Below are 144,179 nucleotides of genomic sequence, written 5' to 3' on the forward strand. Positions count from 1 at the left end.
TTGCCTGTGATCATGATCCGAGATAGGCCTTTACCTAATAAAACAAGTATAAACTGAATCACATTATCAGCACACAACCAACCTTCCCCCTATGCTGCACTCTTGAAGGCAAAAACTCCAACAATGACTGATCATATGCTATCCTTGGGGACCCTACCACCAGCTGAACCATCTTGTATTGCTTACCAACCATAACTTCTCTGGCATGGGTGTCGGGAGTTTGGCGGCATCCTTTGCTAACCCACGGAATCTCTCCCACTGTCAACAAGACAAAGCATCCAGAATGTCATTGTCCAAACCTGCCACGTGGTGTGCTCTAAAAAGAAATATCATGAAGCACGCAACCCAGGACATACATGAACAGTAGCTTCAGAACCTTTGCATCCCTGGCTGACTGCCTGTTAACCACCTCCACTGTGGACATGTGATCAATTCTGAATAGCACCCTCCTATCCACCAACTCTGCTTCCCACAAGGTCACTGATACAACCAGAAGGAACAACTCCAAAAAGGCAATAATCCTGCCACTGTTGGCCCACTGTTCCTGCCACTGCTCTGCACACCTGCCTTCCAAAAAAGTTCAAAACCCACTCCCCCTGCCACATCAGAAAATATCTGCCCATCCCATTGCAGATCATCCCACTCCGTTAGTGGGATCACATTTAAAGAATGGAAGAAAAAACACGACATACGTAGGTCCTCTTTGACCCGTCCTGAGAGCCTTTTATGATGACGGGGTAATGAGAAGCCTGATAGGGCCAGCCAAGTCTTCTGCAAAAGGTCCTCCCTGCCCTCACTACCCTACATGCAAAGTTCAGGTGACACAACAGTACTTGTACTTACTTCACGTTCACCTTCTCTCACACGAGCATGCAGTTCCAACAGCCGTAACATTTTATCTTTCTTCTCTTGTGGCAACCTCACCAATGTGTGACCAGAGTCAATATCTATGCCCAGAAAGGATAGAACTCAATGTGGATCCACTGTTTTTTTCAGGCGCCAAAGGCACTTCCAGGTCACCCATGAGCTCTTGGAACCTTGCCAGTGATGATTGGCAATCCGCCAAGCCAGGTGCCCCCACAAAAAATATATCACTAGAGTTATGTGTTACTAACTGATGGCCCATCTGCAATGTAAGGAGCCCCTGCAAAAAGGAACTTGAGTATATTCAAACAAGGCACATGATATATAGCATCCCATAGGTAATGCCGTATTCATATACCAGCATCCTTCAAATTGTATACCCAAGAGCTGAAAGTCTTTGAGATGCAATGGAAGAAGCTGAAAAGCTGACTTCACGCCACACTTTTCCATTAGTGTCCCTGGGCCTGCTGCCACTACCAGTGATATGGCCACATCAATGGAAAAATATGATATCAAAATCACCGCTTCTGCAATGAAATCAATGGCAATGACAAATGCTGAATCAAACAAAATTGACTCTGCACCCTGATTGGAGAAACTATCAATTCCTCCATCGACCAATCATGAAAGGGGTCCTCCATCCTGCCTTCAACAATTTCCTTCACCAATTTGTCCTGGGCTACCCTCTTGTGTTCTCTTGCAGACCTTAAGTTATCTGCTTACCTCCACACCCATGGGCCCTGGTAACCCAAATGAAAGCCTCATTTGAATCCCTCATTGTGAATCTTCGCTTCCTCCTGATTCCCATAGAAACCCAGTCAGTATTCCAACCTCTCAAGCTCAACTGGAGTATGAGCTGACTGTGCATGGGTAAGAACATGGCGGCATAGTTTGAGCCACTGCCAGTAAACGGGAATTAATATACAATAGCAGCAAGCATGGCGTATGTCTCTATGTGGATTTAAAAGTGCTTGCACAGTTGGGAAATCAGTTTGTACTTTGCGCAGCTGTGAAATGTACTGTTGTACCAGTTGCCATTTGTGGACAAGAAAAATAGTGTCCCTCACAACCCCTGGTGATAGGGGTTTTACTGACACATGACCTAAAGTTTTTGTCTGTGTGTATAGATGACAGAATAGGTTTAACAGGTATCTGTACTCCTGTATCTAACTCCACTAGTAGCTAGGGACGAGTAATTGTTTATTGCTTAAAAAGAAACGGTCCCCTGAACAGGACACGATGAGTTATCAAAATGGTTGTCCTTTCACCTTTTAGGAAAGAAGTACTCTAACAGCAACCTCATCTGTTAAGTGACCCTCTCACATATACCTCATGTTCAAAACGTATGAGGTAAGATGGCAATGAGCAGTAAGGAAAGCACAGTAAAACTTGGATAACAACCAAAAAAACGATCTGAGTGTCATGATTGTAGTCTATGCCTCTTTATATACATACCATCAGAACAAAGTCAAGGAAGATTAATTTCCATTGAGTGGTAGCTCGATCAGGATAACACTCCGTGGGCACCTGAAACCTTTGACATAGAAGTTACACATGCCCGAAAGGTGAGACATTGAGCATTGTACCCTAGTGTGGAACTGGGAGTAGCGGAGTAGTGACTGTGCCTTCCTTCATTTCAGACTGCACCCTTTTGAAATAGTGGTGTTCCCTCCCTTAGTGCCGCTGACTGATATATGATCCTATATATGTGCCATCCTGTTTATTAGAGAAATATAGATTCCTCTGGCACTTCACTGTTTGCATGAAGGCCCATCTTAAGGAATTCTTTGTCTCATCAATTAGTGAGTGGTTAATACTACTCACCTGAATAGATGGGGTGCGTTGGATCAGGTCAAATTGGACCAAGACAAGAGTGGGGAGTGAGTATGATGGGTTGTTGTTCAATGAGGGTGAAGTAAGAAGTTGCGTACCTGTGAGGGAAATTACAAGTCCTAGAGGAAAAGTTTATAATGGTGATGATGGATGAAAGATTAGAGGGAAGTCTGATCCGAATATGCATAATAACAGAGTGGATAACATTGTAGATTTCTCTTTATAGAACAGTTCCATTGCAGTGATAGATGCACTGAGATTTGACCATGGCCCTCATTATAACATTGGCGGTATATACTGCCTACCGCCGTGGTGGCGGATGCCAAAAGACTGTCGCCGTGGCTACCAGCCGTCCATCAAATTAAGGCCACAACCAGATTTATGCCAGAAGGATGGCGGAAATCCAGCTGTGGCCATGCCGTCAGATGGCGGTAAGGTGGTGCTCCTGCCTGCAGCAACGCCACGCCAGTAGACTGCCACAGACCGTATCATGACACATGATACGGCCTGGTGGTGTTATGTTGGCGGACGCTGCTGCTTGCCCATCTCCTGCTGGAGGACCCACTGACTACAGGTAAGTCGGGTGCTCCGACAGGGGAAGGGGCTGGTGGGTGTGTGGGTGTGTGTGTTTATGTCTGTGCGTGCGTGAATGTGGGTGTATGCTGTGTGTTGTGTGTGTGCATGTATGGGTGTGTGAGTGCATGTATGTTGTGTTGGCAGTAATTTTCTCCATTTTACCGCAGTCCACCAGGGTTGTAATGAGGGCCTATATGTGTTGTGAAAGATATGTTTTAATCATTTTTATGCAACAATCAGATTTCTGCAACAATTCATGACATTTGTTATATGTGTGTTTTTTAGATATTGAACATTGGTGGGAGATAATTTTTCATTTTGTTCTCAAGAAGGTGGCAATATTCTGTAAAGTCCACTGAAACGCTATGATAACATAGATGACTATTGTTTTGAAACATCATGTATCTTTTTAAATGATTTGAGCAGATCTGCCATATAGACATATGGTTGTTGTTGTTTTTTCTCTTGCGTTTCATCCTCCTTCTCCTGCTTCATCCACTTCTCCTGTGCCTCGTTCTCCTTCTCCTACTTCTCTTGCATCTCCTGCACCTTGTTCTCTTTCTGAGGTTCCGTCCGCATCCTGTCCACTGAATCTTAAATCCCATAGAAGATGATGGGATTTAGATTTCAGCGGGTGAGTTATCCATTAACGGTGTGACGGAACAACCCTTCTGTCAAAATCTAAATCAGGCCCTTAGTTCTGTAAATTAAAGAAAATATTCCAAACAATAAATCACCGCCTAAAAGTAATATATATATATATTATACTTCTAAGCAACTCTATGCTTAGATTTTATGGATATCCCACATAGTAAAATTTCTCAAAAATGTAATTAGTCAATTACATGTGTAAATTAATCCCAAGTATATTTTACCTTTTTGATTAGTCCTATTGTATTCAATGTACACTGCATACATATAGAAAGGAGATTCATATCCCTCTTCTTCCATTATTGGACTGAGTCATAGTTAAACACATCTTGGACCATCCCACAGTAGCATTTTATTTTCACATCATTCTGTCAAATTACATTTGCCCCTTTGCTTTTTATGGAATGACAGAGAATTGATTTATATCTGAAAAACAGACTCTGCCAACACATATTTAATTCTCTATCTTATACATTGATTATACGTTTAAATGTCTTTGTTTTGCACTTCAGCTCTCACTTTTCATTTGCTTTCGTTGTTGATGGACTAGGAGACATGAGTAAAAAGCTGGTCCGCCTTTTACCCAGCATGCTGTGAGGATTCTAGTGGCATCCACATATGGACTAGAAAAGCTGCAGTTTGTACTATGCAGCTTACCATTGGCCTCAAAGGAGAATACAATTCCTTGAAAGCTGAAGTTGCAGTATGTACTTAAAAATTTCCTCAGAGCAGAATTCAATAGAGATGGAAGATTACAGTTGAACTTTAGTACTGACAGATTTCCTCCCAGAAGATAGAGTACTGCAGTTTTACTAAAAGGAAGGCAGGTATGCTTGCATAAAATGATAATGTGGGGGAGAGTGATCTGGATCTATGCTGAACAGTCTCTTATTAAAAGATTAATGCTGAAGGAGGGCAAAAGAGGGCATACTATGAAGAGAAAAGTAGCAAATTATGATTGTTGTAGCTCTTCCTGGGTGACCACTTAATGGTTCATCCAGCTCAACTTTTTTCCTGCATACTGTTATTTGCAAACATTTATTAATAACTGTACAACATAATAGCAGAACCAGAGCAAAAATAAAATGAATCTGCCCTTCTTCCATTGATCATACATAGTCTTTGGAAGAGTAAATTATGCAGCCACTCTATTTATTCTGTATGGATTCAAAACTATACATGCTCCATAAAAAACAAAGTCACAAGTGCATAATGACAAAGTTGGTATCTTGAGAAAATGCATGCAGAACTGCCCCTCATTTAGCTTCAGGTTTTCTACAGCCTCAGGTATGTTTTGGAAAGTTGATATGTCACTTTACAGTCTAGAGACCTCATAGAAGACTAACATGGAGATGAGAAGCTGTTGCACTGTACTGCAAAGAATTGTCCTCAGAGGAAAATACAAGGGTGCTTGAAAGCTAAAGTTGCATTATACTCCAAATAGGGGTCCTCAAGGAAAAGTGCAATAGAAATGGAAACCTGCAGTTGCACTATACTGCTGCTGGGACGCTGCAATTGCACTATACTATCAACAGATGACCTCACAGAAGAATACCATACAAATGGAGATGGAAACCTGCAGTTGTGCTATACTACCAACAGAAGTCCTGACAGAAGAGTGCAATGGAGGTGGAAAGCTTTCTGCACTATACTAACAACCAAAGTTTTCACGGAAGAGTACAATTGTGTACTGGTGATGTAGCTTGAGGACCAGGACTGTCATATATAATGTTAAAGATTTAATTGAAAATAGCTCCAAAAAGCCTAAAGTGCCACTTGTTGTTCTTTAGTCTTGCAAGACCATGTGAAAGTCACAAGTTCAAACTGACCGAGATGGAGCATGGGGTGGACACTGGGAACAGGTGAGTCACTGCGAAAAAGTTACCTTCTGAAGTCCAGTGCGAAGAGTTCCATTCACAATGGGGGAGGACACGAGGAGCAGGGGAAGCAAGCAGTGCAGAATGGTCATTGCTGCAGCACGAAGAGCAGGTGTGGCATCCCAGATAATCATTGCTGTAGTGTGAAGATGGTCATTGGTGGAGATTCGTATTTCTGGTCACAATGGGCTGTCGATGCTGTAGTGCGAAATGCAGATATTGCGTTGCCGGTTGTCACTGGTGGTCACTGTAGCACATAGAGTCTGGTTCACCAGAGCTTCATGTTGGCCATCAGTGTGGGTGGCAAGATTTTAGTGGGGATGGGCCGGTTTATGGTCGCAAAGAGCCCAAACTTAAGGATTTCTCATTTTCTTTCAGGGCGAGCTCACCTGATGCCACACCAAGGGTCCAGGACCGGAGAGGCGCCTCGTGGGGATCAGGGACTCACTCCAGCGAGGGCTACAGGACTGTGGTGGAGCAGGTCAGCTGGGCAGTTACAGAGGCCTCTGGAGCTTGTTGTTGTTTACGTCAGGAGGACAGGTAACTAGCTGTTGGAGTGACACAGGTAGCCTGGGATGAAGGCCCATGTCCAATCTTCCTTCTCTGACAGCAAGGCAGACCTCAGGCAGCAGGGCAGTCCTTCTTCTGTAGTGTCTACAGGCCTAGGAGTGCACTGAAGTCTGTGATACCTTGTTTCGTACTAGGCATTAGCTTTGAAGTGGGAGAAACTTCTTGAGTTTTCACTGATATTTAGGTGTCTAGAATTTACTACTTCCCTATCCTGGCCTCAGAATGTCTGGAGTCGCAATGGCTTAGTGTGAAGTCATTTGTGTGTGTGCTGAAGCAGGGACTTTGAAGTGCAAATGTGACAGGTGACAGCTCCGCCCCTCTCATCAAGTCAGGATGGCCCATCCTGCCAAACCCCCAGTCCCCATATTGTGTGGGTGTTTGGGAGGAATACACAAGGCCAACTACCAATTACACATATAGTCATGTGACCCAGGAAATTGGCTGCAGGCAGCAAATGGTTAGAACAAGAATATGGCAAATTTCTAAAAGTGGCATTTTCAGAAATGTGACTTAAAATCCAACTTTACCATTAAAACGGATTTTAAATTACAATTCCTTAGATACCAAACATGACCTTTATTTCTGTTCCCAAACAAAGTTATTGCTTAGTAAATTTAATAAGGTAACCCAATGTTATCCTATGGGAGAGGGAGGCCTTGAAATTGTGAAAAACGTGTTTGAGAATTTTCACTACCAGGACAAGTAAAATTGAAAAGGGCATGTCCACATTTTTAAATAGAATGCATCCTGATCTATTGGCCTTTTATGGTCTTACCCTAGGGGTAACATATGGATTAAAAAGGATGGTTTAGGCCTGGCAAAAGGTTTGCTCTGCCAGCTCGAAATGCAAATTTGAAAATATGTACAGGCTGCAATGGCAGACATGTTTACAAAGGCTACTTAAGTGAATAGCACCATAAGTCCTTTAGGCCAAATATAACTGCTGAATTTCTATGGTTTTGTGTGTGTAAAATCTGAACCTAACTATAACATCCCTGTAACTTTTGTTTTTTTAGTGAATTTCCAAGGTTTTTTAATTTTATTTCCTAACTATAATATTTCAGTAGCCTCTGTGTGTGTGTGTATATATATATATATATATATATATATATATATATATATATATATGTGTGTACATATATGTGTGTATATACATGTACACATATATATATATGTGTGTATGTGTATATATATGCTTGTATATCAATATTAAGGCCATTATTATGTGTATATGTGTATATAAATATGTATGTAAGTATGTGTGTGTATATGTATATACATGTATGTGGGTATATACATATACATATATATATATATATATATATATATATATATATATATATATATATATAATTAATCCACAACAGATGGAACAATATCCAACAGACAGCTGCACTAATCCCTTGATCGTATCCAAATCTTGAAGGCAAAGCAAAGTTCAAAGATCGAAGCTGAATTTCTTCAGTTTTTATTCCATGTAATAATGTCACAGTTTCCTGCACAGAATGTCAACGCGTTTCGGCAAACGCCTTCTACTGGCCTAACTTGGCCAACAAAAAACGGCATCTTATATACATAATTAAAAAAGAAAGAAACCCATCATTTGTTTCCATTTCGTGCTGGTGCAAACTTATGGTGCGGCCATCTTTTAACGTGCAAATGAATCAAAAAAACCTACATGTTGAAGGCAAAACATTACCTTACCAGTATTCACATGTAATATTATTGTCACATGTAATCTTCACAAGCACCATCAATTATCATAATAAATGCCAACAATATAATAAACTGAAGGCCATTAATTTTCAACTAATTGATTTTGCTACCCCACAAAGAAAAAAACTCCGCCAAAAGGCATATCTTGGTTAGCCCAATGCCATGTCATAGTTAAGTTATTTAGAAAAATATATATTGTTACATATTTTGAGCCAATATTCTCAATTATTTCGACCATTTTTTTATGTTTTTTTAAATATTTCTAAAAAATTCTTCTTCTTCATTGATTATGTTTTTAAATACTTATAAATATTTTCAAATATTATTAAATATTTTTAAATGCTTCTAAATAATTTAAATTCTTAATAAATACATTCATAACAACTCAATAGTCATTGTCCTATAATTCAGTATTCAAAATAACATATATCATTATTCAAATCGCAAAATGTATACAATCATTATTATTTTCTAAAATCGTAATTTATAAATAATAATAATCAAATGTCAAAATGCCATAAATATTTATAAATGATCTGGCTATCTTACTAAACCAAGCTAGGGATTTTCGACGTGGAGCCTTTTCAGACGAATATATCATGCATTCTAATTCATGTGCGAGAGCATGTTATCCTTTGAATCCTAGATTTACCCTCCTCATTCTAAGTGTTTAATATTTCTAACACATGCAGATTAATTATATTATGAAAGGCATGATAAAATGATTTTTAATCCTTCATTCACAATTACTTTATGCATGTCATAAGGACAAAAGGGCCACTAAATAAAGTGCAAAATGCTGACCATCAAAACCACTTGTATATAAATCATATAAATATCACATGTTGAAAACAGTGATGGAAAATTCATCTCTTAACCTACTATCTTATGAATATAAAAGGAAGGAGCAAATCAAAATAAAAAAAACAAAAAACTAAAATAAACACATATTATCTTGTGTATCTCAAGGCAACATCAAATATTAAAATCACCACTTGGTATTGGCAAATCTAGATATTATATTGTCCACAGAATTCAATAGAGGCCAATTATTACCTCACTCAATGCCATTTTCCACTATATTGTGATTGACATGCACTTCTCATGACATATCATAAATGGACATGTAATTCTGCATCAAGATTATACCCCCAAGGCGACTCAGAACCCAGTAATAAAATCATCTTAGATTCCATTTGTCTAAATTCAGATGTTCTATCACCCGCCCTAGGGTTACTTTTGATGAATTTTATTCCATAGAATATTAATGTACTGAGATCGCCATTGTGTATATCCCAAAAATGTTTAGCCGAAGGATAAGTTCTATCATGATTTTTAAAGGCTCTAAAAATTGTAAAAATCTGATCTTCAACTTGTGGATGGTACTGCCAACTTATTTTTTGCGACATCCACATTCAACAACATAAACCACATATTCAGTGTCACATGTAATGTGGTCCTTGATGTTACAATGGCGTCCATCAAATGTTTGATAATCTTGCCTATTGTGTGCGTAATTACATGCCTTACAATGGCCACATTTCCAAAACCCCAAACGTTTTTAGCTCGGCCAAGATGTATTATCTTTTGTGGAAAAGAAACTTTTAGTTAGATGATCTCCTAATGAGCGAGCCTTACGATAGGTAACGGAAGGATTTTGGCCAATAATATCCCTGATATTTAGATCATTCTGTAGAATATGCCAATTTTTTTGTAGTATGGTTCTCAATGAACCATGTTGTTGGTTATATTCCAAAAATATTCTAGGAGGAGATTGTTTTATCTCATTAGTTATGGGTGTGTTCTTAAAGAGAAACTGATCCCTGCTTTTCTTTTTGACTCTGTTCTGTGCATCCACCAAGATTTTAAGGGGATATCCTCTACTTAAAAATCTTTCTGTCATTGTCATGATTTCCATGTCATATCTAGTCTCATCAGAGCATATTCTGCGAGCCCGCAGAAACTGACTATAAGGTATGCTCCACTTCAATGTCGTAGGATGTCCACTATTGGCATGCAGAATGGAATTGCACGCCGTGGGTTTGCGAAAGATGGTGGTCTCTAATCGATAATTTTTCACTTCTAGTAGGACATCTAAAAATTCAATTGTTACTCTGCTGAAAGTGGTCTCTAGATGGATATTAAATTCATTGTCATTCAGTACATTTACATAATCTAAAAGTGATTGATCCGGACCATCCCAGAGAATAAAAAGATCGTCGATATATCCCACCCACAATACAACTTTGTCCATGTAGATATTATTACCCTTAGACCATGCCACCTCTTTCTCCCACCAACCCATATACAGATTGGCATATATATATTCACTTAAAAAAAAAAAAAAGGTCACAGGGACTTTACAGTTAGGTTAACATTTTACTCCCACAAAACCATAGAAATTCAGCAGTTATAGTTATGGTTATCTAATGTAACTATAACCTGTGCCCTAAGGTAACTATAATCCACACCTCCACCATGCACCGTTTTGTCTTCAATAATTTTATTGCAATTCTACTAGATATTATCAGTGATATTATCAAAGATGCCATGAGTGATGTAATATGTGGGGTAATTAGCAGTGCATGGGGAACCCCCTTAGCATCCAACCATGCATGGCCCTTGGCAAGGCACAGGGGGGTTGGCCAGGACCTTCATCCAAACACCAGTAAGCAGCCAACGTCGCACCACACATAGTCCTGCGGAAGAAACAAAAATGGGGCTAGGCAGCCTAGGAATACCATGACCCCTTAGTCTTGGTGCTGGGGTTCCTCTGGTACCGCGTCAGGGCAAAAAAGCATTTTAAAAAAATGGTGCAGTATCTTGGCAGATTTACTAATCTGTGGCTGTCTCCCATGCTTGTTTTCAGTTAAACCCTCAGATGGACCCGGTGTCAGGGGCAGATTGATATATTAAAGTATGGAAGGGGGCATGGGGCCCCCTCTTAGGGATCTTTTGAGCCCCAGGGACCACCACCTTGCCAGGGCTTTATGGTAACATCGGAGGGTGTCAGCATGGACCCCTCCAATGGGTCTTTCAAGCCCTAGGGACCACCATCTCCCCGAGGCTAAATGAATAAACATGCTGGGGGCTGGGTGGACCTCCTGGGCCCCAGGATCACCACCTCCCTGAGGCCAAATACGTAATTAATACTGGAAAGGAGGCCTCGCCCTGGGCTGATTTTGGCCTCAGGGACCCCATCCCCAGGGGCCTGGCTATTATTAAAAGGGGGAGAGGAGGTTATGAGGCTCTCTTTTGTGGGCCAATTTCAGTCCTTGGGACTCCATCCCCTGGGGCCTGGCCACTTGTGCCTGGGTGTCCTGGCCCTACCTAGGGCACCCAGTGTGATTTTTATGGGACCTGTACGTGGATCATGAAGGCCGCCGTTATCCATCCAGTTCCCCATCTTGTTCAGGAGCTGTCATTGCTCCCGCATGCAGGGAGCTGCTAGAAATGCATCTCCTGGTGTGCAAAAGTAATGTTTCATTTGTTTCCCTTCCTGCATGGCAGTGGGCAGTAAAACAGATGAAAACTCTGGTTCCTGTGAGTAGGAGCAGTTTTACAGCTCCTGCTTGCTAGAAGCAGAGTTAGTGTGTGCTCTGACTTGGCAGGAACTGTCACAGCTGCTGCCAAGCAAAAGCAAACAGCTATCTCCTGATGGTGGACTCCTCCGGAGATAACAGGAGCTGGCCCTGGGGAGTGGCGGTCCCTATGGCCATTAAGGGCTCCAGGAGGGGGGCCGTAAGGCCCTCCTCCTTTAATTGGCACTAGCTGGCCCCAGGGCCATATATGGCCTGGGTGGGGGGCAAGCAGCCCTTTCCCAGTTTTAAAAATGTTGTTTGGCCCCAGGAATGTGGTGGTCCATGGGGCCCGCAAGGTCTGTGTGGCCCCCAGCATGTTTATTAATTTAGCCCCGAGGAGGTAGTGGTCCCCAGGCATGTTAAAGCCCCAAGAGGAGGCGGTCTGCACCTCAGACAGGGAAAGAGATAAAAGTTTTGCTCCCGCATGCAGGGAGCTGATTTAACAGCAGTTAATTTTATGTGGGAGCAATTTCGTCTCACACAGTAGGTGAGGAGCTGGCTGGAACTGCGGGCCTTGAGGCTCCCCTGTGGTCCCTGAGTAGTGTTCTGAGTAAAACGCTTGAGGACATTGGCAAGGTCTCAGACACACAAGATCACTGGAGACGTTTCCACAGCATCCTTTAGCAGCTGTAGTGTTGGAGATGCATTATACATATTCCCATCGAGGTAACACTTACTACTAGTTGTAGATAGTACTCTAGCTGGTTTGACATTCTGCACAAAATAGTGGCCTCTTCTTGGATAAATATGCGGGGCAGGATTCATTCTGGCATTTCACAGAAATTAAACCTCAATGGGAAGCACTTAAGATATAAACAAAGCAGGTGCCCAACTTGAAGTTTCACTTCTGTGTAATACTAATCATTCCAGTTTCTTGTGTATGGTCAAGGCAAAGCAAGTGTGTTTTCTCTGCATTTCCACATGAAAAGTTATCTTTGTCCCTGTAACCTTTCTACAAAGATTATATATAGGTATATTCACTTAAGAAACCAAAGGTTATGGGGACGTTATAGCTAGACTCCCATTTTAAACCTAGAAAACCATAGACATTCAGGTGTTATAGTTAGAGTTATCTCAAGTAAGTATAACTCGTACCCTAAGGTAACTATACCTCGCGGCCCCGCCATGTATAGTTTTTTCGACAAATATTACATTGATATTAAGAATGATGTTAGCACAGATGTCATGAGTGCCGTATTTTGTGGGGAAATAAGCAGTGCAAGGTGAAGGCGCGAGCATGAGTTATAGTTACCTTATGCAACGAGTTGTGGTTACTTGAGATAACCATAACTATAACAGGTGATTTTCTATCACTTTATACATTTAACTGTGAGCCTAACTATAACGTCCCAGTAACCTTTCTTTTTTTAAATGAATTTCTATGTTTTTTTAAGTCTATTTCCTAATTATAATGTCCTTGTAGCCTTTGTTTTTTTCAGTGAATGTCTATGTTTTTTTTTTAACGTAAAGTAATTTTCATTTCTATACTTTAAACCAACCTCTGCCAGTCTTTGAGGCCAACTCCCTATAATCACACAGCCTTGCACCATGCATGGCCAAAGGCCATGCACAGTGAGTTTGGCGGCAGGGCCTGGCATGAGGCCAGTCCTTGTGGGCAACCTCCTTAATCAACCAACCCCACACAGCACACTGCCATTGGCCATGCACTGTGGGAGCTCGCCACAGGTCTGTGAGGACCCCTCACCAGGCTGATTTCAGCCCCAGGACCCCATTCCACCGCCCTCCTACACCTCTGCACGTAGCCCCAGGGACCACCACCTTCAAAACAGACCCTTTTTCTTTTTTTCCTCAAATTTGTCCCCGGGAGGTGGCGGTAGGGCTGAGTGCCCCCCCCCCCTCATTTGATTTGATAAGATCCCTAGTGAGTTAACAGTCTCCAGGGCTGCGGCTGGGCCAGGAACCCCCACTTTTAATTTTATTAGAGCCCTAGGGAGGTGGTGGCCCCTGGCACCATGGAGGGACCAGAGGGCTCCCCAGCATTATTTTCTGGCTTTAAAACCACACATTATTTGCCATTCCATTGGTTTTATTCTGCATAGATTTACCACCTGCACTCAGCAGGTGGTAAATATATGTGGGGCCAGTGGGCAGGAGGGAAGTGGAAGTTTTTTTTCTAGGAGATGGAATTATTCTATGCTTCCCTCACTTGGAAAAAACTTAATAAGACATGAATGCAATGTTTGTGGTTTGTTTTATCAGTGGTAGAAAATCTAGTCAGTTTCTTCCACACCTGGAAAAACTGGGAGACAGATTTACTAACATTTAGCACATCGCAACGCTGCAAACACAACTTGCTGCGCTGCATCAAAAGGAGAGGACAGGAATGCAGCTTAGCTACTAAAAATGGCCCATTCCTGCTCTCTCACTATGGTGCAAGGCTGCCTGCATTACAGCCAGGATTGTTTTTGTGCAAGAAGAGAAATCCTTCCTGCACAAAAACAATTCTCCACGGCCCTTTCCTCTATGTGTGCTGCATAATGAAATACATAGAAAGGGAACAATCCTATGAGAAATTACAATATTTCTTCTAGTTATACCTCCCCTGGGAAGGCAAACCATTTTGAGCTTTTCCAGGTATACTAGTGTCAATAAATCTGGGAGTGCGCCAAATACGATGGATGGATGTGTGGGAACACCCACACTTTACCCATGGAATGTCTTCCCAGGGCAGGATAAGACAAGGCAGCCACTTGTGCTGCTTTGTGTCACTCTAAATATACTGTGCCACACAGAATGCCTGGAGGAGTAAATATCATTTGAGGGCTTGTGTTGCCCTTGCATCACTTTCCATTTCCAAGGGCAATGCAAGGGCAATGTAAGCCCTTGATAAATCTGGGCTTTGTGTGGAAAAGCCTAACAACTAGTAATCTGGCAATACTAAATTAACCCAAGATAGTATGTATTAATTTACTTTCGCCTGACCGTAATAGGGCTCATAGTGTTTACGCATGTTGCATGTGTTCCAGGAGTGCAACCATAAAGATGTATGGCTACTGCAAGGGATTTCAGTTAGTAATTATTCCAAATGTTAAAACCGACAAAGAAGCCCACCCACAACAGCTGGACTTAATGTCGGTTTGGCATGAAAAATAAGGAGAATTGACCTAAACGTGACATACACTCTAGGCACAATGCTCGGTCCTTAAAGCAGACATTATGATAAAGATACGAGTTGCATTAGCCTGAGAACTATATAGCAGTCATGTGAATTGATTGTTCTGTTGAGTAATTGAATATGATGCATTTTCATTAACCGGCTATTAATAATTATGATTAAAGTCCCCATTAGCAAGCCATAAAGTATTGAATTATGCCAATTATGCAGTATAGAATACTTTCTGTGTTTCTATCAAAACATAGAAGTATACGAATATATTACGTTTTGGGTGTTTCCATATTTTTGCATTATTTTACAAACCGATACTAACAGGCAACTACCAAATGACGAAAGTAGCCTTAATGATCGTCTAATTTTAAATTATGCCCCGTACCTTATATTCGCCTCATTTAAAGCACCACGATAATGGATTTTAGGCTGCTAATATGTAGTATACACAGTAATACAGAAAGCAAAAAAGTGAAAATTGATGTGGTAAACATTGTGCCAAATTTCAATTCTCATCTCTCTGCTTTCGGTTCTAAAACCCTTTGAAATCCAGTGTTGTAAAATATCAATACATTCCGGCATTACCACTGTCTTCTGTACTGTATTGCAAATGTGAACGTCAGTACATTTTGTATGATGTAAGATCTTTAGGGGCATATTTATACTCTGTTTGCGCCAAATGTGCGTCAAAATTTTTGGGGGACAATCGGCGCAAACCCTGCCCCATATTTATACTTTGACGCCCGACCCCACGGGCGTCAAAATTCCACCATGTGCGTCATTTTTTGGAAGGGGGAACCAGCCTTGCGTTAATTATATGCAAGGTAGGCGTTCCCTTCCAAAAAATGACTTTAAGGCCTGTGCCCCTTATTTATACTCTGGCGTCATTTTGACGCACAGGAGGGGGTGGGCCTTAAAAAACGGCGCACAGCCTGATGTGCGCCGTTTTTTAACGCCTGGGTCAGGGCAGGCGTTAAGGGACCTGTGGGCTCGGAAGGAGCCCAGAGGTGCCCTCCCCTGCCCCCAGGGACACCCCCTGCCACCCTTGCCCACCCCAGGAGGACACCCAAGGATGGAGGGAACCATCCCAGGGAAGTAAAGGTAAGTTCGGGTAAGTATTTTTGTCCGATTTTTTTTGTGGCATAGGGGGGCCTGATTTGGGCCCCCCTACATGCCACTATGCCCAATGACCATGCCCAGGGGACAAAAGTCCCCTGGGCATGGCCATTGGGCAAGGGGGCATGACTCCTGTCTTTGCTAAGACAGGAGTCATGTCAATGGAGGTTGGGCATAAAAAAAAATTGCGCAAATCCGGTTTGAGGCCTGAATTTTGCCTCACACCTGACTTGCACCATTTTTTGACGCACAACCCCCATTTTCCCATACGCCGGCGCTGCCTGGTGTGAGTCATTTTTTTTAACGCACACCAGTCCGCAGCGCCGGCTAACGTCATTCCATTAATAAGGCGCCCGCATGGTATGTTGGAATGGCGTCAGCCGGCGGTAAAAATTTTGACGCACAACTGCGTTGGCGCAGTTGTGCGTCAAAAAGTATAAATATGGGCCTTAATGTATCAAAGGATGTTCTATGTTGGGTTTTTGCAAAACATTTCTCGGCAGTGAGATCTTTCTTTGCAAGAGCGCTCCACTGGCAAGTCTTTATCTGCTGTTCACTTGCCTTCCATTGACTGGCGAAGCAGGGGTGCCATGGGCCGGAAAATGTGCTCCTGATCCCTCTTTGAGTAGTGAAATATAGTCATAATTTGGGTGAATGGGCTCCCCACAGATCTATTGCCCCCTGTGCCTCTGCATATTCTGCACCGACGACGGTCATGCATATACATAGAAGTCCTGTCACGGTGCACTTCGGAAGGGTCACAGAGATCGACGGTACGTTCTGGCTGCTTCCCTCTGGAGAATCTCTCATATCTGCTTCAGTTGGGGGCTGCAGATGCCCATGCATAGACTTCAACAATGTGGCTGAGGGTCATACTGTAGACATTGGTGCATCCTCTCTAAGATGGAGTGAACATCCCGAAACTGCACCTAGCACTTGTAGGAACCTTCAGGTAAACAAACATAAAACTACAGGTTTAGGGATATCCAATCCATCAATCAATCAAACTGTACTTATAAATTGCGGCTTATCACCCACAAGGATATCCAGGTGCTGGGCTGAGGGTCTCCATTGAAGAGCCAGGTCTTGAGTTCCTTCCTGAAGACTGCCAATGCGGGTGCTGTTCGAAGATGAAGGGAACGGCGTTCTGTGATTTGGTGGAAAGGTGGGAGAAGGATTGGTCTCTGGTGCGGCAGATGCGTGGTGTCTGTGTGAGGGCAAGGTGAGCAGAGCGGAGGTTCCTGGATGTTTGGTGGAAGTTGAGGTTGTGATTCATGTATGTCAGTCTTTGGTCGTGGAGGACTTTGTAGCTATAGGTCTGGAGCTTGAAGTGGTATCTCTTCTGAATGGGGAGCCAGTGGAGGTCTCTCAGGTGCTGGGAGATGTGGGTGCTTTTGGGCAAGTTGAAGATCAGTCTGGCTGCTGCATTCTGGATCATTTGGAGTCTTCTCATGAGTTCTCTGGAAGTGACAGCATAAAGTGCATTGCTTAGTCAAGACGGATGGAGACGAGGGCCTGCATTGCTATTTTCCTGGTGCTGGTGGGTAGCCACTTAAAAGTTCTGCAGAGCATGCAGAGCAGGCTGAGGCGACGGTGTGGACCTGATGTCCCATGGATAGTTCACTGTCAAGGATGATGCAGAGGTTGCGATCATAATCCTTTGGAGTAAGGATGGGACCAAGTTCCCCGATGGCCACAGGAGTCGTTCCAGAGGGAAGTGTGTCTGCCGAAGTTCAGCACTTTGTTGTGGTCTGTGTTGAGTTTCAGACAGTTGTCTCTCATTCAGGCTGGGACGTTCTTCATGCAGTTGTGAAAGTTGTTTTTTGACATAGAAGAGTCTGCTGAGAATGAGAGAACGAGCTGGGTGTCGCCAGCATAGGAGATGATATTGATGTTGTGGGTTCGGACAAAGGGTCATGTTGATGTTTAGGGTGGGACTGATGGATAAGCCTTGTTAGACGCTGCAGATTATATATTGGGTTGTGAGTTGAAGGGAGGAAACTGAACCCTCTGTGCACCTGGTGAGGAAGGATGCCATCAACGTGTGGTGGGAGATGGTGTTGAAGGCAGAGGAGAGGTTGAGAAGGATCGGGGTGGCTGTTTCTCCTCTGTTGGGTAGGGTGCGGATGCCATCTGTCGAGGTGATTGTGATTGTTTTGGTTGGCTCTGAATCCAGTTTGGGAGGGGTCTATAAGGATTTTTCTCTCTAGATGTTTGGTGAGTTGGAGGTTGATGGCCTTCCCCAGTAGTTTGTCAGGGAATGGGAACAGAGAGGTGGGGCAATAGTTCTGGAGGTCATTGGGGTCTGTGGAGGGTTTCATGAGGATGGGTCAGACCTCTGAGTGTTTGCAGGCCTGTGGGTTGTGGTGAGCTGGTGGCTGATATTGTCACTTCTGAGGTTGAAGAGTCGATGGGGGCACGGATTGGTGTTTGATTCCTGAGTGGATGGAGTTCATTAAGGCCTTGGTGTTTGCTATGCTGAATTGTTCCCATGTAGTGAGCGGGTGGTCGGCTGCTGTCTTCGTGGGGATGGGGGCATGGAAGCTGAGGAGATCGGTAGATTGGGGCTAGAAGTTTCTGTAAATGGTGGCTATATTGTTGTGGAAGTGGTCTGAAGAGTGTCTCAGAGTTCCTTTGAGGGCAGAGTTGAGTTTTCTGTGGCTGATAGGCAGGTGAACTCTCTGACAATGGTGAAGAGTTCCTTGTTTTGGTTCGTGCTGCCCTTGATGTGATGGGTGTCAAGGCATTTTTTTTACAGTTTTGAGTAGGTTGTGGTGGTGGTAGTTGTTGAAGGTGGACTTGAAGATGGCTCAATCACTGTTGTTTTTCCCACAGTGCCATTTCCTTTCAATTTCTTTGCATCTGCATTTCCCCATATTGAGTTCTAAGGTATACCAGTTGGCTCGTTTGGTAGGTACATGTGTTCTGGCTGATTTGGTGGAGGCGACTAACTTGGTAGTGCAGGTGATATAAGGGTTGAAGTTCTCTACTTCCTGGTTCAGGTTGGTGGAGGCTGAAGACTGGAAGAGGCTGAAGTCATTGGTCCATTGGTGCTATGTGACGCTGCTCCTGTTGCAGAAAGGTAGTTGGGTGTGGTGCGGAGGGATCCTGTGATGGTAAAGTATACGATGGAATGAGTGGACCAGGTGAGTTCCGTGGTGTGGCTGTATCTGATTCATTTGCTGGATGTGAAGAAGGGGTCCAGTGTGTGTCCATCTCTATGTGTAGGGTCTGAGATCAGCTGCACAAGGCTGATGTTGTCCATTAATTCCAGGAGGTCGGGGAAGTTGATGTCTGTGAAGATGTCCAGGTTGAAGTTCAGGTCTCTCAAAAAGACAAAGGGGGTCATTCCGAACCCGGCGGGCGGCGGAAGCCGCCCGCCTGGCGGGAACCGCCAGAAGACCGTACCGCGGTCAAATGACCGCGGCGGTCATTCTGACTTTTCCGCTGGGCCGGTGGGCGACTGCCAGAAGGCCGCTCGCCGGCCCAGCGGGAAAGCCCCTTCAACAATGAAGCCGGCTCCGAATGGAGCCGGCGGAGTTGAAGGGGTGCGACGGGTGCAGTGGCACCCGTTGCGATGGGGCCCTGTTAGGGGGCCCCTGCACTGCCCATGCCAGTGGCATGGGCAGTGTAGGGCCCCCCAGGGGCCCCACGACACCTGTTCCCGCCATCCTGTTCCTGGCGGTAAGAACCGCCAGGAACAGGATGGCGGGAAGGGGGTCGGAATCCCCATGGCGGCGCTGCTTGCAGCGCCGCCATGGAGGATTCCTATGGCCAGGGGAAAACCGTCGGGAAACCGCCGGTTTCCCTTTTCTGACCACGGCGAATTGGCCAGGAAGCACCGCCAGCCTGTTGGCGGTGCTTCCGCGGTCGTTGGGCCTGGCGGTCGATGTCCGCCAGGGTCAGAATGACCCCCAAAGTGTTTGTATATGATGGTGAGTGGTGTAATGAATTCAGTGATGGCATCGCTGAGGCCGGTTTATGGTCCCCAAGGTCTGTATGTAAGGGTGCCTCTGACCATGGTTCTGCTGTGGGTATGATGCTGGAAATTCAGGCATTTCATGAATGGCGTGGTTTTGTCTTCTGTGGTCATGCAGATAATTGCTTCTCTGTGCGAGGGCAAAACTGCCTCCATGTCCGTTGATGCGGTTGCGTGCTTTATCTTGTAGCTGCTTGGAGTTGTGGTGGTGATGTATGGTGCAGGGGTGAGCCAGGTCTCTGTGATGAAAGTCACGTCAGGGGTGAGGGTGGAAATGGTGTCCCAGATTTCGGTGGCATGTTTGCACAGTGATCTTGCATTGATCAGGAGGCATCTGAGTTCAGCAGAGGGGTCCCATGTGGTGGGGATGGCAAAGTACGGGATCCTGTTCGGGTGATCAGTCCTAGGGTGGCAGTGAAGCTGCAGCAGAGACAGTTGAAGGGTCCTATTGTAGAGCGAGGAGATTCAAGACAGCAGTTGTTGCCTCTGGGGACAAGGGCAAGGAGACCAGTGGTGGAGTACCTTTGGGAGTCTGGAGGCCAAGTGTTCCAGGCACTGGGCACAGTCCAGGCATGGACGGACACAGACAGGCTTGCCTTCGGTGCCCATAGCATTACATGCAGAAGAACGTGTGTATAGCTTGCTAGGTGAATTTGCCTCATTCACTTTGCTTTGAGATCTGTATAATTCTGTTTGTGTGTTATACATCTCTGAGTGCAGTAGTCACCTGGCACAGCAAGCTGCATATTAAGTGGTCTCTTGCAGTATTAGTACTATTTTGCAGCCAAATACTTTGCATGATTGTGGCAATAGATGGTTCCTTTTTTAAAATCACTTTTTCTCAGCCATTAGTTTTGCTCATTATGTACTGCTATGAGACTGTATCTTTAATTCTCCCCAAATTGTTTCGGTCAGCTTTACTCTAACCTTACTGAGTAGGTCAATGTTGCTAATAATGGGAGAGATTTAACTGATTAAGAGGATTAGGAGACCTGACTGAACTTCTTCAAGAATTCTTCAATAATTCTGATATTCTATTAAAACTGTAAAATATTCTTGTGATAAGCTTTCTGGAGTGGCAAAATAACAAGCCTGGCAGCTTCAATCAAGTTTAAAACAATCAATGTTCAGTCCTCATTTGAAACAGTTCTCCATAAATGTCCGAAATCTGGATATGATATTTTCTTCGGCAAACAGCGTAATTTTGACAGCTTTGGTACCATTAAACTTGGTATTAACGTTGAATTTGATGTCTCCGTAGATTTCAGATCAGTGTTGAAGTATATCACAGAATTTTGCTTCTCCGATCTCTGAAGCAGAGAAGACAGAACCAAGGAAAAGATAATTAATTTGAGAAAATGTTATCGTTTTGTGGTGACTCTCAAATCATCACAAACTATTTAAAAACTTCACAAAACGGGACAGAAACAGGGGGATGCCAGAAGTCAGGACAGTTTCATAAAACCCAAACGGTCTGCACAGAAAATTAATTTAGGTCGGATTTCACAATTTGTTTGAAAGTTTCGTCAATGGCTAGTGATCATTCGTTTCAGTATCAGAGAGAAGACATGTTAAAACGTGCCAAAGTAATCCTGCATACTGAGAGAACAATGACATTCTACATACAACAGGATGCAATAGGTATTCACCAGATTACCAGTTTGTAATGCAGTTTCAGAAGTCTTAAGAGGATAAATAAATATCGGAATGCAAACTGCTTGACAGCTCTTGCTTGCTGGAACCAAAGTGTTTGCTTGGTGAGAGCTGTCAAAGCTGTCAACCCAGTTGCAAATTTGCAGCAATTGTTTTTAAAAGGTCCTTTTTGGCCCTGGGCGGGGCCTCTGGGACCTCAGCAGCACCAGGACCCCCCTGTTTTTCACCCAGGAGCAGGGATAAAACTGACAGACCTGCATCCACACCTCAGATCCCTCTCAGATTCCAACAAGGAAGAACTACAGATGAAGAAGGACTGCCCTGCTGGACCCCTGACCTGCACCTGGACACTGCACTCTGGAGGACTGCACCAGCTGCACACTTGGGCTTCACCACTAAAAGGACTTTACCTGTCTTCTACTGCTTCAAGAAGGACTCCCTGTTTGCTACAGGTACAAAGGAGCTGTCCAGAGTCCCCTGTATCAAGTCCTGCAAGCAGAGCCCAGCTGACCAGCGTCTAGTGGCCATTTGAGGATTTTTACCAGGTGCATTCTGGGAATTGTCGTCCCAACTCCCAAGGAGCAACTCAGAGCTTCTGGAACCTTGGATCAAGTTGTGGACACTTCAAGGACACAAAAAGGACCTCTGTAAGAAGATCCAGAAGTTTGGAGACGTTTGGAGCAACTCCATAAGTTGAAGAGGTGCATTGTGGGAGTTGTAGGCCAATACCCCAAGAGGCACCCCATAGCCTCTGAACCCTTGGCTGGTGCTGTGGACCACTTTCCTGAATCAAACACTTCTGAAAGTAAGTGTGACAGTGTTACCTCATGGGTGGCCTGAAATCTGGACTTTGTTCCTTTCCAGTGTGACCTTTTTTAACCCTTTGAGCGCTAGTTGCTTCTATGTGCTAGAAAGCATTCATTCTTTAAAAATTCATATCTCCAGTTCCCCTTATCCGATTTTATTCATTTTGTTGTCATTTTAAAGATAAAAATATAATCTATTTTTATAAATTGATTTTGGATTTTTAAACTGTTTCCTGTGTTTTATTTTATTACTGTTTTGTGATATTTGAATGCTTTACGCTTTGTCTCCTAAGTTAAGCCTTGTCACTTGTTGCCAAGCTACCAAGGGTTGAGCTGCGTTTAATTTACTGAGACCTATCTGGACCTAAGTGGAGGTTAGTGGCCTATTGCTAAGTGTAGGTACTTACCTGCCCTTACCATTAACCCATTTTCCAACATTTGTTATGCATCTGCCTTTTTCCTTGCCTTAGACTGCAGTCATTTATATCTAGCCTGGTCTAAAACTCCTTCTTCTAACATAAGTAAAACTCTAGTCGACCCACCCATCTTTTCTAAGTTGAGTGCATGGAGAAAATCTTACTCTCTACCAATCATTAATTTCATATACTTTAAATGGGCTGCTAATAGCTTTGCAATCATCTTGAGCCACATATGCATTTGCTTGGTGCTCAGAGGAACGTTCCACTTCTAAATATCAGTGCAAACCATAGAGTCATGACTATTGTCCTTCTCCCAAAATAAACTTCCTCTGGGCTTTAAAAGCTTATTAAAAACTTAAAAGGAATTATCTTACTAACTTTTACTTGGTCACAATTTAGTCAGGCAATAATACTATCAGAGAAGTGTTAAAATTTTAAGAATATATTTGAACAGCTGCTTTGGCTACCTCTGTTTCAGCTTCTAGTGAAGCTCTCTTTCCAACTCCTTTCAGGATAAAATCTCAAAGCTTCACTGCTCTCTTAATATATGTAGCGATACCAACTACCAATTTCCCTCTCTTTTATTTGATACTCTACTTAGCCTACCCTCTGTGATTTCTCGCTATTTTGATATAACCCTGTACCCTAGCCGTGCCTATTTAATAGCTTGGCTTACTGGTATAATCTGCCCTGCCATCATACATTTATGTTAAGTCTCCCTCATCTCGGCTACAATACCTAAACAAAGGACAAAATAAATATTTACCCTGCATATGAAACTGTCTGCTTACCCCTAGCTTTTGTAGAACTACTGTCTTATGCATTTAATTCCCTTTTTGATCAAAGCATTTGGAAATTAAACAGCAACTCTCATAACCTCTTGGGCAATAGTCTGGTGGGCTTTTTCCACTTGCAGTGCCTGCTGACTTGAGACTATGATTAGATTTATGCATGCCTTTATTTTACAGTATAAACATTAGTCAAAGGTGAGCACATTATATAAGAAGGGACATGTTACATACAAATATGAAGTTGCACCCACAATACATATGGAGTAGCAAATTACATAGGAGTGCAAGTTCGTACAACCTAGACATAGGGCCTGATTTAGGGTTTGGTGGACAGTGTACTCTATTGAAATGCAATGGGTGCCATGTCTACCAAACTCTTGGTCCCCCAGCCTCATTTGGAGACAGGCAGACCCTTAGCCTTCCATTGACAGCACCCCTATAGACTACATTGATTGAAAGCTTCCTCCAACAGCCTAAAAGTGTTGAGAGTTTTAGAAAAAGTGTATTAAACCATCTGCTGTGTTAGGATAGATGGTGTGACTTTTTTTTCTGTTCATCACTGCCAGGAAAAACCTGTCAGTGAGGGACAGGAAAAAAAATAATAACCCCATGCCCTGGAGTGAACTGCTAAGGTGAGGATATCATTAGTTTTTTTGTTTTTTAAAAACAAACTTCCACTTTGCCTGCTCAGTTTTAGGAGGTCACAAGGCTTCAGAAAAAGAGAACAACGTAGGACAATACAGTTAACATCTCCCCAAGACTTAGATGTGAACCTACAAATTCAAAGCTTTTTGAGAGTGTATCTCTATCAGCAAGATAGTTGAATATCTAGAAGAAAATGGATTGATAATTTTCAGAATTTAAGAGAGAGGGTTGAGGGTTAGAGATATGTGACAGTTATATGGCCTTAAGAAGAACTGGAAAGTAGACACCAAATAAAGTCAAATTGAAATATGTGGATTCAATCATAATCCTCCCAATATTGTAATTGAAAAGGTGATGGAGTCAACAAAGGATTGCAAAGAAGATTTTTTTATTTTATGGCTATGTGGAATCCCTGAACCACAAGAAACAGTAAGTAACAATACGGTCTCTGGAAAAGATGCTTGACCAAGGGCAAAGGTCATGGGTAAATGAAAAAAGATCAGTCAACAGTTTCCTCTTTGGGCATTAGAGCGGTTCTGACATCATAAAATCTTATTGGTCTCTTTGATACAGTGCCCCATCCCACTCTGTTCAACGGAATTCAACAACATGGTATTTGAGACAAAGCATTAACCTTGCTTACTTCATTTCTGACTGACATGATGCAAACAGTCCATCTCCCACACTATTCATCTTCATCCGAAATGTTGAATTGTGAAGTGTCCCTGGGCTTGTCCCTCAGTCCTATCCTCTTTAACATTTAGATCAACCCTTTGCCACCTCTTATCCACTCAATAGCTTCATTGTCATGTTATAAGGGTAACACTGATCATAATTTCATTTAACTGCGATCTGAGATCTACATAAGAGCACTTTCTCAGTTTGTCTCTCAACTGTTACACCTTGGATAATGGCCAATTCATTAAAATTAAATGGCATGAAAACTACGGATAACATCCATGGAAGTCAACTATTCTTGGGGTCCTCATGATGGTGGAGCACTGAATTGTGATATCCTCCTGTTCCTATAGTATCTGCAAAAAATCTAGGAATTATACTTGACTGAGACCTCTCCTTGACTGAGAATAGGTACATATCAGTTGATTTTATTTGATCAGCATGCTACATAAAATCACTCATGATGCTACATCAATATGTAAGATATCAGTGATGCAGGCTACTTTTTATTTTGGTATATTTGATGTAAAGTTTCTGTTCAAGCATCTTCAGATAATTTATTATGTGTTTGAAAACTCCACTTTCCGTGTCCGAGCTTACTCTTCTCTCTTCCATCTCCTATCTCCTCTCATTTTCCAGGCCTTCAGTGGCCAAGCACGCTATCCTTAAGGCACTCTGGCCCTCATTACCACCCTGGCGGTTGGAGATAAAGCGGCAGTAATACCGCCAACAGGCCGGCGGTAAAAAAAAATTATACTGACCACGGTGGAAACCGCTCAGACAGACAGCCACTTTAACACACCGACCGCCGGGTGTTAATGGCTGCTGGGCTGGAGACTTCGGTTTTCAGCCAGGTGACCGTCTCAATCCCACCCTCAGGATTATGACTCCGCCTACCACCATGGTTTTCATGGCAAGTGTACCGCCACGAAAACCATGGCGGTAGGAACTATTATGTCCAAGGAATTCCTTCCCTGCCACTGATAGTGGTCTCCCACACCCCCCACCCCCTCCCTAGAGTCCTTCCTCCCCCTCCCTCTCATACCCCCTGCACATTTACACATCCACACACGCACACATACACACTCATACACACATGCATACTCACATCCACCCACGCATGCACACATACATACCCACACACCGCAACACACACCAACATACATTGTCGCACACACGCATTCACAACACACATCATACACCTACACTCACATTCAGTTATTCACGCACTCATTCAATGTGTCTCACACCCACATGCACGCATACAAAAACAGACAAACACCCCCCCACACAAACAACACCCCCACACACGCAAACATCACCCCATCCCCCTCTCCTGCCGGAGAGCCTGACTTACCTGCTTATAGGGTATCCTCCGGCAGGAGAAGGGACGCGGCGCTGCTGCCGAAGCAGGGTCCGCCAGCAAAACACCACCAGGCCATATCATTTCTCATGATACGGTTGGCAGTGTTTTGCTGGCGTGGCACTGCTGCTGACAGCAGCGCCACCTTGCCGCCATGACCGTCAACGGTATTCCGCCAGCCTTCTGGCAGAATTCCGTCTATGGTCATAATGCGGGTGGGCGGCTGGTAGCCACGGCGAGGGTATTTTGGCTGCCATCGCTGTGGCGGTAGGTGGTCAATACCGCCAATGTTACAATGAGGGCCTCTGTATTCGTTGGTTATAATGACTACCATAATGAAGGCATCATGTTCATTCTTATTCCTGGTTTTGAAAGAGCTCACTGGAGAGGACCCTTGTACTCTCAGCTATGTGCCAGTCACTGGAAAACTTCTACGTATCACAGGTGATGTGAACCTTGGTTTCTGTTGTTGAGCAAAAAACCTTAAAACTTGATTATTTCCTTATTTAATTTGGAATTCATTGCAGCTGGTATTCTGCAAAGCAAGGACACCCTAGCAAGGTAATAATTCTCTTAATGTACAATTGTTCGTTCATTATGCATCCCTTTTGTTTGCATAGCCTGCGATCCACAAGTAATTGTCTTAATTTCCACTTTAGCTTCCCTGACACACAGAGACCAACTACCCAGCTTTGAAGACATCAAAGCTAGATTTTCTTATAAATAGGGACCAAGATATCTACTTCATTTACTTTTGCAGAAACACATTTCCTGCCCAACGGGAATCAAGCTGGGTTGCATCCAGGGAACAGCAACAAACTGGTGTTTATAGACCCACTAGTGGACCTACGGAGACTCACAGACGATGGTGATATTGAACAGTTGATCCTATTTGATCTATTTCCACTTTCAATATCATAGATCACAAAGGTTTAACACCGTGGAAGAAGCTGGCTTATCGGGCGCAATCCTCCACTGGATTTAACACCTACACAATACCTTCTGTGGCTCAGCACCAAGAATTTGGAATGCTCTACCTCCAGGTACCAGGTCAAACCCTTCTACAGCCACCTTCAAGAAAGAGGTCAAATGAATTTTACAAATCATGTTCCCAGATTAATATATAGGCACTAAACTCTTGTTACCAGCAGGGCTCCTACTCCAACACGCTCAGCTATATTAACAAGCACATGCTATCATGTTAGGTAAGAGGTGCTATGGAATCAAACTTGAGGATTATTATTTGTGTGTGATGTTTAATATTATGTGTTACTATGCTATTTTACATGAAGTTTTCTTAGATGTATGAGGTATTTATGGGATATATTGATCATCGTTCTCATACCAATGTGTCCTGTGTGTGCTTCATGAAACTGTCTAAAAAATGAAATAAAAATTAAGGCCCTCATTATGACATTGGCGGTCAGCTGACCACCACACTGGAGATAGCAGTAGTACCGTTGCCAGGCTAGCAGTGAAGACTGCCAAATTAGGACCATGGCGGTGATCCCTCCCATAGACAGCCAATATACCACCCCAACCGCTAGTGCGGTCGGTCAGCTGATGCTCTACAGACAGGGGGAAGACAATGACCCGCCCACCATATTATGACATAGCAGACTGCCAGGATTTCTAGGGCGGGACGCCGCCACCAAAAGCCTGGTGGAAAAACATCATATAAAATGAGACACTCACCTCCAGGGACACAGATGTGTCCTCGGCCGCCATGGAACCTGAACTGGAAGTCCTGCCGATGCTTTAACCCACAATGGCAGTCCAGGATCACCAACGCAGATGACAGTGAGTACAGCTGCCTAGCACACAAGGAAGGGAGGGAAGAGTGGCACACCCACATGCATAACACACACCAAACAAACATACCACACACCCAGAACAAGCTTCAGAGAAATCCTACCCCAAAACAAGCTAGAAGTAAAGAAAGCCAGGACACATACCTTTGGTCCAACCTCTGTATTTCGCTGGACCTGTGCCCAAAACAACTGAAGCAACTACATATAAAGGGCCATTGGCCAGTCCAATGTAATCTATAAGCCACAGGGAAACGTCAAAGGCCCAATTTCACTCCTGACAGCCCAGTCACTCCACTGGACAGGGGCATCCTGATGTAAATAGGCAGGCACATAAGGAGGTGGGGGTGAGTTCTTTTTGGGAAGGGGTCCTTGGGCTTGGGTCTGGGAGGGGGTTGGTCTTTACCCTTCTATTTAGTGGGTGAAGGAGTGGGCTTGGGGAGGGGGCCGGAGTGCCACTCTTGTACCTCTTAGTGGCAGGTGGTGAAGTCTTAGGGGGAGGAACAGGAGTCGAATGGGAGGTGGAGGTACTGGGGGAGGAATCTTCCATTTACGGGCAGGACAGGGGAGGGAAGAGGTCAAGGTGGGAAAGGAAAAGCTTCTTAGGAGCAAGGGGTCGGGTTGTGGGAGGAGGATTGGGAGTGGAGGTAGAGGGAGAGGTTGTAGGAGGAGCAAGTGTGCTGGACTTGGTTGCAGGTGCATGGACAGTGTGCGTGTGTGAGGTCGATGGCTGTTGGGTGTCGGAGTGGGAGCAATTATGTGTAATTGGAGGGGCAGACAGGTTGGGACGTGTATGTATGTTGTGGGGATGTCTGCAAGTTAGGTGGGTGTGCTGCATGAGGTTGTGAATGTGGTGGTGGTGACTGCGCATGTGGTGTGTGGGGTGCATGTCTGAGTGTCTGCTGTTGCGGTGACTGTGGGCAAGGCTGTACAGGTGACAGGATCTGGGACTGATGATGCAGTGCATGCAGGTGTGGGTGTCGATGTGACTGTGTGGGAGGAGGAGGGGGAGACAGTGGAGGCAGTGGCTGATGAAGTATGTGCATGTGTGTGTTGGCTGTGTGTGTGCTTGTGGATTGAACTGTGGTGCCTGTATTTGTCTGTTGATTTGGGTGCATGCTTGTCAGATTGGGTGCATTGGATGGGTTGGGGGAGAGGGCTTTGGGACTGGGAACAGGTAGTTGGAGGAGAGGCAGAAGAAGGACACTGGCTGTCATCAGAAAGGAGGCCAGAGCCTAAACAATCTCTGTAGGGCGGTCAAGCCACCGTAAATGCCCTCCAGGTAGGCATTGCATTGCTGCATCTGTGATGCCAGCCCCTGGGTGGCATTCACTATGGTTGACTGAGATGGATCTCAGGAGGTCAAAGGCCTCCTCACTGAGGGCAGCAGGGCTGATGGGGGCAGGGCCTGAGGTGCCTGGGGCGAAGGAGACACCCACCCTCCTGGGTGAGTGGGACGGGCAACATGGTGGGGGGCTACTGGGAGGGCAGTGCTGGTATAGGGGTAGCGGATGGTGAAGTAGCTGGGCTGGTCCCAGAGGGGTCTGCCACCACCAGAGGAGGACTCTGAGTCGGTAGTCGTGGCTCCTGTCTCCCCTGTGGTGCTTCCCTTGTCCTCCAACCCACTGATCCCCTTGGCATGCATGCTCTCTGCCTCCTGGGTCCTGTGGGCTACAGCCACCCCACTCGCAGGTGTCCCTGCTCCTTCGCCAGATGATGCTAATGCACATAAGGACAGGATGGCAAAAGGAGAGAGGGTGGGGAGAAAGAAAGGGAGCACAGGGTCAATCTCAGCATCAACAGCACATATAGCATACTCATCACAATCACTCACTGGGACTAACACAGTGCAGTACGGACCAGAATGACAAACCACTACCTGAGTACAACAGCAGGAAAGAACCCAAACACTACCCTCTGCACAGCTACTGGGACTCACTAAGCCCTGTCTGCCATGGTATACTAGCTACTTACCAATATCAAATATTCATACCACCCTACATAGCTAAGCAGGACCACACTGGAAAAGCTAACGTGGCATATTTGGGCACCCACTGATTAGAACTGTGCACCCAAATCCCATGCCAAGCTGCAAAAAATGAATACCACACACTCTATACTCTCCCTCTTGTGGCTACTGTGCTACCCTCAAGCGCCCATCCAACTCAGGATTGCCCACCGCCAGTATGTGTGCCATTAGGGGGGTCAGGTCCTGACAGGCACCCCTCCCTCGTTGGGAGGCCGTCCCCAGCTGGGCCTCTGTGATATTCCAGGCCCAGCATCTCAGACCCTTCCACTGTTTCCTGCAGTGGTGCTCCGCCGGCTATGGACCCAAGGGTCTGCACGTCCTTGGCGATGGTATGCCACTACCCTTTCTTTTGATGGGCGCTGACCTGCAGAGGCCACACAGACAGAAGAATACCATGAACTCAACAATCCACTCTGTAACACAGATGGCTTACATTCTGCATATGACCCATATTAAGCAAACACATGACCCCTACCTCTGCATACACAAAATAAATGCTAGTAACATCCCCAAATGACACACTGCCAGCACACATTCATCTGCATGCAGCCATGTCATATCCAACGTACCCATGTTGTACTCACCTGTTGGTCTGGAGGCTCATGCAACTACCCATACAGGGGTAGGACCCCACCCACAAGATTCTCCAGCTCCTCTGATATGAAGGCTGGGGCCCTTTTTCCGATAGCACAGGCCATCGCAGGTTCCAAACACAGGTCGCAGCAGCACACACAGCGGAGATGTCCAACCATAGAGAGTCAGGAATCAAGTGAAGTGGCACAGGGAAATGGCGGTCACGTCCCTGGCAGTGCACACCATAGCCGCCGGCGTTGATCATCATTGGTTCCTGAACTCCATAGAGCTCCATGTTAGCCAATGAGGAGTTGCATGTAGTCGGGCAGACCGCCTACTGACATGAGGCCAAACGCCGGCGGAGTGTGGTCACTTACTCCTGTCTCTGCATACAGGACAGGCAGTTGCCATTTCCTAATGTCAGTATTCATGTTGGACTAAGTTAAGTGCATCATTGGAATAGATGATACACACCTATACAATTCCAGTCTTCAACATACATTCATGCTCTGTGTACTGTGAAATTGTGTGGCCATACTTCCTGTAGTCACACACATTTTAATTATGCCTCACTTAGATACAAACCACTGAGGAGGATGAGGGGGAGGAGGCAAGCCCTCGTGTACAGACCGCTTATGGACTTGGCTACACTTGAGGACCGGCACATCATACTCACCTATTATCCGGACAGGGCCACAATCACTGAGCTGTGTGCACAGCCTGATCTAATGCCTTCTATCCATAGCACTACAGCAATTCTCCCTGTAGTATAGGTACTCTCAGTGCTCCACTTCCTAGTAAGTGATTAATTCCAGGTGACAGTGGGCTTGGCTGCAGGAATGTCACAGCCAATGTTTTCAAAAGTGCTTGGAAGGGTTTTGGCTGCCTTGCTCAAACACATAAGCAGCTACATCTCATTCCCCCAGAGTGAAGATTTGCCCACTGTGAAGGCTGGATTATATGCCATGGGACACATACCACATGTGAATGGGGCCATTGAAGGGACCCATATTGCCTTGGTCCCTCCCAGGACAAATGAGAAGGGCTATAGGAATAGGAAGAGTTACCACTCTATAAATGTCCATATGGTGTGCATTGCTGATCAATACATCACCCACAACACTGCCAAGTTTCCTGGATCTGTGCATGATGCATATGTATTCAGGAATAGCAACATCTCACAGGTGATGGCACGACTACAGAGGCACAGAGTGTGGCTCATAGGTGAGCTTGATTGTCACACAATGTATGCCAGTGTCTGCCAACTGGAGTTGTCCTCCATGCCATTGTACATGGGTGATGTGTGTCCCTCACTTATTCCAGGTGACTCTGGCTACCCAAACCTGTCCTGGATGTTGACCCCTGTTAGGAATCCAAGAACTGGGGCTGAAAATCGGTACAATGAAGGACATGACCATACTACGAGGGTTGTAGGACACATCTTTGATCTACTGAAAGCCAAGTTCAGGTGCCTCCATTTAACAGGTAGGTCCCTATGCTACTCCCCTAAGAAGGTCTGCCACATTGTGGTGGTTTGCTGCATGCTGCACAATTTGTCCCTCAGACAGGATGTGCCCTACCCTACCTGCAGGGGGTTCAGGGAGCACCTAGCCTGACAGTTTGGTCTAGACTCTTCCCATGAGGAGACGGGTCAAGGCTGATTTGCATATGGCTGGATCCAAACTGAGATAACATTGGGTGGACAAAAATGTATGGATCAGGATGTTACCCGTACGATTACCAACAAATTAAAGCATTCCATCCATCACTTTGTTTTTAATGCCCTTAGGAAGTGTACCAATGTGGGTGTTTGGACACCAAAAGAAAGTTTAAAAGTTTTGAAACTTTTGAAAACTGTTCATCTAGAGGGACTTGTGCGAAAAAGTATCCGACCATGAGTTCTGCAGCATCAGATTGAATTTCAGCTTCATCCCACTCAATATTCCCAGCACATCTGAAAAAATGACAAAGTCCCATTCTGCATTGCGATTTGAAAAAGTTTCAGCAAGAAATGGCCAAAGCTCTAGGGCTCCAGCAGGGTCAGCTTGCTTCTAGAACCCAGCCTTTAGTTTAATGGCGGTGGCTTCAGATTCAGCGCAGACCACTCATGTTTTTTATTCTCAAAAAGTGACTAAGGACCTGACTTAGATCTTGGCAGAGGGGAATACTCCCTCACAAACTTGGCGGACATCCCGTATACCCATCCCATTATATCCTATGGAGATCATAATACAGCAGACAGGATATCTGTCACATTTGTGATGGAATATTCCATCAGCTGAAATCTATTATGACCTTGGTGGTTGGGATACTCTATCACAAAGGTGACAGATATTCCGTCCGCCGTATTAAAAGTTACATTATATACTATGGAACTTGTAGAACGGCAGGCGGGATATCCGTCACGTTTGTGATGGAGTATTGCATCTGCCAAAGTCTCTTTCTGTGTTAAGACGTAGATGATTTTCTAATGCCTTTTTTAACAAAAAAATCAAAATACCTTTCTAAAATGTGACTTTGTAAATTCTAGTCTTTTCGACAAGACCAATCCACTTGGTGTATCCAACTAGGGCTCTATTGCAGTCAACCTCAAATCATGGCAAGGGCCCAGTCTACTACAACAATTGGTACGTCCCCTTTTTGACAGTATTTCTATATGAAAAAAATTGAATGCTAATCTCTGGTTCCTCTTATTGGACTTTTTCATTATGGTCTCATTTGACTCATAGACTTTTTCCCTTTATTTTAAAATTTGTTGTTCAGTTTTATTGTGTTTAGTGTGTCTTTTTCTGCTGCATTGGTACTGCTTGAATACCTCTTTGTAAGCATGGCTGCTTTGTGTCATGTTACCAGGCATTGATCACAGGTTTATTTTATTTAATTTGTGTTGTTTCAGGCAGGTAATAAGCTTATCTTTTGAGGCAGACTCTAGTCTGCCCCAAATAATAACCACTCCAAATATTAACCCATTTTTTAAACCCTTCTCTGATAGGCCTTTACACTCTCCTGTCCTGAGCCTTTTTTTGGCTATTTGGGGTAGTTCGTGCTTAGGTCCTCATAACTTTTTGTCCACATAAGCTATCCACTCCTTTTTTACCAACATCCTAGGAATTCTAATGGTACCCAGAGTTTGTGGGTTCCCCTGGTGACGACCAAGAAATTAACAAAAATTCAGCTAAAATTTAATTTTGTTCACAACAATGGGATAAAAGTGCTGCAAAAGAAAGCATGTGTTTTTTTCCCCTGAAAATGGCATCGACAAAGGGCTTGCAGAGCTAAAATCACCATCTTCCCAGCTTTCAGGAACAGGAAGACTTGAATCAGAAAACCTAATTTTTCAACACAATTTTGGCATTTTACTAGGACATACCCCATTTTTACTATTTTTTGTGCTTTCAGCCTCCTACCAGTTAGTGACAAAAATAGGTGTGACATCAATGGTGGATCACGGACAGCTAAACATTTCTGTAAAGTAGACAAAATTCTGAATTCAGCAAGTGGTCATTTGTGTAGATTCTTCAAGGTTTTCCTACAGAAAGTAACAGCTAGAATAAAAAAATATTGAAATTGAGTTGAATTAAACAGCCTTTTCAGTCCATGTTTTCTTCTGTAACTTTTTCCAGCTATGGCAGATTTTTAAAAGTGATATACCATTTTATCTGCTGGACTCTTCTGGTTGCAGGAATATATAGGGCTTATAGGTTCATCAAGAAGCCTAGGTACCCAGAGCCAATAAATGAGCTGCACCTTGCAATGGGTTTTCATTGTGTACCAAGTATACAGCAATTACTTTGGTAAAATACAAAAGTGAAAAATAGGTATCAAGGAAACTATTTCTGTTTCCAAAATGGGCAAAAGATAAAGTGTTGAGAAGCAGTAGTTATTTGCACATCTCTGAATTCGGGGGTCCCCATACTAGCATGTGATTTACAGGGCATTTCTCAAATAGACTTCTTTCTTACACACTGTCTTACATTTGGATGGAAAAATCTAGAGAAAGACAAGGGGCAATAACACTTGTTCTTCTATTCTGTGTTCCCCCACGTCTCCCAATAAAAAATGGTATCTCACTTGTGTGGGTAGGCGTGGTGCCCGTAACAGGAAATGCCCCAAAACACAACGTGAACACATCACATTTTCCCAAAGAAAACAAACAGGTTTTTTGCAAAGTGCCTAGCTGTGGATTTTGGACGCTAGCTCAGCTGGCATCTAGGGAAACCTAGCAAACCTGTGAATTTTTTAAAACAAAACTAGACACCTAGGGGAATCCAGGATGGGGTGACTTGTGGGGCTCCCACTGGGTTCTGTTACCCAGAATCCTTTGCAAACCTCAAAATCTGGCCAGAAAAAACACTTTTTCCTCACATTTCGGTAGGAAATGTGTGCCGGCGTGGGGATCCTACAAAGAAAAGTGAGGAAATGTGATTTTTTTTAGCTACATTTGAGGTTTGCCAGGGATTCTGGATAAGAAACAGTTGGGGGATCCACGCAAGTCACACCTCCCAGGACTACACCGGGTGTCTAGTCTTAAAAAATGTCTGGGTTTTGTAAGTTTCCCTAGATGACCTCCGCACCCGGGACCAAAAACGCAGGAGACCCCCCCTGCAAAAACAGGTAGTTCTGTAGTAGATCATTTTGATGTGTCCACGTCCTTCTGTGATGTTCCAAACATTCAAATTGTGAAAAGAAACGTCCTTTAGTTATGCTAAAAAAATCCCTCCACCACCAATCTAGTTGGTTGCATGCTTCATCATCGGGGTCCCACCTGAGGCACCTAGCATGTCACGGGTGTGCGTCGACTCCTGATTACAGCAGAGTGGGATTTTAAATTTTAAATTTTACCACACATAGTGGTTGGATTTGGCACGAGGGTGAGTGATGGTTCAATAGATCAAATTTGATTAACAAGTGATTTCACAAAAATGAATTGCACTGTTAATAACTGAAAGGCCAAAAAACTGAACCAATTACTTACAGTTCATGAGCTGCAGAGCCACGTCAAGACAGTAACCACTTTACAGTCCATTCACACACCTTTCATACTTTACATGCACAAGACCATTCACGCCGCCAGCCGCGGGCCCAGCACATTACAACACTCACATCAAAAGACAGCGCCATTCAAGGGCCCATCACTTTCATATGACCACATGCCAAACACAGCAGTCACACCAGCTGACGGAGTCTGTGGACTGGCATTAGGCTAGCAGTGTGTTGTAGTGGTCAACAGCAAGTCACTATTTGTACCGCCAGCCAAGTGCCACTCCATGCACACCACCAGCCAAGTGCCACTCTACTCTCACAGGCAGCCAAGTGCCACTCCAAGCACACCGCCAGCCAAGCGCCACTCCATGCACACTGCCAGCCAAGCGCCACTCCACGCACACCGCAGCCAAGTACCACTCCACTCACACCGCCAGCCAGGCATCACTCCACGAATTCTGCCAGCCAAGCGCCACTCAACGCACACCACGAGCCAAGCACCACTCCACGCACACCGCCAGCCAAGCGCCACTTCAAGCATACCTCCAGCCAAGCACCACTCCACTCACACAGCCAGCAATTTTTTTAACAAAAAAAAAACACTAATTATAAGTAAGTACAAAACTACAAACACAAAAGGTCTAACTAAATACATGACAGTAATGCCAACCGTGAAATTGAACAAAAAATATAAAACAATATAGAACAGGCAGTTTACGCTCACTGTAGTTCACAATAATTCTTTTGGGTGTGGTAACTTCTGAAAAAGCCGTCCACACACAGCCCAGGCTTAGAAGGATAATTGGGGCAGTACATACGCGGCTCCCTCCAGATACCTCTACATGTGCTGCCTCTACATTTCTAGGCGGGAAAGTCTTTTTTTTGGCGTGGGAGGAATGTGCTCAGGAAAGTGGTGATCTTTCAATCTAGCCAAATCCTTCACCACTACTTCACTGGGAACTCCTGCCTGTTCCACCACAACAAGGCTCTCCATCACAGACTCCTGAAATTTAACAAATGTCACCCTTGACTCTAAAGAACAATCCTTGTACCCAATAAAAACCTTAAAAGTTGCTAAATGGAAAAGATTAATTGCTTACTTCTTGTACCAAATGTAAGACTTACAAACAGCAGTGTAAGGTTCCAGCCTCTGATCTACTCTATCTGCAACATCCATGTGCTTATTGTAGTCCAAAATGCACGCAGGTTTGCTCACTTCAGCAACCTGACCCCAAACAGTCACAGGGGAAGTACTCTCATCATGGATGATAGTCACCATGTAGACATCCCTCCTGTCTGCAAAATTCACAGCTAGCAGCTCATTATGCAAGGCACTGCACTGTCCCCTCTCAAGTTTTTTTACACACAAGTTCACTTGGAGAGCCTCTATGGTTACAGCGGATTGGGCCACAAGCAACAGTTCCACTCTGAATATTTCCCTGAACAATTGCATACTAATGTAGAAGTTATCAAATGGTGACCTTTGTTAAACAGTCGCCAACCAAGTTCCCACACAATTGTGTCATTAACTCCAAAAGTGGGCAGACAACCGGGGGGTCAATACTGGAATCCCTACCAGTGTAGATCCCAAAATTATAAACATATTCTGTACTACTTTCAGACAGCATATACATCTAAATCCATACCGTGCCCTCTATCTGAAAACCAAAAGGCCCTTGAACAGTACCAAAGACTTGTCCACAGATATTTCTTTCCCTGGAACATAGACCTCTGAAAACCGATCTACAAAGTGATCAAGGACAAGACTAATCTTAAAAAAACGGTCAGAATCAGGGTGATCTTGTGGCAAGGCTAAAGCACTGTCAACAAAATGCAGCATCCAAAGAAGAAGCAAATATTGATTACAAGTCATGGTTGCAGGAAATGTAGCTATTGCCATCAAGAGACTAGTAGACCAATAAGAAGCCAGTGACAGCTTTCTTATCAACCCCATCAAAAAAGTCAAACCTGAGAACTTTTTCATCTCTTCCAGACTTGTGGGAATCCACTGGGTAGCTCTAGAGTGTGGACTAAGTCTGACACTGTTGTCCTTCAAATGCTGCTCAGCATACAAATTAGCCTACTCAATAATCTCTTCCAAAAATACATTGTCCATAAACAACTGAAAGAAATTGAGAGGCAAAAAGTTTTAAGTTTTGACTCTACACCCTGGGAGACCAATAAAGGCAGGCAACTCTGGCTGCTCCATGTTTGGGGCAAGTTCAGGTCTTCCTGTGGGAAGCCTTTCAGCCCCAGGCTGCTGCACTATTGGCACATCAGTGTCCTCCTCTAAAACAGGCACTTCATCCGCACTGATAGTGGTGTCATCACCAGATGATTCCTCTTAGACCGAAAATTCACTGCCAGAATCTTGCACTTCCTCCTCTGCCTCAGATACAGAGTCAGTCTCATAATCACGGTCAGAAGACTCCTCTAAAAACATACCAACAACCAGCTGAGCGGTCACTCTGCAGCTAGCCATGATCCTTTCTAAGAAGTGTAACTTGACAAATGCGTCAACAACAACAATCACTGTGTAAAATAAGTAATAAACAATGTGTGGCTTTATCACAAAGAGTTATGTACTCAAAAACTATACCACTCACTTGCCTGAAAAAGCTAGACTCACCAGCAACTACTCTGAACAGACACAGCAATCACCAATTATATCCCACTAAAAAGAGAAAATAAAATAAAATTAGACATAAGGCAACACAAATATCACTGTGCACAAACCTAAGGACAATTTCACATGCAATCCTACATTTAGTACACCACTTACAAAAATGTCATGCATGCATGGCAACAATGCTTGCTTGGAGTAAATTGTTTTTTCTTACCTAAAACATGCAACTATGCAAACTGCAGGTCAACCACTGCCAAAACCGCAAAGGAGTCACAGCAAAGGAAGCTAAATTTTACTGTCAGTTGACAAAAATCCTGCCACCAAACATTTAGAAATTTGCCCTTGGTCCTGGTGGTTTATGCCCCTGGAGATGGGCCTTCAAATCTAGGCTGATCTGCCCCCAAGGGGGGGCAGAAAGGGCCAACAGTTATGTGCCCCCTTTGGAGGACGACCCTTGCCCAAGGGGCCCCTCCCACAAAAAAAAAAAAAAATCACTGGTGTCTTCGTGGCAGGTGGGCCTAAAAATAATAGACCGATCCGCCCCTAAGGAGGTCAGAAATGCCTATTAGTAATGTGCCCCCATGGAGAGCAACCTTGCCTAAGGGGTCTCCCCCCAAAACAATAAACACACACACACACATACACACGATCCCTGGTGCCTAAGTGGCTTCACACACACACACACACAATCCCTTGTGCCTAAGTGGCTTCTGCCCCCCTTAGGGGAATATGGGCCTAAAACAAATAGGCCGCTCTGCCCCCAAGGGAGGGGGATATAGCCAACAGTTCTGTGCCCCCTTTGGGGGCGACCCTTGCCCAAGGGGCCAACCCCCACACAAAAAAAAACAAATTAAAAAATCCCTGGCATCACAAAAAAAATAAAAAAAATAATAGGACAATCTGCCCCCAAGGGGGGTCTTAAAGGGTGTAAAACATATTGCCCCCAAAGGGGAGTGACCCTTTCCCAAGCGATCGGGCAGCAATAATGCTGAAAGAGACATCGGGGGAAAGGAAAAACCTCTTTTAGAGCAACCCCGCCTCCCCTGGCCAGAGGAGAAACTTACCCTTGTTCTCCTTGATGAGCTGGATGCAAATGGCTTCCAGCACGATTGCCGCTTCTAATGATGTCAGCATGAACCTTAAAAACTTTATTTTATGCCGGCCTTATATTTTGGACTGAGTGTACTATTCTGAATAATGGCACCCTTCCCTCCATTCACACATGCAAATTTAGGTCTTAACAGCTTACGTCAAAATCTCCAAATATAATGGGAAATGTATTAACTTTTGACAAAACTCAGCAAAGCAATCAATGTTGATGCCTTGCATCAAAGGGAAAGATAAAATACAACCCTATACCTTCTGAGATATGGTGCTGGTTCTCTCTCTCACAACACAGACACACATTAGGCTCCCATGTGCCAATGCCCTCACTCTTGCACGATAGTTCACAGGTGTTGTGTGCATTTTGTCAGGCATACATTTTGTACTGAAAGGCTCCCCTCCCAGTACAATCAATCAATTAATCATAGTATTTGTAGAGCGCGCTACTCACCCATGAGGGTCTCAAGGCCCTTTTGGGGGGGCTGCTACTGCTCAAACAGCCAGGTCTTGAGGAGTCTCCTGAAGGTCAGTAGGTCCTTGGTCTGCCGTAGGTAGATGGAGATGGTGTTCCAGGTCTTGGCCGCAAGGTAGGAGAAGGAATTGCCACCGGATGTTGTCTTGTGGATGCGTGGGACTGTGGCGAATGCGTGATCGGCAGAGCTGAGCTGACGGTTTGGGGTGTAGAAGGTGAGACAATTGTTGAGGGATGCTGGTCCTGCATTGTGGAGTGCTTTGTGGGCATGGGTTAGGAGTTTGAATGTGATCCTTTTGTTGATGGGAAGCCAGTGTAGGTTTCTCAAGTGGGCTGTGATATGGCTGTGGCAGGGGATGTTGAGGATGAGGCGTGCAGAGGAGTTCTGTATCCATTGCAGTCTTTTCTGGTGACCTGCAGTGGTTCCCGCGTACAGGGCGTTGCTGTAGTCCAGTCTGCTGCTGACCTATAGATTTTGCGGAACATGCGAAGAGTGTTGAAGCAGGACGACAAGACAGCGTTGACTTGCTGGGTCATGAAAAGTGATGGGTCAAGGATGAAACCCAGGTTGCGGGAGTGGTTGGTGGGCGTTGGTGCGGCTCCCAGTGAGGGCTGCCACCAGGAGGCATCCCAAGAGGAGGGGATGGGGCCACTGATGAGGACCTCCGTCTTATCTGAGTTAAGTTTTAGTCAACTGTTCTTCATCTAATTGGCTACGGCCTTTATTCCCTCGTGGAAGCGGGTTTTAGCCTAGGGGGGGTCCTGGGTGAGGGAGAGGATCAGCTGGATGTCGTCAGCGTAAGAGATGATGTTGAGTTTGTGGGATTGGACGATTTTGGCGAGCGGTGCCATGTAGACGTTGAAAAGTGTCAGGCTGAGGGAGGAGCCCTGTGGTACACCGCAGATGGTCTTGGTGGCTTCAGATAGGAATGGTGGGAGGCGGACTCTTTGTGTTCTGTTGGTGAGGAAGGAGATGATCCAGTCCAGGGCCATGTAGCGGATCCCTGCGTCGTGGAGGCATGTGCACAGGGTATGGTGGCAGACGGTGTCAAAGGCAGCCGAGAGGTCCATAAGGATGAGGGCTGCTGTTTCACTTTTGTCCAGGAGGGTGCGGATGTCGTCAGTTGCAACGATGAGGGCGGTCTTGGTGCTGTGATTGCTGTGAAAGCCGGATTGAGACGGGTCCAGAGTGTTGTTTTCCTCCAGGTGGTGGGACAGTTGCCTGTTGACGATCTTCTCGAGTACCTTTGCCGGGAACGGGAGCAGGGAGATGGGCCCGTAGTTTTTGGGGTCCTTGGGGTCCACCTGGGGTTTCTTGATTAAGGTGTTGATCTCAGCGTGCTTCCAGTTTTCCAGGAAGGTGGCGGTCTCGAAGGAGCGATTGATGATCAAACGGAGTAGGGGGGTGATGATGGAGCTTGCTCTGTTGCAGATGTAGTGCAGGTAGGGGACATATGGAGAGCCAGGATGAATGGTGTTCATTACTTTGATTGTGTCGGATTCGTTAACGTGTGTCCAGGAGAGCAGAAGGTTGGTGTGGTTGAGGGCGATGAGTCTGAGGTGTTGGTGGCTGCTGGTGAGGTCATGTTGTTGAAGCTGTCGTGGATGTCGGTGATCTTGCGTTGAAAGAAGGTGGCGAGGGAGTCGCAGAGGTCTTGCGAAGGTGGGATGTTGTTGGTGCTGGAGCTGGTGGTTAGCAAGTTCTTTTATGATGTTGAAGAGATCTTTCCTGCTGTGTGCGTTGTTATCGATGCGTTCCTTGAAGGAGGATCTCTTGGTGGCTCGGATGAGCTCGTGGTGCTTGCGGATGGTGTTCTTGAGGGCTGTGTGGGTGGCTGGAGTCTTTTCCTGGTTTTCAGCAGGCCTGTTTGGAGGTGTGGAGGTTGCTGGTGAACCAGGTGGCCTTACTGATGGTGTGGTTGTGAGTGGGTTTTTTGAACGGGGCGAGAGTGTTGGTGCAGTCCTCGATCCATTGCCTGAGGTTGCAGGCGGCTGAGTCAGCGTCAGGGGAGGCAGCTGGTGGGGTGAGGGCGGAGATCAGCTGGTCATTGGTGATCTTGTTCCAGCTGCGGCAGGCAGTCGGTTGCGGGGGGTAGTGGGTGGTGGGTTTATTGAAGGTGAAGTGGACGCAGCGGTGGTCGGTCCAGTGGAGTTCGGTGGTGTGGCTGAAGGTGATGTGTCTGCTGGCAGAGAAGATGAAGTCGAGCTTGTGTCCGGTAGAATAGGTGGGAGATGTGACGAGTTGATTAAGTCCGAGGATGATGAAGTTGTCGAGCAGGGAGAGCGAGTTGCTGTCATTGGTGCTTTCGAGGTGGAAGTTCAGGTCCCTGAGGAGAATGTAATCTGTGGAAGCTAGGGCATGAGCGCTGGCGATGTCGGTGATTGAGTCACTGAACTGCGGTCTGGGGGGTCTGTAGATGAGGGTGCCCCTGAGGTTGGTCTTGGGTTCGATGCGGATCTGGAAGTGAATGTGTTCGGCGCTGCTGAGGGTGTCTTCAGTGTTGGTTGAGATTTTGATGGCTATCCCCCCTCCCGGTCTGTTGGAGCGGTCTCTGCAGGTGATCTTGTAGCCGTCAGGGATGGCTATGGCAATGTTGGGGGCTGAGGATGGGTTCAGCCAGGTCTCTGTCAGGAATGCGATGTCTGGGGAAGAGGAAACAAGAAGATCGCAGTATTCGATGGTGTGCTTGTGGACGGAGCAGGTATACAAAACCTGTCTTGTTACTTTTTCCACAATGTATATGTGCTTCAGAGAGCAGCACAATTGCACAGTTGGAAAAAGGTGGTGGCTTTTTAAACATGCTGGGCAGTTACACCTACTGTGAGGAGAACAGTTTTGTTGGTGTGCATCCCTGTCCACAAATGTTAGTACATAGGGATTTGCATCAAAACCCATAGCGATTGCATCGAAACATCCATATACCATCCATGGAACTACTCCTGGCACATCATAGCACAAAGTAGCACATATAACTGTTTTGTGTTACTTTAACCAACTTTTCAAAGCAAATCATGATTTGTGTTGGAAAGATAACCCCAACAAACCTCTATGGAACATATTTAAAGGTCCCTTGCACCTCCTTACGCCACATTAACGTCATTTTTGTACGCTAATGTGGTGTTAAGGAGGCTTTTTTGTATGCTATATATACAAAGTGACGAAGTGCAAGAATTGCACCACTTTGTAACACCTTGCGCCACATTATGCCTTTGTCAGACATAATGTATGCAAGGGGGCATTCTCCTATTAGGTGGCACAGAAAATGGCGTATTGAAATCTACAAGATTTCACTGTGCCACCTTTAGCATCATTGAAGTGATGCTCACATGGAATTCACTTGGGCCTCCCTTGACTTTGGTGGATTAGCATCATAATATTTGGCACTAATCCACCAAAGCGCCACAATAACATAAAAATTGTTGACGCTATTCGACTAACGTGTGCCATGATGCACTGTTTTGTAAATACAGCGCACACATGGTGTTGTTGGGGAGCACAATGGAGCGCAAGAAAAGTGGTCCATCGTCTATGATGCACCTCTTTCTTGTAAATATGCTCCTATGCTTCTGGTTTGTGTAACCAGTGTGATGCTAACCAGGCACAAAGTGCTCTTTTATTCACCTTATAATATTGCTAAAGGTGGCAGTTAATGCACAACATGCAAATGTACGTAACACAATGTACATCTGTGCAACTTTCGAAATTGAGAAACTAGTCAAACCTGACATAAATTACACACACAAATAAGCAATCGCAATCAAAAACACATATATAGTAGTTCCTCCAATCACACTTCTGCCGCTCATCAAGCTGGAGCCAAAATCAGGGACAAGGAACTGTATTGAGTTTGTTGCTGAAATTTGTGGTTCCAAACGATAGTGAACTCTGAAGTATGCCTCCACATGTTATGGGGTCGAAATATACACCAGGTTTGACATCAAGGGGAAGTGGCAGGATGAGAAGAGTCATATGAAAGATGTGTGTACTATAAAAATGATCTCAGCTATGCCTTCTGCTGACAGGCCCTAGCATGTTTCTGATTCACCCCCATGGAGCAATTTTTTTTAACATTCTGTACGCCCACCAACTACATGACTTGTCTGTTCTTGAGACTATGGTCTTTAGGCTAGGGACAGTTAGTAAATAACATCAAAAGTAAGTACCAATTTATATCTGTCCCTACCAAAGTTTTACCCCTATAAAATGTAAACCTGCCAGTCAGAAATAAAATGCCCCACACACACGCAAAACAAGAGACACAGTGATCCAAATACAATAAACAACCTGCGTGAAATCACAACTGTGAATCATTCAAAGTGTTTTTAAAGTGCAAATGTTTTCCATGTTTATACAGTCAAGTGTTCACAGAAAGCCTGGCTATTGGATTAGGTATTGATAAATACTTATTAGACAGGTATCTCCGGAAGCATCCTCTTCATGTTATATATGAGCAAATATAGAACACTATAGGTTCCAAGGTCGCCCTAATGCTTCCAGGAGCCATTGAGCTATTTAAAGAAGATAAACCTGCAGAATACCGGAGAAAACATGTTCATGGGGAACGCAATCTGAGATTAGCGCTTGAAATCTAGTAGACAAAGGAAAAATTGCAAGCCTGGGCATGATTTAGATAGGAACTGTCACCAAAATGGCGATAATATCTAGCAAGACTGCATCACCCAGCGAAATGTCTGGTCTGTGTGATCTGACTGAAATACACATCTTCCAGAACCAGATCGGATGACAGGGCAGGAGGCTGTAGATTGGTGTTCATCTGCGAGAGGGCCACCATGATCATGTAGGCAGAGAGATCAGGAAAGCAGGGGTGGTCCCATATAGGCAGGAGATGATGAAAGGGGAATTCACTGGCGTGGTGTCATGGACCCCAATAGTAGGAACGTTTTTTGTCTCCCACATGTCATGTGCCATGCAATGTGTATTAACCCTTTTGTTTCCATATAGGTTCAATTTCAAAGTGTGTTTTGACCAGACCATTGACTACCACCGTAGTGCACACTAACACATCTCTCGACTGGTCCCCAGACTGATGGTCTGTTCACAGGCCATTGTGTTATACAAGTGTACAATATCAACACTAAAGACTCTATAAGTGTGCAATAGCAGTCTGTCTGTACAATCTGATCTTGATCTATGTAACAAAAATGATCCTGCGGCCCAATTGTAATTGTTTCAAATATGCTCAAATCATCGTTTGTCTTCTTCACATTTATCCACGTCTCGGAACTCACCATTGTGTATTCTTCACAGTACATCTTTAATAGGAGCTTGGAGCTGATGCTCTTTCAACAAGTGATGTGTGCCCTGCATGCCATTATCCTAGTGAATGTTAACAGGCAGGACGACAAGGGTATGAAACCCCAGGTCCGTGAGAATAGTGTTAGCGCGTCAGACCTTATTAAGTAAACTTAAAAGGGAGACGCGAATAGGCCAATGGACCTTTTGACTGCGCTTCAAGTTTTTCCCACCACGAACCCCGTACTAATGCAGATCAATAACAACTACAATCAATGACATTAGTACTCAATAGAAGTCAGTAATTTCCATACACCATGACCTCTCGGCCACTAATAACCACACCTTTATGTAAAAGTTAGAATGTTTATTTCCCTATATTAGTAATGCTACTGTCACATAACTTAGTCTCAAAATCAAATGATAATCATACAGAAAAAACACTGGCTGACCAAAGCAGCGAAGGAATCGCAATCTAATCAAAGCTTGAGTTACCACACATTCTAATGTTACAGTACAAATTAATTGCAAGAATAACAGCGCAAATGAGATGACAAACATTTAGATTTAGCAAAGAAAAGACATCAACGGTTATTATATGTAGCAAACTTCATCAGTGAGAACCCTAACTAACTTCAGATTAGCAGAGCATGTTTGGGCTTCGTGCAAAACAATTTTGTCACACAAATTTGTAAAAAGATCTAACTATGGCTCTATCAAAATAGCAGTTGGTACCTAGAAACAAAAGCAAATAGACATAACAATCATCAAAGTCATTTTATACCTATCCTCAATATAGTTCAGGAAGCTGTGACAGTCTTCATCAATGGAATATAAGTTTGGTCAGCAAGACATCAGGATGCAGCATCGAAGTTTAGAAAATGCAAAGTCTCTTTAAGCAGTAAGGTTAAGCACGTCTCTTCTCAGGACGGTCAAGAATATAATAGCGAAGTGGCAAAATGGAAAAATGGTGTCCTCCCTGTGCAGTCTGATTAAGTTAAATTTCCTAAAACTACTTTCCACGTCCTCATTGGTCAAAGAATCGCATGTTTATATTTAGTCCAATGAAAATAAAACCCCTAATCTAAAGTTTTACTACTACATGGGTCACATGTCGATGATTTGCTCCTCGTCTCCTGTTCCCATCGTTCGGCTCAACAGGTATCAATATTGTTGCAACTTATACTACTGTTGGTACATCCTTTGTCTTCTGCTGGGGAGGTCAGTCTTACACACATTACATTAAATATTGTTTCACTAGCATCTTCTAGCAAGCAATTTCTCATGAGAACTAAATTTAGCTACGAGCACATGGTCAGTACAGTGGAAAATCACAATTTAATTCTCTAAGTGCCCATTTTATAAAACGCCTAAGAAATGCAGCTTGACATGAGGCTGTGCAACTAGGCCAAGACCTCGCTAAGATAAGGCCTACAATTAATAAAGCTAATACATAAGGCAGAAACCTTCATATGACATATTACTACATTAATCAAACATAAGCTCAACATGTCATATTAATAAGCTATTGATAAGTACACTTTGTGAACATTGGCAGCCACTCACGTAGGCGCAACATCAAATGCGTGCATTATTTTTCTCTGTTAATACATTTTCTATGCAAATTCAACACTCAAAAATACATGAATATTAATTAGTTACATTCAACGTTAACAATAGTGAGCTTTGTGATACCATCTAGCCCTCACCCACACCATACGTGATCCAGAATACTTCAACAGCTCCCTTGTCTGTTGCTCCTTCAGGAAGTTACTGCATAGCTGCTAGGATAAATGGTGAATATGCTTGTGTATGCTAGACAGATTCTCCTGGTGTCTTTAACTATTCTACAAGGATCACAAAAGGTTCTTCTAAGACAGTGTATTATTATTTGGTGTGGGTGTTCCCCGACCTCAAAGAATAATAAAAGTATCCCATCAGACTAAACCCCCAATGTGGCTAAATTAACCTGAGCTCAACACCTGGTAGATATGGCAGACAGTCTTAACTGAGGGCAATGTGTAAAGTATTTATGCAGTACCAAATAAGTAATAAAGTCAAAGCACTAAACAATACAGATGTCCAAACTATGTTAGAAAATAGAGTATACTTTGTAGCCAAAATGACACCAAAACAGCAGAAATCCACAGAGGGGAACAGGACAGTTCTAAGTGAAAATAGCACCCAAAAGTGTGAAGTCCCAATAATAGTCTATGGGGACAGTAATCAGGGACCTAGGGGCATGTTAAGGCCAACTGTGATTGGGCTCGAGATTGGATACATCAAGTGGAATGGCTGGCCCAATATATTTACCTTCGGACTCCATTTGCAGAATGGAAGTCAGAATCTCTCAGTTGGGCAAGGCGGCAGGCTATATATATTTCCAGGAAGGGTTCACCGAAGTCAGATAGGTGTTGACAAGGTTCGGCCATGCCTGGTGATTTTGTCAAGAAATGCTCAAAGTGGGAAAAGACACATTCCTCATCAAGGCTGCCATCCCATTGGTAGGATACTTTTGGCACCTTCGCCCAGTCTGGATTTCTACCTGGGACTTTGCTCAGATTTTGACAGTGGGACAAGGTGGCAGGCTCTATGAAAGAGGACTCTATAGAGGACTCTATAGAGTCAGACAACCTCATCGGATACCCTCTTGCTGAGGGCCCATTGATATGGATTTGCTACTGTAGAGAAGTTCCAAGCAGAACAAACCATTTTCTCCAGCCCAGAAAAGTTGCGCCATCGCCGGATCGACTCTGTGGCTTTGTAATGGTGAGCCACTTTTTCCTCAACTCTTTACCTAAGGCTCCCAGTCTTTGAGTGGTGGGGGCGCTCTTAGGACTTCAGGGCTGGGTTTAGCAAAAGACTTGTACGGGGTCCAGTGAAGGACCAGTTGTGACTGGGCAAACCATCGGAGAAAATATGGTTCTTCAGGTTGATATGTCCCTGTAACCACACAGGAGGTCTGCCCACTAACCCTTGGAGTCAATTTCTTTGTATTGGGTACAGGAGGGGAAAGGTTCAGTTCTTCAGAGTTCCTCTTAGGTTACAGGAAGCAGGGTTCAGTCCTTTTCCAATATTCCATAAGTCCAAAAGAGGCAGGGGAGAATTCCTTGGGGTGCCTCATTTATCTTGGTCGCTAGCCTCTTCCTGGGGGTGACTCCTCACTCCCTCCTAACCAATTAGGTTAAAGTTTCCAAGGGTTGCCTTACTGATTCCCTAAGGTAATTATAACTCATACCCCTGCCATTCAGTCTTTTCATGAATTATGTTTTTTGAAATGTTGCAGTGATGTTATCAATGATGTCAAGAGTAATGTTATATGAGCCGTAATTAGCTGTGCATGGTGAGGGAGTGAGTTATAGTTACCTAGGGTCACAAGATATAATTACTAAAGATAATTGTAAGTTATTTCAGTGTGTTGTAGATTGTAAAAGGTTATGTTGTCACTGAAATGTTCAGCCAGCTATAATGAATGTATAGGTTTTTTAATGTGTGGCAGAGGTAGGCCTCATGGTGAGGCATGCGGCCAACCCAGCAGGCAGCCAACTTCATAGCCCTCTTTGCTGAACCACAAAGGGCACCAGGGCCCCAGCCCCTGGTGACTTTAAGTGGAGGGAGGCCTTCTGATTTTCACAGTGGTCACAGTCCACCATTTGCTTTTTTTTAAAACACTGTGATCCTGTGGGAGTCCCACAGGGCCTAGGCAGGCCCAGTGTCCCTACACTGACCACTTATATAATTTTTCACATGTAAACTTAGGACACAGAACAACGCCTTGTAATGGCTGCCTGCAAAATTTTTCTTCATGCTGCAGACAGCCGATCAGAGCGCCTCCAATCACAGGAGCATGTCTTCCATTGGAGCAACCTGGCCCACTGAAAAAAGACCTCTTGGGGCAATCAAAAAGCTCTATTTTTCAAAATGAGGTTTGAGGCACTCTCGCAAGAGTTTCTCAAACACAAACATCCAGATATACAAATATATTTGTACCAGTAGGTATAGTTAGGATCTAGTTTCCATAGGAAAGGTGTTTTTTGTTTTGCTAATAGCTTTGGCACTGTTTGATGAATCTTCACGAAATTTTCAAGAATAGTTGTCCACTCACTTCAGCTGCTGTCTAGAAAGTTTCAGATTGGTTCCTCGAGTGAGGGAGTCCCATAGGGATTTTAGACCTGGCCCAGAAAGATTTGGTGTAAATCTATTCAATAGTTTTAGAATTATTAAAGTTTTTTTTTTTTAAGTATATCAAGATACGTTGAGGGTCTGTGGATTCAACGAATCTCAAACTGAGATCTGATTGGCTGCCACCACTTCAACTGGGAAGTGCAAAGTCCCAAGAAAAAATGCAAAAAAAAACCATAAAGTGCTAGGGTCCGAATACCCTGACTTCAACTTGGCCTGTTGGTGGGGTTTCTCTCGCATGGGGAAAAAACAATGTTTTTTAAATGTTACTGTGGATCTCCGGAGAATGAACAAGAGCAGTTTCCTGGGTCCAGTGAGGGGAAATACAAAAATGTAGGGTGAAGGGGCATGCATGGCCTCCTGCCTGGCTGATTTTGCCACCCTCCCCGGTTCTCGGCTGTAGTTAGTAATGGGGAGGGGGGCAATTCAGCCACCCTCCAGTGTCGATTTCAGCTCTGGCCATTAATGGCCCTAGGGACCCCATCCCCGGGGCCGGCTCCTGCTCTGTGCCTGGATGCCCACCACAGGGATATAGCAGTTTCTCTGCCTGCACTGGCACAGGCATGGAAACCTGTGTTTGCTTTCGCATGGCAGGAGCAATTTCAAAGCTCCTGCCAAGGAGACCAAACATGTATCCCACTCCCAGCTGGCAGTGCTCCTGTCTCCTGGGAGCAGACTTCAGATCTGATTCCCTCCTCGTAGTGATGCAGGCAGGAAACAGATCTGAATGTTGCTCCTATTCATAGGGAACAGCATTTTTAGCAGTTCCCTAATGGTGGGAGCAATGCCGGAAGCCGCTCGATGTGGGGAGCCAGCTGGCGCCACAGGGGCTCCCCCAGCAGCCTCCAACAACACAATGGTGGGTGCCCTGGGTGGCCAGGTCCTGCGGGATGGGATCCTGGAGCCAAATTGGCATGGTAAGGGGGGTTGCATGACCCTCTTTAGTAATTGGCAAAAGTGTCGTCTCTAGGTCTGAAATCACCCTGAGGAGGGGGTTCGCATGCCCACCTCTCCCGTTAGTAAATGGACAGGCCATGGGATATGGGATGCCTGGGGCTGAAATAGACCGAGGGAGGGTACTGCATGTCACCCTCCCTAATACATTTTATGGTGTGCCCTGGGTATGCGGTCCGTGAGGCCAAAAATGGCCCACGCTGGAGGGATACATACCCTTTCATCTAAAAAAAAAAGCATCAGGCCACAGGGTCCCTGGGGTCAAAATTGCCTCAGGGAGTGGTGCTCTCCCCAGAGACTGTAATGAGCCCTGGGAGGGGTGCTGCATGACCCCTCTAGGGTTCGCTGCTTTTGCGGTGTTGGCCACAGGGCTTGGCTCCATGCTAGGCCTTGTGGCCAACGAGCAACTGTGCACTGCTGAAGGCTATGTGCAGCATGGATTTGGTTGCATACGGGGGTTGGCCGCAGGTCCTGGGGCCAACCCTCCACCATGATGGCTAAAGACCGTGCACAGTGGCAGTTGGATTAACGTATGGTTATACATTTTTAATTTATGTTAAAAAAGCAAGATTACAAGGATTTTAAAAAAACTTAGAAATTCACTAAAAAAGGTTACAAGGATGTTATAGGTAGGTCTGGATTTTACAAACACAAAACCATAGAAATTTAGCAGTTATAGTTAAGGTTATCTCAACTGACTATATCTCGTGACCCCATCATACACTGATAATTATCCTGCATATAACATCACTCATGACATCTTCTGAGACATCATTGATAATATCACTGCAACATTTGCTGTAAAATTATTGATAAGAAAACAGTACTTGGCGGGGGCACAAGTTAAAGTTACGTTGGGGGCGAGTCATAGTTACTTGAGATAACTCGAACTATAACTGCTGAATTTCTGTGGTTTTGTGTGTTTCAAATCTGAATCTAACTATATTGTCCCTTGAACCTTTGATTTTTGTGTGTGTGTGTGTGTGTGTATATGTAACCAAGTGGCAATCACCACTAGGTAGTTTTAGTTAGGACCTAGTTTCTACAGAAGAAGTGTTTTTTGCTAATGATTTTGGCACCGTTTGAGGAATCTTCACAAAATCTTCCATCAAAATATGATGCATACCTAAACGTCTGTCTGGAAAGTTTCAGGATGATTGGTCAAACGGGGGCTGAGAAAAGGGGGGTTTCCAAAAACATGTTTTCCCATTCATTTTTCCATAGGGATTTCAAACAGCGATAGTGCTGAAACCACTGGACATAATAACACCAAATTTGTCAAAAAGGTAGCTCTTGGTAGCCTTTTGGTTAATTAGTGTAAATCCGTTCAGTAGTTTTAGAGAAATTATCCTAAATCCAAATTTGAATATATATGGATTCCAAGGATTCGCGACCCCTTCCGATCTAGTGCTGAGATCTGATTTGCTCCCAACACTTGAACAAGGACATGTTGGCAGACATGTTGGGTCTTGGCTTCAGCCAAATCCCAGAAAAAAAGTGTTAAAAAAACAAAAGGGGCCGGGTTACAGTCACCCTGAGCCTTTACCTCTGGTGCTGGGGTCCCAGAGGGACCACCACCTCCCCAGTACATTGATCACATTGTGTGCAGGGGAGACACGCAGCCCCCGCAGATCTGGGGACCACCACCTCCTTGGGGCACTGATCACATTGTGTGCGGGGGGCCATGCTGCCCCCATGCAGCCCGGGAACCACCACCTCCCTGAGGCATGTGTTAAAAATAGAAAGGGGGTGCATTTTGGACCCCTTTAGGCCCCGGGGACCACCTCTCTGGGGCAATGCACGTTGCAGGGGGCCAAGTGGCCCCCCTCATGGAGCCACTGATGGACCAGGAGGATTTCCACTCCCCAGGGCTCGCTCCTGCTAAGTCCTTGGGTGCTTACCCCTGGGAGATAGCTGTTTGCTGTGGCCAAGTCACAGCAAACAGTCTGCTCCAGTGAAACAGCTCTCCCTTCATCGTAGCAGTGGTTTCCTCTGTGTGCCCACCTGCAGAGAGGCAGGCAGACACACAGAGGAAACTTCTCTGCCTTGGGAGGGGGGCCACATGGCCCCCTCCCGTAAAAAAAAACAAAAAAAACATTTAGGTCAGGCCCCTGAGGATGTGGTCCCTGGGGCTGAGATTAGCATGGGGGGCCACAAAACCCTCCTCCCCCGCAAAAGAATCAATAATTAGGCCAGGCCCCGGGGAATGTTGTCCCCGGGGCAAAGATAAGCCTGGGTGGGGCTGTTTGCCCCCCTCCCCAACAAAAATGTAAATGTTTAGACCAGGAGATTAGCCTTGGGGGGCCTTGCATTCCCCCTCTCAAAAACAATTAAAATATTTATGCTGGGCCCCTGGGGATGGGGTCCCAGGGGCCAATATCGGTCTAAGGTGGGGGGGCATTGCAGGTTTGGGTTGTTATAGGGTTTGGCCACAAGGAACTGGCCACAGACCAGGCGCTGCAGCCTGTCACCACTGCGCACGGCCATAGAGTTTCAAATGTGAGCCTAGCTATAACCTCCCTGTGGGAGGTGTCTATGTATATATATATATATATATATATATATATATATATATATATATATATATATATATGTGTATGTATATTTAACAAAACATATCTAAATTACCCCACAAAGGCAATACAGGGTTTTGGTTCCCGGGAGCAATAAATAATAAATGTTAATCGAGCGGCTCCCACCGCAATTTTTTTTATCCATAATCTTTTTAACACCAATATCTTTTTTAGGGTCGAGCCTGCGTCGCATGCGCTTGTGCATGCGTTTCCCTAAGCGAGACACTTTAGTAATTAAAAAGGGCTCGGAGCCCTGTCCAAGTCACGTCAGTGTTTGTCATTGGCTTGTGGGCTTGCCTATTAGAATCTGCTTGATTTCATTAGTGGAAGGCATGCATATGTCATGCCTTTTCCGGTGGATAGCCCTTCTCGAGCGCATGGACCAAGAACAGAAAACATGCAAGACTCGCTGTTTTCTGTCTGGCTCGTGGACTACTTTTTCCCTATTTTCCCAGCGCGATCTCGCTTGGCAGAAGTCGAGCGCTTGTTACACAGTAAATTGCACTTTTTCCGGTTAGTACATAAATGCACTTTTGTCGATAGGTTTCATTACCAGTGAAAAGTCGAGTTAGGAGTTTACAACGCTATCAGCTCTAATACGAGCAAACGCGAGACCCGTTGCATTGCAAATGCTTGTTTTTCTTGTTGGTGGCTGCAGCATCACTAGATCCCTGAGACAGCCCAATTCAATGGGTCCATGCAGGACCAGGAAATATTTTTTTAAACACTGGGGTGATCCAGTCCCAACTAGGTCATCCACAGAAGCTTTAGCATTGGAGGCTGCAGGGGAAGGCCCAAGGAACCCATGGATGTTTCTGGCTAGCTATCTACCACCTAATCTGGATGATGGTGGGAGCTGGCTCTTTTGATTTGCTTCTGCCTAGAGGCAGCAGCTTTTGCTTTTGCTCATGTCAGCTGAAAGCAATGGTATATTTGCTGCCTAGGAAAGTGTAGGCAGAGAATTAGACTTTTATTTCCTGTCTTCATTCTCCCAGACAGGGAACAAGACAGTGTCCTAAGGTATGGGGTCGCTAGGACATTGTATCCCTTTGGACCCTGGGTTAAGGGGGTCTCTGGTGCCATTCTACTGCTTAAAAAGGGAGCCGTGATGTCCCTCTACCTAAACAAACACTGGCCTAGGGAGATCGGATCATCAGGGAGTTTGAGAAGCTTGGGGAGGAGGGCATACGTCCCCTGGGAAAAAAAAAACCACAGAATGGGGTCTCAAGGTTTTAAAATGGCCCACTGCCACATATCCCCTCCCCATAAAAATGAAATCAGCCCTGGGGGATGGGGTCCCAGGGCCTTAAAATGGCTCAGGGAGAGAGGCTTGACATCCCCTCCCCCAAAAAAGTAGTTGTAGTGGCCCACACCAGGGGTCTAATATTTGAAAAGTGCTAGCCCGTCCAGTTTTTTTACCCAGGATTGTGGATCCACAGATCCTCTTTGGATCCACTGCACCAGTAAAAAGGTTGTTTTTGCCCTCCCCCATATCAGGCATAAGGGGTCAGAGTATCACCACCCTGCACCCCATATTTGTTTTTTCTATATTCTTTTTGCAGGGCATGAGTCTCTGAATCCATTGATGTTATCCCAACGAGTAATAGGTCCTACTCATAATAAAGGTCATACTACTGCCATGATTTTTACCAATTGAACTCATTTAGAGGCAGATTGTCTGGTACCGTAAACCTGAACCAATCATTATCTGCTCCCTTTTACTGTATCTGATGCCTCTTCTGTGCCTTCCACTGCAACAATGGCCCAGAGGTGTCATCATTGGTCCAAGCTGAATACGGGAGACTGGTTAAGTGTTTTGGATGCCACAAGGCCCACTCAGTTCTATCAAGTTGCCTTTTCCTCAAGCAGCAATCATGGATCACCAATTCATTGGACACAGTCCTTCCAATGAAGCAGCACAGGAATGGGTGACTAGGAAAAAAATCCCACTGTTTTATTTTCCATTTACTTAGCCTCAAAAAGGAGTGTAAGCACTTAGAGAGAATTTGGAGAAAGACATACGATGTGAATGTATGATGGAACAACAAATGCTGGAACCACGCATGCCTGAACAACGTGGTCGGAACAAAGACTGCATTGTTACCACAAATGCCTTTACCACGCATGCCTTCACAACAATTTTTTGTTGTAAGAGCATGCCTAGTAAAGGCATGTGTGGGAGCGACATGCATGGTACTAGCATGCAACCCCCCCATCTGCCCTAAGGCCCAGAAGTACCCCACCCCTAATACTAAAACTACCTGACCCCCACCCCAAAAACAAAACTACCCCAAATATCTCCCACCGACCCTGAGCCCTAAACCCTTCCCGACCTCCCCAACCCATCCTAAAAACAACCAAGCCTCCACCCTCCCCTAAAATAAAAAATACCCCAAGCTGCCCACCCCACCCCCAAAAACCAAACTACCCCAACCCCCAACCCTGCCCCTAAAAACAAAAGTACTCCGATCCCCCCACTCCCACCCCTACAAACCTAACTAACCCAATCCCCCATCCTCAAAAACCAAACTACCTGACCCTAAAAACTTAACTACCCTGATCCCCCACCCCATAAACCAAACTACCCCGATACCCCACCCCCAAAAACAAAACTACCCTGACCCCCACCTCGCCCCCAAAACCAAACCACCCCAACCACCCACCCCAAAAACCTAATTACCACGATCCCCCACCGCACCCCAAAACACAAACTACCCTGATCCCCCCACCCACAAAAACAAAATTACCCCGACCCCCCCACCCTGCCCCGAAAACAGAACTACCCAGACCACTCCACCTCAAAAATCGAATTACTCCAATCCCCCCACACCCAACCACTAAAAACCAAACTCAAACCCTTCCCCGACTTCCCCCACACAACCTAAAAACAACCAACCCCCGCACCCCCCCTAAAAACCAAACTACCACAATGCCCCACCCCACCCCCAAAAACCATACTACCCCAATCCCCCACCCCCAAAAACCAAACTCCCCTGACCCCACAACCTAACTACCCCAATCTCCACCCCCAAAAACCAAACTACAACACCCCCACCCCCAAAAACAAAAGTACCCCGACCACCCCAAAAAAACTACCCCACCCTGCCCCTAAAAACAGAACTACCTGATCCCTCACCCCTAAAAACCAGTACAACCCAATCCCCCCACCCCATCTCTAATAAAGCCTTCTACCCTGCCCCCCACCCCCAAAAACCACCCTGATCCCCCAACCCCCCACAACCTAACTACCCTGATCCCCCACCCCCAAAAACAAAAGTACCCCAACCCCCACCCCAAAACAAAACTACTCCGACCTCCATCCCTGCCCCTGAAAACAGAACTACCCAGATCCCCTACCCCTAAAAACAGAACTACCGGATTCTCTAAAAAACAAACCACTCCACCCCAACCCTAAAAACTACCCCCAATCCTGCCCCAGGCTCACTTACCTGACCGCGTCCTCTCCCGATGCCCCTAAAAACAAGAACTATCCTGATCCCCTACCCCTAAAAAAAAAAAATAAACATGCCCCAGCCCCACTTACCTGACTGCGTCCCCTCCCGATGCACTCTCCCTTTTTCTCTGCCTTAACCATGCATGTGCATTGTTCAGCACATGCGTGGTTAAGGCAGAGAAAAAGGGAGTCATTGTGAATGCAAGTGTGGTTCCGCTTGCGTTAACAACGTAATCGTTGTTCCGAACGGTTCTCCATATGATACAGCTAATGATGCCAAATATAGGAGTGCGGTTAGGCAGTACCACATTGATATATTATTCCTCAAAAATTGAACAGTCTGCAAACTCCCCCAAGGAGATTTTACAAATATTAAAAGATATGTTGGAGCCTAAATTTTCTGTTGGTCCCTGGGAGTCACTAGTGAGAATAGCAATGACCTGGTCCTCTTCTTTCAGAAGAAGATGCTTGACATCTATTCATCATTTCCAGACAATATACCCCCGGAGAACTCTTCCTGGACCATAACAGCTCAGCCAGCAGAGACTTTGGTAGCCTTCTCGGACCTTACTGTGGACCTTCTTATACCTCTCCTTAGCACAATAAATTCTGGTTCCCCTCTCCACCCCGTCCACCTTCATATCTTAAAAATGGGGTTGTGATGGTATAGGCCTAAGTATTGGTAGAGCTACTCAAACTCTCCCTTGCCAAAGGGCAAATCTCTTCTGATGGGAAGCATGGTCAAGCTACTTCTAAAAAAAATCTGGACTTGACCCACTGTGTTTGAGAAGCTATAGGCCTATCCCTTTGTTGCCGGGAGTCTCTAAGCATTTAGAAAAACATGTTAATAAGCACCTCTCGGCTTTTTTGGTGTCCTATTGTATACTTCACCACAGGCAAATGGGGTTTTGTCCACAGCATAGTATGGAAATGTTCATGCTGGTAGCATTGGAGGAGGCTAGATGGCTGTTGGATCACAGAGGCTCAGCCACATTTATTTTTCTTTGATACGGTGGACTGTGCTACTCTTCTTCTTCGTATTGCACAAGCTGGCATTGAAAGTCAAGCCTTAGAATGGCTTTCTTATTTTTGGGAGGACTGAACCTTCCAGGTTCTTGATCACACCTTTTACTCAAATACTGTTCTAATGAAGTGGGGGGTGCCCCAGGTATCTTCCCTTAGCCCACTCTTTATAACATTTATATTCTTCCACTGGCAGAGATTGTTTGCTCTTAAAAGTTTGCCATAATTTCTCACGTGGATGATACTCAGATAGTAATTTAAATCTCTCTGTCCTACAGCCCCTCTTACTATAGCCTCTCTCCAGGAAGTAGCCAACAGGATGGCTAATAGTAAACTTAAACTGAAAGGAGACAAAAAAGAGGTGATAATACTGGGTAATAATCTGAGTAGGTAGCTCCCTTCTGCTAGCTCTGTTTTAATGTACCTAGTCCCAAGCCTGTGATAAAGAACCTCGGCATATGGCTCGAAAATAGGTTTATGATGGACCATCAGGCAAATTATCTTGCTGCCAGCTGCTTTGGGATCCTGAGACTACTAAGGAAAGTAGTTAATCTTTTACCTTTTTTGGCAAAAAGACATCATCCAGGCTTTTATCAACTCTCGGATTAGAACAAGTGATTCAAAACACTGCAGCATATTTCCTTATGAACCTTCCTACATAGGCTTCAGTAAATATTGTCTTGAAAGAGCTTCATTGGCTTCCAGTGAAGCAGCAGGTGCAATTTAAAGCCTTGTGTATTTTACACAAAGCATTGCATAAAAGAGGCTCGCTACTATTAGGTCCTTTTGCCATCCCCCACACACCTGGGAGGTTATTAAGATCCTCCTCAGCTTCTCTACTTCAGGTCCCTAGGATCAAGATATCCTCCTGAGATGGATATTCCTTTTCATACCTGTAGGAGGCTGGCCTGGTTTGTAGTGGGTACCAGAGGTACTTACACCTTATACCAGGTCCAACTATCTCTTAATTAGTGAAATGTAGTCAGTGTCTAGAAGCCAGGGTCTCTAGGGGTAGTGGGAATGAGCAGCCAAGGCCTAACTAGGAGAGATGCAAAGCTCATGCAATACCACTGTAGTCACACAGTTTTCACAAACATGAAAAAAATACTCAGTGTTACAAAATAAAACGTACTTTATTTTGGTGACACAAATGCCAAAAATACCTTAGAGACTATACTCCCTCAGGAGGTAAGTAATATACACAGTATATACATTAGAATGCAGTAATAGCTGTAAAAACAGTGAGAAAACAGTAAAAAGTTTAAAATGGGCCTGGGGGAACACAAACCGTATACTAAAATAGTGGAATGCAAAAGTCGGTTTACCACCTAGGCAAGTGTAGTGTGTAGAGGGGCACTAGGAGTATTAGAAAACCAAAGGTAAGTAATAGAACCCACCCCAGAGTCCAGGAAAGCAGGAGTAAATCACAATAACTTTCCTAGAACACACAAGCACATGTGATAGAAGGTTATGCAAGAACCAGAATAGACTGCAAGACACCAACAATGGATTCCTGGACCTGAGACCTGTGGAAAAAGGGGACCAAGTCCAAGAAGCACTGAAGAGTCCAGGGAGAACAGGAGCCCCTGCTAACCCGGATGAAGGTGCAACAGAAGAACCACCAGTGAAGAGAAACAGTCAGTACTGCACCCAAGAAAATGGATGCAGGTTCCTGGTGGATGCAGATGATGTCCCACGCCGGATGGATGATTGCAGTCTAGTTTACATTGCTGGATTCAGTCAGTCAACAAGCCTTGGCACACACAAAGCTCACGGCTAGCAGAAAATGTGGCTGCCCAAGACCAGGTGGGACCTGGTGGCCTCTACCCAGGAGGGAGAGACAGAATGGGCTCTCAGCAACTCATAGTGCCCTCAAAAGACCAGAAGGCACGCACAGGAGTCCCACAGCATGGGGATAAAGAAGGTGCAAAAGGAGGCCCATGCAGCATTACACAAAGGATTCCCACGCCGCCGGAGAACCACACAGGAGGTTGTGTGTCACAGAAAGGAACGCTAGGGGCTAGAGCTGCACGATGCTTGAAGAACTTAGTGGAAGGATGCCAACAAGCCTTGGCAACTGCAAAACATGCAGTGCACGGGGTACTGTCTTTCATGGGGAGGCAAGCTCTTACCTCCACCAAAGTTGGACAGTAGGACATCAGGACCATCGGGGCCATTTCAGTCCACCACCCGTGATGCTGGATCCAAGCACTTCATCAGGAGATGGGACACAGGCCACCAGTCATCGCTGCAGAGGGGAACGTGACTCTATCACTTCAAGAGAGATTCCTTCATTCTTGTGGGACAGGCGGAAGACAGGCAGTCCACGGAGGATGCACAACCTGGAAACAGTTGCAGTTGCTGGCATGAGCTGAAGATACAATGTTGCAGAAGTCGTCTTTGCTTCTTTGTTGCAGTTTGTAGAGTTCCTGGAGGGTCCATATGCAGTTTTGTCAGTAGAAGGTGAAGTAAAGGATACAGAGGATTCCTGCTGGAGTCATGCAATCTTAATCTGAGGAAACACCCAGAGGAGAGACCCTAAATAGTCCTGAAAGGGTGATTGGTCAGCTGCACAGGTAAGCACCTATCAGGGGAGGGCTCTGACGTCACCTGCTGGCACTGAGCACTCAGACACTCCCAGAGTGCCCCACCACCTTGGAATCTAAGATGGCAAAACACAGGGACTCTCTGGAGGAGCTCTGGGCACCACCCCTGGGGTGGTGGTGGATAGGGGTGTGGTCACTCCCCTTTCCTTTGTCCAGTTTTGCACCAAAGCAGGGACTTGGGGTCCCTGAACTGGTGTAGACTGGATTATGCAAGGAGAACACCCTCTGTGCCCTTCAAAGCATTCCTAGAGGCTCTGGGAGGCTACCTCTCCTATGCCTGTAACACCTATTTCCAAAGGGACAGGGTGTAACCTTTGTTCTGCCTTCCTGTGGCAGCAGCTGGGGCTGCCTGGAAAACCTCATGAGGTTGGAATGGTAGTACAGGGGAGTCCACTGTGGTGCACTCAGAGTGCATGGAATTATACAACCAATGGTACAATCAGCATTGGGGTATAATTCCAAGATGTTAGACACCTTACATGGCCATATTCAGAGTTACCATTGTGAAGCTGGACATAGGTATTGACCTATGTCCAGTGCATGCATAAAATGGGATCCCCACACTCACAAAGTCCGGAAAAATTGTCCTGTATGATTTGGGGGCAACTTTGCTAGTGCAGGGGTGCCCTCACACACAGGTATTCTGCACCCAGCTATCAGGGTTGGAAGGCCTGTAGATGGGTGACTTATAAGTAACCTGGTGCAGTGTAAATGGCTGTGAAATGGTGCATGCACCATTTCACACAGGCTGCAATGGCAGTCCTGAAGAAGCCTTTGCATGGGCTCCCCATGGGTGGCAAAAGTAATGCTGCAGCCCATAGGGATCCCCTGGAACCCCAATGCCCTGGGTACCTAGGTACCATATACTAGGGCCTTATAAGGGGGCACCAGTATGCCAATTATGAGTGGAATACTGTGTTACCAGTATCCAACAACCAAATTTAAAGGGGAGTGAGCACAAGCACTGGGATCCTGGTTAGCAGGGTCCCAGTGACACAGTCAAACACACTGACAAACAGGCCAAAATGGGGGTAACCAAGCTAGAAAGAGGCTACTTTCTCACAGTACCTGGCTCCAAAGCTATAGAACATTATCCCTTTGAAACTGCAGCACATGACTAATGAGTGTTGTTTTCATAAGGCCCTGAAAACCTGGTTGTTTAGACTTTAGTCCCCTGTTGCATGCTCCTCATGGAACTGTTGACTACTTAGTGCTAGGAAACCTAAGGGTAGCCATGCGCTTTCCAAGTCTGATAGAATAGAATAGAACAGATGACTAGTCAGGTACTATAGGTGATGCAGTATCCAAGTACAACAAAAGTGTACAACACAACACTTGATCATGTGAATCAATGACCTAATCCTTATGGTGGTGAATCTATAATCATAATAAGGGGTTATGCTCTTCCATCTGATATGTATAGCTCCAAAATATTAGATATAAAGTATGCCCTGTCATACTTTATAAGGATATTGCAGGTCACCAAGGAGTTCCATAACCATATAGAGAAAGGAGGCCGAAGGCTGGAGTCACAAATAAGGTTATGGAACTCCAAGACTTCTTGCAATATCATTACTTTTATTTACTTTTTTTAAATAGGTAGTGGTCCAAAGGGCAAGGGATACCCAGCTGACCTCTTTTCATTTGCAAATGGGTTGCATCCTTCTTAGAGGTGATGGTACAGGTTCAATGTCTTACAACAATATTTTGGTTTCAAAACATTGACACATATCTTGGCATATTCCTATTGCAAGGGATGCCCTATTGTTGGAAAGTGGATTATTGGTAAGGGCAGGTAAGTACCTACACTTAGCAATAGGCCACTAACCCTCACTACATCCAGTTAGGTCTCAATAAATTAAACCCAGCTCAACCCCTGGTAGCTTGGCAATGAGCAACAAGCCTTAACTTAGGAGACAAATGCCCTCATTATGAGTTTCGTGGTGTTAAGACCACCAGACTCGAGGTGGCGGTTGGACTGCCACGGTCGTGGCAGTCCGACTGCCACATTTTGACTGTGGCGGAGCCACCACGGTCCAACCTCTGACACCGCCAGGTTGCTGCCAGATGACAGCCTGGCGGTCTTGACAGTTGAAATCTGCCAGGGTGGCGCTGCATGCAGCGCTGCCCTGGGGATTACGACTCCCCAGTCCACCAGCTTTTTTATGGTGGTTGGACCACCATGGAAAGGCTGGTGAAATGGGGATTCCGGGAGCCCCATCGGGGCTCCTGCACTGCCCATGCACTTGGCAGGGGGCCCCATGGACAGCCATGTTGCGCTTTGCACTGCCAAAATTACAGGCTAAATTGTATTTTGCAAGTTTGTGCCATTTTTGCGTCAAACCACGGTGCAAACGCGGCACAAAAAAAAGTATAAATATGGGCCTTAGGCGTTTATTTAGTATTTGAAGAATGTTGATGAACCATCAGAAAGTGACTGTCCATCCATTCTCAACCATAAAATATCATCTGTTTGGCTGCATGGTGGATGAGCATCTGCCATCTTTTCCCAGCATTCTTACAGCAGCTCAATTGACAAAATTACAGAAAGAAAATAAGGTGCAACCCGCTAAAAATCTAAAATTCTGCCCATCTTATTTAAAGTCCATTTCACTGAAAGAATATATGGCTATAGGTACTCCACACCTCTTATGAAGGAAAAAAGTATAATTAGCTGACCCTCAAGACTCTCACTTCACAATCAACACATGCAAGATATCACTACGAATGAATATGGGAGAGATTGTGGACCATATGTATTTGCTTTAATAAACTTTATCTAAGTATTGCATTCATAAATGCATTTTATCTCTATTTATTTAATACAGAAAAGTACAGCCTCTACCTCACCAGCGAAGGAAAGACATACCATTAAAATATACAGATTCAACTATAAGACAATGCTTACCTAGGAAAATAAATTAAAACCAGTCCATATTGCAGACATTATTATTTCAAATGTTATCTCTCCACTTGTGAAGACCATGGTAGTGCTGCATTTTGATACAAATTTTTCTTTTCATGATACTGTTGCAGAACCTTATCAAATGTCTCAGCCAAAGTTTTGAGCTAGCCACAGTTCTTGAAAAACTGCTACAACGCATGGAGGAATATGTCTACTTCCTTACTTAACCAACACTTAAAAATAATTTGAAGGGAGGGTTATTTGCTTTAGGAGGGTTTCCCCATGTGAGTGGAGCACTTGAAGCCTTGATTTCACCAGAAGACCTGGAATTGGTATTTTGCAGCTGAAAGCACTTTAATTAATTCAATGTGCAGATGGTCTGCTCAGAAGACATATTCATTAACAGTAGTTGTGCAAAGGTTTTGGGATATATTAATGGCAACATGAGCGTAGCACAACAAATTTCAGCACTACAAGGAGAGCCTGGATTATTGCTAATTTAATAGACATTTAGGCCCTCATTATGAGTCTGGCAGTCACTAGACCACCGGTCCGACCGCCACATTATGACACTAGCCAGGGTGGCATCCTGCTGATTACCACCTGGTTCTCTGCTAGCCTTTACATGGCGGTTTAACTGCTGGCAGAGAACAAGTGCAGGGGGACCAGGCACTTGGCATTGGCAGTGCAGGGATCCCCCTGTCCAGCACCCTCACAATGCTCATTGTCTCCTGTGCAGAGAATAAGCATTGCAAGGGTGCTGGTTCCCCCTGCTGCCGACTTGATTACGAGCCAGTGACAATGCTGCCGCCACTTTCCTGCTGGGCTGACAGGCAGAAACCTTGGTTTCCGCCCATCCTCCCAATGGGAAAGTGTTGATGGGCCCAGTGGGGAGGAAGTCATAAGTCTGCAACCTCCCCATTAGGTGACATGTCTGACGGACTCTTAATCAGGCCCCTAATAACAAATAAGTATAGATTTAATTTTGCATACATAACATTATATAAATAGTTATTTCTTCAGGTGATTCAGCCTATTCAAAAGGAATACAACTCTTAACAGCATTAAGGAACTTACCAACACTGAAACCAATGTGTTATGATGAAACCCAGGATCAAATCAAATGACTAGTAGAATGTATTTTGCCTGCCTAAAAAGTCAGCTTCAGATATCTAGATTAGGCTGGCTGTGCTTTATTGTGATCTCCTGGAAATGCATGTAAACAGTGGTACTTTGTTGTATTTTGTACAACATTGCACTAAGAAGAAACATACTCCTCATCACTGATGATGATTACCAGTCACTGCAACAGGGTGATGTAGTTGCTGGACCACAGCACAATGACAATGGTGAAGAGGATGGCCACGAAGTTGGATGTGGTTTTTTAAGATGTTTAAAAAATATTTTAATAAATAGAGTCAACATTTCAATATGTTAGTTTTAATAATGGAAACTAAAATTCAACAGCTTGCTGACAGCTTGCTGACATTTGGTGTCAAATAACTTTCATTGTTATGATCACTGTTAATGTATTAAGCTGTAGCATAACCAGTACTTTGCTGAAATGTGTTATTTCTTCACAGTGTTTTAATAATGTGATGGCCAAGTCATGATACCCCAATATATTTTATCATAAGGATGTTGTTTTCCTTATGTATGTATTTATATCTTTATTTTTCATTGTGTAACCATTTACATTTCTAATTTCTGTTAGTGACTGGATAATTGTTAATACTTAACTACATTTTACTAGTATTTTTAGATAATAATTTCACAAATTATTTGCAATTATTTTTATATTTAATGATAGAAAATTATTATGTGTCCTTTATGAAGGTAACGATTCAAACAAAATATTTATTCAACGTCTCTCTGTTACATTTTCTATGGTATGTCTAAGAAGCCTTATTCTATAATGTTAGTTTGTTTTACATTTGTTCATTTTAGTACTTGTTACAAAAAACATGATTGCATGTATTGAAGGATTTTAAAATTATTTTCTATGTAGTTTTCATTATTTTTAAATTAGGAACTCTATTGTCAATTGTGTAAACTAATGTTTATCTTACATACATTTTTCTTTTTTAAATGAAATATCGATTTATTTAATTTTCCTGTAAATTACGTTAATATAAATAAATAAATACAGATAATTTTACATTTCGAATTTATTCTTTCATAATAACCGAAAGTAAAGACATATTTACAAACAACAAAATATATTCAACACATTTTATTATTATGTCCCATTATTATGAAAATTAAGTTAAGTGAAGGGTGTAGCAGTCTTTTAACATAAACCATAGCTGCTTAGAGCAAATGTGTAGTCATCATCGGAATAGGGTGGCAAAAATTCCAGTAGTAAAGACTCACAAGATAGCATAAGTTCTTCCTTTTTTTGGCAGCAAGCTTCTCAAAGTTGTAATCAGCTTAATCAGCTGAACCTGCAGAACAACCCCGGTCCATTGACAATTGTTGAGCTTGGTGTTGAAGCTGTTGTTGAGCTGGGTGCTGACAAGCAGTTCATTGTCAGTGGCACAAGTGTGAGGCACTGTATAGCTCTCCATATCTGTGCCATTGTGAGATGTACTTGTGCTGTGCCAGAAGATGTTGCTTAGCCACAGATAATAGATAAAAGGTCAGTAATACCTCCAATCATTCTCTTGGAGGTCATTCTGTGTTTCAAGTTGAGTTATGACTTTTTCCAGCTGCTACTCCTGCCACATTGCCAAAACAATGAGTTTGTGCTTCATTAGATTTATATTTTGACATTTATCCTGAAACTGACTCTTCAGAATGGGGCCTATATTACCCGCTTAGGAGACTTCCGGGGAACATAGAGCTGTGGCCACATGTCTCCTTTGTCCTACCATAATCAATGTGGCACTTTGGGCCCGCCAAACTCTTCACGCCATCAGGCCACCTGTGCGGCCTGAACCGCTCTGGCTCTTTTAGGAGTTGACCACAGGGTCTTAACATTGCAGCCGGCTCTTAATGTAGACGGCTGCAATTTGGCTGTGCGGTGGGTGCAGCAGCACCCGTTGTGTATTCCAGTCCCCGTAATTCGGGCAGTGGAATGCATGATGGGGCTGTGCATGGGGGCCCCTCGAGACCCCATTCTGCCAGCCTTTCTGCCATGGACAGGCTGGCGAATGGGGACTCGTAATCCCAAGGGCAGCACTGCTTGCAGCGCTCCACTGGTGGATTGCAACCGTCAGGACCGCCAGGCTGCAGGCTGGCGGCAGCCTGGTGGTGTCGGCATTTGGACCGTGGTGCAGTTGGACTGCCACTTTACCAGCGGTCCGACCACGACAGTGACCTTGGCGGTCTGGTGACCTCAAGGGTCATAATGAGGCCCTTTGTCTTGTAATCAAATTAGGCAGGACAAGATTGGACACAATGCTAATAGATGTGATCATGGCACAGGTGGTCAATCGTACTGGTTCTGGCGTAGAAGACTGCTGAATACACTTGTAGTGAGGAGCACATTTTGGGGGATGCCAAAGTATAGATGGCTCAGGTGTTTCTTCTAGGATGTCTGAAGTGACAGGAGGATGGTTGATCCCACTGAGGTCTTTAGATGCACCTGCTATAAATGGTGTTTACAGGAGTCTAGACTCTGCAACATGTAGCTTTGAATTAACTCTTACAAAAAATGTAAATCGTTTGTAATACAAGTATATGTTACAATATTTTTGAGGAGATTAATTATATGTGTAGGCTTCATGTTGAGTGCCAAGTCAATTCTCAAGATTTGTTTTTTTAGGCCTCGGAGAAGGTTCAGTTAGTGGTGACCAGTGATACGTAAAATTTCCTGTTATGAAGCAAACATATGGATATTACTAGTGCCAATAGTAATTCTTTTCAGTTCCCAGAGTCTTTTGTAGTGGTTGTATTTTAATGTTTATGTAAACATATTTTATTATTAGAAATGCAATTTATGTGTTATACAATAGTTGGGACGTTTACTAAAATGCACATGAAACTTCATTCACTCACTGGTATGTGTCGGGGAGCAGGGATGGGCCAGAGTGCAGGGTTGCAGTCGATGTGCATAACACAGAGGAAATCTTGTTTTTAGAGTGCTTCCACACATTTGCTTTCTCACATGTAAGGGTATTTCCTTAGCCTAATACCTTTCAACATGTGAGGGATTCCCTAGCAGTGGCACAGTGGTAGTTAACGTTTATAATGATGAACAGCAAACGCAGCCCAAATTTACATTTGCATAATGATCCTAAAGCAAAGCAAAACATGTGCCAGGAACAGCATGAACGTACATGAATGAATGACAAATATATGGATATATATATATATATATATATATATATATATATATATATAATATATAATTTAAAATATATACCTTAGTAACACGCAAGACATTAACACACTCAGGGCCACATGTACGACCCAGAATTTTGCAACTCACAATTTGCGACTAATTTGTGAGTTGCAAAACCATATGTACAACAGTGTACCTCACACTGTTTGCTATATCCAATGGGGCCACAAATGACCTACCTCATTAATATTCATGAGGGAGGTCACAATTTGCGACCCCATTGGGAATGGCTGCACTCACAGGGATGGTGGCCTGCTGGGGACAGCAGACCACCATGTCTTTGACTGCTTTTAAATAAAGTAGTTTTTTTTTTTTTTTTTTTTTATGCAGGCCGTTTTCCTTGAAGGAAAATTGGAAGCATTTAAAAAACAAATATGAAAAGTTTTCTTTTAATTTTTTTCAGAGCAGGCAGTGATCCCTCTACCTCACCACCCTAATTAAGTGTAATGCTCTAATATTATAGCATTTCTGCACCCCCTCCCACGGGCCTACACTGGGCAGTAGATGTAATATCTCTGGTTCCAGGCCCTTGGTCCTAGCTCGCCTTTAACTGGGGTAGAGGGCTTTAAATGAATGGTATGGCCCTCACCAGTGGGCTATACTGATAAAATATGTATTTTGTGGCTTGGTTTTCTGTTGCTGTTGCGGGTATACATATAATAATTTATGTTTGCCCACTACATCTAATCTTCCATTTATTACTTCACATAGTTTAGAAACTAATTTCCAAACGGAGAAGTAATCCACTGTAAAGTAATATCAAGTTCTGTTTCTAATTAGCATAAATCCATGAATTCTTGATGCAGTTTCGTCCTACATAGTGCCCTTTGAATACTTATAATTTCTACTTCTGAGCACAGCAATTTCGATTTCAAAAATGTCTGAAAGACTTAATCATTAATTGACCTAGTCTGCAAAGGTGCCAACTACATTGTACCTATAAACAATAGCAGAGCTCAGAGTGAATGTTGTTCAACATTTCAAAGCTTTGCACAATTCAATTATTTAGATCTTTCCAAGCCTGGGTAATACTTTCCATTTTGTTTGCTGTCATAGTTCAAGTAAATGCGATGCCTGCTTAAGATTGCCAAAGGAATGCCAAGAAATCAGGTATTTGTATTCACTCGCAGGGTTTGCTAGATGTGATAATCTCCTTTTTTTTTTTTTCTCAAAGCGAGCTGTGTTTTCTTTGATAGGATAAAAAAACACCCTAAACCAAAAAAATAATCCATAAAGCGTTTCTAGCAGACGCATTTTAGGAATTTCAACGAGGTGCATAATATCATCCTATAAACAGGAACATTTGTGGGACATCGTGAATTTCATTGATGAAAACAATATAATATGGAAACATTATTTGTTGTAATAACGTGTGTGAATTGGGCAATAATAAGTTAAAATGCTGATACTTTCACTAGTGAAGTGAATGTATTATTTGTATTATTGTCTGACCATATTTCTACATTTTGGGGACAGATTACATCATGGATGAGAAAACCAGTATAGACAAGCAACACCCTAATGTATAAAATACCAAACACAGGACTTTAGGTCTGAAAAGAGCTACTCGCCACATGTGTGGTCAAGGAGGCACCGGAACTGTGAACCAGTGCCAGAAATTAAGATTTCAATCTATCCAGATAAGGTATAAGTGACATATTACCCCCTGCCACATTATATGAATATTACAAGTCACCCAGGAGTTCCATATTCACATAGATGAACAAGACCGAAGGACGACCTCCTTTATAAGGATGTGGAACTCGAAGGTGGCTTGCAATATTTTTATTATGTACATCGGGGTTCTTTATCCCATTTAATAGATGGTCACACTTTTCCCACAAATTACCTAAAACATTGGTGCGTAACTCTTTCATATGAAAGAGTGAGCATGTTTGCAATTGTGAAGAATAAAAATGAAACCTCAAATGCAAAATAAAATGTAAACCTGTTAGATATTTGTTGCAAACAGATATTAGAAAGAGTTTAATGCAATGTCAGTATAAAAATAAAACTGACATAGCTAAGAATATGTAGAACCATGCCGATTCTAGCTTTTCTCAATCAAAGGAGTTGAAAAAATAAAGATTCTCTCTGCTTGTCATTGTAAGCTATTAGAATAGAGCTGATGAAAGGAAAGCAAAGTTCTGTTGTTGATTTAAACACAGCGTCAGTTCCTCCATAAGGGTGGAGGAGTGTCAACTCCCATTCTGCAAGCACTGAAAGAAAGAAAAATAAAATAATAATAACATTATTTTATTATGATTTAATATTTTACTCTGTCAGCCTGAGCCAAGAAGGAGGGTAAGGCAGGGCTTATGGGCCATTGATGCTGATTGGCAGGGAGGAATGGTGGCTACTTCAGGCTGAAGTGCTCATGTCAGTTTGGCCAGCTGTCTTACAATGTTCCCAGAGCCTGAGGGAGCATCATGTCAGTCCACTCCAACCAATCCTGGTGCTTCTCTTATGCTGCTTAACATTATTAACAGCAACAGAGCAGCAGCTGGATTCATTAAAGGAGTTGGCTGTGGAAGTGGACCTAGGGCTCAGAGATATAGACTGAAGAACATCGAGAACATTCTGCGGCTAATGTGCTGGTTAGTATTTCATTTTTTATTATAATAAATTGTTAATGTAATGCTTGCCATGTTAGTGATTTAGTTACAGCATAACTTGCAGTTCTGACTGTTAGCTATTTCCAGCATGTTTTCTCCTGTATACTGATTCTTTATAGGTAAGAGGGTGCCAACTTTGGTGCTAGGGGAGCAGGTTTGAGTCTCAGTTCTGCTTAACATCATGTAATTCTGTGCAAATCATTTATTCTCCCCTTTGCCCATAAACAATGAAGGTATACTTGTGTAATGTAACTTGTGCTTTTGTAAAGCACTCCAATAGCATTGGATCGAGTTAATGCAAAACGGAATGTATAGTGCATACTTTAGTCTGTGAGGCACTGTGAGAAACTCAAACTGCCTTTAGATCAGAGTTGTGGTCTGTTATAAACAAAACACTTAAGTCACAATTGGGAGCTTTGGCATTGAGCCTAAAGGCACTGCTACATTCTTACAATGACTGTGAAAATATTCACCTTGGTTGCCTCACAATTTGTATATGCACCAACTGCCACTGTTGAAACAGCTGCTTAAATTATGCTTTGTGACCTCATCTGCATTCTATCTCAGCTGCTGGTTTTGACAGGAGGAATTGTGACATCAGAACTTGACTGTACAAAACTTTATAGCCTGCTCCAGTGGGCTATACCGGACATTAAAGGCAAGCTCCAGCATTAAAGGCCCTGAGCCGAGGACAAGGGTCTTTAATGAGTGAGCGGGCCTTTAATGGCAAGTACAGCCCAGCTAAGGTAGTCTATTAGGCTATTAGAACATTCCACCACTAGAGGACAGAATGTTCCAAGAAATAAAACAAAGGCCTCGATGAGCCAGAGGGGATTGAAATCCCCTCAGGCTCTGTGAGGCCTTTGATCACAGCTGTTGCTGTGAGACAAACATTGGTATGTTAGAGCTCAGTGCTCTTATTAGCTATTAGAACCACAGAGCACACCATTGTCTTTATTACTAGAATGTGTATTTGCCCTAAAGAAATGAAAGACAAGAGGCTTTTGGCAAAACAGGAACAGTTCGTTTAATTACAAACAGCAGCCAGGAGAGCAGTACAGAGTCCGGGTCTGATGGCTGTCTCTCAAAATTACAGAGTTCTGAGTGCCATTATGTACAATTCTCCAAAGAACATAAAACAGTTCTATGCATTCTTTGGAGAAAGGAATCCGGGTCTAGTCACATAGTTGTAAATCTGACCATCTGATAAAGTGTGCAGGTGTGTCTTGGCCTTGCATGGACATATTATAGGCCAGTAGGTAACATGAACAGATGTCCGGCATGAGAGCGCATGATCACTGCGTGGTGTGTGTGTGAGTTGTGTTCTGATTGGCTAAGTGTTCCTAACTTCATGTGGCATCTAACTTTTATTATGTTTTTGGAATGTGCACCCCTCCAAGCCAAATGTGCTTTATTGGAGGCCAATCTCCTATGATTATTTTGGTGGTGCTGCCTATCTGAGGGTTGATCTGAATTTTTCCTCTGTGCGCGTTTGCATACGGACTACGTGTCACCCCATGGGTGATCTGTCAATCAGTTGCTCCAGGCCTAGGCTGCAGGGCTTGCCTGACCATGTATTTCTGACTGTGGGCTGATGAGGAGGTCACATCGGGTTGAATCGACAACAGTGATGCAAGTTTGTTGTTATGCTCACACATATCATGGCATACACTGACATTGTCTTTATCAGTATCATCATTCCCCCCTCTAATTGAATTTTCCACTGCATTAACAACCCCATACTTCATGACAGTCATATTGCTTGAAGTTTTTTTGTGTTTCTGTTGTGTCTATTACTATTTGTCTAGTTACTTGCATTCTTCCTAATTTGAGGACTGCAGATTTATATCAGGAAACTCCCATTTGTAGGAAAAAATACAAAACAGCAAAAAAATAAGGATTGGGAGCAATGACATGCACTGTCAGGTCACCCACCGGGGAAACCAGGAAAACCACTGCTCCTGGGCACCTCCCTCCTTCTTTGTGTCAGCTTATAGACGATGCACTGCTTGGATGGCAAACGTTAGTGTCCCATTGCTAAGGTTGTTACCACGGATAAATGTACAGCAGAATGCACTGAACCTGGTGCATACCCCATCCTCCATCGTGGTCATCAAGTCCAGCACATACCGATGTTAGATCACCATTAGGCGAATCATTTTCAGCATCTCCCACCTTGTTATTTGCAACCAGCAGATATTTGCTTTTGTCTGTATGGTGAAGAAGGGTACAGAACCTCAAGCATTTACTTGAGCATCAGAGGTTAGTCAGAATTTTTCCCGAATGTCCTTGTACTGAGCCCAGACAAAATAATCGTCAGTTCTTTTTCCCCAGTGTCGCCCCCTACAGTGCCTTGCCTGTGCATCCTGTCTAGCTCAGTTTGAATATCGCTAGGCTCGGTATAAAGGTTCAGTGCAGTGCGATTGGTCTCATATCCTATGGTGTTCCATTTTACTAGGCTGTAACTTTGTTCTAATCTTACCTAGGTACAAATAGATCAGATATTTTTGCTTTCTCTGGGGCTATTTCATGTGATAAATAAACTCTATCTGCTGCCACAGGTGTGGTATCAGTGATCAGACGTAACACCATCTGGGTGATGTCTGGGTTGCCACAGCGGTCATGTGCTAACATCATGTGTTGTTGTAAGAGTGCACCATGTAACGCATCTGGAATACTAATACTAGGTTTCAATATAATATTAAGTGGTGTTGGAAAGGTCCCTACGCAAGAGCAGTAGACGTGTTGAGGTAGATTATATGTGACTAGGCAGACTTCTGGCTATGGATGGATGTGGCCACACCCACAGCAAACAGAGGGCATACAATGGTACAAAAATACAGAACTTTTGGAATCTTGCAAGTCTCTGGGTGGCTTCCTGGAAAAACAGCTGCAGTCTTCTGGCAATCAGAGATGTTTCTGCTCTGGCAAAGTGCTGCAGTACTGGAGTAGTCTTCACTTTTTTTTAAAAGAGTTTGTGGAAGAATGTTCATAAAAAATAGTTCAGTAGAGTGTTTGTCTTATACACTTGGGTTATGTTGGGGTTCTGGAAGCTATTGCTGAGGAGGTGGCGGGCCGCTGTAAAGTTCTGTAAACTTATATTAAAGGAGGTTCCAGTTGGTGCTTTTAGGGAGTGGTTAGTGTCATAGTTATGGATCATTTGAGTTTTATTTTGAGGGCCATTTGGTCATCTCCTCTTGCCATGACTGTAGGGAGAGCTTCGTGAGATTATTCCTTTTTCCTAACTATTTTACTTGATGTTTGTTTGTGTGTGTGTGCATTACCAATGCAATTGAAACCTTTTGTCCTACACATGTGTGGAACAATATGAAAGAAAGGGGGCATGTTGTAATTTGGGGGCTGCTAGTAACAGCAACGTGCTCCAAATGACATGCCCCTCTTATTCCTGCACGTGGCATGGAATGAGGTTCTCTTAAATGAAATCAGGTGTCTTGGCTACAGTCTTTTTCTTGAAACTTCATTTAGACCTACTTTTTTGCAGGTCATTGAGTGCCTCCCTAGTTCTTCATGTAATGCTGTTTTTATTATGGTGTACCGGTGGGGTCGAAGAGGGGTTTTGTGGTCCCTTTGTGATTTTGATGCAGCAATGACTGAGGTGGAGCCTATTGCCTCCTCAGACAGTATGTGGGAGGCCTTGTGTGATCTGAATGACAGACCAGACACAGGGGTGAGCATATCCACACACCTCACAAAGGGCTGTGATGGTCATTTATCAAATCAAATCAAATCAAATTAGGATTTATAGAACACAACTACTCACCTGAAAGGGTCTCAGGGCACTGAGAGGGTTTGTCCTCTGTGCCTCAGTTGAAGAGGCTGGTTTTAAGGTTCTCCCTGAATTGAGGTAATAATGGTGACTGCCTGGGTGCAGGGTGTTCCAGCTCTTTGTCGTAAGGTAGTCGAATGATCATCCTCCAGCCGAGGACTTCCATATGCAGAGTAGGGTGGCTAGTGCTCGTTGAGCAGAGAGGTCTGGTGGTGGAGTGGAAGGCAATGTTTTGGTTGAGGTAGGCCAGCCCTGGAGGGGCTTGTATGATTGGATGAGGAGTTTGAAGTTAAATCTTTTCTCAATAGGAAGCCAGTGGAGGTCTATTAGGTGATTGATGATGTGTTCAATGTAGGGAATGTCTAGGATGAGTCTCGCGGAGGTGGTTTGGATGTGCTGTAGTTTCTTCAGGTTCTTCTTGGAGGTGTTGGCGCAGAGGGCTGTAATGGTATCTGTATTTAATCAATGACTCCATTTTGTCCACTTACTCTTTTTTGAGCTTAGCTTAGCTTCAGATGCTGTCACATCGGTGGCACAGGTATTTTTCCATGCACAGATTGTTTTCTACACAGACCGTGTTTATGCTCTTCTTCCAAGCACAAGGTTACATCACGTTGGAACAAAAGTTGGGGGATGTGGAATGTACATGATAAGAGAAGGCTTCAGCCTGGGAATGTTTCCATCAAGGAAAAGTACAGCTTCTCTGTCTCGGAATGTGCATCGGTGCAGGGCCCATTCCTTTGTGTGTTTTTGATGCAGACCGAGCAAAGCCAGCACTTGAATTTCATAACCTACCCGAAGGGAGGGGGAGGTTGCCAGAACCTTCCACTTGGGTTTAAGGTATATAAAATGGGAGGCTTGGCGCTGAGTTAAAAGGAGTTCTCCTCAATTTAAACATATGGTTTAGGGTAAATTATCCCATGTTGGAAGGGTCTCCTACTGCCTCTTCCATCCAGGGCTCCTCAGCTTGATGATGGCAAGGATAAAGAAGTCAACCTCCATGGTGATGCATTTTAATTCTTAATAATCTAGCTTTGCTGTGCGGAAACATAAATATATATATATTCACTGCATACATATTCATAGTTGATGTATTGTAATTTTGCTCCCTATTATTGTTTAACTGCTGTGATTATTTTAGTATCTGGATGCGTTCTACTACATTCAAGATAAATGCTCATGTTCATATTTTTGTGTGCTTTCGTTCGAGATCTGGGAAGAGCCTTAATAAATGAATTACTTAGACTAATAGTGCTCCATTCTTTGGCTTTGTTCCCTCTTAGTTTAAACCTAAGCAGAACAAGGGCCTTGCCATAGTCAAGTGTGCTGGTAACCAGGGCATGGGTTACAGTTCTAAGGCAGTCCTTTGGGATGCATTTATAGAACTTCTGGAGAAGTCGGACTGTGTGAAAACAGGGGGATGCAACTGAGTTGACTTGGTGGGTCATGGTGAGTGATGAATCCAGGATGAAACCGAGGTTGCGTCAGTGGTTTGTTGAAGTGTGGGGGTTGCTGATGGTGTTTGGCCACCAGGAGTCATCCCAGGCTGATGTGGAGGGTCCCAGGATGAGGATCTCGGTCTTGTCAGAGTTGAGCTTGAGGTAGCTATCCGTCATCCAGTCGGCGCCGGCTCTCAACCTTTTGTGGAAATTCTTCTTGGCAGTTGTGGTGTTTTTGATCAGTGAGAGGATAAGCTGGGTGTCGTTGTCGTAGGAGACGATGTTCAGCCCATGGTTCCTGATGATGGATGTGAGCGGAGACATTTAGATGTTGAAGAGTGTGGGGCTCAGGGAGGAGCCCCGTGGAACTCCACAGCTGATCTCTGTAAGTTCTGCCAGGTAAGGCTAGAGTCTGGCTCTCTGTGTTCTGCCTGACAGGAAGGAGCATCTCTATTGTAGTGCGGATGACAGCTGCGTGGAGTATAGAGCAGAGGGTGAGGTGCAAAAACATGTCGAAGGTGGCCGATAGGTCTAGTAAAATGAGGGCTGATGTATGCCCGCTGTCGAGGAGCGAGGGTATGTCATCTGTGGTGGTGTGGAGGGCAGTCTCCATGCTGTGGATGCTCCTGAAACCTGATTGGGAGATGTCCAGGATGTTGTTGTCCTCGTTGTGCTTACAGAACTGTGTGTTGATGGCCTTTTCGATGACCTTGGCTGGGAAAAGCAGCAGAGAGATGAGGCGGTAGTTCTGGAGGTCTAGGGGGTCGGCTGGGGGTTTCTTCAGGAGCAGGTGGATCTCGGCATGCTTCAAGTCCACAGAAAAGGTAGCTGTATCTATTGGACAGTTGAGGGCGTGGTGGAGCTTGGGTGCACTGGAGGTGTAGGCTTTGTTGAAAATGTGGTGGGGGCAGGGTTCCGGTGGGGATGGGGAGTGGATGTTGCTCACATTGGAGCTGGTCTCGTCCATGGTGAGGGTGGTCCAGTGGTGCAGGATCTGTGATGGTTCGGAGGGTCGGAGCTGGTGGGTTTTGGAGGGCTCAGAGGGTCTTGAGTTCTGAAGTTGTCCTATAAGTCTTTGATTTTTTTTGGTGCAAGAAGTTGGCTAGTCTGTCACAGACGCCTTGAGATGGAGGCATGTTTGCAGTTTCTGATTGGGGTTTGACAAACTCTTTGACCATGGCGAAGAGCTCTTTGGTGATGGGAGCAGTGGCGCTGATACGGTCCTATAGGGTGACTTTCCTGGTGGCTCTGATAAGTTGGTGGGAGTTGATGGCAGCTTTGAAGGCCTCAAAGTCTTCCGGGGACTTGCTGTTTCTCCATTTTTTCTCTAGCTGCCTGCAGGTGTGCCTGGAGTCTTGGAGTGCGGAGGAGAACCAATTGTCCTTTTGGATGTGGTGATTAGCTGAGATCTTACAAAGAGGTGCTAGGGTGTTGGTACATTTGGCGATCCATTGGTGGAAGTTCTGTGCTGAGATGTTAGCGTCTGCAGTGAGGGATGGGGATACTTGCTGTGGGTGTCCGTGAGCTGTTTCTCAGTGATTTGGTTCCGTTTTCTGCTTGGGGCTCAGAATGTGCAGAGGTGGATGGTTGGTGTGGTGATGGTGAAATTAATGCAGTGGTGGTCAGTCCAGTAAAGCGTGGAGGTGTTGTCGATGGTGATGTTACTGGTGGAAAAGATGTCATCGAGTGTGTGTACAGCGATGTGTGTTGGTGAGGTGAGCAGTTGCTTTAGTCCTATTGTGGTGAAGTTATTGAGCAGGGAAGCGTTATTGATGTCACTGACGATGTCAATGTGGTACTTGAAGTCACGAAGGAGGAGGTCGTTTGAGGAGGCGAGAGCGTGAGGATAAATTATGTAGATGATGGAGTCGCTGAGGGCTGGGCAGAGGCCGAATGGCTTGTACATGAGGGTGCTGCGGAAGGTAGACTAGGGGGTGGCGTGTATCTGGAAATGGAGATGCTTCATGAGGGAGGAGTGTTCTTCCACATTGGTTGCCAGGCAGAGGGTAGATTTGTATACGATGGCCAGACCGCCGCCTGGGGGAGAAGGCCGGTCTTTGTGGAGCAGTTTGTAGTTTCTAGGGATGGCGATATTCGGTGCAGATGCTAGGTTTGTCCATGTTTCAGTGGGAAAGGCTATGTCTTAATGGGTGGAGTCTAGTAGGTCCCAGAGTTCTACGGCATATTTGTGGAGGGAGTAAATGTTGAGGAGCATGCAGCTGAGGGGCTCTGGGTTGGTGTTTGATGGCTCAGTGGCAGGAGGGTCCGGTACTTGCTGTAGGGAGCGGTGGCAGTACAGGCAGGAGAACGGTTCATGGATGTCTCTAGGAGATGCAAAATGGCAGGCAGCCGAGCGTCCAGTGTTCAGTGCGTGGAAGGTCTCTGTGTTGTAGCAATGGAAGGGCAGAGAACCAGGGTTCATGGTGCTAGGCGTGGTCTAGGTGAGAAGGGGCGTGGATGGGGTTGCCTTGGCACAGCACCAGCATTAAGAAGGGGAGGGAGGCGGGAGGTCAGGTCAACTAGGAGGTGGTAGGGCAGGAAAGTGCTTTGCAGGGAGGGAGGGCCACAGGGGCAGCAGTGGCAGTGAACATAATGCAGGGAGAGTAAAAGGCTGAAAGGAGAGAGAAAGAGACAAGAAATAAATAAAAAATAAATAAATAGGATGTCAGGAAAAATAAGCTAAAGTAAAAGTGACAGCAAGATGCTTGCACACAGATGACCACTAGGCCATCAGGGATGAGGTGCAGGCAGGAGCCTGCGGGTGGGGATGGGCCTCAAACTGAGAGTCAGGCAATCAGCAGCAGCTGGTGGAGCTGTGCAGAGGAGAGCAAGCAGATGCTGACCAGGAGGTCAGGGATCCTGTTCCCTCCTGGCAAGCCCCTCTTTGTGGCCCCCACCTTTGCATCCAGGGAGTTTTGGGTCCAGTGCCCGTCTGGGTCCCGGAACGTCTAACTGGTGACTTGCTACTCTTGCTGTTTTGATGGGACATGACCGAGAAGCAGTCTTTGGATGCTTGGAAGCCTTTTGGGGAGAGGAGGAGGCAGATTAATTGCTTACAGTGGCAGTCTAGTGCCCGGCCATGACACAACGAGATTTTCCTGATACAGGTAACAAACTGGAATGGCTGATTGCTCTGGTGAACTTCCCTATTGACTTGGTAGCATGTTGTTGCTTTGTGATCTATGGGATTTGTGCATGGACTTTTATCCCTAGTGCGCTGGCTCCTGGCACTGGAACATCGTTTCATTTTGGAACTAAAAGGTGGCCTCCATTGGCCTGGAGGCTACTGGTTTTGGTGGCACTGCGGTTGGGACTACGCATCATAGGGGAACCTTGGTACTTGGCTAAGTGTCCTTGAATGGGGACGGTTTGATCTGGTTATTGGAACCCGTTCAGTTGGACTTGGTTGCAGGGACCTGCGTACTTGCTTTTATGCACTGTTTGAGGGCTGCCCTGTGCCCTCTTCAGTCTATCTTCCCACTGGAATGTGGCTATCCAACCCCACCCCAGGGGACCAGCAGCAGAGTGGGGCCCAAGCCCACTGCAGCACCCGAATGGCATACTCTATTGTGGATGATTTCCTATAACAGAGTTTATAGCAGCCTTGAGTTTTCCCAAATGCAAGTTAAGGTGCAAGTTTTCTCATAATTGGGTCACTAGTCTTTATTTTGAAATGAGTTTTGAAATGGGCATGATGAGAATGCAAACTAACTAAGGGCTTCGAACTATCTGTGTACTTGGATTTTGCAATTGTATAAAGGCATTATCCTCCTAGACACTCACCCCTTCCTGCCATGGTTGTGTCCCCGGTCCTTGCAGGGCTGGGTTGCGTCTCTGTTGTTGCTCTTATCATGTGTTCGGCCAACCACCTGGTCCCTGATGGAGTGGTGTGGTGGCTGCCTGATTTCCCTGTAGTTGAATGTAGGATGCATTTCAGTTGACCTGGGCTTGGTTCTCTGGATGGGAATTTGAGGGGACTGGCCTAGGCTTTTTTTTAACATTCTATATTGGCATTTATTATTCACATCTTCACAGTACATCCTCTAGTATCTGGTGCGTCATTTTATAGACATACATATTTCTGTTTATAGCGTAGTGCTATGCAGGTGAACCATACATGTGCTGTCATACTATGTGCTTCTTGCACTTTGAGGTGAGGAGTGTTTGGTCTCCAGGGGAAGGAACTTGGGAATGTCCTTTAGAAGTGATGAATGCCAATTACAAGTCCAAACACAACATAACATCTAATGCAAGCAATAAACAAATAACTATGTCCCTGTGTGCTTGTGTCCAGTAGTGGGATGTATACCTTGTGGTCATTATGTATTGTTTGTGGGGGAAGGGTCCCTGTGGAGTGGGGGGGTGTTGGGGTCAGGGGTGGTGGGCAAGGCCCTTAACCCCTGATAGTTTCCCCACATATGTCAGTACATTCGCCTTGTGTCCTTCGAGTTGTCCTCCATTGGGGGGGGCTTCCATTCCTTTACCACCTCCGTCCATCGAGGCGCTATAGGTCTAATTCTGATAACTCTGGCCTCGTCTCTCTGTAATGCTCTTTCATCTGCCCTTGCCCACTGTGTTACATCTCTTACCCAGACCTCCATTTTGGGTCTCCTGGGTGATTTCCAGGCCATGATCACCTGTCTTTTCTCCAAGATCAAAGCCAGTTCTATAAATCTATTGCCCACATTCTTGGGGGCTGGACAATAATAGAGGCCCAGTAGGCAAACAGCCAGGGTATTGTTAAGTGACCTGGTCAGTGTTCTGTTTAGTCGTTTGATAACATCATCCCAAAACACAAGAATTTTGGGGCATCCCCAAGTCACATGGCCAAAGTCGGTGTCTGGTGCTGCGCATCGGAGGCATCTCCAGGATCTCCCCCGTAGATGGTTCAGATCCTATGAGGAGTAAGATAGGTCCTGTGTGTAGTTGTACTGTATATACTAAAGGTGTGAGCTGTGGGATACTTACTATGGATATGCCAATACCCTACCACATGCAGCGTCTCTTAGTTCCTGATCCAGTTCTGTTCCCCAGCGGCATCAAGGGATACATAACTGCATCTGTGTGAGGCTGTTCAATGCCTAATGGAACCAAGTGAAAAGGTGAGTGGCATCTCTCCTGGTCAAGAGGAGTCGTAGGACCGCATTTGTGGTCTGTCCCATCACAGCAGATCCCAACAGGTCTCGGAAGGCATGCATTAAGACTTCATTGATAAGAAACTGTCCCACCGGTAGACCATGATGTTCCATCAGGTCCCCAAATGGAAGCAAGGCGCCCATCTGGAAACAGTCATCCATCGTCATCAGTCCTGTGTCCCTACAGGGGCCCATTTGGCCCACAGTGAAAGGGAGAACAGTGTTGCCATGTGGCAGACCAACCAATGGTATCTCAGGAGCGTATGGGGTTGTCACATCAGTTTGCCGCATTCCGTGTCACCATCATCTTAGAGCAGTTAACAGCAATACCCCAGGTCTCATAATTCGCACCATGGGTCTCAGCAATTTTGTTAGTAGCAGTACCTGGTTGGGCTCTTTGCCCATTGCTCCCAATTCTGACAAAGCCTTTCCGTCAAGCCACTTTGTGATGCACTGAAGTTGGACAACTAGACAATAGAGCTCAAATTCTGGTACTCCCAGTTTTCCCTTCGGGGGGGGGGGTGATGAAGGGTAGTGAGAGCCACTTTGCAGCACCCTCTATCCCAAATCAGCTCCCAAAGAAGCACATCTAGGGCCATATTTACAAGAAAGTGGCACATCACTAGTGATGCACCTCTTTTCTGGCGCCCCCTTGCATCTCCTTATGCTACCATGGTAGCGTCCAATTTACAATACGAAGCACTGAGGCGCATGTTAGGGGCAATAGTGTCACTTTTTTTTACACTATTGTCACGCTACACTGGATTAGCATTACAAAAAAATGACGCTGATCTAGTATAGTAATATGAGACCCATTGAAATGAATTGGACCCTCATTTTAATGTCTGCTTGAAGCAGGCATTGAACATGATGCAAGAAATTGCACAATGGAGTCTTGTAGATTCCATTGTGCCATTTGTAGTGCCCATCTAACGAGGGAATGCCCCCTTTGCATACATCATGTGCAAAGGGTTTACAAGGTGGTGCTAACCTAGTTTGCGCCACCTTGTAAATATGGCGCTATGGTAGTGGCCCATTAGTGTCACATATGCAGCAAAAATGTTGCCACAAATGTGGCGCTAAGGGGTGCAAGAGCCTTGTAAATCTGGCCCCTGATTTCTTAAACCATGCAGCTGATATCATCACTCTGAGATTTGCAAAGCAGTAAAGGAGTCTCAGAAGCATGATCAGTTTGGACAATGATATACGTGTCATAACAGGCAACCGAATTGAGTGCCAGAAAGAGTCCCAGAACTTCAAGGACCTGACATCCCTTCCCAGGCTCCCCATCTCGGAGATCATCTAAGTCATGGAAGATCTGTACTGTATACCCAGGTATTTGGAGCTGTGTGTAGTCCAGGGTATGTCCGCTGGGCAAAGTTGTCCAGTTTTCTTAATACTCTGTGATGTTTTTCGTACCGCCTCGCAGGTATATGAGCAGTTCATCAGCATACAATGGGATAACATGCGCTGTTTATTCTCCTGTGATGCCCCAGTTAGCTCCTTCCTTATGGAATAGTTCATCTAGTGGCCCAATGGCAAAGAGGAGGGGCAACAGAGGGCAACCTTATCTAGTGCCCCTGTAGATCTCAAAATGGTTTGGCCTGTTTTGACTCGTGCCATTGGTTGGGTAGAAATAAGTCTGACCCATCTTGCCCATTCGTCTCTGAGCCCCATGCAAAACATATTGGCTTCGAGGAAGACTCACCACACTGTATCAAAGGCCTTTTCCAGGTCTACCGATACTATCACCTTCGTTGGGGTCAGCAAACAATCACCAGTGTAGAAGATGGAGTAAAGTCTACGGCGGTTGTGGAAAGTATTGCAGGTCAGTATGAATCCATTTTGGTCACACTGGATCAGGTTTTGCATATGTGGTAACAGCCTAGAGGCCAGCACTTTACTAAGTATTTTAAAGTCAGAAGTTAGCATAGTGAGAGGTCAGAAATCCAAGATTGTTGCCTCATTGGGTGTGGACTTAGATAAGGGTATCACCATGGCCTCCATTGTTGTGGCTGGGAGGATCTCTTTCTCGTGTGTTTCAGCATATAGTTCCACCAGTTTTGGTGCCATTGTGTCCGCAAATGTCTTATGGAACTCCAGTGGGAGTCCATCTGCCCCGGGAGTCTTACCCATTGTTAAGGACATAGGCCCTCATTATGACCTTGGCGGTGAGTGATAAAGTGGCGGTAATACTGCCAACAGGCTGCAGTAATTACTGCCAAATTATGACCATGGCGGTGATAACACCCATATTTAGCCAATGTACCACACCAACCACCAGGGCGGACATACACTCACCACGGCAGAAGCCGCCAACAGCCAGGCGTAAGACAAAGTACCACCCACCATATTATGACACAGGAAACCGCCACATTTTCCGGGGCAGTTCCAAAGCCATCAAAAGCCTGGCGGAAACACATCACTGAAGAGAAAAGACTCAACATCGGAGACACAGGGAAGAACAACGCCGCCACGGAACCTGAACTGTAGGTTTTCCCGATGATCTTCTATGTTATGATCCACCTGCAATAACCAACGCTGACGAAGACGACGATGGTGAGTACAGCCGCCTAGCACACAAGGGAGGGAGGGAGGGAGGAAAACGAGAGTGGCATGCACACGCACAACACACACCTGACACACACACACCATACACACGTCCAGCTGCACATGAAAAACAATGTGCACCTGATACATGGCAGAATAATGCAAGGACAACAGGAATGCACAAAAGTGAATACATTACTATCAACAGCTAACAAATAACTGAATTGTCTGTGAAATAGATATGTACACTATTAGGAATGGGGTCTTTGGTTGACAGTCGGGTTACCCCCTGCCCAAGCAAGGACCCTCACTCTTGTCGGGGTAAAAGAGAATCACCCTCAGCTAATTCCCGCTCACCCCCCCTTGGTAGCTTGGCACGAGCAGGCAGGCTTAACTTCAGAGTGCTAGGTGTAAAGTATTTCTACCAACACACATAGAAACTTAATGAAACACTACAAAATGACACCACACAGGTTTAAAAAAATAAAATATATTTATCTAAACAAAACAAGACCAAAACGACAAAAATCCACCATACAGAAGTCAAGTTATTAATTAAAATGTAAAAAGAGTCTTCATGTTTTTTTAAATGCAAGTCTAACACTGTTAGCAAGAAAATGTACCTGGGTTGCGTCAATAATATCCCCGTACAGGTGAGTGTGTGTTGAAAGAAGCCTGCGATGCGTCGATATCACTCACAAGCAAGATCGTAGGTCGTTTCTCCTTCGGTTGGGTCTGCGTGCATCGTTTCTTCTCTCCGCAGAAGAGCGATGCATCGATCCGGACAAGCACTCTTGGCTCCAGGGCAGGCTTTGTGTTGTTTTTACAGACCCAGCGATGTTTGCATTGGAAATCCTGCCACGTGGTGATCCAAAAACCGTGCAGTGTGGGATGCGATCTCACCAGCCTCTGTCAGCGATGCTCCGCATCGTTTCTCCAGCCGCGTGTGTCGATTTCCCAGCCACGTTGCAGGCGGAGCATTGATTTCAGCCACGAAGCCGGTGGCGTGTTGTTTTTTCAGAAGTTGCATCGGAATTTTCCCCACACGGCGGTCTGTGCGTAGATTTCTCAAACTTTGCCTGCCAACTTCTCCTTTCAAGGCACCAGGAACTGAATAAGGCACCACTTGGCAGGGCAAGAATCTCAGCAGAGACTCCAGGTACTGGCAGAGAGAAGTCTTTGCTGTCCCTGAGACTTCAACAACAGGAAGGCACAAAAAGTCCAGTCTTTGTCCTCTTGCAGAGGCAGAAACAGCAACTGCAGGATAGCTCCACAAAGCACAGTCACAAGCAGGGCAGCTCTTCTTCCTCAGCTCTTCATCTCTTCTCCAGGAAGAGATTCCTCTTGGTTTCCAGAAGTGATCTAAAGTCTGTGATCTTGGGTGCCCTTCTTATACCCATTTTGCCCTTTGAAGTAGGCTTACTTCAAAGAAAAGTCTTTCTTGTTTGTGAAATCCTGCCTTGCCCAGGCCAGGCCCCAGACACACACACCCGGTGGTTGGAGACTGCATTGTGTGAGGGTAGGCACAGCCCTTTCAGGTGTTAGTGACCACTCCTCCCCTCCCTCCTAGCACAGATGGCTCATCAGGATATGCAGGCTACTCCCCAGCTCCCATTGTGTCCCTGTCTAGAGAGAGGTGGAAACAGCCCAACTGTCAAACTGACCCAGACAGGGAGTCCACAAACAGGCAGAGTCACACAATGGTTTAAGCAAGAAAACACTCACTTTCTAAAAGTGGCATTTTCAAACACACAATCTTAGAATCAACTTTACTAAAAGATGTATTTTTAAATTGTGAGCTCAGAGATGTCAAACTCCACATGTCTATCCTCTCCAAAAGGGAATCCACACTTTAATCGTATTTAAAGGCAGCCCCCTTGTTAAACTATGAGAGGGATAGGCCTTGCAACAGTGAAAACCTAATTTAGCAGTATTTCACTGTTAGGATATATAAAATACATTAGTATATGTCCTACCTTAAGCATACACTGCACCCTGCCCATGGAGCTACCTAGGGCCTACCTTAGGGGTGTCTTACATATAAGAAAAGGGAACGTTTAGGTCTAGCAAGTGGGTACACTTGCCAAGTCGAATTGGCAGTTTACAACTGCACACACAGACACTGCGTCGGCAGGTCTGAGCCATGTTTACAGAGCTACTAATGTGGGTGGCACAGCCCGTGCTGCAGGCCCACTAGGAGCATTTGATTTACAGGCCCTGGGCACCTCTAGTGCACTTTACTAGGGACTTACCAGTAAATCAAATATGCCAATCATGGATGAACCAATTACATACACATTTTGTATAGGAGCACTTGCACTTGCAAAAGAGAGTCTAGCACACATCAAAAATCTAGGAACAGAGGCAAAAAGTTAAGGGACACCACACCAAGGATGAAAAGTCTCACATACACATGTACACATAGGGACACTGCCCAGTCCAATGTTCAAAGGGCCCACTTGGCCACAGGGCACAGTCCAAGGCCCAACTCGAATCCTGACTTCATCCGGTTACAACTCTGTAGGGGTATCAGTTTGCAAGTGGGCAGGCACCTCAGGGGGATTGGGGGCACCTCAGCTGGAGTCGGGAACAAGCCCACTGGTTCTGGAGGGGGCTCCATGCCCATTACTCTGTGCTGGGGAGTGCAAAGCCATAGTCTCTCAGGTGGGTGACTTTCCCACTGGTTCTGGAGGGGACTCCATGCCCATTACTCAGTCCTGGAGAGTGCAATGCCACAGTCACTGGAGTGGGTGACTTTACCATTGATTCTGGAGGGGACTCCATGTCCATTACTCTGTCCTGGGGAGTGCTTGCATTTGTGTCCTTTAGGAGGGGGGGCAGACAAGGTGGGAGAGAACACAGGGGACGTGTGCATGGATGTTGTTGAGGTGTCTGCTAGTGAGGTGTGTGCTGCTTGGTGTGGTGATGCTGGTGGTGGATGTTGATATAGTGCATGCAGGTATGAGTGTGGGCGTGACTGGGAGGGAGGTGGAGGAGGAGGGGGAGACAGTGGAGGCAGTGGATGTTGTCGTGTCTGCAACTGTCTGGTGTTTGCATGAGTGCTTGTGGGATGAAGTGTGGTGCTTGTATTTGCCTGTGCCACTCTTGGGTGTTGTCTTGTGTGCATGCTTGTCTGTATGTGTGTCTGAGATGGGTTGGGGTTGAGGAGAATGGGACTGGGAAGTGGTAGTTGGATGGGGGACGGTAGAAACAGGGACAATGGCTGCCATCAGAGAGGAGGCCAGAGCCTGAATCAATCTCTGTTGGGTCTCCAATCCACTGTGAATGCCTTCCAGGAATACATTGCATTGCTGCATCGGGGATGCCAGGCCCTGGATAGCATTCACAATGGTTGATTACCCTACATAGATGGATCTCAGGAGGTCAATAGCCTCCTCACTCAGGGCAGCAGAGCTCAAAGGGGCAGGGCCTGAGGTGCCTGGGGCGAAGGAGATGTCCACCCTCCTGGGTGAGCGAAAACAGGCAACTTGCTAAGGGGCTACTGGGAGGGCGGTGCTGGTATGGGGGTGGTAGCTGTACCAGCATGTGGGGTGGTCACAGAGGTGTCCACCACCATCAGGGAGCTTCCATCGGAGGTGCTCCCCTCTCCCTCCAACCCACTGGTTTCTTCGGCGTCGGTGTACTCTGCCTGCAAGGTCCTGTGGGATGCAGTTCCCTCTGTCTCCGGTGCCCCTGCTCCTCTGCCAGATCATGCTAATGCACACAGGGACAGGATGACGGAACAAAAAAGGGGGGATGTGAGACAAAGGATACACTGGGTCAATGACTGCACCAACACCACATTTGGCATACACAGCACCGTCACACACAGGGAACAGGCTTAAGCACTCTGCATTGCACTGCCAGTAATATGGCTAGATGCTAAGGCAAGATGAGAGCCACACACTGCCAACTGCACCCCTCCTGGGAGCCATGATGCCCTGCCTGAAATGGAATGCTAACAAGCTAGGTTACCTGTATTTGATATACACCCATTACCCTAGAGATGACCCATGCTGCAATGTCTGGCCTGGTCTTACGGGCACCCATTAACTCACATCCACCACCCGGATCCCACCCCACCTGCCAAAATTTGTAATTATACCCACTGTACTCACCCCCTTGTGGCTGCTGTGATTCCCTCAAGCGCCCATCCAGCTCAGGGTACGCCACCTCCAGTATGCGGGCCATCAGGGGATCAGTTTCAGACAGGCACCCCTTCCTTGTTGGGAGGCCACCCCAGCTGGGTCTCTGTGGTCATCTGTGCCCAGTGTCTCAGGTCCTCCCACCGTTTCTGACAGTGGGTGCTCTGCCTGCCATAGAGCCCCAGGGTCCACACGTTCTTGGCGAATAATCCCTTCTCTTGATGGGCACTGACCTGCAGACCCAATACAGACAGGAGAACACCATTAAACAAACAGTCCAGCCTGTCACACAAATGGCCCACCATACCCGTTTCCATCACCATTGACACACACATTGCATGGCGCACACCATGTACACCACCACAAGACATTCCCCTCACCCCCATGACACAATGCTTGCACACACATCTCTATGCATCCTTCCCACATGCAATGTGCCAAAAGTGTACTCACCTGTTGGTCTGGAGGCCCATACAGAAGTCCGTACTGGGGCAGAGCCCCATCCACCAGTCACTCCAACTCCTCCGAAGTGAAGGCAGGGGCCCTTTCCCAAGTCACACGGACCATGGTAGATTCCAGACACAGGTCACAGCAGCACACGCAGTGTAGGTGTTCTCCAGTTGAAGGTCAGGAAACAAGTGAGGGATCAGATAGAAAATGACTGTCACGTCTGTGGTGGTGTACACCATCACCACCGGCCCAGATCCCCATTAGCCACTGTACTCCTTAGAGCTCCATATTATCCAATGAGGAATTGCACGCAGGTGCAAGACCGCCTTCCGCCATGATGCCCAATGTTGGCAGAATTACCTCACTTCCACCTGTCCCTACATACAAGACAGGCAGTTACAATTTCAGGGAGGGGGAACAGTCATATCAACATAAACTGCATCACAGATTAGATTGGCACATACCTCGCCATTAACACTGTCCCATTACATTAGTGCACCAAGTAGACAGAACTTGTGGTTCCATTGTCCGAATTGTGACAGCCTACTCACTCTTGTCTCCCTTAGATACCTACCACTGTGGATGAATAGGAGGTGGAGACATACCCCCGTGTAAAGACCCCTGGTGGACTTAGCTACACTGGAGGACAGGCACATTATCCTAACCTATAGACTGGACAGGGCCACAATCACAGAGCTGTGTGCTCAATTAGAGCCAGACCTGATCTCATCTATCCGTCATCCAACTGGGATTCCCCTCTTGTGCAAATGCTTTCAGTGCACCATTTCTTGGCAACTGGTTCTTTCCATGTGACAGTGGGCTTCGCAGCAGGAATGTCACAGCCAATGTTCTCAATCATGCTGGCAAGAGTGTTGTCTGCCCTGGTAAAACACATGTGCAGCTACATTTCTTTCCCCCAGGTGGAAGAATTGGCCACTGTGAAGGCCGGATTCTATGGAATGGGACATATCCCCAATATTATTGGGGCGATTGATGGTACACATATTGAGTTCCCCCCCCCCTGCCAGAAGGAACAGGTGTTCAGGAATCATAAGAGTTTCCACTCACTGAATGTGCAGATGGTGTGCCAGGCTAACCAGTACATCTCCTACGTCAATGCTAAGTATCCAGGGTCAGTGCATGATGCCTTTGTTCTGAGGAATAGCAGCATCCCAAATGTGATGGCCCAACTACAGAGGCACAGGGTGTGGCTAATAGGTGAGCCTTGGTCCCCACTCACTGTATGTTAGTGTATGACTTCTGGTGCTAACCCCATAGGATTGTGTGAGGCTAAATGGGCTCCCTCAATACTTGCAGGTGACTCTGGCTACCCAAGCCTATCGTGGCTGCTAACCCCTGTGAGGATTGCCAGGACAGGGGCTGAGGAACAGAATAATGAGGCACATGGGTGAACCAAATGGATCATCAAGAGGACCTTCGGCCTCCTGAAGCCAGGTTCAGGTGCCTCCATCTGACAGGTGGATCCCTGTGCTACTCACCCAAGAAGGTCTATCAGATAGTAGCGGCATGCTGCATGTTTCACAATCTGGCCCTCAAATGCCATGTACCTTTTCTGCAGGAGGAGGAGACTGGAGATGCCCCTGTGGGAGCAGTAGACCCCGATGACAGTGAGGATGAAGAGGCTGAGGATGAGGATGAGGACAACAGAACATCAATTATCCGTCAGTACTTCCAATGACACACAGGCCCATATCTATACTTTTTTAGCGCAGCATTTGCGCCGCTTTTTGATGCAAAAACGGCAGAAACTTACAAATTACAATTGTATTTGTGTCAAAAAGTATTGCAAATGCAGCGGTAAAAAAGTATATGGGCCACAGTCAGACAGTGCAACTGCACATTCTCTGACTATTGGTGTATTCTGTGTGGCTGTAGCACGATCACATAAACTTCCTTTGCATCTCAACTTACTGTCACCTATGGTTTGTCATTTTACAGATGTTGGTGATTTAACAACTGTGTACTGATGTGCTGACTACATCCAGCTATAGGTCATTATTTATTTGCTCTCACAGTGTACAGTTCATTTGCACTAGATGTAACTGTTTACATAAATACACATTTTCAATCCATAAAATGCTAACAGTCAAGTTGTGTTCAAGGGTGTTTATTGTAGTGCTAAGAAATTGAGGGGAAAGTGCAATGGAATGGGGTGATGATGGAGGAAAGTCCAGGGTATTGTTCCATTATGTTTGTAGCACAGGTGCAGTTCAAAGTGGACAATGTGACTGAGTGGGACACAAGGGGGACAATCAAGAGAGTCTAATTTCCTGGTGGAGGTCGTGGCAAGTGTCCCTGGTGTCTGTCTGGGTCACAGGAAACGTTTGCTGGGTGGTTCACCTTTTGCAGGGGTAGGGGTGCTGGTGGAATGTGGGCTCTGTGGTGGGACCTCTTGCCCACTAGCTGCAGCGGAAGTGGGGGGCTGGTCAATGGACTGGCTAGTGGTAGGGGCCCACTGGTATGCTGTTGCCTCCATAAAGATTTTGGCCATGTCTGCCAGCACACCTGCTATGGAGATCAGGGTGGTGTTAATGGCCTGCAAGTCCTCCCTAATCCCCTGATACTCTCCCTCCTGCAGCCACCTGTTCTCCTGCACGTTGTCAAGGATCTGGTCAATCGTGTCCTGGGAATGTTGGTAGGCTCCCAGGATCTCAGAGAGTGCCTCTTGGAGAGTTGGTTCTCCCGTTCTGTCCTTCCCCTGGTGCACAGCAGGCCACCCAGTATCCCTGTTGGCCTGTGCCCCTGTCCCCTAAATGATGTGCCCACTGCCACTGACCCCAGGTCCCTGATTGCCTTGGGTATTAAGTGTGGCCTGGGGTCCCTGTACAGGTGGGCACGCTGCTGATTGATGTGTCCTGGGGACAGAGGTGTGGGTATGCTAGGTGGGTGCTGTGGTGTTGGATACTGAAGGGGGAGGCTCTGTGGTGGACTGGGAGTGGGCTTGGGTGACTGGCTATCCAGTGATCCCTGATGGGCTAGGTATGTCATCCAGACCCTTCAGTCCAGAGTTACTGTCATCACTGGGAGCATCCTGTGTTGGGGGGCTGGATAGTCTTGGCACCTCTTCTCTGCTGACATTGGCTGGGGTACCTGTGGGGATGTAAGTGATGTATTATGCTTCATGTGTGTGACATATTGTACATCCCTGGTTTCCCCTCTACCATTGGTGTTGCCCTGCCACCTTTTCCTTGTGTATGGTGATGTATTGTTGGATTGTTAGTTTCCCTATGCTATGCATGCTTTGGTGATAGGTGTCCATGCAGGGCTGGGAGGGCTGTCTATGCATTGGTATAGCATGCAGGGCTTGGTATTCTGGTTAGTCATATGTGTGTGTGCAGTATGTGGGATGGAGTGGAGTGATGGGAGTGAGGGTGTGAGATTGCATGCAGGTATGGGAGGTGATAAGTGGTAATTGTTGATTTACCAGTGTCCAGTCCTCCGGCTACTCCAGTGAGTCCCTCAGGATGCAGCATTGCCAAGACTTGCTCCTCCAATGCTGTGAGCTGAGGGGGGGAGAGGTGGGGGTCCACCGCCAGTCCTCTGTATGGCGAGCTGGTACATTGCTGCTATGGAGCATACTTTCCCCAGTGGGTCGTTCCACCACTTCCTGATGTCATCCCTTGTTCTTGGACACTGTCACACAGTGCTCACCGTGTCCACGATTCTTCGCCATAGCTCCATCTTCCTTGCAATTGATATCTGCTGTAACTGTGCTCCAAACAGCTGTGGCTCTACCCTGACAACTTCCTCCACCATGACCCTTAACTCCTCATCAGTGAAACGGGGGAGCCTTTGGGGGGACATGGGTGTTGTGTGGTGTGTGTTGGTGAGAGTGTGTTGAGTAATGTGGTGGGGTGTGGAATGTGGGGTGTGTGAGCGATTTATGGGTGTAAGTGGTGTGTGTCTAGTTGTCGCAGTGGTCTTGGTGTCAGTCTTGTGGCAATGATTTGTATTCGTAAAGGGTTGTGGGTAATGTGGGTGGGTGTTTTGTAGTGGTGTGGGTGTGGTGTGTGTATGAATGTAAGGTGTTTGTTTTTCATATTGGCCAATGTAGTGTTGTTTTATATATGGGTGTCTGTTAGAAATGGCTTTTCCGTAAGGTCACCCCAAAACGTTTTGCCTTCCTCCTCTTTTTCTGACCTCATTTTTGTTGGCTTTATGACTCTGAGCACTTTAGCACTGCTAATCAGTGCTAACGTGCATATGCTCTCTCATTAAAACATGGTGACATTGGCTCATACCCAATTGGCTTATTTAATTTACTTCTAAGTCCCTAGTCAAGTGCACTATATGTGCCCAGGGCCTGTAAATTAAATGCTAGTAGTGGGCTGCAGCACTGATTGTGCCACCCACATAAGTAGCCTCCTAACCATGTCTCAGGCCTGCCACTGCAGGGCATGTATGTGCAGTTTCACTGTCACTTCGACTTGGCATTTAAAAGTAATTGCCAAGCCTTAAACTCCCCCTTTTCTACATATAAGTCACCACTAAGGTAGGCCCTAGGTAGCCCATAGAGCAGGGTGCTAGGTAGGTGAAAGGCAGGACATGAACATGTGTGTTCTAGGTCCTGGTAGTGTAAAAATCTGAAATTCGTTTTACACTGCTGTGAGGCCTGCTCCTTTCATAGGATAGCATTAGGGCTACCCTCATATACTGTTTGAGTGGTAGATCCTGATCTGAAAGGAGTATCCAGGCCATATTTAGTATGGCTAGAATGGTGATACAAAGTCCTACTTATTGGTGAAGTTGGAATTTATATTACTATTTTAGAAATGTTGCTTTTCAAAAGTGAGCATTTCTCTACACTCAAATCCTTCTGTGCCTTACAATCCACGTCTGGCTAGGTTTAGTTGATAGCTCCCTCGTGCATTCACTCAGACAACCCCAAACACAGGAATCTCAGTCACACTTGCACACATCTGCATATTGAATGGGTCTTCCTGGGATGAGAGGGTGAAGGGTCTGACACTTACATGTCAAAGGACAGTAGCCTGCCCTCACAGAAAGGACTGCTACACCCCCTACTGGGACCCTGGCAGACAGGATGAAACTGAAAGGGGAACTTGTGCACTTCTAAGCCACTCTTTGAAGTCTCTCCCACTTCAAAGGCACATTTTGGTATTTCAGCAGGGTCTCTGACCCTACCAACTCAGACACTTCCTGGAGAAGAAACCCTGAAACAGAACCTGCAACCTGCCAAGTAGAACTGCCTGGCTGCCCAAATGAATCACTTGGACTGCTTTTCTGAGAAGGACTGCTGCCTTTCTGTTGCCCTGCTGCCTTGCTGCTCTCTGGCCATGCTGAGAAGTGCTCTCCAAGGGCTTGGATAGAGCTTGCCTCCTGTTCCTTGAAGTCTCAGGACCAAAAAGACTTCATCCTTCAAATGAACTCCTTCTGAGGTGAAAATTTGACGCGCTGCCTGCAAGAAACAACACACAGCCTGCATTGCGGTGAGAAAATCACTGCATGTGGAACTGGAGTGATGGCGCCCGACTTAGCAAGGAGAAGTTCGACGCAGCACCAGCGTTGCGATTGAAAATTCGACACCGGTCCACTGGATCGACGCAAAGCCGAGCCGAAACGACGCAGCCCGACTTCCTGAGAGGAAACAACGCAGCACCTGCCGTGCGGTAGAAATTTCCACGCAGAGCCACTGGAACAACGCAGCCCCTGTGTCTTTGTCCTGCAAGAGCCGGATTTCAATGCATCGTCCCCGGGGAATCCAAAAACCCCGCAACCCGAAGAGGATCCAAGTCTGCGCCAGAAATCGACACAAAGGCCCTAATTACAACCCTGGTGGTAAATGCTGCCTACCGCCGTGCTGACGGCCACCAACATACCGTGACTGCAGCGGTATTCCGCTACGGGTATTATGACCCACACAGAGAAATCCGCCACTATACAGACACCCACACAAGTCCATCAGACCAAAGGTCAGTGATAAACTGGTGATAGCCAAACCTACACCGTTACGCCAACACGAATACGCCCACAGTATCACGACCCACAAATCACTGCGGCAGTCTTTCAAATGTGGTAAACCATTGGTGGTACATTCCACCGCGCTCAAAATACACACACATTTACAAAACACCACCACACTGGACAATTCAAATCACACACACCTGACATATACACACACCACACACTCACACCACTATAAAACACACACCCACATTACCCACAACCCCTTACAGTGAAAAAATCGATAGTACACAGAGAGAGACAAGGCAGGAGCACCCACTCAATCAGAGGCACAGAACACATCACCCATACAGCCTCCATGCACATCACAGCATACACCACAACACATCACCCCACACATCCTCACACATCTCACTCGCACCACATCCATGGCACCCTAAAGACACCCCATGTTTTCAGAGGAGGAGCTAAGTGTAATGGTGGAGGAAATCATCCGGGTAGAGCTTTTCGGATCACAGGTGCAGCAGACGTCCATTGTTTGGAAGATGGAGCTATGGTGGAGAATAGTGGACAGGGTCAACGCTGTGGGACAGCACCCAAGAACCAGGGATGACATCAGGAAGAGGTGGAGAGACCTAAGGAGAAGGTGTGTTCTGTGGTTGCAAGACACCGCAAGCACCGCCACCTGCACTGCCACCTACACTGCCGCTGTTACCACTACTGTCAGCAGCAGCATCCCCAGTGGACAGCTGTCTGAGGCTGCAGGAGAAGGGCTGGAGACTCCCCCCACCACTGGCAGCACCAGCGCCTGCACCACAGCCAGGACCGCCAGCATACCCGCCGCAAGCACCACCACCTGCACTGCTGTCAGTAGGACCACTACCAGCACCAGCAGCCCCAGTGGGCGGTCGTCTGAGGCTGTAGGAGATGAGCTGGAGCCTACCACCACCACTGGCAGCAACCCCACCAGCACTGGCAATACCACCACTTAGCAGCCTTAGCTACCGCAGGATGGAATTTAGCCCTGCCTCCATGAACTATCATGCTATCTGTTCCCTGCAAGTCTCGTACCTCAGACATCCAGGTGAGGGAATGTGTACTGGCACACCCCAAGTACAGCATAACTGAGCACCAAGGCTCCTCCAGAGCCAGTGGAGAAAGGTATCCACTCCCCCTATCCTTGTCAGGATGAAGCACTTTAGGCACCAAGCCCCCTCCAGACCAGTGGAGAAAGGCATCCACTCCCCCTATTCTTGGCAGGATGAAGCACTCTGGGCACCAAGCCCCCCCAGAACCAGTGGAGAAAGGCAACCACTCCCCCTATCCTTGGCGGGATGAAGCACTCTGGGCACAAGGCCCCCTCCAGAACCTGTGGAAGAAGGCATCCACTAGAGAGACTGTGGCTTTGCACTCCCCAGGAGCAAGCAGTGGGCAAACCACCCACTTGAGAGACTGTGGCTTTGCACTCCCCAGGACCAAGCAGTGGGCAAACCACCCACTTGAGATACTTGAGAGACTGTGGCTTTGCCCTCCCCAGGAGCAAGTAGTGGCCAACCCACCCACTTGAGGGGACTTGAGAGACTGTGGTTTTGCACTCCCCAGGAGCAAGCATTGGGAAAACCACCCACTTGAGAGACTGTCGCTTTGCACTCCCCAGGACCAAGCAGTGGTCAAACCACCCACATGAGAAACTTGAGAGACTATGGCTTTACACTCCCAATGAGCAAGCAGTGGGCAACCCCCCCATTTGAGGGACTTGAGGGACTGTTGCTTTGCACTCCCCAGGACATCGCTGTGGGCATCGAGCCCCCTTAAGAGGCAGTGGTGTTGTATCATCTTCTGGCTGAGGTGCCCACCCTCCCCCATCCCACTGAGGTGCTTGTATGTTTTCGACCTGATGCCGCTGCAGTGCTCTCTCCCTATTGAGGCAGGAGTCAAGTGTGGGCTTGGCCCATGATTTTTGGCCCAGTGGCCCACGAACATTTGTGAAGGACAATATACGGACTTCTGTACATATTGGATATTTGTGTAAATACTGTTTTTCAAATTCTACAGTATATCTGCCTATTTATTAAATATCACTGGTTTGACTCAATTCCTTTTGTCCTTGCATTCTTCCAGGGGGTTACGGGTTGTATCTGTAATGTTGTTGGATCTGTTTGTGCGTATGGTGTTGTGGGTGAGGGTGGGGGTGTTGCGTGTGTGTTTCACTCTCTTTTTCCTCCCCCCTCCCCTGGGTACTAGGTTCAGTACTCACCATCGTCGTCGCCACCATCTTTGGTGTTCCTGGTAGAGGAGGAGGTAGACCAGCATCGGCAGGACCTGCAGCTCGGGCTCCATGGCATCCTGGTTCTTCGTTGAATGTCGAGCGGTGAGTGGTTTCCCTTCCAAACACTGTTTCTGCTGTGCTTTTGATGGCGATGGTACCGCCCCGGAAAAGCTGGCGGATTGGCGGGTTGTAATGGGGTGGGCGGTACATTGTCTTCCACCTGTCTGTTGGTTGCTACCGCCGTGGTGGTTGAAGTGTTAAATTGGCTGCCTGTGTTAGCAGTTTCCGTCGTGGTCGTGATCCCAATTTTTTACCGCCGGTTTTACACCGACTGCCAGGTTTGTAATGAGGGCCAAAGGCTTCCCTGCGTGGAAAATAAACAACGCATCGTCTGTGTGTGGCCGGAGAAATCAACGCGCACCTCCCCATTTTCCACGCATCCCCTCCTCTGCAGTTCCTTGCGGAGAATTTGAACACAAACCAGGTACTTTGTGCTTGCAAGAGACACTTTTTTCTTTTTAAAGACTAAACTTTGGCCCTCATTACAACCCTGGCGGTAAATCCTGCTTACCTCCGTGCTGAAGGCCGCCAACATACCGTGGCAGCGGCAGAATTCTGCTACAGGTATTACGACCCACATCTCGGAATACGCCACAATACAGACACCCACACACATCCGCCACACCAAAGGTCACACCAAAGGTCAGTGATAAGCTGGCGATACCAAAACCTACACTATCACGCCAACAAGAATACGCCCACATTATCACGACCCATGAATCAACGCGGCGGTCTTTTAACCGCGGTAATCCATTGGCGGTACACACCGCCTCGCTCAAAATACACACACATTTACAAAACACAACCACATTGGACAATTCGAAATACACACACCTGATACACATACACACACCACACCCACACACTGATAACACTACAAAACACACACACACCTTACCCACAAACCCTTACAGTGGCATTTTTTTAAAAATCTGAGAGAGAGAGAATAGCAAACACCAGCAAGCACAGACACACAACACCATCACTCATACAACATCCACGCACCTCAAACAACACACCCCAACACAACACATCACACAGCACAACAAACAGCACCACACACATCACCCCCAGAACATCATGGCACCTCAAAGACACCCCAGGTTTTCAAAGGAGGAGCTCAGGGTCATGGTGGAGGAAGTCATCCGGGTGGAGCCACAGCTTTTCGGATCACAGGTGCAGCACACCTTTATTGCTAGGAAGATGGAGCTATGGCGGAGAATCGTCGACAGGGTCAATGCAGTGGGACAGCATCCAAGAACACGGGATGACATCAGGAAGAGGTGGAACAACCTTCGGGGGAAGGTGCGTTCAGTGGTATCCAGACACCAGATTGATGTACAGAGAACTGGCGGTGGACCCCCACCTCCTCCCCCACAACTAACAACATTGGAGGAGCAAGTCTTGGCAATACTGCATCCTGAGTGCCTCGCAGGAGTAGCAGGAGGACTGGACTCTGGTAAGTCGTATCTTATTTACCATATCACCCCACCCCACCTGCATGCCATCACATATCCCCACCCTCACACTCCCCCCATCACTCCAACACCTCACATATGCCCCACTATCACAACCCAGCCATCCCAATACCAAGGCCCTGCATGCAACACCTATGCATGGACCACAATCACCAAAGCATGTCCAGTACAGATACCCACACAGACCCCAAACCAACTATCACAAAAGGGAAAAACCAATAATGCAAGCATAGGAGTAGAGGGTACCTCACTCAATGCAGAAGATGGCAAACACAGACACTAAAACTATGCATTATACCCCAACAGGACCCATACCCAACGTCACCGGACAGGAGGTGCCAGACATATCCAGTCCCCCCACAGAAGAGGCCCACAGTGATAACAGCAGCTCTGCACGCCTGGATCAAGATGACCAGCCCGGCCCATCAGGGACCTCTGGACAGTCGGTTCCCCTACCACTGTCACAAGCCACCACAGACCCTCCTCCCTCAGGAAACACCACCACAGCACCCACCCAGCAGGCGCATGCCACTGTCCCCAGGACATGTCAATCAGCAGTGTGTCCACCACTACAGGGACCCCAGGCAAACCCACCAACCACAGACAAACAGGGACCTGGGGTCAGTGGCAGTGGGGACTCGGTTCAGGGGACAGAGGTACAGGACAACAGGGAAGCTGGGAGGACTGCTGTGCGACAGGGGGAGGACAGGCCCAGGGAACCCTCCATAAGGCACTCTCCAACATCATGGGATCATACCACCATTCCCAGGAGACCATGGGCACGGTACTGGCCAAGTTTCAGGAGACCCAGCAGCTGCAGGAGGAACACCACCTTGGGATCAGGGAGACTTAAAGTCCATTAACACCACCCTGGTCACCATTGCAGGGGTGCTGGCAGGCCTGGCCAACACCATGAGGGACACAGAGGCACACAAACGAGCCCCTGACACTAGCCTGGACGATGAACAGCCCTCCACTTCTGCCTGGCGCTAGTGGACAGGAGACACTGTCACAGGAACAACAGGCCACCAGCATTCCACCCCCTGCAGAAGGAGAACCACCCGCAAACAGTCCCTGAGATCCAGGAACAAGACAGAGAACATTGCCAAGGCCCTCCTGAATGTCACCCTTCTGTCCCACTTTGTCACCCTGTCCACCTTAAACTGCCATTGCTCCACTTCCTATGCCCCATGGACAATGCACCTGTGAGACCAAGAGACTGAACTCCACCATGGACATTCCTCTACCATCACCCCAGCCCATTAAACACCCCCCCTCTACTTATTAGCAGAGAAATAAACACCCTTGAATCACAAACCAATCTGGAGTCAGTCTGTGCTTTCACAAATGTGTAATTGCAAAATCTCTGGAATATAGCAATGTCAATGTACATGTTCACATACCAATGTTACACATTTGTTGGCCAGCAGTAAACATAGCAGAGGGCACAAAGTGGGACCCAGATCTGTGAAATGGAAAGCCAAAGCGACATGTCAGGGTCCATACACAGAGCTAAAAAGGCAGATCTGTGCTAGATCCTACAATAGTATGAGATGTGGAAAGCAGTTCCATCCTCTTACCTGTGTCTCAGTGGAAGTATTGCATGATGATGTTGTTACGGTTGTCTACATCTTCTTCTTCTGCCTCCTGTTCTTTACTGTCCACAGGCTACACAGCTGCCACAGGACCAGCATCAGGCCCATCCTCCTGCAGAAAGGCACCTGGCGTTGTAAAGCCAGGTTGTGCAACATACAGCATGCCACGATTATCTGGCACACCTTCTTCGGTGAGTAGTATAAGGATCCACCTGTCAGATGGAGGCACCGGAATCTGGCCTTCAGGAGGCCGAAGGTGCGCTCTGTTATCCTCCTAGTTCGCCCATGTGCCACATTGTAGCATTCCTCTGCCCTTGTCCTGGGATTCCTCACTGGAGTCAGTAGCCATGACAGGTTGGGGTAACCAGAGTCACCTGCAAATATCGAGGGGCAACTGTTAGACGTCCTCGAAACATTAGGGAATCTCCCATAAGCAGTGGGCAAACCACCCACTTGAGAGACTTGAGAGACTGTGGCTTTGCACTCCCCAGGACCAAACGGTGGGCATGGAGCCCCCTCGTGAATCAGTGGCATCGTCTGTTCATCCGGCTGAGGAGCCCTCCCTCCCCCTCCCCCTGAGGTACCTGTTTATTTACGATCTGATGCCCCTGCAGTGGTCTCTCTATTTCAAGGCAGGTATCTTGTGTGGGCTTCGCCCATGCATTTTTGGACCACTTGTCCACGGAGAATGATTTGATTAATATCCGGACTTGTGTAGTTGGTGTACATATTTGTATATACTGAGATTTTAATTTGGCCTATCTGATTTTTCAATGATTACACTCGTTACAATCATTTCATTTGGTCCTTGCGTTCTTCCAGGGGGTAATGGGGTGTATATGTAATGTTGATGCATGTATTTGTGTGTATGGTGTTGTGGGTGAGAGTAGGGGTGGGAGTGTTGCGTGTTGCGAGTGTGTGTCACTCTCTTTTCCCTCCTCAACTCCCCTGTGTGCTAGGTGCAGTACTCACCGTGGTCGTCTCCGGCGTCTTTCCTGCTCCTGATACAAGAGGAGGTCAAGCAACATGGCCAGGACCTGTAACTCGGGCTCCATGGCATCCTGGTTCCTTGTTGGGTGTTGAAAGGTGAGGGGTTTCCGTTCCAAGTACTGTTTCCACTGTGTTTTTGTTTTTTATGGGGTTGGTACCGCCCTGGAAAAGGTGGCGGATAGGCCTCTTGTAATACAGTGGGAGGGACCTTGTCTTCCGCCTGTCTGTTGGCGGTTACCGCCACGGTGTTTGTTTCTACCGCCGTGGCGGTCGAAGTGTTAAAGTGGCTATCTATATTGGCTGTTTCCACCATGGTCGTGATCTCATTTTTTTCACTGCCAGCCTGTTGGCGGTATACCCGCCGCTTTAACACCGACCGCCATGGTTGTAATGAGGGCCTTTATATCATTTTTACAGTGATATTTAATGTATACTTATTCAATCTTGATTTTTTTGACCTGCATCTCATCAGATAAATATTATATATATTTCTAAACACTGTGTGGTGTGTTTTCGTGGTGTTCTACTGTGTTATTGCATGATTTATTGCACAAATACTTTACACATTGCCTTCTAAGTTAAGCCTCACTGCTCAGTGCCAAGCTACCAGAGGCTCGGCACAGGATAATTTGGATTGTGTGTGTCTTACCCTGACTAGAGTAAGGGTCCTTTCTTGGACAGGGGTAACCTGACTGCCAACCAAAGACCCCATTTCTAAAAGTGTCCATTCTGAGCGCCTCGCTATGTACAGCCAATGGTTTACTGCTGTTTAATGTCCGCCGTGGTGATTCCTGGGTCATAATGTGATGGGCGTTGTTTTGTTGGCGTAACGGTATGGGTGTTGGGACCGCTACTTTAGCACTGACCTTTGGGCTGGCGAATTTGTGTATGTGGCTGTATTCTGTCAGATTGGTGTGTGTGTGTCAAAATAAGGCGAGCAGATATTCACCACCACAGTGGTATGTTGGCGTCAGTCACTGCGGCGGTAAGCGGTCCTTACAGCCAATGTCATAATGAGGGCCTTAATGTCATTCCTTATTTCTGGTTCAGTCACCTGGACACCCAGTGAATCCAGGTTTGCTGCCAGGAGAGCCCTTAGAGTTGGGACTGCCAGGTGCGGGGGTCAGGTGCAGCCTGTGAATCTCAGTGCAGCTAGCAGTAGAGGGATACGCAATACTTACTAAATTTCTCATTAATTTGTTCGGGGGAGAAAAAGGTATGCCCTCAGATGTAGGGATGCAGGGGATATTGCTCCCCCTGGACTCCTGGCAGACCAGCCAGGCCAGTAATCTACCTGATCTCTCCTCCTCTTCATGTACTCAGTTCATGTAGTTTTTATAATCATGACATCTGAGGCATTCGAAGGCTGCAATATAGTGCTCCCAAGTCTCTAGCAATCTTGGGAGAGCTCCAAGGCTTCTGCATTGTCATGCTTGTATAGTTTTGTAGGAGGCTAGCCTGGCTCATAGTGGATACCTAGTGGTACTTACACCTTGTGCCAGGTCCAGTTATCCCTTATTAGTAGATTAGAAGTGTTCTAGCAGCTTAGGTTGATAGAGGTAGCTATAGCAGAGCAGCTTAGGCTGAACTAGGAAACATGCAAAGCTCCTACTATGCCACTTATATCATATAGCACTATATCATAAGAAACACAATACCCAGAGTTACTAAAAATAAAAGTACTTTATTTTAGTGACAATATGCCAAAAGTATCTCAGAGGATATACTCCCTTAGGAGGTAAGTAATATACACAAAATATACACACACACCAAAATCAGGTAAGTAAACAGTTAGAAACGTAGTGCAAACACTGTAGAACACAATAGAATGCAATACGAGACAATAGGCCTGGGGCAACACAAACCATTTACTCCAAAAGTGGAATGCGAACCACAAATGGACCCCAGGCCTAGTGTAGTGTGTAGAAGGTCACTCGGAGTGTAAGAAAACACTAAGGGTGTCCAAGATACCCCACCCCAAGACCCTGAAAAGTAGGAGTAAAGTTACCCTACTACCCCAGTAAGACAGTAAAGTCGAGATAGGGGATTCTGCAAAGACTACAACTGACTTCAAAGCACTGAAGATGGAATCCTGGACCTGAGGACCTGCAAAGGAAGGGGACCAAGTCCAAGAGTTACGGAAGTGTCCGGGGGGAGCAGGAGTCCACTAAACCCTGGATGAAGGTGCAAAAGGGCTGCCTCTGGGTGGAAGTAGCCAAAGATTCTGCAACAACAGAAGGTGCCAGGAACTTCTCCTTTGGTCAGAAGATGTCCCACGACGTGCTGGAGGATGCAGAGTTGATTTCACAGAGAAAGACTGCAAACAAGCCTTGCTAGCTGCAAGAGGTGCAGTTGAGGATTTTGGGTGCTCCCAGGGCCCAGGAAGGACCAGGAGGTCGCTCCATGGAGGAAAAGACAGAGGGGGCGCTCAGCAGCACAGAGAGCCCATGCAGAAGCAGGCAGCACCCGCAGAAGTACCTGAACAGGCGTTCAGAAGATCTGAGCATGACGGTCGACTCAGCAAAACAAAATAGGGTCCCACAAAGTCAGAGTCCAACTTAGCGAGTTGGGCAATGCAGGACGGAGTGCTGGGGTCCTAGGCTAGGCTGTGCATGAAGAAAGTCTTGTAAATGTTCACAGAAGCCCTAGCAGCTGCAGTTCACGAAGTACACAGCATTACTGTCTGGCGTGGGGAGGCAAAGACTTGCCTCCACCAACTTTGGACAGAAGGACCACTGGACTGTCGCGGACACTTGGATCCAGCTTCTGTGTTCCAGTGACCATGCTCGTCAAGATGAGAGGGGACCCAGAGGACCGGTAATGCAGAGGTTTGGTGCCTGCATTGGCAGGAGGAAGATTCCGTCGACACACTGGAGATTTCTTCTTGGCTTCCAGTGCAGGGTGAAGGCAGATAGCTCTCAGAGCATGCACCACCAGGAAACAGTTGAGAAAGCTGGAAGGATGAGGCGCTACAATGTTGCTGGTAGTTTTCTTGCTACTTTATTGCTGTTTTACATAGTCCTGGAGCAGTCAGCGGTCGATCCTTGGCAGAAGTCGAAGAGAGAAGTGCAGAGGAACTCTGGTGAGCTCTTGCATTCGTTATCTGAAGAGAAACCCACAGGAGAGACCCTAAATAGCCCTCAGAGAAAGGTAAGCACCTACCAGGAGGGGTCTCTGACGTCGCCTGTTGGCACTGGCCACTCAGAGGTGTCCATTGTGCCCTCACACCTCTGCATCGAAGATGGTAGAGGTCTGGGACACACTGGAGGAGCTCTGGGAGGTGATGGTTAGGGGAGTGGTCACTCCCCTTCCCTTTGTCCAGTTTCGCACCAGAGCAGGGCTGGGGGGATCCCTGAACCTGTGTAGACTGGCTTACACAAGGAGGGCCCCATCTGTGCCCTTCAAAGCATTTCCAGAGGAAAGGAGAGGCTACTCCTCTCAGGCCCTTAACACCTATTTCCAAAGGGAGAGGGTGTAACACCCTCTCTCCAAGGAAATCCTTTGTTCTGCCTTCCTGGGACTGGGCTGCCCAGGGGGGCAGAAACCTATCTGGGGGTTGGCAGCAGCGGTAACTGCAGTGAAAACCTCAGAAAGTTAGTTTGGCAGTACCCGGGCTCTATGCTGGAGCCCCGGGGATGCATGGAATTGTATTGGGGTGATCCTAGACATGATCCTAGACATGTTACATGGCCATGTTCAGAGTTACAATTGTGACGCTACATATAGGTATTGACCTATGTGTAGTTCATGTGTGTAATGGTGTCCCCGCACTCACAAAGTCCGGGGAAATTGCCCTGAACAATGTGGGGGCACCTTGGCTAGTGCCAGGGTGCCCTCACACTAAGTAACTTTGCACCTAACCTTCACTAAGTGAGGGTTAGACATATAGGTGATTTATAAGTCACTTAAGTTCAGTGTAAAATGGCTGTGAAATAACATGGACGCTCTTTCACTCAGGCTGCAGTGGCAGTCCTGTGTAAAAATTGTCTGAGCTCCCTATGGGTGGCAAAAGAAATGCTGCAGCCCATAGGGATCTCCTGGAACCCCAATACCCTGGGTACCTAGGTACCATATACTAGGGAATCATAAGGGTGTTCCAGTGTGCCAATCAGAATTGGTAAAGTTAGTCACTAGACTGCAGTGTCAATTTGAAAAGCAGAGAGAGCATAAACACTGAGGTTCTGGTTAGCAGAGCCTCAGTGATACAGTTAGGCACCACACAGGGAGCACATATAGGCCACAAACTTATGAGCTCTGGGGTCCTGACTAGCAGGATCCCAGTGACACATACCAAACACACTGACAACATAGGGTTTCCACTATGAGCACTGGGGCCCTGGCTAGCAGGATCCCAGTGAGACAGTAGAAACACCCTGACATATACTCACAAACAGGCCAAACGTGGGGGTAACAAGGCTAGAAAGAGGCTACCTTCCTACAATAAAATTAGTCACTAGCCTGCAGTGACAATTTTAAAGGCAGAGAGAGCATAAACACTGAGGTTCTGGTTAGCAGAGCCTCAGTGAAACAGTTAGGCACCACGCAGGGAACACATACAAGGCACACTTTATGAGCACTGGGGTCCTGGATAGCAGGATCCCAGTGACACAGGCAAAAACAAACATCCATACAAGTAAAAATGGGGGTAACATGCCAGGCATGATGGTACTTTACTACAAGTTTGTCCTCTAATTTTAGATGGTCATGTTCCAATTTTCAGTGAATACTTGCTGTCTGTCCTAAACAATTGTGAGAAGGTAGCCTCTTTCTAGCATGGTTACCCCCACTTTTGGCCTGTTTGTGAGTGTGTCAGTGTGTTTTCACTGTGTCACTGGTATCCTATGAGCCAGGACCCCAGAGCTCATAGTGATAACCCTAATTGTCAGTGTGTTTTGCCTGTCTCACTGGGATCCTGCTAGCCAGGACCCCAGTGTTCATAGTTTGTGGCCTTAATGTGTGTGTTTGTCAGTAATGCTTAACTGTGTCACTGAGGCTCTACTAACCAGAACTTCAGTGTTTATGCTCTCTCTGCTTCCAAATTAGTCTCTATAGTTTAGTGACTTTATTTACCAATTCCAATTGGAACACTGGACCCCCCCTTATCTGTCCCCAGTATATGGTACCTAGGTACCCAGGGCATTGGGGTTCCAGGAGATCCTTATGAGCTGCAGCATTTCTTTTGTCACCCATAGGAGCTCAGACAAACCCTTTCACAGCACTGCCACTGCAGTCTACGTGAAATAGTGCACACACTATTTCACAGCCATATTCACTGCACTTAAGTGACTTACAAGTCACCTATATGTCTCACCTTCATTTACTGAAGGCTAGGTGCAAAGTTACTAAGTGTAAGGGCACCCTTGCACTAGCAAAGGGGCCCCCACCAGTCCAGGGTTAATTCCCCAGACTTTGTGAGTGCGGGGCGCCATTACACTTGTGCACTACATATAGGCCAATACCTATAATGTGGCTTCACAATGGTAACTCCGCATATTGCCATGTAAGGTGGCTAAGATCAATGAATTGTCCCACAATTCCAAATATGGTAATGGGGATCCAGTTCCATGCATCCTGGTGGCTCCACCATGGACCCCCAGTACTGCCAAACCAGCTCTCTGATGCCGGCACTGCAGCTTCACCTGCTGCCACCTCACAGACAGGATTCTGCCCTCCTGGGGTCTGAGCAGCTCAGTCCCAGGAAGGCAGAACAAAGCATTTTTTTTAGGAGGAGAGGGTTACACCCTCTCCCTTTGGAAATAGGTGTTACAGGCTTGGGATCGGTAGCCTCCCAGAGCCTCTGGAAATGCTTTGAAGGGCACGGATGGTGCCCTCCTTTCATAAGCCAGTCTATACCAGTTCAGGGACCCCCAGTCCCTACTCTGGTGCGAAACTGGACGAAGCAAAAGGGAGTGACCACTCCCCTGTCCATCACCACCCCAGGAGTGGTGGCCAGAGCACCTCCAATGTGTCCCAGACTTCAGCCATCTTGTTTTCCAAGGTGTGGGGACACTCTGGAGGCCTCTGAATGGCCAGTGTCAGCAGGTGAAGTCAGAGACCCCTCCTGATAGGTGCATACCTGGTTAGGTAGCCAATCCCTCTCTCGGGGCTATTTAGGGTCTCTCCCAGTTGGTGGACCCCTTTGAAACAGACTGTCCTAAGGCCCTGCTGTCAAAATGTGGAGGAGGTAAGAGCTTGCCTTCCCCATTTGCGACAGTACCCCTGTGCACCACTTCATCTCCACCTCCTGAGGCCACTGTGCACTATTTGCAAGAATCCTTCATACACAGCCTGGCCCAGGTCCCCAGCACTCTATCCTGCGATGCTCAACACGCTAAGTTGTTCTCCGGTGGCGCAGGACCTTCCTTTGTAGTGCTGCAGCAACCTCAATTTGCACCTCCTTTGTCCCTGTGTCTTGGGACCTCTGTGGGTCCTGCTGGTTATCTGTGGGTTTCCTCCAGTGTTCGGAACCCCCTCTGCCTCCTCAGTCCAAGTTGAGGCCACCAGGTCCCACCTGGGTCCAGGCAGCACCATTTTGACGAAATCCGCGACATTGCTTGAACCAAGGCTTGTTGGACTAATCCAGCTCTGCAACTCACCTGTATCCAATATCTCCACGTGGGACATCCTTTGCATCATGCAGGAGCCCGCAGCCATCTTCTTTGGTGCTTTTCTGCAGATTTCTTCCAACCGGAGAATCGTCTTTTGCACCATCTTCTAGGTTGGCAGAGGGTCCTGTCCTTCCTGGAATCTTCTGTGACTTCTTGACTTGGTCTCCTCTCTTCACAGGTCTTTAGGTCTAGGAATCCACCATTTTTGTTACAAAGTGGCGCAATGTATTCATTGCACCACTTTGTAAATTTAGCGTGGTGATTTTGGCCTTGTTGGGCCACATTGCCATAAAAAATGATGGAGTGCTGCTCCAGTAATTGGTAGCAGTCCCGTCGCTGGTCCAGGGTCAGGGAGTCAGAGATTTTGACACCCTCCACTGACCCATCACCTTTTTTGCCGGAGAGGAGGTCGGGGAGAGGTTCACTCTCGTCCTCCACAACCTCATCTGTCACCAGAAGCATGTTAACCTCAGTCCTCTCACAATCAGGCTTCAGTCAGTTCACATGGATCACCCTTATAGGTTCCTAGAGGACTGGAGATCTACTAAATAAGTGGCCTCCCCCTTATGCTCCTTGATCTCAAATGGGCCAGGCCAGGGGTCCTGGAGAGCTCTAGGCTCTCCTGGCTCTATCACCCAAACTTAGTGTACAGGCTGAAACTCCTCCATGGTGGCCTTCTGGTCGTACCAGCCTTTCATTACCTTTTGACTTGCCTCGAGGTTTCTCTTGGCCTTTTCCCAGAAGCGTTGCATCTGGTTGCGGAGAGCCAACATGTAGCTGACCTCATCCTGGGGGGGTGCATTGGGAGCTTTCTCCTACCCCATTACTTCAACAGTTAAGGGTCACCTGACATGGTACCCATAGAGAAGTTCAAAGGGACTGAACCCTACTCCCTTCTGGGGTACTAGTCTCTAAGCAAAGAGAAGGCATGGCAAGAGGACGTCCCACTTACAACTCATGGCCTCAGGGAGGCCTGTAATCACGCCTTTCAAGGTCTTGTTGAATCTCTCCACAGGACCATTAGATTGAGGATGATAGGGTGTGGTGAATTTGTAGGTCACCCCACACACATCCCACATGGACTCATGTATGCAAACATGAAGTTTGGGCCTCTGTCAGACACAATCTCCTTTGGGAACCCCACACAGGTAAAGATCCCCATTAGAGTTCTGTTCACCACCAGTGCAGTCCCCGTCCTTGAAGGCATTGCCACTGGGCAGCAGGTGTCATGGTCCACCAAATCCAGGATAAACCTGTTGCCTAGGGCAGTTTTGGGGTCCAATGGACCAATGATGTCGATACCCACCCTTTCAAAGGAGGTGCCAACGATGGGGAGTGGGATCAGGGGGGCCTTGAACCTTTTCCCTGTCTTCCCACTGGCCTAGCAGGTGGGACAGGACCTACAGAATGCATGTAAGGCCGTCTGCATTTGGAGCCAATAAAAGTGGGTGACAAGACTGGCAAAGTTCTTGCCTTTCCCTAACCGTCCTGCCAGGGGAGTGCTGTGAGTCAGGCCCAGTAGGAAGGCTCGGTAACACTGGGGGCCCACCAGCACATGTGCTGTCCCAGCCTTCGGTGCCTTAGGCTAACTGTGAAGGAGATCATTCTCCCAATAGATCAGGTGATCACCAGTGGCTTCACCAGCTGCTTATTCGGATGTCTGTTGCCTGAAACCCTGAAGAGTGGGGCACCCTTTCTACACCTTGAAGAATTCTTCTCTGGTGGACCCACCCTCAACTTGCCACCCAACAAGCTCAGGTAGGTTACCTACGGCAGCAATGTTCTCCCAGTTTGGCTCAGGGGCCTCCTCCTCAGGGAACCCATCAACCACCGCAGGTACTTCTGGGACTGGTTTCCCACGCCCCTTGCCCCTCTCCTTGGCAGCTGTCTGGGCCATCCTTCCAGGCTGCAAATGCCCTTGACTCCCCTCCTGGGCAGCCATAGACCTTGTGGTCATGGAGACCCACTCAAGCAATCCCAACATTTCCTAATGAGACCTTAGCTCTACCTCCCTCCTTGTAGTGTTCTCAAGGTCAATGCCTAACAGACAATCTACAGGCATGGCAGGACTCACAGCTACTTTTAGAGTGCCAGAGACCCCTCTCCACTCAAAGGGAACCAGTGCTACCGGTAGGTGGCTCTCACGATTGTCAGCGACTATAACTTGGTGGAATTTGTTTGGTATGGCCTGCTCTACTGACACCAGCTCACACCTGACAGTAGTCATGCTGGCTCCTGTGTCACGCAGAGCCTCTACCGTTGCCCATTGATGGTGATGCACTGCCTATACTTGGAAGTATTTCCAGGTATGTGGGCTTTTCACACCATCTCTGTATCCCCCAGGGACACTAGGGTTACCTTTATTTGTTCCCAAAAATAACTGGAACTACCTCCTCCTCGAGCACTACACTAACTAATCCTGGTGTCTGGCCTCTAGTGGGGGGCTGTGCCCTCTGGGGACACTTGGAGTCACCCTTAGAGTGACCATACTTAGTACACTCTATGCATTGGGGTACATACCTCCCTCTCTTACAGTCAAAGAACCCTTTCTATTTAGACTTAGAATTGGGCTGGTTACCACTATTCCCTTGGGAATTATGTTGTGGGCCTTTTGAGAACTCCTTATTTTAAAGTTTTTCTCCACCCTCTTTCCTCTGGTGGGAACCCTGACCAAATTTGTGGGTGTCCTCCCCAGATTCCTGGAATCAGTCAGCTTACTGTTAATTAGGTGCTGGTGCAACTCTGTTAACCAAATACTAAGCATATGCTCTCTCAGGATCAAATTATATAAACCCATATAATCATTTACTTTACTGCTCGCACCCATCCATTCAGTGCCTTGCTAGAAGAATCATAAAAGTCTACCCAAGTTTGGTTGGAGAGCTTCGTACTGTCCCTGAATTTCGGGCGATAATTTTCAGGGGTCAATCCAAACTTACCTATTAAAATGGCTTTTATGAGGGGTATGTGTTCTGGTCCTTAGCTTCTAAAGTGTCCCTCCCATGTTATTGGCACGTTCTTCCACAAGCCCACCCCCATTGCTCTTCAGGTACCCCATGAGCCCTTAGTGTAATTTCATAAGCAGCAAATCACTTGTCAATGTCATCTCCCCCCACCACATAACTTGACACCACATCTTTGGGTATACAGACTTTTTTGTATCCTGCAGATCCTGTATGAATGCTGCCACCATCACTGCTGTCGCTAACACTGCCTAGACTTGAACTCCAGCTCTTTCAGAATCAGTTCACGAGCCAGAAGTAGTTTCTTTTCAGCCAAGCCCCTTTCAGCCTCAGCTTGTTTGGCTGCTTTCTCAGCCTCTCTTTCTGCTCTCCTCTCCTCTGCCTTCATGTTTAATCTAGCAAACTGCAGTTGAAACTCTCTCTCCTCCCTCCTTGCCTCTGCGGTCAGGCCAAGACTTGAGACACTGCTCCCTGGTTTAGCAGGGGGCACAGATCCAGCGGTGTTGTCTCCCACTGTTGTTAGTGAATCCTCTGGGGAGCCATCCGCTTGCTCTCCCAACTAAACATTCTCTTGTGAACGGGCTTCTGCCCAGGCCCTCAGCACCTTTTGGTATTCCTCTTTCTTGGAGGCACCCTGGGTAGGTACTCCCATCCACTTGCATAAACCTTTCAACTGGCTGACAGTGTATGTCTCCAGCTTAGCTAGGTCAAACTCTCCAGCTCCTCCTTGAGACCCAGCCAGAGACATGTGGTATAGGTTTAGATTAAAATGTCAAGCAGGAAAATTGCAGCAACAAGAGAAAAAATCTAATTGCCCTTTAACTGTGGGTAGATAGTATACACATAGCTATTTTATGTCACTGCACAAACACAAGTCCTATCCTCATCGCTGATCACCAATGTTAGAAATGGGGTCTCTAGTTGGCAGAGGTATACACCCTTATCCAAGTAGGGACCACAATCCTAGATAGAAGTCACACACAGTCCAAATTATCCTGTGCCCATTCGCTGGTAGCTTGGCACTGAGCAGTCAGGCTTAACTTAGAATGCAATGTGTAAAGTATTTGTGCAGTAAATCATACAGTAACATAGTGAACACACCACAAAAATACACCACACCAGATTAGAAAAATAGATAATATTTATCTAGTTAAAATAAGATCAAAACGATAAAGATTCAATAAGCACATATCACTTTTTTGAAGGTTTAAAAGTGTCTTAAATCTTAGAAATCAACAGTTGTCTCTTGATTACACCAAAGTACCTGGTTTGCGTCAAAAATAACACGCACGGAGACTGTAGAGTACGGGATGCGTGGAAAAATAAGGTGTGTGTTGGCTTTTCTGACACAGCACAGACGTTGCATCGTTTATTTCCACGCTGCAAGGGGCTTGTGTCATTTTTCGGCGTGCATTCTTGGTTCCTCACTGCGATATGGGGACCTTTCTGACACCCAGGGACAATGCAGGGAAAATCCTTGGCACGCTGGAAGAAGTCACAGGCGTTGTGTCGATCCGGGAGGGCGATGTGTCAAATTTTCTGTCGCACAGCAGGCGTTGCATCAATTTTCTACTCAGGAAATTGGATGCATTGTTCCGGTTCAGCTGTGCGTTGATCTGGTAGGGCGGTGCAGCTAATTTTCTGTCTCAAGGCAGGGGCTGTGTCGAATTTCCACTCGGGAAGTCGAGCTGCATCATTCGGGTTCAGTTGTGCAGTGATTTCTCAGTTGCAAGACAGGCTGTGCTTTTCGTCACACAAGCAGTTTCCTGAAGAGATGAAGTCTTTTTGGCCCTGAGACCTAAGAAAACAGAAGGCAAGCTCAAACCAAGCCCTTGGAGAGCACTTCTCAGCAAAGTCAGAGAGAGGTCAGCAGGGCAACAGCAGAGCAGCAGTTCTTCTCAGGAAAGCAGTCCAGATGAGTCCTTTGGGAAGTTAGGCAGTTCTTCTTGACAGGTTGCAGGTTCTGGTCCAGAAGTGTCTTAAGTTAGTGGGGTCAGAGACCCAGTTTATATACTCAAAAATGCCTATAAAGTGGAGGAGACTTCAAAGAGTGGTTTTAAAGTGTTCAAGTTCCCCTTTCAGTACAGGTCTGTCTGCCAGGATCCTAGTAGTGGGTTTGGCAGTCCATTGTGTGAGGGCTGGCAACTAGCCTTTGAAATGTAAGTGTCATGCCCTCCACCCTTCCAGCCCAGGAAGACCCATTTAGTATGCAGATGAATGCAGGTGTGGCTGAGTGTCCTGTGTTTGTAGTTGTCTTGGTAAAATTCGCATAAGCTGTCAACCAGCCCAGCCCAGATGTTGATTGGAGACAGGCTGTAAAACACAGATGGATGTTGAGTGCAGAGAAATGCTCACGTTCTAAAAGTGGCATTTCTTAAATAGTAATATAAAATCCAACCTCACCAATAAGCAGGATTTTCTATTACCAGTCTGGCCATACTAAATATGACATGGTTACCCCTTTCTGATCAGAAATCTACCACTCAAACAGTAAATGGGGGTAGTCCTAATGCTATCCTATGAAAGGAGCAGGCCTCACAGTAGTTAAAAACACATTTAGGAGTTTTCCACTAGCAGGACATATAAAACACACATGTACATTCCTGCCTTTATCCTACACTGCACCCTGCCCTATGGGTTACCAAGGGCCTACCCTAGCGGTGACTTATAGATAGAGAAAGGGGAGTTTAAGGCTTGGCAAGTACTTTTTAAATGTCAAGTCAAAGTGGTAGTGAAACTGCACACATAGGCCTTGCAATGGCAGACCTGAGACATGGTTAAGGTGCTACTTATGAGGGTGGCACCACCAGTGCTACAGGCCCACTAGTAGCATTCTAAGACCGAAAATCAGCAAATATAGTGCCTGAAAAGTAGAGGGAGGCAGACAAAAAGTTGGGGGATGACCACCCTAAGGCTGGGCTTGCGCTGCCTGGCATGATGGGCAGAGGCCTGCCAGCATGGTTTCAGCAGCTTTAACCCTACTTGGCAGTTTCAGGTCCACCCGCAGTAGGCCCAGCTCTATGGAGACCTTTCCTATTTCTTGTTGGTGTGTGGTCCTCGAGGCTTCAATCGCCTCCAGTATGTTGTCCAGGGTCGCTTGCATGTGGGCGGTGGGGTGTCTGGGATCCCCTTAGCTTCAGGAAGTGGCTAATGGGGGTTGTGCTGTAGCAAACGTGATTCTTGTGATTTAGGCGGTCATTATGAACATGGTGGGAAAGACCGCCAACTGCCGTGGCGGCGGTGAACAGAATCCCGCTGGCGGCGGCGAATGGAAACCCGCCATATAATGAACAAAAAACCCAACCCCGCCAAACATTCCAACACCACCACTCCCCGCCAGGACCCTGTAGGCGGGAATCCCGGCCCACCCCACCACTGCCAAGCACACCCACATCTCACCCTCCAAATAAAGATGCACAAATCACTTCAGCGGACAGTAGAGGCCGGAAGGCCATTGGCAGCTGCGACCCCCGCGGGCGGCTAGTGGGCCCAACAGCAACCACTGCACACATTGGCTAGGCTTAGCACCCACACACCTGACACACATCCAGAACACCATAAAACACCACCAGACACACCCCACAATCCCTTGCAACGAAACCAGGACCAGAAGACGGAGAGCACCAGAGCCAGACACAGAATGCCAGCAGACAGGACATGCACATCGACCCACACAGGAGCACCCAAACACCGTCCCCAGTCCCAACGCCATCCACTACCCTCACCATGTCCCCCCAAAAAAATTCACGCTTCACCGAAAGGGAGCTAAGGACCATGGTGGACGAGATCCTAAAACTGGAGCCACAAATATTCGGCTCCAAGGTGCAGCACACACCCATCGCACGGAAAATGCAGCTGTGGCAGACCATCGTCAACAGGGTGAATGCAGTGGGACACCATCCACGCACCAGGGACGACATCCGCAAGACATGGAACGACCTGCGGGGGAAGGTCCGGGCAATGGCATCCAGGCACCACTTCGCAGTGCAGAAGACTGGGGGACGGCCGCCACCAACACCACCCGACTACACCGACTAGGAGGAGAAGGTACTCGCCATCCTGCACCCAGAGGGACTCACTGGACTCACTGGAGGAATGGACTTGGGTAAGTCGTCTACATTTACCCCATATATACCATACCTGTAATGCATGCACCACCCCACCCCACCCACACCCACCTAGACCCACACCCCTCCTAGCCATTACCCACCACATCCACCACCCTGCATCACCCACAACTCACTACCAGGCCCACATCACTCCCGCTGTGCACAGCCACCCACTCACTGCCCACCTAGGGCCCTCCTGCATATGTAACAAACAATTCTATGTCCCCCAATAGGCACCACCACCCATGCAACCCTAATGGAGGGGACAAGGAGTGCCACAGCATTCCAGGGAGACAGAGGCACATCACAGGACACTGGTGAAGGATCCCTGGACACAGAAGAGCAGACAGGCCCTTCACACAGCCCTGGATGCTCAACATGCAGCAGGCCCACCCAGGAAAACACTGTCACCCCTAACACCCAGTCAAGACCAGCAGGCCAGGGAGGCATGTCCACACCAGGGGACCCAGGGCACAAACAGGAGGAACACAGCAACAGAGGCCACAGTCTCCCACCCCCAACATGCAGGAAGAGGAGGGCCCCAGTACTAGTGGCACATCCAGACCTGCGCAGGGGACACAGGCACAGGGGGCCAGGGAAAGGTCAAGTGCCCCAGTGGGTCCGGGGGTAGGGCACCGGATAGATGCAGCAGCCCAGGACATCATTGCAGAGGTATTGGGGGTATACCAACATACCCAAGACAGGTTGGCACAGATTGTAACCACCATGGAGCAAAGTCAGAGGATGCAGCTGGAACACCACCAACAGGCCATGGAGCAGTGAAAAGAACACAATGCCACCATTGCTGGAGCACTGCTGCAGTTGGTCAACAAACCCTCAGACACCCACACCGGACAAGAGGCCCCCACAACAGCCCTAGACAACCAGCAACAGCTGTCCCAAGCAGCTGAAACTGCACAGGAAAAACCCTCCCAGGAATCACTAGGGCCGACCATGTCACCCCAAGTAGCTCCACAGCAGGTGCCCAAACGAAGCCTCAGGCCAAGATATGGCACTGGAAACCCAGCCAAGAGCAAGCCCCCTACCAACAGTTGACACTGCTGCTACTGCCAAGCAACCAACACACCCATTTACAAACTGCACTTAGCTGAGGGCTAAATGATAAACAGAACTACAAATAGGACCCACCTAGGAAATCAAACAGACCTGCCACCAAGTCGGTTTTGAGGACAACCAACCATAACGACTTCCGTCACTGTACATAGGTCATTTCACTGTATTCCACACAAATAAAAGCTGGAAACACCTCTCTATCCTTGGAACTGTTGTCTGGTTGGCGCTGAGGAAACCGACGAGGAGATTGCCGCAAGATTGCCTGACTTCCGGTCCGCCTGACTTCCGGTCCGCCTGTCTTCCGGCCGGGGCACCGAAGCCAGGTCCCTACGTTCCGGAGCGGTGACACCCGCAGCACCCCCGGCCAGGGGACAACACACCTGCACCTGCAGCCCACGATCGCTGGACACCACGGACTTCAAGGCTCGCCGGGGGGCTCCGGGCAGGAGAAGCCGCCGCTGGACTAGGCTCTGCTCCCCGCAGCCGCCTTTCTCACGCCGGCGCCGCGCAGACCACGGGGCTGCAATCGAAGTACTGTCTTCCCGGTAAGGAACTGATCGCCACTGGCCCCCGCCCTGCGCTTCGAGTTAGAACCCGCTCCCACCCCAGCCAGGTGTGCCTGGGACTATTCTAAAGGCTGGGCTGTTCGGGGCTTCTTTCCTAAGGCACGGGGCTCCTTATCACTGCGAGAGTCGGCAGTGTTGCTCGGTGCCTCTGCGTGAATTGGGCTCCGAGCGTGGACCACCAAGCCTGCCTCTTCCTCCAGCACCTGGGGAACGATTGTGGGACAGGATCACAGAGGGGCAGGGCTGCGGGGATCTGCTGGTTCCGCCGCATCCCCCTGTGGGGGACATGAAGCGTAGCCCAAGAAATCCACAAACTGCTGCCAGCATGGAGAAGAATCGCACAAGCTACCTGCTGCCTGAGGTCCCTTTCTCCCCCGGACATTCCCGCTAGTTAGGAGTTGCCTGACTCCACTCGGCTCTCTTTCTCGCCAAGCAAATTCGTGCAACCAGGATTGGATTGAAGTGGGGAAGGAGAGGCTTTTTGCATGATTAGCACACACATAATCTAAAATCAATCACCAGTCGAAAGCACTCAGATATTGTCTGTCAACCCAGGGGTGGCAGCAAGGATGACATTAACACATGGAAGTAAAAAAGCAGCAAAGAGACAAAGGCTAGGCTCACCAGGGGAAGGTCAGCACGAGCAAAAAAACGAAAGGAAAGCACCCCCAAACCTGGCACAAACTAAGAAATCGCCCTGCAAATCTCCAAGCAAGGGAAAAAAAGGAGGATATAAGATCCCAGATTTCTTGCTCACTAAGAAGGAATCAAATACCACTAGCACCTTAATGGATATAGCTCCTGCCGACGGCTCCGAGACAACATGTGCAGCTGACGTGAAGACCGCGCAGGACATCGAAAGGACCTGCGTGGACCTGGGAAAAATCAATACACCGATTCCCCAGCCAAATAAAACCGGCTTAACGATCAGCGCAGAAATTCACAGATGTTATCTAGATTTTCCACTTTAAACCTCAGTAACTGGAACAACTGGGGTGAGAGACTGTGCTTCACTCCTTTTTCCAAACAACCCTCACAAGTAGAGAACAACACAGACTGTATCATAATTGAGGAATTTCCGCTGATAGACCTTTCAGATACCTGCTCAGATACACCTCAGGGCACTCAGGGGGTCATTACAACTTTGGCGGGCGGCGGGCAGCAGCCAATGCGGGGGCACTCCTGCGGTGCCCATTTAGCCGGCGGGGATGTGGGCCGCAACATGGGAGCCGGCTCCAAATGGAGCCGGCGGTGTTGTGGCCGTGCGACGGGTGCAGTTGCACCCGTCGCGCTTTTCACTGTCTGCATACCAGACAGTGAAAAGCCGCATGGGGCCCTGTCAGGGGCCCCAAGCTCCCCGTACCGCCAGCCTTTTCCTGGCAGTTCATACCGCCAGAAAAAGGCTGGCGGTCGGGGACTCGTAATCCCCTGGGCAGCGATGCAAGCAGCGCTGCCCAGGCGGATTATCACCGCCGGGGGAAAAAGTGGTGGAATACTGCCGGCCCCGGCGGTGTGACCGCGGCGCTTCCGCTGAGGTCGTAATAGGCCAGGAAGCACCGCCAGCCTGTTGACCCCTCAGTTTGCAAACAACAAACAACAAAACAAAACAAAAATGAGATCTACCTGTAGTACAAGCTCACCACGAAAATATCTCCCTACTTGTAATACATCAACAACACCAACAACATTCGACACGCACGCATCGTCAGCTGTCATGGCAATGGAGCAACCAGAGCAACTAAAGGAACTTGAAGACTCACTAGACCACACAACGGGGCTAAAGAAAATGTAGGACCCTCAACATCTGAAGACTCGTGGAAGGCCTTGCTAGCAACAGTGGACGCGATATCAGAAGCCATCCAATTTCAAGCAGATGAGCAAGACACTCAGGTAGATTTACTCTACATCCTGGCCATCCACATTGTGAGCATCGACAACAAGCTACAATCTTTGAATGATCTGAATAAGAGGACTCAAACCCACTCATACACTCAGCAGGTGACATGTCAGTGCTCCATCACAGGCGATAACTCACAAAGATCTCTGGATATCCTAAATGACCTCTTGAAAGAGGTAAAAATCTAGACCCTTAGAAAAGGAAGGCACGGAAAAAAACAAAGGGGGTCGAGCAAAGCTGTATATGGAAATCGTTTGCTAAGTCAAATGGCACGCAGTCCAAGGAATCAGAAAGCACTGAAAATAGAAACAAGATCTGCCAATCTAGACAGATCAGGGCAGAACGGCCAGCCAGTGAGGACAATTCCACGTGCGAACCAAGCACTTTTGTTAATCAATCAACATCACAGCAACAGTCTCCGAAAAAACCCCGTTCCAGCAACAAGCAGGGTAGCAGCCTTTTGCAAGGAGAGACGGCCTTAAGAGAATTCCAGGGAAATTGAACTATCATCAGGCAGTGTCCAGAACAGGGAACTCAGCGGTCTACTGACAGGCAGGAAACGGGCAAAACCTGGGAACATAACCCTCAATGCACAAGCTCCTCACACAACATGACCGTAATAAATCAACCTGCAGACAACAACAAACAGATATTAGATCATGATTACCATCCTTGGTCAGATGATTGCCCAAACAGCGTGGCACAAATAAGAATCCCAGGACACCAGACAATGCAGGGCAATACGGCACCAGAGGAAAATACATTACTTTTCATCCCTTGCTATAACTTGAAGGGGGCATTTAACATTCTAAATAGGGGCACCATACTAAAGTTAATAAATGTGATTTTGCCCCAGGCTCACATTTCAAAAACAGAATTGATGGCTGTGGAGTTTACTCCACATCCAAACAATAAAGATAAAGATGCAACACTGACATCCTGGGCCACGTCGGCCATTATTGATCAAATTCTAGCACATCAAGACACGTTTAGCGCATAGGGCATCGCCCTGCAAAAACTAGAACCGCCCAGATACCCTAACCTTTTTGTACCGCAACAAAAGAAGGGCAGCTCAATCTTAAAAGGGGCCGTGGGAGTAGAAACTTCCCTAAGCAGTTGGGATCACATTACAATTGTAAAGCACCAAAGCACATCCCATCCTGGCGTGCACCAACAGATCTTGATTGGTACTCCCTCAACAGTCAAACAGGCTAGAAGGCAAAATTTAAATGACAACAATTACAAATGGTCCTGATGGAACCCCAGAATATATCCATATTTGCTCCTGGAACACTCACGGTTTAAAAAATCTGGTTACCGACAGGGCGGCTCTGAGTTTCCTTCAGCAGTTTGAAATCATCCTGTTGCAGAAAACATGGTGCATGTAGCCGATACAAATTTCGGGTTATTCTGGGATAGACGTCTCTGCAAAACAACCTCAAAAACATGGACACCCCAAGGGGGGCCTCACAACGTATTGCGCCACAAAAATCAACTGAGTGATCAAACATTTCGACCTGGGAATTGACTGGCTGCTACCAATAAAATTGTAACATCAGGCGCCATCAGGCAACAACAGAACTTTATTATTGATCAACGTATACGTACACCCTAACAAAATCCAAAACAGTGGAAACATTGAAACATTGATCAATATTCTAAAAATGCTGCAGAAACAAAATAAGGATGCAATCCTCATTTTATCTGGCAATTTCAACCTTGATTTGAGAAAAGGCAGCACAAAACACCCTAACGGAACATGCACATATATAAAATTTTAAACCCTGGGATTGCGCTGCCTAATGCCTCTCCCTGAGGACACCTCATCCGCGCAAGTAACCTTTTCAAGCGGCACAAAAAAATCCAACAACGACTTTACATTAATAAACGAAACCGCATTGCCACTGGTTTCAGCATATAGGAGTTAACAACGCACAGAGAGCAATCACTTTCCACAACTTATTAAGATCCGGAATGAATGGAATCGGTTCCCCACTGCTAATATCATAATTTCAGCCCCAGTGACTTATGATACAAAAAAAACTGAAATGGAAGGAGCCGGGCTCGACAAAGTAATGGAAGTAGTGTACTACAGTGCAGGCGCAACTAAAGAGCTCAAAGAATCACTAAGAGTACAGGCACTAGAAGACCACCCCCAAGGAGAACGAGTGATCGCTTGGAAGCATTTGTGTGATTCTTTTATAAATACATTTTCCATCAAAAAACGTCTCCCAATTGCAGTCATGGAGTCAAAAAACAAAGTCAAGAGGTGCAAAGAAGAAAAGCCATGGTTCAACAGGACATTGCGCAATTTGAAAAATCAAGTCTCTAGAGAATCAAAAAAAGTCCAGAAGGACGTACACTGGGGGAGGAAATCTGATGACACAAGGCTTTCTGAATTAAGAGCCAAATATAGGAAAAACTGTTGGATGGCAAAACAGAGTTATCACAAGGATCTTTGGACCAAGCTGCTCATGTCCAACAAACAGAAAAATAACAAAAAGTTCTGGGAACTAATAAACGGACTAACTAAGGGACAAAATCAACACTCAAATGCAGGTATCGATGCAGCCACATGGGAAGCCCACGTACAGACAATGTTCTCACTCCCAGAGCACCATGCGCAGGAGGAGGCCTCACAGATAGCCAATGACTCAAGTAAGATTAATTTTGGCTTCAGAGTGACAACGCAAACAGACTTAACTCTAAACGGAAACGAAGGAAAGCATGCAATAATGACCATTGACATAGAAATGCTGACAAGCCTTATTAAGAAACTGAAAATGGAAGGGGCAGCTGGTCAGAACGGCATTCCAAACGCCTTGTTTAGAGGAGACCCTTCATTCTGGGCGTATTATTTGGCGCTGCTTTTTAACGAGCTCCAAGGCACTACAGGTCTCCCAGATGCATGAAAAGGCAGCATTATTCACCCTATATACAAAGCAGGTAACCCCGCAAACCCTTCAAACTACAGGCTAATAGTATTGATAGACGTGGAAGCAAAACTCTACGCATCCTGCCTACTGCAACAACTAGCAGAATGGATTCGTGACAGACAGTTAATTCCACAATGCCAGACAGGTTTCAGAGCTGGTATGGGTGCTTCCACCAACCTGGCAACCCTGGCCCTGCTGGGAAACAAAGCCAGGCTTAAGAAAAAAAGGCTACTAGCGTGCTTTATTGATCTAAAGGCAGCTTTTGATTGCGTACCAAGAACCCGCCTATGGGAGAAATTGAAAGGGTGGGGCTTACCATGCAGCCTCCTTGGCACAATGATGGACTTGTACACAGGTACTTGGGTGCAAGTAAACATTTGAGAGGGCAGCCACCTCACCAACAGAATATTAACAGCGAAAAGACTCAAACAAGGGTGTGTATTGGCTCCCATGCTGTTTAACTTATATCTTGCAGACCTAGCCGAGGCTCTAGCTTCCGTAAATAGCCACCCGCCAGTATGGGCCAAGAAAGGAATTGCATGGCTACAGTACGCAGACGACATAGTTCTACTCAGTCAAATACCTGTTGGGTTACAACATAGCATCGATGCATTTTACACATACATAACAATGCAAGGCCTAGAATTGAATTTGAGTAAAACTAAGGTTGTCCGCCTACTTGACAGGAAGTTTAAATCTGCTTCATGGTTCATAAACGGATCCCGGATGGAGGTTGCACCCACATATAAGTACTTGGGATTCACTATGGACCTCCTCCTGACTTTCAAGCCGCAGCTTGCTGACGCTTAAGCAAAAGTCCTCTCATTGACCTATGGTTTTAAAGTTCTAAAACAAAAACTGAGCTGCCCTTCATACTCCCACCTGCTTTCTGTCATGGCAGTGCGGCTAATGCCCACCATCACTTATAGTGCCGAAATTATACTGGGGAAGGAGGCAGTTTTTTCAATCAAGTCCAGACGAAGACCTACAAAACAGTTTTTCGGATACCACGACCAGCATCTCCAGCTCAGGTTCATTTAGAATTGGGTCTGAAAAACTATGAATTTCAGAGTAGATGTGCCTTCATTAAACTATGCTGGAGGTTGCGTGCAGCTGAGACTGGTACTCTAAACAACCTATGTTGGATGTAAATTGAGGAGCAACAGCGACACAATGATAAAAGCACCTGGGGTCATCACTTAAATAACAGCATTAAAGCACTAGGTTTGCTAGAAGCCTGGGACCAGAACCCGGACAAAAATTAGTTTTTTCAGAAGGCAAATGCTGTCACTAAGAAGAAATCTTTAAATTCTGATAAACAAAAACTGGCGAGCAGTCAGCACGCCTGGACTATAATAACATTGTACAAAACTTTACGGGCACAGGAATACCTAGCAGCAACCTTCAACCAGTCGCTGAAACATTGGTTCATGCTTTTCCGCTTTGGGTTGATGGAAACAAAGGATATGGTCCCTTCATGGAGACAGCAGGATCTGATACATTCCTGTCGACTGTGTGGGTACAGACAAGAGTCACTATAACACATTTTTTGTGCGTGCCCGGCTTTGCTAGGCCTCAGGATATTATATCTAAAAAACATTTTTAAGACACTGAACATACGCTCATGCAGACCGGCCATTATAAGCTGGTTTAGTGGACTTTCAATCCCGTTTTCCTGTCGAGGGACCAAATTCATGGTACAGGCTCAGAAAGAATTGGTGAATAAAGTTGAAGCCGAGTGTGCAAGGGCCATTATTTTATGATTAGTAAAGCTCCGAAAGTTTAATTCCAGACAGGAAACAGCCCTAGGTACTACTTAGGATTCTCACTCAGCTTCACTCATTTACTATTATAGTGTTCGTAAGGGAGTAAGAAAGTACTAAAGTTACGTTCTAGACCAAGGTTGGAAGTAAGTGGAGATCGTTTTAGCTATACACAACTCTTTACCATGATATGTTTTAGTTTCAAATAAGCTTTTATGTTTTTATTATGGGTTTCTATTAACATAATGAGTAGGCAAAGTATCTTTATTATTATTATGCATTTTGGAATTGCGATGGTTTTGATTAACAGAGTCAGTAAACTTAAACTTGAACTTGAACTGTATTCCACCAATAAACAACATATCTCACCTGTAACACTGTCCCCTGTCTTCAATGTTGAACAAAGTGGAGTAATGATGCAACAGGCAGGGATAAACTTTATTGTCAAATTGTGAATGCTGCTGGTACAGTTTGTTTCTAAAAAGTCAAGAAGGGAATGCTTATGTTGTCTGTCTGTACCATGCTGAAGAGGTCCATGAATCGCATGTCATGACCAATTCCCCCTAGTTGACATGGCACACTTACAGTATCAGTCACTAACCACATATACAGGCTGAAGTCCCAGACAGTTATTGGAAGTAGAGTTGTATCAGTTGGTTTCTGGAATTTACATCTTCCTCATCCTCACCATCACTCTCCTCACCTCTCTGAGGTAACAGATCAGGGCCTATAGCACCCTCCACCTCCAAAAGGGGGATTGAATGTCTCACTGCCACGTTGTACAGCAGGCCACCACTATCCTACACACCTTATCAGGCCCATAGGCCAGGGAACCCCCAGAGATCAGTAGGCACCAAAATCTAGCCTTCAGGAGACCTATAGTACGCTCTATCACCCTCCTAGCTCGTCCATGGGCCTCATTGTATTTCCTCTCTGCATCCGTCCTGGGATTCCTCACTGGTGTCAGGAGCCAACGCAAGTTGGGATAGCCAGAATCACCTAGAGAAATGGTCAATACAGAGTCGTCATTGGAATGTCCTTAATCTGACAGGCTGTCTTTCAGCAATGTGTCAGTTAGTGACAGGCACACTTACCTATGATCCACCCTCTGTCCTCTTGGAGTTGTTCCATCTTTTGTGGCACGCTACTGTTCCTCAAAACAAACAAATCATGGACTGAACCAGGAAACATGGCATTCACATGGAATATGTACTGGTCTGCTGTACATACAAATTGGATGTTCATGGAGTGAAAGTTCTTCCTGTTTCTGTACACCTGTTCACTCTCTCTTGGGGGGATGATGGGTATGTGGGTTCCATCGATGGCAACAATAACATGGGGAATGTTTGCAAAGGCATAGAAGTCTGACTTGATGACAGGGAGATCAGCACTTTGGGGGAATCGCACATAGGATTGCAGATGTTGTACAAATGCATTTAGAAATCTTGTAAGTACGTGGCTGAACATTGGCTGTGAGAAACCAGCACCCATGCCCACTGTCACTTGAAAGGAGCCTGTGGCCAGGAAGTGGAGTGCGGAGAGCACCTGCACATCAGTTGGAATGGCATGCTGATTACGATTTCCGGGAGTCAGTGCAGGATCCAGTAATGCACATAGGTCCTGAATAGTTGCACGTGTGAGTCTGTAAGTGATAATGATCTGACGCTCCACCATGGTCCCCATATCCCTAAGTGGTCTGTACACAGAAGGTGCCCTTCCTCGCCACAAGGGTCTGTACCTGTGAGGGGCAAGAACAAGGAGTCATGTGCACACATACACAGGCATATTTGCTAAACACATTCACTGCATTCTTCATAGTAGTGTCTGTACAATAACTGCAACCTGACAGATGTACATTGTCACCAATGAGAGGGAACGGAGTAAATCATGTGTGATAATATACTCTATGGATAGAGACATGTGTGAATCATATGGCTATTAGGCCCAGCATTGTGACTAAATTGAATTTCAAAATGCGTAGGTGATGGCAAAATGTCTGCCCACTGTAGTTCTGCTCCTTCGATGTGGAAGTGACCTAAGACCACTAGCGGTTGACGTCACAGCATTCAGCGGTGTTTACCGCTGTTTGCACCCTCATTGGATAACATGGATGCCAATAGGGAATCTTGGCATATCATGATCGCCGCCGGCGGTGACGGTGCATTCCGCCCCAGAACGTACGCGCGTTCATCATCGTGTGCTCACTTGACTCCCTGATCTTGTGCGGAGAAGTACTCCACTCCGTGTACTGCTGTGGCCTGCCTCTGGCTATGGATGTTCCACTTGGTGGAGGGGAAAGGGCCCCGGCCTTCACCCAGGAAGAACTGGAGAAACTGATGGAAGGGTTCCTACCCCTGTCTGGCAGACTCTGCGGCCAGCCAGAGGTACAGGTGAGTCCGGGTTTGGGGGGCACTGTGTGTGTAATGGATGGAGTGGATTGCACTGATGTGTGTTCCTGTGAGCCAGGATGGGGCTTGGTGCATGGAATGCTGCGTGCCACTGTCCTGCATTTCTGGGAGTACTGTCTGTCCTATGTCTAACAACCAGCCAGCTATTGCCATTGTGCAGGTGCCTGACCTCTGTGTTTCTTCTCTGTGTCTCCCTACTAGGTCAGCGCCCACCAGAAGAGGGCACATTGGCATGCCATCGCCAAGGAGGTACGGACCCTGGGGGTCTACAACCAGCAGAGCACCCACTGTCGGAAGAGGTGGGAGGACCTGCGGCCCTGGGCGCGGAAGATCAGTGAGGCCCAGCTGGGGAAGTCCTCCCAATGTGGTAGGGGTGCCCGTCGGGCACTGACCCCCTTAATGCGAAGGATCCTGGCGGTGGCGTACCCAGACCTGGATGGGTGCTTGAAGGCTGCACAGCAGTCACAAGGGGGTGAGTACTCACAGCCCATACTTCAGCCTGGAAGGATGAGTGTGTGTGCAATAGAGTCATGGGGCTCAGAGCAGGGTTTTGACTGATGTCCAGCTACTGTCTGTTCCCCAAAGGGTGTAGGGGTGTCCCTGTCAGGTTTCACCTACCTCAGCTTCAATGCAATGACAGGATATGGGTGTAGGTCACTTTACTGCTCAGTATTCAGGGCCATGGTCATGGGCCTAGTGCACAGTGCAGCCTGTTGCGTGTGTCTGCTGGGTAGGTGTATGTCTGGACATTGTGTATCAGCATTCAGCTACTTACAAGTTTATCTCCTGTGTTGTCTCCCCATCCATGTTCTCTTGTGCTTGTCTGGTACAGCATCAATATCAGGCGAGGGAGCTGAGGCACGGGCTAGTGGGGAGACAGCGGCCCACGGATCCTCGGAGGCAGAGACAACGGACGCCCAGGGGACCAGTGGGTGGGAGGGCGAGGGGACTTTCACAGGGGAGGCTACTACCACAGGTGGTAGTCACTCTGAAACCTCCTCCGATGGGGGTCCTCCGGCGGTGGCGGACACTAGTGGACTAATCACGACCGTGACATCTTCCGCCACCACCCATATCATCAGCGCCCTCCCTTCTGCTCCCCACCGAGTTGGCCATGCCCGCCCACCAAGAAAGGTGGGCTTCTCCTTCTCCCCAGGTACCTCCTCCCCTGCCCCAGTCAACCTTGCTGCCCTCACAGAGGAGGCTATAGACCTCCTGAGAACCATCTCTGTAGGGCAGACAACCATCGTCACTGCCGTGTCTGCCCTACAGAGATCTTTTCAGGCTCTGGCCTCCTCTTGGACGGCAGCCAGTTTCCCTGGCCATTCTGTCCCCCCTCCAACCTCCTCTACCCCTTCCAGCACCCCACTCCCTTCCACCCGTCCAAGGCACACATTCAGATATGCAGTCAAGCACTTCAATCCACAAAAACACACTTCCAAACACAAGCATCACACCTCCCACCACCAGCATTCACACAGCCAACATACACCTGCACACACAACAACGTCCACTTCCCACAGTGTGCCCGCCTCTTCCGCCTCCCTGTCTGTCCCCTCTACATGCACACCCTCATGCACTGCACTGTCACTCACTGTTACTGCTCCTCTTCCTGCACTCACCACAATAGCAGACAGCCATACATGCACCCCATACACCACACCTGCACTCGCCACCTCCACTGTAGTTGACACATGCAGCACACTCACCGACTTGCAGACACACACACAACATACATCCACACTTGCTGTCTGTCTTCTCCCACTGTGTCAACCCCCCCACCTCCCAAAACACTCAAACGCAGCAAGACACCCACCCATCAGACATCCACCACACCACAGCATACTGTGCAGTCACCGGCACCCACTACACGCACACCTACACCCCATACATCAACTCCCTCTGCCTCCACTCCCACGCCCTCATCCATGCCCACCCCACTTGCTCCCAAGAAACTTTTCCTCTCCCGTGTAGACCTGTTCGAACCCTCTGGCCCACCCCGTCTTCTCCCGAAACATGCCCACCTCCTTGCCCTTTCCACACCTTCCACATCTCAGCTCACCCCGGTCCAGCCTTCCCATTCCCATGCCCCTTCTCCAGTGAAGAAGAAGGTCCGCTCACAGCCTAAGGCATCCAGCTCCACCCGAGCCAAAAAGCCCCCACCCCCTTCAAAGGAAAAGCCCACCCCCGCTCCAACCTCCTCCCGCAAGTCTAAGTCCCACCCCGTCGTAAATCCACACCACCACCCCCCACCCCCATTCCGTGAGGTGCCTGGATCCCCCTATGGTGCCCCGTTTTGCGGAGTACCCAGCACTTGTGGGAGTCAGGTGTGGCCAGTTGTGGCCAGGGACAATTAAATCTTGTTGGACTGGCCATTGGCCCTGTTTGCTTCATCTAGCTCACTGAGCGAGTTAATAAAGTTTCAGTGTGGCCTGTGTTTGGGCTGTACGCAGTTCCACCCTGGTGTTTGTTTAAATGAGTTATGTGTATTGGGTTATTGTATGTCCTATGGCCACGTTGCAGTGGCCTCCGGTCGGGTAGGCCCCTCTTGGTGTGGGGTGTCTGACTAGTGCTGCTGGGAATGGGTGGGGGGGCTTTGCGGGGTGGGTGTAGTGGGCGGGTATGTAAGTTTGCCCTTTCCTCCATTGTGTCATAGGTTGCAGTACTTACCGTCGTCGTCTTCGGCGGCGGTCTCGGTCGTGTAGATATATGGCAAGGAGCAAGGCTGGCATGATCTGTAGCTCTCTGTCCATGGCTGCCACTGCACATTTTGTGGTACTCCGGTGAGTGTTTCCTTCTATTTGTTTCATTTCCACCTGGCTTTGTGTGGCAGTGGTTCCCGCCCCGGAACTGGCGGTGGAATGGTGTTCATAATTTGATGGGCGGGTTGGGTCTTTCTGACGGCCTGTGGGCAGACTCTGCCGTTGTCAGCGGACTACTTTCCTGGTGGTGGGTGGTGCGCGGGATGCAAGACTTTCGTTTGGTTCATTATTTGGCAGTCCGGACCGCTCCTCTGTTGGCGGTTTCTGCCGCTGGCGGTGCGGAACGGACCACCATGTTCATAATGAGGGCCCTAGTCTTAGGTTTAACCATAACGTGTCTCAGATGTGGCATCTTCTGTAGAAGCCGAGCTGTAACGTGGGTGGGTTCTTCAGTGGTACAGTAGCTGAGTTCTCAGAGTGTACCAGTTTCTACCAAGCAGGCACTGCAGGGATAACGGACAGTTTCATGGAGAGGCACCAGTAGTAGCAGTTGTCTCACTTTGGACCTGGTGCTCAATGGCAATCCCCCACCCTTTGCATCTGGTACATCAGCAAGCAGTATCATTCACCAGGATTTTTAGCCATGGCCACCTCCAGGGGGGCCCCTGTATGCTTCACCTCATGGTTGTGTTGCTGGGGTGGCAGCTAAATCACCCCATTTACTGAAGAGCTCTTTTGCTCAGTGATCAATAGATGTACAGCAGTATGGTTTTTAAGTTTTAGCTGCCTGCTGCCAGGTGTTCCAAGTGCACAGTGCTCAGTTTTGTGGTGAGTAGTTGCCGTGCTGTCTCCATGGCTCAGGAAGATGTGGATGCCACAGAGTTTTCAGTGGGGGTCAAAGGTAGGGCCAGATTTATGTTAGATGTGTCTTATAATATGAGCCATTTCTCGGGCCCCAGCCTCAATCATCTAGTGTGGTACTGCTGCATGCTCTTGATTGTTCCCCACCCCCTGTCAGTTTTCTCAGGGGCATGGGGGATTAGGATGGAGGAGGCAGGTTGTCACCCATGATCCCGACCCCCAAGCACAACACCTCCTTTCTCTGAGTTGTGCGGCCTCCTCCTCTGGCAGCCCCCTCCACGTCCTCTCCCTCCTCTGTCTCTTATGCGGGCCTCTGTCTGGAGGTGGGTCGATCCCCAAGAGCCACACGTCTCCCGGGCAGCCGGCTCAACCTCTCTGAGGCCTCCCCAGCCTCTCCATTAGTACGGCCAGTTGCAGGTATGGCAGAATATCCTTTTAAGGTTTTGCAGTAGGTGATTGAGGCCCTGGCCGCCATCCTCTGTAGCAGTATAGCGCAGCACCCAGCCTCTCCTCAGTCTACCCATGGCACTACCCAGGGGCGTTCCTCCTTGCCAGTTCACTCTTGAGGTGTGCCTTTGCTAGTGCCACAAGAGGGGAGTTGCTGATGCAGTGTAGACAGTCAGGTGCTTTTGTTGGGTAGGTCCATTAGGCAGGCCCACCTGCTCACCAATTTGGCCATGTGGGCCTGTCGTCTCAGAGTCAGTAATGGAGTGCTATTGTGCTTCAGTAGACACCTGATAATGTCAATGGCGCTCCCAGTAGTGTCTCTTACAGGGAGCCACCATCCCCAGTGCCGATTTCACCCCAGGCATGGGATGGAGACAGGACTTATATTAGGCTGAAGTGGAGCTGCAGAATTAGATGCCTGCCATCTTGGCTGGCTAATCATGCCTCATGCCTCTCACTGGCCTAGACTTATCATTCATTGTTCATGATACTCCTTTAGGCAACGTTAATACAGTAGGCCATGTGGCCTATTCTGTGTTGATAGCAGCACTTTCTGAGGTCTGGAGGCTGCCAGCTCCCTGACCTCTGCAGTTAGGATTGGGTGAAAACCCTCTGGGTTTCTGAAGCGGAGCTCCCTTCAAGACTGGTGCCATTTGCACGCTTGCAGCCAACAAGGCTCCCTTGAGGACGATCTTCTTTAATGTATGTTAAACCAGCTAAGTGGTGTCTATTTGGGCTTTGTCCTGCTTCTCCCTGTCCTTTTCCTGTTTCTTTCTATAGTAGTTTCATATGTGGACCTGTATTTCTCACCAAAGCTTAGTGTCTAAGCCTACTACGCTGCCCAGTCCATGCTGTTCTGTTCTCCCTTTGAAATTCCCAGCCAAGAAGCTCTCTCTCTCGCCTCAACCTGCACCTCTTTTCTAACTCCCATATGAGCTGCCTCCTTGGCTAAGTGCTGGGTGTGGTTCTCCTTGGTGGGAACATGCCCTCAAGGTCACTTTTTGTCATCTCTTCCATTGCCTGAGCACACCAAAGGGGAGTGGACCTTTCAGCTTCCCCCTCTACGTCAGAATCTGGAAGGCTGGAAACTTTTTTCTTCCCGCCAACTGGCAGGGTCACTGTCCAGAGCCGCTGTAAACCTCCCAGTCACCTGAGAGCACTATATTGAATGGGCTGGACTAAATGCTCTCCATGCTGCTGGGGTTCGAATGACTGAATAGGGCAGATGGAGGGGTCGGGCTTGGGGGAACCCTAGTGCCAACCTGAGATTGACTGAAATCATCGGAGCCTGCCTGTCTGGTGAGGCTGCAGCCCTGAATCAAGCAGCTCACAGCCCAGGAATAGGTGGATTGGTGTAACCTAGGGATGGGATGACAGGCATCAGAGAGAGCACCTCTATACCTACGGAGGGTGGGGAAGGTGCAGAATCCTTGCTTGTGGGTTCTAGGTGGCTACAGGTTGGAGCCACCTCAAAGATGGCCCATAGTTTTAATAGTATCTCTCTTTTAGCCTTCTTTCATTCTACAAATGTAGTCTGAATGTGTGTCCTTGTGTGTTCTATTATGTTGGTTTCAAAGGTTCACCCAAGGGAATGCATGTGCTTTGCTATGTGCATGCCATTCACAGCAAAATGAATCTTGTTTTTTAGCCTGTGTGGGCAATCTAGTTTGCATGTGGCCTAACAGCGACTCCATGATTGGTTGGGAACCTCTCACATAGGGTTAGTATAGTTCTAACTTTTTGCATTTTAAATAATCCTAATCTCTACTCATGGGGAAATATGTACACAGCATTATGCTAGCAATAACTATTGGCTACTAGTTTAACTTCAGACATAGGTGCATCAAACAGACATATCACAATTCATAAAACGTTGCATATGAAGGGTCACACCCTTAAGGAAAGTGCAATGGTGAACTCAAAACATTATGGGCTGTTTTTAGCAGCGGAATAGCTGATATGGAATAGCGATTTGTGAAAGAAAGATAACAACTTCTTAATACATACATTAAACATTTAACAAGAAATGGCATTTTAACGTGAAATATAATTGCAATAGTTTATTAGCACCACAACATCAACAATGCATCATTTGAAAACCACAATGGAAATCAAAGAGAAGAGAGAAAAAAAGTGACAGAAAAAATGATACCTTTGTCCAAAAATGAACCCCTTAGCCAGCTCCTAGGGCATGTCACCTGAAGTGGAGGGGGGCTCTGCGTGGTACATGGTACTAAGTGAGCCGATAGTCTCTCAGTGGCAAAGATAACAACAAATTACACGGAGAAAAAGGAACACCTAATCTTTCCCTAACATCCGAATTGTACCCTGTTTCATACCCATGGGCTTAGCGTACCATCTGCGCCACGCCCAGTGGTCCAAGCAAACAACACCTCTCACTCCTTTCAGACACCAACAGTGTTTAAGAGACTGGTAGAGCTTGGAAAACCCTATTAGACTAAAATATAAGATTAAGGTGTTGGCCTTATATCGTACCCGGTGCCTATGCATACGGTCTGTGTCATGTCCAGTGGTCAAGGCGGTGAGGCCTCATCCCTATGTCACAACCAGGTGTCAAGCATTCCATCTGTGCCATGCCCAGTGGTCCAAGTGGATCCCTGTATCATACCCAGAGGTCAAGCGTACCATCTGTGTCACGCCCAGTGGTCTAAGTGATGAAAGAACACTTTCACCTTCCCTAGCCATGTGTCAACGTTCGTAAAAAGGTGACCTCCGCAGGATCACATCCGAGGCTTTCTTGTGACAACTCAGTTGAGACACATGCAATGTGCATTATGTCAGATTTCTGTGAGTGGCAAAGTGCTCAGGTTAAATTGTTTTACTGCTTCCTAGTTGCCATATACCAAATGCTGGAACTAAGGATCAGATGTAATCTCCTACCCACTGGTGGCAGCTTATGGTTGGTCCTCCACCCTGTGGATTCAGCACAAATTCCAATTAATCTATTGGGTTACTCTTGATGTGAACCTGTAGGGTGGGGTCCTCTTCCTTCGACTGCAGTCAGGCTAAAAAAAACAGTCTCTCCTGGCTGTTTCTCAAATGTGGATTTACCTTCAAGAAATGAAAGACAAATGGCATTTGGCAACACAGGAACTCTTGGTTTAATTAAATGCAGCGGCTAGTAGAGCAGTACAGAGTCGGGGTCGATGGCTGTCTCTCAAAGTTACAGAGTTCTGAGCTGCATTACATGCAATTCTCAAAAAGTCATAAAACAATTCTATGCATTCTTTGGAGAAAGGAATCCGTGCCTAGTCACGGATTCAATAATCTGACTATCTGATTAAGAGCACAAGTGGATCTCCACCTTGTGTGGCCATATTGTTGGCCAGATGACCCGATTGGGAAGCGCATGGTTCCTGCATGTTGTGTGTGTGTTGTGTTCTGATAGGCTGAGTGTTCCTAAATTCATGTGGCATCTAACTTTTATTGTATTTTGGGAATGCGCACCCCTCCAGCCAAATGTGTTTTATTGGGGCCAATCTCCTACAACTATTGTGGTGTTGCTGCCTAGCTGAGGGATCGACCTGAGTTTTTCCAGTTCACGGGTTTGTCTACGAGCAATGTGTCACCCCACCTGTGATGTGTCAATCAGTTGCTTCAGGCCTAGGTTGCAGGTCTTGCCTGGTCATGTTTTTCTGACTCAAAATTGATGAGGTTTTCAAATCAAACTCAACACCAAAAAACAGAAGTCCTCATCTGTGGAAACAAGAACTCACCATGGACTGACACATGGTGGCCGGCAAAGCTCAGCATACCCCCCTACCCCAAAAGACCACTCCTGCAACCTTGGCATCATCCTGGATAAATAACTATCCATGAAGTAGCAAGTTGACTCGTCTCATCCATCTGATTCCACACCCTTTGCATGCTCTGCAAGATCTTCACGTGGCTCCCAGCAGACACCAGAAGGACTGTTACACATGCCCTCATCACCAGCAGACTGTACTACGGAAACATGCTCTACATAGGAATCACAGCACGCCTCCTGGAGAGACTTCAGACAATACAGAACTCAGCAGCAAGACTCGTACTCCCCTCCACAGAGAAACCCACATCAAACCCACCTCAAAAACTACACTGACTCATCATTCAGAAGAGCTTCCGGTTCAAGATGCTGACCCATGCCTACAAGGCCCTGTGCAATAAAGGGCCAGCCTACATCAACAAAGGCCTGAACTTCCACCAACCGGCCAGGCACCTGCGATCAGCTTCCCTCTCCCTCTCAGACGCTCTATGGATCCGTCGAGCCAACAGCAAAGGATGCTCCTTCTTGCACCTGGCAGCGAAGGTTTGGAACAACCTCTCCCTGCACCTCAGAACCACACCATCACTCATCAATACAGAAGAGAACTAAAGACCAAGATGTTTGAATGATCATTCCTCCATGCAGCAGCATACAGCTCCAGCACCTCAAGACCCTTGCGGGTGATTTGCTGAGGTCTATAAATATTTGAATAAATGATTGGGTGGAATTGACAACATTGATGAGAGTTTGTTGTTATGTGCACACATATCATGGTTTACATTGACATCGTTTTTATCAATATCAACTTCTTCGATGGAGTTCCCAACATTCCAATATTCCAATAGCTTATAATAGACAAGTTCTGATGTCTTGTCTTTATAATCAGTGAGTAAGTGCATCAATAGTCATCGATTATATTGAAACCAGAGACATATATTTAAAGAGGAAGTACATAATCCCATATATTATAACAGTATTGCAAACAATCTAAAGGTAAGTAATTTTCATGGTGATTAGTTCTATTGACATTCTGTCAGGAATCCAGCTCTGCGGGAGCTAGGTTGGTCACTCCTGGATTTTAGCCCACATGGGGACTTCTCTCCAAACCCTCAAATTGTCATTGGACACAAATGACAAAGTATGTCGATAATGTATGGGGTTCCTCTGCATTTCTTTTCTAGCTATGTATTGATTGAAATGTAATGGGCAATACCACATCTATGATTTCTTATTAAGAAGCTGTGAAATGTTAATGGAAATTAGATACTTCATCATCAAGATTAATAACATACTAAAACAGGATCAAATGGAAATATGCCAATTTACCGAGGGCAATAACAACAACTACTCTTATAATGACTCTAGAAGTTTGACCACCAACATATTGCTGAGGTAAGCATATACTGGGACGTATAAATGTTCTATTAATAAATCCACATCTACCTACCTTGGCAATATGTTGGTTATCGACATTGTGAAATCGATGTAGGAGTCAATCAATATAATAAAAACTTGATATTTTTATGAAACATCGATTAAATAAAGGCTAAAGTCATCAGAGTTAGTGTGATATAATGAAACAAAAAAGAAATCATCCAACTATTTCCACTTCCAACTAATATTTTGTGTTCAAGGCTAATGATATCAAAGAAATGCCAGTGTTCATAATGGGCAAAATAATGTAGCTGTAGGAGGAGGTTTTAAAATTTCAATCAGAGAAATGGCACCATAAATGATCTTTAAGCCAGTCAAATGCTTAAAGCGAGATTCCTCTCTCTTTCCCTGCAACCAGAACTCTTAGTTTTTCCAATAGTTGTGATTATATTAGGAGTGAGTAATTTGCAGCTGCTGTCCATCTCTGCCAGATAATTAACTGGTCCCCCACCACCAGCTCAAGCACTTTATACAATATTGTTACTCCACTTCCCGTATATGCACTCACAACCCCAAGGAAAACAGTAGCTGGTTAACAGCCCTGTAAAAAATCCATAACAAAATAGAACTAGAAAATGAATACATAAAATCGTGTGCATGTCAGGTTAATTTTGAATCGAAAAGCCCTTTGAGCAAAGTTCTACAAAAGCCTGGCTCCGAAAATGCTTGCCTGTGCAATCGATTGGGATAAAGAAGATGCTCTACAGTATTTCACAATAGGTGTGGCCTTTGCCATCTGTTTTTAGTACATGTGTGCTTCAAGAAAGTACACACGTTGGGATTACTGCGAGTCATAGGTGCGGGAGGGGGCTGCAGTACCCCCAAAATAACCATGCTGGAGTTCAGAAAGTGAATAAGCCATAAAGATGCCTTTAAATGGTTTGTTTACTTTGTCACATTTGCTGTGCTTTAAAGACATGATCAAATACAGCAGCCTTGGCATGTCCTTTAGGGCTGAGGGGTAATGCTCCCTCCCATTTTGCCCCTCAAGAAGAGTTTCTTGTCAGGCTGAGCAAAGGTCAGCCTGACAGACACTGTTCATTTTCAGGTCAGGTAGCCAGGAGCTGGACATGCACTATTTGCGCAGGCTCCCGACTTGGTGGGCTGAAGAAGTCACAGGCCTGTGAGCATGACCTTTTCAGCCTAGCAAAGGTGCCTTGAGGCCCTCCCCCTCATGATGAGGGGGGACACCACCAATTGCTTCGGACCTGGGCACTTCAGTTTTCAGCCCTGAAGCGCCCAGGGCTGAGTGTCAATCAGTGACACTGTCATACAGTGGGTTGGTTTCATCAGTCTTACTGTCCCCATCCCACTCTGTGACGAGTTGAGACTGCTTCCTTCCCTCATTGATTGACCTTAGGTTGCCATGAGGAAAGCCAGCAATCCCAAACCTCCTGTGACCTCCGAGGCAGAGCTGAAGGTAAGATTTTTTTTTTTTTTTTTAATTAATGTTTGGTGCACGCTTGTGTGCCTGTTTGAATATTTGATTATGAGTGTTTTGAATGGATGTGTGTGTGTGTGCACACGTTTGTGAATGAAAGAGTGTGAGTGTGCATGTGTACTTGTGAGTCCCACCTTCCCCCTTCCCTCCTAAAATTACCGGCTGCCACTGAAATAGAGATAACTTTTTACTTTTCTTTCTCTGCCTACAGAGTGAGAGGATTTTGTAAAGTGAACTACATGACAATATTGCTGGGGTACAGGGAGTTCGAAAACAAATGACATCCTACAGTCTTTCACTTCAAACATACAAAAAATACCTGTTAATGAACTTTACCCTTTATTGGTGGTGTGCAAAAGATAAATAGTATCTGAAACCCAAATTCCACGCATTATTATTTAGGTGCTGTATAGTTTCACCTGTAAAACTGTCTATGCAAATTTAGTGACCATTTCATTGGAAGAGGTGCAGTCTGTATTTGGCAATTTGCAATTGCGTGATGCTTTAGTATTGTATTTGCAACACAGTGCTATAAAAAGCACCGCCAGTTGTATACCACATCCTTGCCTTGCTCTTGCTGAATGCATTTGCTACACTTGTTCTTTGTGTGATATATAGATGTTTGCAGTCCATATGACTTCAGTGATCTAACACCAATGGCAGCATCCTATTTCTGAAAATTGCTACAGCACCACTGCTGGGTGTTGCAAACTATAGCCTTGTTTTGGTGAAAGCGATTTTAATTTAAGCTACCCCTTCACTAGATTGCTAGCTTAGTTAAAAATGTTATTTTCCCATCCACAGATGCAAGTTATCCACAGTGTAAAGCATTGATAGTTGGTGTCTCATTTGGTGAGACAGAAGGCTCAATTCCAAAATATTGGTGTATGAATAGTTGTGACTTACTGTTGTAAAAAATCTGATGTACTCATCAATTTTAGGAGTGCTCTAGGAGTATTCTTGACTTACTCCTGGAATTCAAAGGTACTAAGGACAAGACTAAGTGCAAATAAAATGTTTGAGGAATGTTTAAGTTAGCTGATCAGTATTTTAGTATATTTACCTTTACTGATATAGAAAATGCTGTCTCATCTTTACAACACCAGAGACGTCAAGCTTGCAGGGCTTCAAAGTCACTATGTGGAGGAAAGTAGATTATTCGTTGTGCAGTATTCGAGACTTCCACAAGTAATACGTCCACAATTTCTCCTTACCGGGAGCCAAACTCCCCATTGTAGCACTTGACTTTCTCCAGGGTGCAAAGCAGAGCAGTCTCATGCCTACTCAGGTGAAGTGGTGTGGGCTATTACTCGCTTTTCACTGGCATGCAATCATAACACTCAATAAATAATTGTTCAGTCAGTTCTTTTGCTTTATAAAAGGACAAGTACATTTATTACCCACATACTATTAAGTACTACCCATTAATTTGCAAATATATACATCAGAGAGCTAGAAATGCTGTTGATTACAATATGAAATCACATTTCACTCTGATGTGTCATGACCCCCAGAATCGCGGAACCCCTCATACCAGATAGAAAATCAAAATATACAAGAGGTATCAATTTGAATAAAGCAGGCGTATTAGCTTTTTCAAAAGATCACTACATCTATATATAAGGCAAAACTATTGGCTTTCTCAAGGGGTCACCACTTTAATAGAGCAACCACCATATGCTAAAAACACTAGCATATCATTGATCAGTAACAATGTCAAAATGTGACCATTATTAATAAAGCATTGCAATGTTTATCAATCAGTCAATGAAGTGGATTTACATAGCATGACTAATCACCTGAGAGGGTATCCAGACACTTGAGGGTCTTGATGGTTTAGGTGACTCAGTCCAACAGCCAGGTCTTGAGTGCTTTCTGGAATTCCAGTAGAGAGGTGTAGGTCTGTAGCTGCAGAGGGAGGTCATTCCAGGATTTTGCAGTGAGGTAAGAGAAGGAGCTTCACCTGCTGTTGCTTCGGTGGGTGTGGGCGAGTGAGAAGGAGGTGGAGAGTAGTCATTTGTTAGGGTGATGGATATTCAGGTAAAGGTTGATGTAGGCTAGTCCTTGGTTGTGTAGTGATTTGTAGGCATGGATCATCAGCTTGAATTGGCATCTCTTCTATATGGGGAGCCAATGTAGCTTTCTGATGTGGGCCAGTCTGGAGAGGTTGAGGATGAGTCTGGCAGTGGGATTCTGTATGGTCTGGAGTCTTTGCAGGAGGTATGTGGTGAATCATGCATAGAGTGTTTCACCGTAGTCTAATTAGCTAATGATTAGGGCCTGACTGACAGTACAAGTGGAGTTCAGGGGGAGCCATTTGATGCCATTGTTATATGCAAAGTGTACAAAAGCAGGCAGAGGTGACTGCATTGATCTTGGACTTCATGGTCAGTTTGCTGTCCAGGATTATGCTGAGGTTTCTGGTGTCGTCGGTTGGAGTGATTCCAAGGGGTGGTGTTGTTGCTGAAGATCAGCACTTCTGATTTGTCTGTGTCAGTTGTCCTTCATCAAGTTGGTGATGCTCATAATGCGCCTGTGGAAGTTGGTTCTTGTGTTGACGGGATTGTCTGAGAGCGAGAGGATGAAATGTATGTTGTCTGCATAGGATATGATGTTTAGTCCGCGGGATCTGACAATGTTGGCCAAAGGGGTTGTGTTGAAGAGGGTGGGACTGAGGGAGGATCCTTAAGGGACACCGCAAATGATATCCTTGTGTTCAGAGGCAAATGGAGGAGAGTGTTTCCTTAGATACCAATGTTGTGCAGTCTTCTGATCAGGGCGTGATGAGATATGGTGTAAAAGGCTGCTGAAGGTCGAGGAGGATCAGAGCTGCTGTTTCTTCCCAGTCAAGGAGGGCTCTTATGTAAACAGTGGCTGCAATAAAGGCATTTGTGGTGCTGTGGTTGGTGCAGAATCCAGATTAGCAGTTGTTGAGGAGAAGGTTCTGCTGTATAAATACTGTGAGTTGTCGTTTGATGGGTTTTTCTAGGAATTTGGTGGGGAAAAGGAAAAGGGCGGTAGTTTTTGCATATGCTTGGGTCAGCAGATGGTGCCTTGAGAAATGGTTTGACTTCTGCATGTTTCCAGTGTTTGGCATCAAAATCACTGCCATCAACACACAGACGATAAGACATTTAAAATTACACATTTCAGATTCTTTGTTGTGTTGTTTTAAGCTACCTAGATTGCAGCCATAGAACCAACTACTATAAATCACTCCACTCCCAGGCTGAAGAACAAAAGTTCCAGCCTCAGGAATGCTTTTGAAATCATGAAAAAGTCTTCCAAAGTTAGGTTCTCAAAACCGACAGGCTAAATTAGACAAGGTAATTAGGGGGAGCTACTGCATGTTCTGCAGCTCCCATGATATTTAAAATTTATATTGATGTACCCCTGTCCTCCTGGAACCATCACAAACAGAGAAAAACATATTTCCAGTGAGCACCTGTCAAAGCCCAGCTCACCTGAGTTCTTGTTCAGTTCTGATGGAGGTTGAAGACAATCCGACCCCACCCTGAAACTGCTTGTTCCAGCACACTAGTTTTTAAAACAGTGCACTAAGAACAGAAGCTCAAGGGAAGGGGGGAAGTGGATAAAATAAAAAAAAAGAGAGACAACACTGTTCTTGCGTTTCCACTGTTGAAGTGCTGCACAAATCTGCGGCCCTTTCTGACTTCTGTAGAAACTGGTGCCTAATGAAACATAAACAAAGAACAGATAAGTGCAACCTATTCCTAAATGGGTTCCTGACTATCCCTTTATTTATTGGAAATTCTCTTCTAAAAGTACCTCTTGGATCCTGGTCTCTAGTTTCCAGGTTTGGAATGTGTTACTGCTCTGGGATGTGTTTTCTATTACTGTTAAGCTTCTAAAAAATTAAACAAATACCGTTATCAGAATTACCAATATCAAACATTCATCATAATATAACTAAAGCCTAAATTCCCAATAGCAGACTCACTTTTCGCATATTTCCAGAATCTTTTATAAAACAAATACTGTACTTTTACATCAAAATACAGCATGTAATTTGTGCAAGTCCTTGATTTACTGTTTTCCTTGCTGTCAATGGTTTCCACTGTTCGATTCCCAAAAGTTCCATGAAAAAAAACAATGTCCGCTTCACAAAGTCCTGCAAAATAATCCTGCAACAAAGAGCCTTAATCACAATGCTCGTGGAAGGCACTTCGCCTCAAACTGTCTATACACGAATCCAGAAATTGCAGTCAAAGCTCCCTCAGGTAATAAAACGTTTTGCACTTACTTGTTGCTGGCAAGAGATACTGATCAGTCTAACCTTGTCTTCTTTCTCTTTTGCAGGTTACTCGTAGGAGAGAGGCTGAGGCAAGGAGGAACCGGAAACCGGAAGAAGGAAGAGCCAGCAGCTGCGCCAATTGAAGTCAAAGAAAGTCTGTAAAGAGCAGGAGTGCCAGCGCCGAGGGATCTGTTCTCAGGTAAGCGGGAGGTAGACGAGCACAAGCACTGGGTGAGGCTCGGGGGATGCCTTTTATAGACAGGGCTGGGTGTGGTTCGAAGAGCTGGGTGTGGTTTGAAGGGCTGGGTGTGGTCCTCACATGCTGCACATGTTCTTGGAAGGTGTGCAGAGCTGGGTGTGGTTTGAAGAGCTGGGTGTGGTCCTCACATGCTGCACATGTTCTTGAAAGGTGTGCAGAGTTTCAGTTATTATGAAAATGAGTTGGATTAACACATGGCCTAGGGAGGAGTGTTTTAAAGAAGCCTTGGTAAAAGCAAGGCCCAATGTGTAAACAAAACAGCACATTAAACAACATACACAGAAGCCTGGGGGGGGGGAAGGTGAGATAACAAGAAAGGCTTTGAATAGTAAGTTTAAAAGGGAGCTATTACAGAACCCACTAGTGCAGTGAGAGGGGACATGCTCTTTGCTGTGTACAAACCCTAACAGTTGCCCCCCTCAAAGGCCCTCCTACAGGACGGGGTTTTCCTGGATTTTTTAAATAAAACCGTCTAATCAGCTGTGGGGCATGTACATATGATGCTGGTTCCCATGAATTCTCAGATTCATCATATCCTTTCCATTCTACTAAATAAAACAGACGTCCACTAATTCTTTTTGAGTCTTTTATGCTTTTCACTTCATATTCCAGATTTCCTTTAATTGGTATGGGTGGAGGTGGTGGTTCAGGTCGGGTTTTTGAGTTGTACGGCTTAAGCAAGGACACATGGAATGTAGTATGTACTGGATATTCTTTTGGTAAATCTAATTTTACGGTTACCGGGTTTACTATGGCAGTTATACTAAAGGGTCCAATGAAACGTGGTTGCAGCTTTCGGGATCCCTCTATGTTTAGGTTTTTTGTGGAGAGCCATACCTTGTCACCAATTTTATACATTGGGGCCTCAGACCTATGTTTGTCTGCTTGTCTTTTCATGCTTTCCTTGTACTTTAATAAATGTTTCCTGGCTTTGTCTTGTATGTCACCTAACCTCGTTAGTCTATCCGTTACTGTAGGCAACAGGGAATCTTCTAACAAAATGGGTATAGCTCTTGGATGATACCCCTGCAAGAAATAGAATGGTGAGCAAAGTAGAGCTGAATGCTCAGTATTATTATAAACAAACTCTGCTACAGGAAGAGCTTCCAACCATTCACTAGAATAATCAGCCAATAAACAACGTAGCGTTTGAAGTAAGGTTTGGTTCAGTCGTTCAGTCTGTCCATCTGTCTCTGGGTGGAAAGCAGTGGATAAGGCCACATCTATTTTCAGTTTTTCACATAATTTTTTCCAAAATCTGGAGTTGAACTGGCTCCCTCGGTCTGACACCACTTTGCTTGGCAAACCATGTGGTCCTCACATGCTGCACATGTTCTTGGAAGGTGTGCAGAGCTGGGTGTGGTTTGAAGAGCTGGGTGTGGTCCTCACATGCTGCACATGTTCTTGAAAGGTGTGCAGAGTTTCAGTTATTATGAAAATGAGTTGGATTAACACATGGCCTAGGGAGGAGTGTTTTAAAGAAGCCTTGGTAAAAGCAAGGCCCAATGTGTAAACAAAACAGCACATTAAACAACATACACAGAAGCCTAGGGGGGGGTAAGGTGAGATAACAAGAAAGGCTTTGAATAGTAAGTTTAAAAGGGAGCTATTACAGAACCCACTAGTGCAGTGAGAGGGGACATGCTCTTTGCTGTGTACAAACCCTAACAGCACCACAGGGCATTTGGGGTGCACCCATCGTGAAGCAGTACATATTATAGTAGCACCTTTCCACTGTGTTGGGAGTGCCTCAATCCTTATCCTTTCCTTCTTTTTTTAATACACGGGTGCACGTTCCCACATGGGACACCCTCAAGGCTGTGGGGTTCGCGGGAAGCCCGCTCCCTACACTCAGCAGCATCTTTGCTGTTCCTGCTACAGAGGGGAACTTCACTTATGCTCTTGTGGCAGTGAGCAGCTTCCCTTGACGTCTGGGTCCCGTGGCTTCACTGGCTGTAGTCAATTTGAAAAAGAATGCTGACCACTTTGCAAAGTTCAAATGGTGAAATGATATCAATGAAACATTTAGATGCCATGTATAATGACAAAGGAGTAGAAAGAGCAAACCTGGGGGGGGGAGATTTACAAAGTTCTAACTCAATACAATGCAATGCAGCCACCAAAGTTGCTATGCTGTGTTGCATGAGAGGGAGAGAGCAGGAAAGTGCCATACCATATATACTATTGCGTTCCTCTCACTGTTGCACAATCAGGATGTCTAGATCCTCAAACACATCTTTGTACCATATTGATGTGTGATGTTTATGATAGGTTTTGTACTGAAAGGATACTCTTCTAGTTCAAAATACTATGGCCCTCATTACAACCCTGGTGGTAAATCCTGCTTACTGCCGTGCTGATGGTTGCCAACATACTGTGGTGGAAATCCGCTACAGGTATAATGACCCACATCTAGAAATCCGCCACAATACAGACACCCACAAAAGTCCGCCACATCGAAGGTCAGTGATAAACTGGCGATAGCAAAACCCACACCGTCACGCCAACAGGAATACCCCCACAGTATCACGACCCACGAATCAACGCAGCGGTCATTCAACCGCGATAATCCATTGGCAGCACACACCGCCACGCTCAAAATACACACACATTTACAAAACACAACCACATTGGACAATTCAAAATACACAAACCTGACATACATACACACCCACACCACTATGAAATACCCACCCACATTACCCACAACCCCTTACAACAAAAATTAAGGAAGAAGCAGAGAGAGAGAGAATAGCAAAGACAATACCAGCATCCAGAGGCACACAACACCATCACTCATACAACATCCACGCACTTCAAAGAACACACCCCAACACATCACATCACACATCACAACAAACATCACCTCACACATCACCCACACCACATCATGGCACCTCAAAGACACCCCAGGTTTTCTGAGGAGGAGCTCAGGGTCATGGTGGAGGAAATAATCCGGGTAGAGCCACAGCTATTTGGATCACAGGTGCAGCAGACATCCATTGCAAGGAAGATGGAGCTATGGTGGAGAATTGTCGACAGGGTCAACGCAGTGGGACAGCACCCAAGAACCAGGGATGACATCGGGAAGAGGTGGGACGACCTACGGGGGAAAGTGTGTTCTGTGGTATCCAAACACCAGGTAGCCATACAGAGGACTGGCGGTGGACCCCCACCTCCTCCCCCACAACTAACAACATGGGAGGAGCAAGTCTTGGCGATCATGCATCCTGAGGACCTCGCAGGAGTAGCAGGAGGACTGGACTGGTAAGTCAAATCTTTACTATTATATTCCCCACCCTGTTTGCATGCTATCACAAACTCCTACCCCTACCCTCACACCCATCACCCCAACACATCACAAATACCTCACTATCACAACCCACTCATCCCAATACCAAGCCCTGCATGTAACAACAATGCATGGACACCCATTACAGACCTGCATGGACACCCAGCACCAAAGCATGTCCAGTAGAGGGACTCTCCCAGGCCACAAAATCACCACTCACACAAGGGCCAAGGCTATAATGCAAGCACAGGAGTAGAGGGAAACTCACCCATTGCACAAGATGGCACACACAGATACAGTAACTATGCATTTACACCCCAACAGGACCCCTACCCAACGTCACCAGACAGGAGGTGGCAGCCATATCCAGTCCCCCACAGAAGAGGCCCACAGTGACGACAGCAGCTCTGCACACCTGGATCAAGATGACCAGCCCGGCCCATCAGGGACCTCTGGACAGTCGGTTCCCCTGCCACAGTCCCAAACTACCACTGAACCTCCCCCCTCAGGAAACACCACCACAGCACCCACCCAGCGGGCCCATGTCACTGTCCACAGGACACGTCAATCAGCAGTGTGTCCACCACTACAGGGAACCCCAGGCAACCCCACAAACACAGGACAACCAGGGACCTGTGGTCAGTGGCAGTGGGCACACGGTTCAGGGGACAGAGGCACAGGACAACAGGGAAGCTGGGAGGAATGTTGTGCGACAATGGGAGGACAGGCCTAGGAAACCCACTCTCCAAGAGGCACTCTCCAACATCATGGGAGCATACCACCATTCCCAGGAGACCATGGGCATGGTAATGGCCAAGTTCCAGGAGACCCAGCGGCTGCAGGAGGAACAGTGCCTGGGGATCAGGGAGGACTTCAAGTCCATTAACACCACCCTGGTCACAATAGCAGGGGTGCTAGCAGACATGGCCAAAACCATGAGGGAGACAGTGGCACACCAACGGGCCCCTGACACTAGCCCAAACGATGAACAGCCCTTCATGTCCGCCGGCGCTAGTGGACAGAAGGTCCCACCATAGGACCAACAGGCCACCAGCACCCCATGCCCTGCAGAAGGAGAACCACTCCGCAAACGGTCCCTGCGATCCAGGCACAAAATGGAGAACATTGACAAGACCCCTGCCAGGAAATAAGACTGTCCTGATTGTCACCCTTCTGTCCCACTATGTCACCATGACCACCTTGAACTGCCATTGCTCCACTTCCTATGCCCCCTTGGACAATGCATCTGTGATACAAATAGACTGAACTCTACCCTGGACTTTCCTCTATCAGCACCCCAGCCCATTGCACATCCCCCTTCACTTATTAGCACTGAAATAAACACCCTTGAATCACAAAGCAATCTGGAGTCAGTCTGTACTTTCACAAATGTGTTATTACAACCTCTCTGATAAATATCAATGTCAATGTTCATTTACACATACCAAAGTATGACAGTTGTTGGGCAGCAGTAAACATAGCAAAAGGCAGAATGTGGTAACCAGATCTGTGAAAAGGAAAGGCAAAGTGAACTGTCAGGGTCCATACACAGAGGTAAAAAGGCAGACTTATACAATGTCCTGCAGTAGTCCGATATGACAGGAGCAGTGCCAGTCTCTTACCAGGGTCTCACTGGAAGTATTGCATGATGATGTTGTTTCGGTTGTCAATATCCTCTTCTTATGCCTTCTCTTCTTCACTGTCCACAGGCTCCACAGCTGACACAAGACCAACATCAGGCCCATCCTCCTGCAGAAAAGGCACCTGGCATCGCAAAGCCAGGTTGCGCAACATACAGCATGC

This window comes from Pleurodeles waltl, chromosome 9, assembly GCF_031143425.1.
Source record: "Pleurodeles waltl isolate 20211129_DDA chromosome 9, aPleWal1.hap1.20221129, whole genome shotgun sequence".
Lineage (NCBI taxonomy): Eukaryota > Metazoa > Chordata > Amphibia > Caudata > Salamandridae > Pleurodeles > Pleurodeles waltl.